This window comes from Tasmannia lanceolata, unplaced genomic scaffold, assembly GCF_043159265.1.
Source record: "Tasmannia lanceolata isolate RefF3 unplaced genomic scaffold, GAP_Taslan_0.1 ptg000013l, whole genome shotgun sequence".
NCBI classification, from domain to species: Eukaryota; Viridiplantae; Streptophyta; class Magnoliopsida; order Canellales; family Winteraceae; genus Tasmannia; species Tasmannia lanceolata.
Window position 1 is genome coordinate 20,227,385 of NW_027518690.1, and position 130,955 is coordinate 20,358,339.

General features: G+C 38.9%; 1 protein-coding gene across 5 annotated transcripts; it reads right to left on the reverse strand.

Annotated features, from left to right (window-relative positions):
* Window positions 1-50,120: 50,120 nt before the first annotated feature.
* Window positions 50,121-99,753, reverse strand: LOC143889936 (importin beta-like SAD2). Of its 5 annotated transcripts, none has more exons than XM_077394340.1 (22): window positions 99,444-99,753; window positions 98,441-98,641; window positions 98,284-98,363; window positions 93,981-94,130; window positions 93,120-93,282; window positions 92,847-93,031; window positions 92,580-92,753; window positions 91,344-91,489; window positions 91,113-91,236; window positions 90,849-91,029; window positions 68,509-68,668; window positions 68,391-68,432; window positions 68,189-68,307; window positions 67,885-68,083; window positions 64,274-64,405; window positions 62,230-62,333; window positions 61,783-61,962; window positions 57,816-57,955; window positions 57,595-57,734; window positions 56,938-57,095; window positions 51,561-51,684; window positions 50,121-51,220 (listed from the first exon to the last, which is right to left on the reverse strand). In XM_077394340.1, exons 1-22 carry the CDS (start codon window positions 99,531-99,533, stop codon window positions 51,069-51,071), a joined length of 3,144 nt encoding a protein of 1,047 aa, XP_077250455.1. In that variant the 5' UTR covers window positions 99,534-99,753; the 3' UTR covers window positions 50,121-51,068. The 5 variants fall into 5 exon arrangements, with proteins under 5 accessions (XP_077250455.1, XP_077250456.1, XP_077250457.1 ...); XM_077394341.1 differs by having other exon boundaries at window positions 98,284-98,371; window positions 98,455-98,641; window positions 99,444-99,752; XM_077394342.1 differs by having other exon boundaries at window positions 98,441-98,590; window positions 99,444-99,751.
* Window positions 99,754-130,955: the final 31,202 nt, after the last annotated feature.

The window sequence follows — 130,955 nt, forward strand, 5'->3', positions numbered from 1 at the left end:
GTGATTTCACTAAGGATTCCCTTAACGGAGGGGAATCAACCCAATTACAAAGATGGTGGCTCCGCCTCGCAAGACTTGCCAATTCGGAGAAGCTCCGCGTCTCCAACACTCGCTCTTGTAGAGATGGCTCCGCTTACTCCACGCTTACTCGCCAACTTACAATGATATTTGAAGAAAGAAAACTAAAATCCCTTCAAGAGGGTTACAAAAGATGGATAAATGATGTACAAATATAAGCCTAATCCACTTATTTGCTTAGAGATGAGAGAGGCACTACAATAACTTGATTTTGATCTTTTGGATGTTCAAGATAATGTAAAAAGATGATTTAGAAATGTTTGGATAGTGTATATATAGCCCATTTGAAAATATGACCGTTTGGGGGTAAAACTGTAAAAAAAGTGAGTTGAAAAAGTCAACATGCGAAAGCCCCAACTGCTAGTTTACTAGACCACGACGGTCGACCGGGCCACAGCGGTCGTCCACCCCTATCTGGCGCACTTTTTATTTTCAAATTTCTTACCGTCGCCCGACGAGAACTACCTGTTTGATAAAAAATTTAAGCTCAAAACCTTTCCGCGATCGACCGGCACTATGGCGGTCGCCTGCCCAAACCATGCCGGATTTGTTTCTGTGAAACTAAAACCTATCTGCGGTCGTCCGGGACATCCCGATCGACCGGCCCGCTTTTGAAAAGTAAGTGCTGGATTTCCAGCACACCTTCCGCGGTCGCCCGGGGAACCCCGGTCGACCAGCCCTGTATAAAATTCCATTTTAACATTTAAACTTCAGGGGCTTTTGGGCCATGGTCTTTGGGCTTAAGTCCTATGTTTTCAAATACATTTTCAAGTTAGTTTTAAAACATGGTTAAGTGCCTCTGACATCTCTAAAACCAAAGGAGAGGAGAACACATTCTAAAATGACTTGAAAAGCACTTTAATCTTCTCTTAAACTTCAAGGCTTCATGTCAACTTCACTTCTTGGACCTTCCTAGCTTTGGCACTCCAAATGCTTTCCAATTAATCTTCTAGGCCTCGATCCAAGCTTCCTTGAATGCATACTAATGGGATCTACAACTAAAGACAATCAAACTCATTAGTCATACAAAATCACTTGAGATTGGAATCATCAAAACAAGAATGAGATGCCAAGGGTGGGAACCATTGGCTTACAAAAATTAGGAGTTAACATCAGTGTTTTTCAGCGAGTTTTTTAGAGAATTTTTAGGAGCTTTCTCAAAGATTCCTGGTGAGTCCTCCGTCTTCTTTTACTTCTTCTGAGTATCTTTTGTTTCATTCTTTAAGCTTTCCTTTTTTATTTATGTTGGAAATTATTTTTGAAAACGATGTCTGATGCTACGGATTCTCAAAACCAACCTTTTGAACCGTTTTTGGAGAAGGTGTCAGATTCTTCTCCTATTAAGAGAACGAGAGACGATGGTGAAGAGGAAGGTTCTTGCAAACCTCTTATAAGTCCATAGAGAGTTAGAAAGGAAGAATTTAGGGTTAGAACTAACAAATCGGAAAGGGCCCTCAATATTAGGTTAGTAAGAAAAAACCCTGGTGACACTTCTGGAACTGCGGGTACGGTTTCTCATCAAGAAATTGGATCTATTACTATCGGAGACTCGAGTGAGGAAACGGATAATATACCCTTGTCAAGGATGCTTCATCATCGAGAAAGTTCGGGTCTGAAAGAAATCGAGATTTATTGCCCGAAGGAAGCTCTAGAGTCTGTATGTACTTTAAAAGAATCTTCGTTGAAGAGGATCAGGAAAGATTATCGAATTTCGAAGGATTATAAGATCCGGATTCCTTTGAGGAATGAATATGTATGCAGAAGTTCAATCCCCGGCGAAGTAACTTTCTGTCTGGAAGCTTTCAAAGCCGGTGTCCGGTTTCCCTTGTCAGGTTATACAATCAAAAGAAGCACAAATAAAATTGGATCTATAATATTTTTTAAACTTTGGAGAAGATAGGGTTCTTGATCTTACTTCGAGCGTGGGGACACACGAGATCATATCAAGCGAGGAATCGTCGGCAACAACCCCTGCATTCAACAAGGGATGAAATGATGGGAGAAATTGAAAAAGGTTACAGCTTACAATTCCAATTTCCCAAGAAAAACAAAAGAGATACAAGAGAAAATTTCTCTCTCAAATTTCAAATCATTAAGAGGTGTCTAAAATGAGAGACCATGGGGCTTTATATACTAGCCCATTACAATATGAAATGATGTAACTACCCCTAGTAAGCAAATGGCAACTAAACACACATGAAAGTAACGAAAAGACAATTAGAAAACCACATGACTAATCCTGGTAAAACGAAAAGAAAACACACAATAATGAGAGATGGAGGCTGACCTAAACTGCACAGGGGATGCTCCTGCATCGCTCAAACTCAGTTTTACCCTAGTAGTTGGAGAAACATGCTTGCCTTTATAGCTCAAACTAGGGTAAAAAAGCTCTGGCCTCATCCTGTGGTATTCAGAGCATGCTTCACATTAGGTCTCCATAAAAAAGGGAACTCTTGGTGGAACTTAGGCCAGCTAAAAAAGGCTAACATTGCGATTGGAGCTCCTACTTCTATCAAGGGATGGAAAAATGAGTTTGTATTCATCACGCCTCCAGAAGAGGTTAGATGGACCTTCCCTTTTTCCTAGGAACCAGTACTGGAAGATCTTGTAGGATTTACTCCTAAGCTTACTCCCGAGGAGGATTATGAATTTCGCCGAATGACAGGAGGCGATCCTATAGATGTTAATGAGTATAAACTAGGAGAAAACCTTAGGAAATACACATTGTTCGTGTTTGAAGATGAACCAGACAAGAAGAAGTCAGAAAAGAAATCAAAACAAGGGGAGGAAAAGACCCTGGATCATAGTCATAATCCTTGTGATCCTGATTAATTATATTGTCTAAAAACCTTTTCCCTCTAAAGATTACCATCTGACATACCATTAATGTTTTGCAGCAATGGGTTCAAGAAGGAGAGCTGGAATTGTTTTAGTTGATGACTTGATGGAAAAAGCATTAGAGATGTTTGCGAAAGAGGAATCTAGGCAATCATTAGCCCCTTCTTGCTCTGCCAAGAAAGAGAGAGACCCCAGACCGAATAAAGAGCCTTCTACCAAGAAGTCAAGAGTCTCAGGAAAGGGTGGAAGCCTAAAGATTCCCGGGACTTCTCCTACTAAGAATCAGGACAAGTTCGATGGATGTGAAATGACTAAAAAGGTCATGAGTCATTCCGATCTCGAAGGAATTCAAGAAAAGATGATGGGTACTGCTTATCACCTAGATTGGAAGATCGATCACAAGGATAACGGCTTACAGAATCCCGGGGTGGGGGTTGAAATAGGCACTCCTTGGAGAAATACTAGAATTGGAAGCACTCTCTCCCCTAGCAGTAACTGCCACCCTCTTCCATTATCTGCATTGTGTGAGAGTCTCATTTCTTAATCTTTTCCTTTCTTTGCAAATTGAATAAAAGTTTTGACTTTCCAAGTGTCGAATTTTAGGCTCAAAGTGTAGTAGGGAGGGTGGTAAGCCAATTGTTCGAATCCGGAGGGGAGGTAACCTTGATGAAGGATCAGATCCAAGCTTTGGAGAAATCATTGATTGAGTACAAAGATGCAGCGGATGTCCATCAGACAGAGGTAAACTCTTTCGAGTCAATGCTTAAAGAAGAGAGGGCTGTCAGGGAGGTTATAGAATCTTAATTAGCTATCCTTAAGGTTTCTGTTCAATAAAAAGTGGAAGCTGCCGAAGAAAGGGTGGTGAATGAATATCTAGATTCCAAAGATTACAAACTCTCGGTGGCCTTAAGCTGTGTTCCGTTTATCCTCCGCGGGTTTAATGATTGCAAAAAGCAAGTTTTGGGTATCGACCCCGAGTTTGATGTGTCCCGGCTTATACATGAATTGGAAAGGAAAACATCCGGTGAAAAGGGTTGTTCGATTATCGGGATTATTCAAAAAGGGGACGTCGTGGAGGGGGAAAGAGAAAAAGAGATTGAAGATAGTGCCACCGATGCGGACAAATCAGTTGATGACGTCATTGAGGGGGATCACGAAGGTGATCATAGGTGGTATTTCTTCTTTCTTCCCTTGGGTAACATTTTGAACAATCAGTTTGTAATGATACTTGAATCCCTTCAGAGGGGTAACTTTGGTTTGATAATTTTTTATTCATAGGTACGGTAAGATCAATATCAGTGGTAATAGATCTTATGTAGTTCAATCGGTGAACATGGTAAGCCTTAACTTTGATAGTTTATATATATATATATATATATATATATACTTCTACTTATTTGATTCGGCTCTGTTATTTTTGTCATGCCATAAAAATATTAATCCTTTTAAAGTAATGGTTGGCGAATATTCGAACCTTATGTAGAAGGAGAATATGACCCAAAGTCCTCCTGGAAGAGTTGTACTCAGTTCTCTTCCCCTTTGTTGCTTTTTGGAAAAGGAATACCTCTACCATGCCCTATAAGGCATGGTGTCTGGGTGTTCCTTTTGTGTTTACTAACACATCAGCAGCCTATCCTCACGAGTGATCAGCTCGGAGTTGGCATGCCCGCCTATCCTGAGTAGGACAGGGCCTTAATTGGGGAATGGACTATGCTCCCTCTCGCCATCTACAACTAGCTTAAAAGCTTAGTTGAGTGGCTGCGCCTTTTTCAAATGGAGAGGCACGTCATGGAGATAATGAAATCCAAGTAGTGACTTGGTTTGGCAACCTAGAGGGGGGGGGGGGGTGTAGGATGTTTATAAGACTTTTGCATTTTAAAAACTTTTCCTAAAATTTCACCCAAGACTTATCCCTTGTTTAATTAAGTTTGAAATATTTGAACTTTAAACAATATTACAAATTAATATTAGTTCAAAAACCCTTGTTGATTAGCAAACTTAATCAGGTGATTTATAGCTTAGTTAGCAAGGTACAAATATTCAATCAAAACTAAAATGCTAACTACTCACTCAATTCCAAATATCTAAAAATGCAAGCACAAATAAATAAGTGAGTGAGAGGGAGAGAGATAGAAAAATAACAACATAAGTGACACAACGATTTATAATGGTTCAGCCAACGGCCTACTCCACTCTACTCAAGGTCTCACTTGAGGAATTCCACTATTGAGACCTCCACGACGTCCGGCTCCGAGGCTTTTACACTCCAAGGGAATTAAATGAGGATGCCCTTCTACCTTTACAAAGACTCTCCTACTACGCCGAGTTCTAAGCGCTTCTCCAAGGGAATTAAAAACGGATGCCGTCACCACCGATACAAACCAAGAAGAAGATAAAAGCTTTGCCTCTAAGTAGGCTACAATGCACAATGAAGCTCTCACAATGTTCTCTCAAAGATAAACAAGTTTAAGCCCAAACCAATCTCAAATAATTTTCACAAATCAAGGCACAATGGATTGGTGAGAGAAATTAACCCAAAAATGGTTGCAAATAAGTTTCTAGGGTTTGTTAAGGTTGGATTATATTCATCAAGTCTTTTGAACCCATACAATGGGTATATATAAGTTCCCAACTCAATATTACCGTTTTAGGTGCAAAACAACAATTTTCGGGTCAAACAGTCAACTAGCCGTTGGGCCTCCAACGACTATAATTTTTTGAGTTCGTAGTGTTCTCGGAGTTCCGAGAAATATCCTCGGAGTTCCGAGAAAACAGTCAGAAAGTGAAATTTCATTCCCTGGACCATTTCTCGTAGTTCCGAGAAAATGGACAGAGTATGACATTATACTCCTGGACCATTTCTCGGAGTTCCGAGAGAACTCTCGGAGTTTCGAGCTCGGAGCTCCGAGAAAAATCTCAGAGTTCCGAGAAGCCTATGAACAGCAAAATATTCCTGTGTTTAGAGCTGTTTTTTTTTAGGCTTTTGGAACTCAATTTTATCATGTTAAATGGAATGTCATGAGGGTTCCACAATGATGGAACACCACATGGTCATTCACTAATCCAATTAGGCTATAAGGGTGTGTTGTAGTCTCTTTGAAAAATATTATTTTCACTAGTTTTATGGGTTTAAAACAATGTGCCTTGACAAGAGAAAATGCAAGAGAGATAGAAATACATTCTACACTTTCTATTACTCTCTTGAACTCTTCTCTTGAGCTGGGATCTTCTATGGTTGAGCTTACATGCTTGACATCTTCAAGTTGGGGTACAAGCTCCTTGGTCCTTTGCATTAGGTTCTTGATCCTCCAGCTTTGGCCTTCATGAACTTCTCTGTATGTTCAATGCTTGATATGGATGATGTTGAGCTTCTTCTTGGTGGATCCTCCAATGTGTGATTTGTCCAAGAATGCTCTAGCTCCTTTGTCCATTGGTTGGTTCATCTTCAAGCATAGGCCAACAAGGTGTGTGCTAGTATGATTTGACTTGTGTAGGACCTGTCTAAAGCACAACACTCAAGGCAGATGATTAGTCCATAAACGACTAATCAATTTACGTTTGTTAATCATCAAAACAAGGTGATTGAATGAACCCATGGGGAACCCTTGGGCTTACAATCTCCCTATTTTTTATGATGACAAACCAAATTGATTAGATAGGTGGGAGGAACCTCTTATGAGGATTAGATAAATAATTTACTCATTACTACTCTCCCTCAACATATGCATGAGTTATAATTAACAAGTTATAATACAAGAATGCATATGATAATAGATCTAATCAATTATACAAATTCTCCCCCTTTTGGCTTAAGCAAAAAGGAAGGATTAAGCATTTAAGCACAATTACATAAAGCATCAAAGATATTCAATGAGAATATGATGCTCCCCCTAGCTTCTTATCATGATTAACCAATTGAAATCAATTTTATACGGCATGATAAGAGATAACCAACATAGGAAAGGAATAAACTAATACAAATCAAGCCTATGTGGGAAAAACAAAGAGACATTCCAATTTTAGCACAAATGCTTAGGGTATATCTTAGTATATATATAAATCCAATATAAATCTACCCTATGACCCGTAATATAATAATAGATTAGCAAGTTAAAGCTTATATTTTACTTATCATTCTAATCATCTGCCTTCGAGATCAGAAACATGTTTTTCTGCTAACATACTTTTTACCAACATATCATCTACATAGACTTCAATATTACGGCCAATCTGATTTTGAAACAATCTATTCACCAACCGTTGGTAAGTAGCTCCTGTGTTTTTCAGGCCAAATGGCATTACTTTATAACAGAATAATCCCTACTCCGTGATGAAAGAAGTTTTTGGAATATCCGGAGTATACATCTGTATCTGATTGTAACCGGAAAATGCATCCATGAAGCTTAGCAACTGGTGACCAGAGGTGGCGTTTATCAGCGCATCTATTTGCGGGAGTGGATAATGATCTTTTGGACAGGTTCGGTTGAGATCCGTATAATCTATGCATATTCTCCACTTACCGTTTGCTTTCTTTACCATGACTACATTTGCCAGCCACTCCGGATAATGGCTTTCTTTGATAAAATTGGCTTTCAGTAGTTTATCTACTTCTTCCTTTATATGAACTCGTCTTTTCGGAGCGAAATTCCTTTTCTTCTGTTTAACTAGTTTAAATGAGGTATCCACATTTAACTTATGGACAATTACCTCAGGAGAAATCCCAGGCATGTCTGATGCTGACCATGCAAAAATATCAGCGTTTGCTCGATGGAAATCAATTAGATCCATTCTGATCTTACCTGTGAGTAAAGAACCAATCTGGACAGTTTTTTCTTCGTCTTCCGCAAATAATTGTACTTTGTTCAATTCTTCGGCAGGCTCTCCTTTCAACGCTCTTTGCTTGTCCTTGGAGTTTATCGAGTCAATATGAAAAGCCTCATTTGGTTTGTTCGTACCTTTTAGACTGCTATAGTAACCATGGTTTTAAATTTCAGATTTCGCCCTTTACCAAATTTTGATTTAATGTCATTTTATTTTAAAAAAAAGTTGTTACAAAATTTCGGTTTTAAATTTCGAAATTTCGAACTGAAATACCAAATTTTGGCAAGAAATTTTGGATTTCGGTGGGGTCCGAAATTGGTACCGAAACCGAAATTTAAAACCTTGATAGTAATAAGATTGAGCCTGGTCTTGATCTCCACATATGACTCCAATTCCATGAGGAGTAGTAAACTTCATTTTTAGGTAGGGGTGTAAACGGATTGAATTCGAATCAGATATGGCTATATCCGAATTCGATTACAGTATACACTATCCGAATTCGGATTCAGATTCGAATTTGACAGATATTTAATATCTATTACTGAATTTGTATCCGTTAGATGTTGTTCGAATTCGGATATTATCCGTATCCGTTTATCCGGTAAATTCGAACATTTTATTGCATTACTTTATCTTTGTTCTCCTTCTTACTTCTCGAATAAATTTTTCAAACCCTGAAACCAGACCTCTACCTGCTCTTCACAAAATTAACTCTCAAATCCTAAAATATATGAGATCCCCTTCTTCCTTTTAAAACAAAGGTAGAGAGAAGCGGTGGGGATGGATGATGGTATTGGTAGTGGTCTTTGATTTTTTTTTTCTTTATGTATATGATGGAATGAGTTTGGGCTATTTTGAACAGGGGAAGTGGGAGTGCTGATTGTGGAAGATGAAGAGAAATGTGGATGGAGATGGGGATTGGGTTAGGGATGGAGGTGATGCGCGGTAATGGAGGTGGTAATGAGAAGGTTGAGAGGAGCGGCGGTGGATTTTGGTGGGGCTGGAGGCACCAAGGAATGCCGAAGATGGTGTCTCAGCCTCCTCCTTTCTCCTCTCTCTCTTGCTTCTCCTTGCAAACCTTAGAAGTCCCATCTTTTAATTGCATTTTGGGTTTTTATATAACCCTAGGTTAGAAAATTGATCTAAGCCGTCCATTTACCATCAATGACTATGACCTTTTTGCTCTAGAATTCTCTAGAAATTATGACATCTTCTTTCAATCACCATCATCCATTTGTCTCTTTCATCCTACAACCCACATTTGTTGCTTCATAAAGAAGCCATGTCAAACTCCAAGAATGCCCTTAAAATGAGAGATTACTTCATTTCCTACCCAAAACACTTTTTGCTTATGTTTTTTCTAAAAAGAAAATTCACTTTTCTTTTAGAAACAAAAGATAGTGTGTCATTACCAAAAATAAATATTAATGATATTATTAATAATAAATAAAAAGGGTTTACTTCTCGGATTCGGATGTTAAACGGATCGGATATACCATTTACTAGATTCGGATCCGCTAAGAGCCGGATCTCTCATAAACGGATTCAGATAATATCTGCTTGAAACGGATCCGGATAATATGCTTTAAATGGATGCGGATGCAAACGATAATCGAATTTTCGAATGTCCATTTACACCCCTTCCCCTATTCATCTTCCACATATCCATTTACACCCCTTCCCCAACGGTAATCGAATCTTATTACTAAAAATCCATAAACGGACCATTCAACTGGAGTTAGGCGACCTATGCCAATTCCCATCTAATCAAATGCGTTGGAGTGCAGGATATTTACGGAGCTTCCAGTGTCTACCAGAATCTTACTAATGTTGAAGTTGGCGACAACTAAACGAATCACTACTGCATCATCATGTGGCACCGTTACTCCTTTATAATCTGCCTCGGTGAAGGATATCACTTGACCAATGCTATCTCCCTCTGGCTTTAGCTTTTTAGCGGGAGCTTCAAGAGAATTTACTCTTGTCAAGTAAGCCTTTCATCCTGCAGTCGTGGGACCGCCGGCTGCCAGTCCTTCTGAAATAATGTCTATATTGCCAACGATTTACTTATGATTGTCAAAATCTGAAACTTCGCGAATCCTGTCAGAATCTCTATAAGTAGAGGGAGATCCATGACGACTAGATGACCGGTGTCGGGAGGTTGATCGGCGGTGATCTAGCGAACGATGCCTGGAGGGTGATCGTCGAACCTCTGATTTCGGTTGAGAATGATTGTTTTTTGGTGGATGCCTCACCTAACGATGTAACTGTCCTCCAGTCACTAGCCTCTCTATTTCCTCCTTCAGATGGAAACATTCATCTATGGTATGACCCCGATCTTCATGGTAGTGACAGTACTTTCGGCTTTTCCGATTCTTGCTTGTTGGCTTCATTTTCTTTGGCCGTTGGATTAAACCTTGGTCTCTAATCTCATACAGAATGTTTGAGACCGTTGTGTTAAGAGGAGTATAAAACTTCTTGAAAGAAGGGAGTGGACCTCGATTTTGATCCTTATCATCAGGTCTGGGCGGCCGATTCGTTTTATTGGCTTGACGATTTTCCTCTTTTGGTTTACCTTGTGCTTTCTGATCATCGGCCATTTTGTTTAATTCCAATGACTCTTCCTCATCGACAAACCTGTCTGCTCTTATCATCAAATCTTACAAGGTCCGCAGAGGTTCAACATGAAGTGAAAGCCTTAGATCTCAGTTATGAGTTGCAAATTTCAGCATGGCGATTGCTATATCAAGATCGAGGTTTGTGATCTGCACCACCTGCGCATTGAATCAGCTCATAAAACTCCATAGAGTTTCTTCCTTCGATTGACGCAGCGCTATCAAAGCATCCGATGGCCTACGACAAGGTCTGTTGTTTGTGAAATAGGAAGCAAACTGTTTTCCTAATTCATGGAAAGATCTAATAGAATTCGGTTTTAGACTAGAGTACTAGGTGCTAGCATTACCTTTCAGAAGTGAGGAGAATGTCTTGCACATGAAGGCGTCAGAAACACCTCGTAAATACATCACTCGTCAATATGTCTTCAAAAACTCCATTGGATCAGCCGTTCCATCATAGGACATAAAACGAGCAAGACCAAACGTCGGATCTACCGGCGCGGACATCACCTCCGTTGTGAACGGTGTGATCACTTCTTTCTACCATTCATCAAGGAGATCTGCATTATACGGAGCCTTCAGCTCTTGACGAACCTCACAGATCTGGCTTTCAAGCCTAGCAATCAGATCAAAATTCGGATCTGCCATCGGAATAGGCAGATCTTTCATGATTTGGCGATCCACAACAGTAGGCAAAGGATCCCAGGGACTGGCGAGGAATGGATGTTTTTGTTGCGTTCGTCGGCGGTAACTTGGTGAATCAGCCTCATGACCTGTCCGGATCAGGCTTGTAATGGAGACGGAAGGTGCACGCTCCTTATGACGCTTCCGGTGAGGATGTCGATCCTTCTGAGAGTCTTCACTGTAGTACAGATTCACTTTTGATGGAGATCGATCTTCTGGAATATGAGTTTCCTTTACAAGATCTTGTAACGGCGGTAACCGTTGAAGAATCTCAGCGACCTGGCGAGAGAGATCGTCATACATTTCTTTAGTTGGAAGATCTTTCTCTCGAGTAGATCCGGCCGGAGATTCCTCCAGATGAGGTACATTGCATGATGAACCTTGATTAGCCTGACTCCCTGTTATCATCTTATCAGTCTGTTTTGGTTTAGGTTTCTTCATCGACAAAAATTGCTTTGGAGAATGATGAACAGCCCCATGGTCAGCCCCAAAATGTTATCGTTAAATTCCTATTTTTTGATCGGACAATTAAAAGAGAATTATAGCAATGATCTATGAAATAATTGAGATCACAGACAAAAAACTCTCTTATTGATAGAACAGGAATCTAAAGAGTACATTTGAGATTCAAAACAAAATGATCAAATACAAAGTAAAGAGAAACTAATTAGAACACATATCTTCTCATAGTCGGATCTCAGATCGGAAACAAATCAAAGAAGATCCCCCTCTTTCCTTGAGACCATCCCCTTTTAAACTAGAAGGGATCATACATCTTTACTTCGGTGTATCACCTACGTAGCACCTCTTCATTTGACCTTTGCCATCTAGATCATTATTGGCATATTCTGAATAAAGCCATATGTCGCTGTCAAGTGATCGTGGGATTAGATCTGTAATGACTTTAGCTGACGTGGCTTAGAGGAATCATGGGATTTGTTATGAAAGCAAAGCGATGAGTGATTCATTTTAGATCTTACTTTGCCACGTGTCGACATCGTAGAGTATAGGACCAAATTTACCCCTAATAGTTACAAAACCTAATTCTCAACATCATCATTGGGATAAACATTCCCCATTCTAACAACAATGGAATCCACAAATATGAGTGAATCCAACAAAGAAGAAAAAAAATGAAGAAAATGGTGAAGATCTCACCTAAAATCAGTCCGTAAAAGACCCAGAAATCTGACTTAGAGAACTCCAAATCACAATCCAACCGTTCAGAATGTAGATCAGGAAGTCACAAACCTGCTGTCCAAAACTCAGCTCAATCAGATCACGGATCGACCTCCGATCACTGCTGTGTAGAAACCCGTATTTCCTACGAATTTCTCCTCTTTTTTCCTCTTTTTTTTTGTATTGTTCTCATGTTGCCAAAGATTAGGGCTATACTTAGAGATATGCTTTAAGTATAGAAAGTCCATAGTGCCCCTCTAGTTCAAACAAATTCCAAGTAGGCCCTTATTGGGCTGGACTTAAACCCACAAATCTTCCCCTCCAGCCCAGTGAGGGAGATTCCAAGATTGACTCCTCAAGTGAAATCCATGGCGGCAAAACTCAAACTTCTCTCTCGGAAGTGCCTTTATCATCATGTCTGAACCATTGTCTTCGGTATGTACTTTATGTAGTTCCAACTCTTTCAACTCTAAGATGTCTCGTATCCAATGATACCTCACGTCGATATGTTTCGACCTTGCATGAAAAGTGGAATTCTTAGCGAGATGGATAGCACTTTGACTACCACAAAGTAGCACATACCTTTTTTGAGTGAGACCAAGTTCCTACGTAAGCCCTTTCATCCAAAGCAACTCCTTGCAAGCTTCGGTTGCTGTGATGAATTTTGTCTCTGTTGTGGACAAGGAAACACATTTCTGCAATCTTGACTGCAAAGCCACAACTCCCCCTGTAAAATTGACCAAATAGCCTGAACCAGATTTCCTAGTATCAACATCCCCTACCATGTCTGAATCTGTATATCCAACAACAACCGGCTTCTCACTTCCAAATGAAAGTTTCAAACTAGAAGTACCTCGGAGATATCATAGGATCCACTTCACTGCATTCCAATGCTCTCTTCCTGAATTTGAAGTAAACCGACTAACTACTCCAACCGCATGAGCTATGTCTGGCCTTGTGCAAACCATTGTATACATCAAACTACCCACAATAGATGCATAAGGAACTCTTTCCATATTTTTCACCTCTTTCTCACTCGATGGACATTGTTTCCTACTAAGCTTGAAGCGTGTAGCAAGAGGCGTGCTCACCACTTTAGCATTATTCACCTTTGAAGCACTTTCTCTATGTACTTCTCTTAAGACAACCATAACCTCTTGGCCTTTCTGTCATGACTGATCCCCACACCAAGAATTTGCTTAGCCGGCCTCAAGTCTTTCATTGAAAACGACTTGCTCAAATTTTGCTTCAACTTTTCAATCCTTGAAGCCTTCTGGCCAACTATAAGCATGCCATCCACATAAAGCAGTAAAATGATGAAGTCATTTTCTGAGAACTTTGTAAGCCCAAGGGTACATCCCTCTCTTGTTTTGATGATCAACAAACCCAAATTGATGGTAGTTTGCTAATGGCTTCTCTAGTGTTGTGATTTAGACAAGTTATATTCATATCAACACTTGAAGCAAGAAGAACAAGGGCTAGTCTTGGAGAAAGTCAAGTCTTGGTGGTCATCCTTCAAGCCGAATGGTGTATCGAAGAATCAAGGGAACCACAAGCGCAAGAGTATGCTCAAAGACTGTCTCAAGACAAAGGAAGGCTCATGCAAGCACTCAAGAAGATTGAAGATCAAGAAGACTCAAGGTTACATATTTTAGAATGCATGGGAGTCCTCTTGGCATTTAGTGTTTGCATGCTTTGATGTTTTCAAGTCATCTTTAAAATAATTTTTCTAAGTACATTAATGTATTTGAAAACACATGTTTAAAGCCCAAAGACCATGGCCTAAAAGTCCCTTGCACAAATATTTAAAATCAAGTTTTTAAAGCAGGGCCGGTCGACAGGGATAGGCCGATCGACACGGAAGGCTTGCTGGAAATCCAGCAACCTTCGAAATTAACTGGGCCGGTCGACTAGGGCAATCCGGTCGACCGTGGATGCGTTTTTTTAAGCTTAAGAAAACATCCAGGAAGGTCTTGGCGGACGACCGCAATGGGCCGGTCGACCGCGTAATGCTTTTAAGCAAAATAGTTTTTGGAACAAGAAGCCCTCGGCGGGTGACCGCCGTGACCGAGGGCTACCACGGTGACCTCGGCCCATCGCGGTGATTTGAACTTTGAAAATAAAAAGGGCGCCGATAAGGGCGGGTGATCGCAGTGTCTCGGTCGACCGCGACGGTCTCGTAAAAGAGCCGTTGTGGCCTGCAGTGTGTAGGTGCAACCACCCAGTTTTATTACAGTTTTGCCCTTGAATCTTTCTAAATCAACTAGGGCTATTTAAACCCCATCAAAGACCTTCTTTAACACCTTTTGAACATTCATCAAAACCTAGAGCTTTCTGCTTTGAAATCAAAAGGATTATTCTTCAAACCTCTTGTGCATTTAACACTTGCATTCACTTCTTGTCAAGAGGAACTCCCCAAAGCATTTAATTTCAATCATTGGGAGTATTGTGAGCATTGAGAGTTGTATATGCCTTAAAGAAGCTTGAGAGCTTTTCATTTTTCCTTCTTCCTTCCTTTATTGTATTTGAAGTTGCAAGAGGAGTTTCTTTCTTCAAGGCGGAGGTGCAACGAAGAAGAACGTCATCGGAGGCGGATTGTATCCAAGGGTGTGTCCCCTTGTTGGGGTGGTGCTTGTTGTATACGCTTTGTGAGGCGGTGTTGATGAGTCTCATCGTAGTGGAGAAAATCCCAAGGAAAGATCACGTACTTGGGTAGTGGAGTAGGTCAAGTTGTGACCGAACTACTATAAAATCATCGTGTAGTCTCCTTGCTCCCTCACCTCTCTCTTGTGGTGTGATTGGTAATCTCTTTCCTTTTTCTATATGAATATAATCTTGAACAAGGGTTAGAACTAATTAGGAAAACCTCATTTGCCCTAGCTTTTAAGGAGAAAATTTTAGCAACACCCATTCACCCCCTCTAGTGTGTTGCCCTTTGGGATTTCAAACTTCTTCACAAAGACACAATGATCGGAAGTGGTCTTCTTATAGGCTTGCTCCCCCATAAAAGACTCAAACTTTTTGTACCATTGTCTCGGTGTTTGCTTCAACCCATATAAGCTCTTCTTTAGCTTGCAAACATAGTTCTCTTTGCCTTTCACTTTGAAACCCTCTTGCTGATCTATGTATATATCTTCCTCCAAATCACCATGAAGGAAAGCGGTCTTCACATCCATTTGCTCAACCTCAAGATCAAGACTAGCTGCCAAACCCAAGACAACCCGAATTGAAGACATTTTCACAACGGGCAAGAAGATCTCATTATAGTCAATTCCCTTTTTCTGACTGAGACTCTTAACGACCAGCCTAGCTTTGTATCGAGGATGTGCAGAATTCCCATCACCCTTCAACCTATAAATCCATTGATTCTTCAAAGCTCTCTTGCCCTTAGGGGATGTCACCAACTCAAAGGTGTGATTGTCATGCAACGATTTCAACTCATCTTGCATCGCATCAACTCATTCTTTCATGTTCGCATCCTCCATTGCTTCTTCAAACCTTTCAGGCTCACTTTCATATGTTAGTAACACATACTCCTCGGGAGAGTATCTAACGGATGGATGGCGGTCTTTGGTAGACCTCCTCAAAGTGGTAGCTGGTAGAATTATGTGCATGCTGCTAAACATCAGCAACACTATCTGCCTGAGCATTACTGTCATTTGCACTCTGCTGATCATTCTGAGTCTGATCCTAAATGTAATATGGAATCTGATCCTGAACATCATACTGAGTATCGTCTTCAACCTGATCTTGCAACTGTCTCTGCAACTCGATGAATGGGGCCGAGTCAACATCAACCCACATATTAGAATCTTTGGATAATGTCTTCTCTGTCTTCTTAATACCCATTATGGTTTGATTCTCAGCAAAAACAACATCTCGACCCCTCACAATTTTCTTCTCAACTGGATCGTAAAGTCTGTAGCCAAGAAAGATGCATTCTCGTGTCTTGACGTCCAACTTGGACCTCTCATCTCTCGGAACATGAACAAATGCTTTGTAGCCAAATACTCTTAGATGGTTATATGAGACATCCTTGCCAAACTAGACTCTGTCAGGCACATCACCATCTAAAGCAACAGTGGGGGATAAATTGATAACATGTGCCACTGTACTTAAAGCCTCACCCCAAAAGAATTTTGGCAATTTGGAATATGAAATCAGGCATCTGACTCTCTCAACCAATGTTCTGTTCATTCTTTCTGCTATACCATTCAACTGAGGTGTTTTAGGAGGTGTCTTCTGATGTCGAATACCTTGCTGTCTGCAGTACACCCTGCTGTCTGCAGTACTTATCAAATGGTCCGGTGTACTCACCACCATTGTTTGACCGGATGCATTTCAACTTCTTTCCTGTCTGTCTCTCTACTGAAGTCTGAAACTGCTTGAATACATCCAACACTTGGTCCTTCGTCTTTAAGGCATAAACCTAAATTTTCTTGGAATGGTCATCAATGAATGTAACAAAGTAAGCACCACCACCAAGTGTTACAGGTTTTATTGGACCACAAACACCTAAATGTACCAATTCTAATAAATCTGTTTTTCTCGAAGGAGGGTGACTTTGAAATGAAACTCTTCTTTGTTTCCCAAGCAAGCAATGTGCACATTTCTCAAGTTTTGTACTCTTCACTCAAGAGAGTAAATTCTTATTAGCCAATAATCTCATACCTTTCTCACTCATGTCACTCATGTGGCTCAGTTGCTTGTGCCACAACTCAGTTGCATTCCCATCGTCCACGACATTACAGATATCCTTGGAAATCTTAGCCTGCAACAAATATAAAGAAGACTCATTTTTTCCTCTAGCCACAACTAATGAGTCTTTGGTGAGTTTCCACTGTCCATTATCAAAGGTATTGCAAAACCCTTCATCATAGAGTTTCCCGGTTGAAATCAAATTCAAACGAATATCTGGTACATGCATGGCATCTTTGAGAACCAGCTTTCTTCCATTATTTGCCTCCAAACACACATCTCCCACACCTACAACTTTGGCCAAGCCATCAGTGCCCATCTTCAATGCGCCAAGTTTCCTGGTGTATAGGAAGTAAAGAACTCCTTCTTTGATGTGATATCAAGCGAAGCTCCACTCTGAATGGCCCAACTCGTCTCATTGCATGCAAAATTCACATTATTATCATAACACACAATGACAAGTTCCTCAGTGGCGGTGGCGACCCGATCATCATCATTATGATCCTTCATCTCATTATTGTCACTACCATTTTTGTTCTCCTTTTTCAGCTGGAAGCAATTTTTCTTAATATGACCCTTCTTGCAACACTCATAGCACTCTACATTCTTTTTCCATGACCGTGACTTACTTCGGCTCTTGTGTTTACCTTATGGACCTCTACTTTGACTTCTCCTCTGCTTTCGGCAACCAAAGCTTCAGAGTGGGATGAAGAACCTTGAGTTTTTCTTCTCATTTCCTCATTTGAAAATGCCACTCTTAACAAAGTCCATGGTGACAATACCATCAGGAGCATAATTACTCAATGACGTACGAAATGTCTCCCACGAGTCCGGTAGAGAACCAAGCAACTAATGGCCTTGTACCTCATCTTCAAATTTAATATTCATGGCTGAGAGTTGGTCTATCACTCCTTGAAACTCATTCATGTGATTGGATATAGATTGACTATCTCTATATTTCAACCCCATAAATTGTTTTATCAAGTACATTTTGTCGTTCCCGGTCTTTCGCGCATACAACGACTCGAGCTTGCTCCATAGAGTCCTGGCATGTGATTCTTTACTGATGTGATTCAAAACATTATCATCCACATATTGTCAAATGAACCCGCACACAATTTTATGTTCAAGAGTCCAATCGGCATCAGTCAGTTGTCAGGTTTTGTATCACTGAACACCGGTAGATGCCAATGCTTCACTTCTAGAAGGTCTTCCATTTTACCCCTCCAAACATGATAATTCCTTCCATTCAAGCTGACCATTCTATTCAAATTCGGTTTCATCGTTCAATAAAAGTCAATAACAACCTTGCTTTTCTCAAGCAATATCACAAACACCTTGTGTGCAAAAAACCCAGACGCTCTGATACCACTATGTTGGGAAAAAAAAATTTCCCGCTTTGATCGAACCTATGAGGAAAGAATTGAACACAAACAATGGAAATATGCGAACCACAAATAAAGTATCAACAAACAACCACAATCAACACTAGAGAATTTTTACGTAGAAAACTCTTTCAACGTAAAGGATAAAAATCACGGGACCTTTCTCGGAGTCCACCCAAATCCCCACTATAGTACTTTAGGTACTAAACCTAATTCTCAACATCATCAATGGGATAAACATTCACCTTTCCAACAACAATGGAATCCACAAATATGAGTGAAGATAGAGTAACAATATCAACTCCAACAAAGAAGAAAAAAAATGAAGAAAATTGTGACAATCTCACCCAAAATCTGCAGCCCGTAAAAGACCCAGAAACCTGATTTAGAGAACTCCCAATCACAATCCAACCATTCAGAATGTAGATCAGGAAGTCACGAAACTGGTGCCCAAACATCAGCTCAATTGGACCACGGATCATCGGTTTGATCATTGTTGTGCAGAAACCCCTATTTCCTGCCAATTTTTCATCTTTTTTCCTCTATTTTTGTGTTGTTCTCCTGTTGCCAAAGATTAGGACTACACTTGAAGATATGCTTTAAGTATAAAAAGACCATAGTGCTCCTCTAGTTCAAAAAAATTCCAAGCCCTTATTGGGTTGGAGTTAAACCCAATAATAAGGGGTCGATTTAAAATATTTGGGGGTCGATTTATCAGTGCCCATAATTTTTATTGGAATTTTTCCTAGAGTGGCTTTGGGAAATGATAAATGCGCCCCTTTTCTTGGGACACCCAGCTGCATTGTACGTAGCAATCAGGACTGTTCATTCCTTCAAATGTGAAGTACATCAGCCCCTTTTCAGTCATTGATACACTATAGTTGGGTGTCCCGGCCAAGTGATGGAAATGGGCGCATTTATCATTTCCCAGTAGCTTTTTGTACCCCTCATGCATAGCATGTGTGGAGCCCCTCAAATTACAATACAAATTTTCATAAGGTGAGGCCTATCATTTTACACAGCATAGGTGGGCCACCATTTAAAACAATGTTTTTATATATCACGCAGGGCCCTACATCTCTACTCAAAACCATGCCTATAGTGGGGGTCTGCCATTTATACCCATGAGTGGGCCCACCATTTCCACCTAAAGCCATGCATAGGATGAGACCCACCATACTTTAATTTCATTTAACCTTATGTTTGGCAAATGATATATTTGTCCCTTTTTCTTACTCGAGCCACCCGCTTGTAGTGTTTTCTTAATTACTAGGGCCACGCCCTTGTAGTGTAGTAGGATAGTCATAAATACACTAAAGGGGGTTGGCCCAAGGAAGAAAAAGTCGCAAATATATCACCTCCTTTATGTTTTGATGAGGTCGCAATTTACCTCATGGTTTAACGGGTGGGGCCACCCATTTTACACCTCATATTTTGATGGGATGGGACCCATTATTTTACACCCTTGCATAGCACGGGCCAATAATGCTAGTACACAAACTAAGGGTCCATCAACCTGCGCATAGAAATAAAGACCATCATTGTTTGCACTTGCAATGTCATTTGAAATGTGCTCAGATTCTCCTGCTTTACAGATTTATCATCTTCATACATCCTGATATTCTGCACGGCATTTGCACAAATGACATTATATGCATACAGAAGACATCAGTATCCAACAGTCTAAGAGCTCCATCCCATATCCTTCAATGGTGCTTCCTAAATTTGAAATGGGTGCCAATAACAAACAAGGACTTAATTAATCTTTTTCATGTGTTTAAAAAGTATGAAATTTTGGAAATATCTTTTCTTTCCTAACCTTTTTCTGAAAAATTATTGCAATCCAAACAAGGCCTCAATGAATAAAGGAGAAAATCTTTTTAAATGATCACCACTTTCATCAAGAATATGATGGAAAAGTTATTTCTTAAATCTCCTATTTTTCCACACATGAAAAACATGACCTGAACCAACACTATTCAATTTTTATTTAGCGGGACCATCAATTTATGTTGATATCACTCTAAAGGGATTTGCTAGATGGTAGCTTCCATCGTAGAAGGCATTTCACGGATGGCCTGTTGCATGTGAGAGTAGCCACACAGGCTCATTTTTCAACAGATTTTGTCTCCATTTATGAGGTGGCTGCTCTGATCACATGCAACATGCCATCTGGGAAATGCCTTCTGCGATGGATGCTAGCAAATCCCCAATCTAAATTAAGTATAATCGTATAGTTTCCTTCTAAATCATGGAAAGAAAAGTTTTCCCAATAAACAATTTCTGGTCAAAAATGTTTTTCTTGCAATCCAAATAGGGCCCTATGGGAAAATGCAAAAAATATGGTGACAGTTAGGCTCTTTTCTAATGATCATTTTGTGGGCGCTCCACGTGAACCATGAGTATGTGATCGGATTTGGTAGCCAGGTTGGCAAACAGAAATCCACCCCGTTGTTGTTGGCCTCCTAACCCATTGATCTATTCGGCCTTGTTTAAGGTTTTTGTTAAGAGATGACTTATATTAGTACTTTTGATAATGGGACGCTTTCAGGAGTGTAAGTATCAAAAGCTTATTTAACTTAATGTGAGCGTGTGATATGATGGTAGAACAATAATTTTTATAAATACTCGACACGAAGTTTAAAGCATAAATGTGATCTATGAGCATTGGACAGATAATGTGAGCAAATGAAAGATATTAAGCTAACAAATATATTAAGCTAATCTGATGCAGGTGCATCTTGCGCACTCAAGAAGATCAACGGTCAAGATCATTAGAAACTTGATCGAACTGTCAGAATCCCTCTAATTAGAAGATATTATACGGCGCTCAAATCAACGGTCCACGTTGATTACTACTCTTCAAGAGAGTCCAATTTTAGTTTGATTTTATTTAAGATTTGCTTTAAGTAATTTTAGCAATTTTCTTTAGATGTGACGTCGAAGAAAAAAAATTAGTTAATAGTTTCACTTTTATATAGATTTAGTTAGAGGATTTTTAGGAATTTGATTGAGGTTAGGAGTTTTATTGTTTTGGGAAGTTTCTTTAGAGTAGGAAATTAATTAACGTATGATAAGGATTAGGATTAGTCTTTTCAAAAGCCTATAAATAGGCATCATTGTAAAATGTTTTGATCATTATTGGACTAAAATTTGGTTGCCTATTGTTGCTTTTTAGAGAACGTCCACTAGAGCCACCTGTTGCTCTTTTGACCCTCTATGAGAGAGCCACCTACTGTTATCTCTACAACAAGCCATCTGCTGTTTGTTTTTGCCGCCTCAATTTGATCCGCCACTACGCCCATGCGTTATTTGGTATCAGAGCTTAGGGAACAGAGGATTCTATCTGCTTTGTAATCTTGGGTTGAAAGAAAGAAAAAAAGAAAAGAAAAGCCGCCACCATGCATTCACCACGATCTCAATTATATCTAATATTGGAGAAGATGAAGAATATTCTTAAGATCCAGGAAGACATGTATCAGAGGCAGGAAAAGATTTACGAGAGAAGAGAAAATATGATTCAACAGCTTCAGGGAGTGATCCAACGGTTGAATGAACATCTTCATGAAAAGGAAAGATCAACGTTCAGTTCGTCAACAAAGGATATTGAAGATTCCCTTGAAGAAGATAAAATTCAAGAAGAAGATCCACCGAAAATAGATGAATTTCTTCAAGATGCCGATGATAACGAATCGATTAAAAACAATCTCACACCAGAAAAACATTATGTCTGTCTCGATGAATATGAAGCTCTTGATCCCGATCGACGTGAAAGCTACTTTCTGCCTTCGCTGCCAAAATTCGAAGACCACATCGACGGCCTACTTTCCGATCGAATCAAATCCCACCGTCTGTCGATTCATGCCAAAGTAATTTCCAAGTGAAAATATCTAATCCGTTGGAAAGGTCTCCATTTCGAAGTCAGAGCCACATCTAGCAACCCTGATCTGAACTCGTGGTCGAGTTCTTTTCAAGAAAGGGGGTCTGATGCAGGTGCATCTTGCACACTCAAGAAGATCATCAGTCAAGATCAATAGAAACTTGATCGGACCGTCAGAATCCCTCTAATCAGAAGATATTATGCGGCGCTAAAATCAACGGTCCACGTTGATTACTACTCTTGAAGAGAGTCTTATTTTAGTTTGATTTTATTTAAGATTTGCTTTAAGTAATTTTAGCAATTTTCTTTAGATGTGACGTCCAAGAAAAGGAATTAGTTAATAGTTTCACTTTTATATAGATTTAGTTAGAAGATTTTTAGGAATTTGATTGAGGTTAGGAGTTTTAATGTTTTGGGAAGTTTCTTTAGAGTAGAAAATTAATTAACGTATGATTAGTCTTTTCAAAAGCCTATAAATAGGCATCATTGTAAAACGTTTTGATCATTATTGGAATAAAATTTGGTTGCCTATTGTTGCTATTTAAAGAACATCCACTAGAGCCACATGTTGCTCTTTTGACCCTCTATGAGAGAGCCACCGGCTGCTATCTCTACAACAAGCCATCTGCTGCTTGTTTTTGCCACCTCAATTCAATCCGCCACTACGCTCATGCGTTATTAATCAAACTTGATCTAGAGAGTTTTAACTAGCTATAGAGCGACAGTTCACAAAACTCTCAGCAGCCAACTAGATAAGTATAAAACAAAGTGAGCCGTGTCACTATCAAAATATGGCAACTCGGGCTTTGCTGGACTGCTTGGGAGTTTTCCTTGTGTAATTTTTCACTTGGGTTAATGGCTATTGTTGGTGCAAATAGGAAAAAACTATAAAATGAAAACTGCATATATATGAACTTTGAGAAAAGTGAGAAAACCAAACCGATAATAGATAATCCTCAATATCTGTAAAGCTGTTGTACATCCTCGAACGCTTCACTTAAGACGTTATTCAGCCCTATTCTAGTGCAAGGATTTTATGACCGAACCGTCTCCAGAAACAACAACTAAGTGTTAGTGTGCACCTACCAAACACTTCAAAGGCAAAGCTTCGAGTCTCTCTGATTAAGCAATTCGGGTTCTACAAACCTCTTGTGGAACGTAATCTCACAAGATCATATTGTGGACCAATATCACACAACACTTTGAGGCTTCTTGTATGGACCTTAATCTCACATAGAAATGGTGGAACAAATCACACCAAAAATATGGGACACACCCTTGGTTGGCTTTTCCTTTCTCACACAACAATGGAAGAAAAACTCTTATCTTCTCTCTTTTCTCTCTATTAGAAAAGCTGTACTTTTTCTCCCTTTTTAGAAGTAAGCCAAAATGTCTTTTCATTTTTTGGAATCACCCTTAATGAGAGCAATTAAGGCACATCACTAACTGAGAAAACCAAAGAGTCACATTAAATGGAACATGAAGAATCTCACAAAGAGTCAAAGCTTATCATGAATCTCTTAATGTAAACAATTAAATAGATTCATTAGTCTAACTCATTCACTTATCCAAGTAATGACCTTTGGACTTTCAAAGAATATGAAAAGCTACCTTAAAGCCTCAGCCCAATTATTTATTTGAAACTTTAATTTGGATACAAAATCCAACAATCCCCCACAAATTTCAAATCATCCATAAACTCAGAGAACTCTAGTCCTCTAGTCATCTAGTCCTTATGCTTCATAATGATGTCTTACAGACTTGAATCTTTACTAGACTTCCAAATAGAAGTGAAAATTCATAGTGAACTAGGTCTTGAACTAGAACTTCACAAACTATTTAGTAGTCACACAAGAACTAACTCAAGATGTGTATGCATAGTGAACCAAGTGTTGAACTATCATACCATTAATCAACACATTAAAGGTCATATGTTTGTCCAGGTTCTACGAGGGCTCTAGGAATCCCATCATCTAGATTCCATAGGAAACGGCCTATATCTCCACCCTAACATAGGTGTGTCATTTAGTGTGTTCTTGTCAAACACCCCGTACCCGAAGTACTTCAAACCACATTAAGGCTTAAAAGCCAACCTCTTTACCATGACAGGTTTCTGTGTGGGGTCTAGCAATCTTTTAGATTACATAAGAGATATCAAATCTCTACCCGTACAAAGGTGAGCTCCTCAGAGTATACACAATACTCATGACTCATTAAGGCACTAATGCCAACCTCTACTCAGGACTCGTTAAGGTACTAATGCCAACCTCAACTCAGATATAGTTCTGAATGGGCTCTAGCAGTCTTGGCTTCTCAAACCACATAAGAGGTGATATGCCTCTACCCATACATAGGTGAGTCTTTTAGTGTGCTCCTGTCAGGCACCCCGCACCCTTAGTATTTCAGACTCGTTAAGGTTTAAAAACCATCATTCACACATGACAGGAAAGAGACTATCTATGCAACAAATGAAGTCTTTTTTGCAACAAATGCAAGCAATCATGAATCCGTCTACTTGTGTTTTATTCTTTGAACCATGAATGACAAAATTTGGTAGACAAGTCTTTGAACCATAAATGACATTACAATCGTAGATGTAAACACAAATGACCATTCCCAAATGCAAATGACTATAATCCAAATGCAAATAACCATACCTCAAATGGACATAAGTCCCATTTTGGCGGCTGTCTGCAGGACCAATTCCCTTTTCAGACCTTTTGTCATAGGATCAACAACATTCTCTGATGACCGAAAATCGATCACTGCAATGACTCCTCGACTTATCAGGTCAGATAGATATTTGTGCTTCAGACGAAGAGTCATCTTTCTTCCATTGAAGAGTTTGTTTTCTGTAACAGTGTTGGCCGCTTGACTATCACAAAAGATAATAATTGTTGACAAATGCAATTTTCTCAACGAAAGATCTAGTAGAAGATATTTGAGCCACTCAGCCTCATCTCTAGCACTTTCCAAAGCAAAAAACTTTGACTGCATAGAAGACTTAGCTATTATGGTCTGCTTCTTGGATTTTCATGAATTCGAAGCACCTCCCAAGGTGAAAACAAAGCCTCCAGTCGATCTAGACTCGTCTGGCTCTCAACACCAACTAGCATCTAAGAAACCTTCTACAACTCATGGATAACCAGAAAAAAACAAACAAGAGTTGAGAGTACCCTTCAAGTATCTCATCAATCTCTAGATTGCATTCCAGTGTTCCTTCACTGGATTGCTCGTAAACCTACTGAGTATCCCCAATTCCCCACTATAAATGCGATATCTGGCCTAGTGCAACTCATTGCATATATTAGACTACCAATTACCTTTGAGTACTCCAGTTGCTTTACAGCTCTTCCAGTATTGGCATGGAGCTTCTGGTTGTAGTCATATGGAACTGATAATTCGGTAATATCAAAATATCCATATTTCTTCAGCATGCTCTCAAATTAATGAGATTGAGACAAACCAATCCCAGACTCTGTCCTCAGAAGTCTGATTCCCAGGATAGTATTGGCAGCTCCAAGGTCTTTCATAATAAAATGTGATTAAAGAAAACTTTTCACAGAAGAAACAATTTGCATATCCATCCCAATTATCAACATGTCATCTACATAAAGACAGATGATTAATGCCCTATCTCCATCAACCTTGCTGTATAGGCATTTATTAGAGTTACTGACACCAAATCCATCACTCTTGAGGACTTTGCCCTATCTCCATCAACCTTGCTGTATAGGCATTTATTAGAGTTACTGACACCAAATCCATCACTCTTGAGGACTTTGTCAAACTTCTCGTGCCATGGCTTTGGAGCTTGTTTTAGACCGTAGAGAGATCTAAGCAACTTGCACACTTTGCCCTGTTGACATTCAACACAGAATCCCTCTAGTTGTTGAATGTACAGTTCCTCAGTCAAATCACCATTTAGGAATGCCATATTCACATCCATTTGATGCGTAATCATTCCTTCTATTGCTACTAAAGCAATAAGAACAAGAACTGTTATAATCCAACACACTAGTGCATAAGTGTCAAAGAAGTTGTGGGACCCGATCCTGCCAGAGGGGCGCGACCCGCCTCTCTCTTTGTCTCTCGTACCCACGCGATTGGCATGTGCTTTTGATTATTGATATAAATCATCTTTTCCGTGAACTTGGGATCACAAAGGAAATCTGAATTTCACGCAAAAGAGAATGACCAGAGTCGCCACCTAGGTAAGGGACCTAGGACCCATAAGTGACACTGCAATGATCTGCGATCTCAGAAGTCTAGATTCGTTACCTAATTACGAGAATTGAAGGTATGGGAGATTACCACCATATGCACCATTCTTGCCCGATAATCCGGTCTTCAATTTCAAAGATTAACTCATTTAAATTTCTTTTAAAATGCTCGATTAAACTCTCTTGATGTGCAAACTATGGGACATATATGCTGGATGATCTAATTTCAATGTGGTCCTTAGGTGTGTCTCTCGATTCTCTTGAATCAGTTTGGTTCAATTTATGTGAGAGTTCTCATAAAATTCTAATTTCAGAAAAATCCAAAGTGATTTAATCAATTTAATTTAGGGTTCGAAAAATGATAAAAAAATAAACAAATACAACCCTAAAACCTTACTGGAGTGTGTGTAGGGTCGACTCGTGATTGGTATGTCATCCAAGCATCCAAGTTGCCTATGTACCTAAGCCTCACTAGTATCAGAGTCGACGTAGTTCGGTGGCCTAAACTAAGCTCCATGCCTAACTCATTTAGGACACTGATATGGACTGGAAAGACTGTTTCAACAGTTTATAAGAAAGATTAATTAGTTCAAGTTGATTACTTTTTATTAATCTATGACTCCATCTAAGATGCTATATGATCCTATCTAAATGAAAGACACTCCCTAGACTAATGCAAGTGGGCCCTACATCCTTGGTTAATTAGGCATGTCCTATAGGGAAAAAGGGTTAACTAGTGAATCCTAATCTATGGCTCAGTCGCTAATAATAGTAACCTGCCGTGATGTGGCTAACTGGGCTCCTAACTCTAGGACTTCCTAAGACCTAGAACTTAACGTGACGTAAGTGTTCCTAAAGGGGGCTCTAAAGGCTCCTACGAGGTGGGACCGTATCTAACGGTTCCAAAGTTGATCTGAATTTGGGTTTGCCCAACCCAAGTTATTAATTTGATAATTTTGATCTTCTAAAGGGTTCCTATCATCTAGAAATCATGGTATTCTAAGGCTCTATGGGTAACTTCACCTAGACTAGGATTTTGACCAATTTAGCAAGTTGTAAAGACTTTTAGTGAGTTTTAACAATTTTTATCTAAGAAACATGAGGATTATGATGTTTCTGGAATTTTGTGCTGCTCTAAAAATTTTCAAGATTTTACGAATTTTTTGTGATTTTTAATGATTTTTACAAATTGAAGCAATTTATGGAAGTTCTAAAGTAACCTATAGCAGAAATCATCCAAATCAATCCACATTAATACTGGAACATGGTCATAATAATACTAAATCACATTAGAAATTTCACACATTATTTTTTAAATTTACTATTTTTAATAGATTTATTTATGTTCTGGCCGATTCAAATAAAAATCACTAAAAATATTATATCATGAACAACAAATTCAAAACAAATTATAATATATTTATTCTGGGCCAATACATTTTATTATAAAATTTCAGCTTCCGAGGAGTCCATTTGGTAACATCTCTTTAACACATGTGGAAAATAATTGATTTTCATTAAAAATCCAGTAAAAATAATAAATAAACACAAAATCCTTTTAAAATTTTTGTAAGATCTTCAAATATCAAAAGGCTACTGAGAATAAAATTTCATCAAATTTTGAATTAATTTGACATGTAAACGAATTTTTATTCGACAAATATATTTTTTTCTAGGTATTTTTTAAACGGATTTTTAAATCATCAAGATGAAAGAATTCTACTGGAATTTTTGGATTTATAATGTTATTTTGATCAAAAAATATAACCTTAGAAAGAACCCTTGGTTTTGAACTAGTTGCTTTGAATATCAACACAAAGATCAATTGAAACCCTAATTCGTAGAACATCCTATTTTCTACATGTAAAAACGGTTTTTCTTCCATCAAAATCAGTAATAATATGAATTGGCTCATCATAAATCGTATTATGATCATGCAAGACAATATATCTCATGAATTCTCTATAAAAAATCGTGGAAAAATAAGAAAAAGACACCCCTAAACATATTACTAGTTCTACTCTAAAAATGGTTGAAGAACTAACATTTGATCGCAAATCCGATGTCTCTAAGGCTTGTAATCTGAGATATATGCTTTGACAAGCCTTTTGATACGCAAAAGAAAACCTAAATTTGACGAATAGATGAGCCGCTCCGAATAATAATCGAAAAGAGATGAAAGAGATGTGCTTGCTCCACTTGAATTCAAAAAAATATGGTGAACTCCTCAACACAAAGAAGAACAAATTTTTTTTAGGGGAGAAAGGCTGGACGAAAATCCAAGAATCCCTAAACGGTTGGTTTGATCTCCTTTTGTAAAGAAAGTTAGGGCAAAAAACAAGAATGGCAATTTCCCATGTGAGAGTTGCCATTCTAGCTTTATTTCTAGTTTTCTCTATTGGCTTGCTTTTCTTTTTGTTTCCTAATTGTAATTGTTTCCAAATTCCATACAAATGGTTCTCTTAATGACGAAGGCACTCTATTTTGTATTTCTAAATATATTAGTTTCCAAAATAAAATAAATAAAAACAATGCAAGATATCATGGTGATTCCCGTCCAAAAAGCACTGCTAAACTTTAAAGCTCATTTTTGACCTATTTAGTAAAAGAATCATGAAACGTTGTAAACTACAAACTTGTAGCCCTTTGAAAGATCTTTCCAACGCATATTTATACTTTAAATTTGGCCAATCAGTTAAAGAGTTATGACAATCTTAGTGGGCTGGAATTTCCGTCCAAATGGCACTACCTGATTTTAAAGCTCATTTTTTGACTTATTTCGTGGAAGAATAACGAAAAGTCGTAAACTAGAAATTTATAGCCCTTCTTAATACGTTTCCAACAAGTATAAGTACTAATTTTTTGGATTAGTGGTTAAAAAGTTATTTCCGTTTTAGTGATGTGATCATATAAGCCCTTTATCTTTCTCATCTTTTATGAAATCCAACCCATTTCAAAGAATAATTTAAAATTTATAATGGTGGGCCCACACCATGTGATGCACTTGGCGGGTCCTACACACATGGCCTAACCTCATTCACCCCTTAGAAAAATCGTTTTTGCCCAAAATGACCTCGTTTGATCAACACATATCAAAAAGTGACCAAAATGCCATCGAACCGGAATACCCCTTTAAGGGCGAAGTTAAAAATAGCAAGTATGCGAGGGAAACTTCAAAAATAGAAAGTAATAAAGTTCACTTAAGATGATGGATGACATAAAACTTTGGAGATCCTCTTGATAGAATGTAAAAATACAAATTCAAAGAGGTTTAACCTTTCATATAAAAGTTTAGGTTCAAGAAAATTGGATTTGATCTTGCAAAAGGTTTATAAGAAAGGTGTTGAAAGTGTATATATAGCCCACAAGGAAATATGACCGTTTGGGCGTAAAACTGTAGAATATAGGGTTGAAAAAGTCAACCTGCGCAAGCCCCAACAACTAGTTTTCCAAGCCGCGACGGTCGACCGAGGCACGTCGGTCGCCCGCCCTTATCGGGCTCTTCTTTTTAATTTCAAATTTCATACCGGAGCGGTTGACTGGCCCTATTGCGGTCGCCGTGAGAGAGCAATTTGTTTGAATAAAAATTCTGCTAAAAAACACTATCGCAGTGGACCAGACCATCGCGGTCGTCCGCCAAGCCCAACTTGGATGTTTTCTGGATTTCCAGAAAACAAATACGCGGTCGAACGGATTGGCCCGGTCGACCGCCCCTGTGTGAAATTTTATTTTTAACTTTAAAATCCAGAGGCTTTGGGCCATGGTCTTTGGGCTTAAGTCCTAGGTTTTCGAACACATTTTAGGGTGTATTGATGGTTTCCAAAGATGTAAAAAGTTGAGTATGAAAACCACTTGAAAATCTTTTGAAAGTGCATTTTACATAAATCAAGAAGACTCCAAATACATTCTAAAAATAAATACCATGAGTCTTCTTGGAATGTGTCGGCTTCTTTGCACTTCCTTGGACTTCTTCTGCTTGGGTGAACATCTTGACCTTGTCTTTGCTCTTGTGACTTGTCCTCCAATCTTCAATGCATGTTGAGGTACATGAGGTGTCACCATGGCATGTTCAACTCCAAGGTCCTTCTTGACACTTGTTGGGAACTTGTGAAATCTTCATGATGAGCTTCTCGATTTGAACATCTTCAAATGAGGATGTCTCCAATGTAGGTGCAAGCTCTTGGTTTTTTTGCTTCTTGATCCACAAGCCATGTGTTGTGAAGAGTTGTGTAATGGCGATTATGATATGAAAATCTTATAGATAACACAACACCTCAAAGCAACACATTAGTCCATAAATGCTAATCAGTTTGTGTTTGCTAGCATAAAAACAAGAGGTAAGGTGAATGATTAGACCCATGGGAACCCTTGAACTTACATTTCTCTTCTTCCACTTGGAAGCAACTTTGTTTGCTTTCCACTGAGTGAATCCTAGTGGTGGAGAAAATTGATAAAGAGGGCGACAAACTTTCTGCTTGGCCCCATACTAGCGCATGATTCGATCTGGAATATAGAAAGAAGTTTTTTCTAAGGCCAGAATTTGACATGATTGGACTTATGTGCTGTCAAAGCAGCGGACGTATATCCGTTTAACTTCTAAAATATGTCTCTTGCAGTGCAGGTACCTAACTAAGAGACCCACTCGGATTCGGTACAGAAATGCTAACCAAAGGCCCAAGCATTAAAGTTGAAAATTGAGATGTTTATCCTGGACCTAGGGATAAAAACACCAAGTTTAAGGGTAAGCCAAATGTATAGCAAAATGGGACATCCTGAAAACAGAAGACTCGAATATCTAGAAAATGCATCTAGGCCATTAAGGGTTTCACCCAAGATAACAGAAACAAGATTGGTTCTCCACACTCAAAACAAAAGGGCGTTGTATCGGTGCATCTGATAGATAGAATCTTCCAAATCTTCATTTGAGGAGAAGGCGTGGATAAGGAAGTTGGTTAACACGCCATCATTATTTTGAAAAGTAGTAGGGTCATAATGACCCCAACAAAATAATCGTTGGACGGGTGCTCGGTATCGACCCATGAGTGTAGGAGTAATCATAGGCCCATCAGACGATACTCTTAACAAAGGGCAAAATTCTTCATAAGTTGGACCCATCTCTTCTATGCCAAAATGGAAACATGATACTGAGGGTCCCAAAATGTGGTAGCTGCCCTAAGAACATCCCAGTCTACCAGGATGGTAGGTAAGAAAAGAATAAAATTTTCACTAGGATCTATCATCCATTCGAGGTGTTTGAGACTTTCAGAAGAGTAAAATCGCTACATCCATTCAACTAATTCTCCTGGGTCCATGATCTACCTACACAGAAGACAGAGAACAAAATACGATAAAACAAGTATAAACTCTCGGTAAAATATTTCTTTTTTGTATTTTTGTTGTTTTTGTTTTTTATAATTTCTTAATTTAGGACGAATCCTGGACAGGCGAGTGGTTGAGATCAAGGTCTGCCCCTGTGGTCTATGACTTGAGAATACACCCCTAGAAAGATTGAATTTGATCAAGATTTAGAGAAATATCTAAACCTGCTTTTGAGGTGACAATTGGACAGAGGTCCAACACTTTGATTATGACAAGGTTGAGTTGGGTATATCCTCTCTTTAGAGTATATATTCATTTGAACAAAACCCTGACGCTTTGACCATGAAAAGTGGTCTGGATAGGTTTGTCTTTACAGGAGAAGACAAATTGAATTGAGCATGATCCATGAATTGTGACCATGACAATGGTCAAGAAAAGGTATACCCTCACAGGGGAAGATAGAGACTATTTGGGCAAAGTTCTGCCACTGTTTTGACCATAACAAACGGTCAGGACGAGTCTAACTTTTCGGAAAGACTAAATTGGTTTGAGCAGAGTTTGGGTACTGTGACCATAACAACAGTCATGACAAGACTATCTTCTTACAGGAAGACGGGTTTATTTGGGCAGAGCTCCACCGCTTTGACCATGACAATGCTCTGGACAGGTCTATCTTTATATGGAAAGATAGATTCAAAGAGGGTTATGACCAGGACGGTCGGGGCAAGTCTATGAAAAGATAGACTTATCTGAGCAAAGCTTCGCCGTCTTGATCATAACGATGGTCAGGACGGATCTAAACTCTTTAGACCGTAGAGCCTGATGAGGTTGTGACCAAGATGATCAAGACACATCTACTTTATATGGAAGGGTAGATTTGAGTAGAGCTCCGTCGTTTTGACCATAATGATGGTCAGGACGGGTCTAAACTCACTTAAAAATAGAGCCTGATGAGGCTATGACCAAGATGGTCAGGGCACATTTACCTTACATGGAAGGATAGATTTGAGAAGAGCACCGCCGTTTTGACCACAATGATGGTCAGGACGGGTCTAAACTCGATAAACAATAGAGCCTGATGAGGTCATAATGAAGATGGTCCAGATAGGTCTATCTTCAAATGAAAAGAAAGATTTATTTGGGCAGAACTTTGCTGCTTTGACCATAATGATGGTCAGGATGGAAGATGAATGAGGGGTTAAGATTTCAAAGAGAAATAATAACCTTTATTTTTTAAAGATGGAACTAGAATGTGGGTTTTTTGGTTAAGCGTGTTAACCGCAAGATTGACATTCCTCCAGGGTACTATGGTTGCTTATCCAAGGAAGGTGATGGTATGGGCTTGCAACCATGACTCTGGACAAAACGAAAGGTTTGGAATAACCCCTAATTTTGGGTGAAAATGAACTGTGACTAGCGCGAATCGGACTAGGGTAATGACATCCCTAGCAAGAATTGAGGCAACCCGGGGACACCTTTCTAGACTCACTGGACATGCCTTATGTGGGTCAGAGGTTTAGTGCATTCCTATTTTGAAAATATGCTCACATCTCTCGAGAGTAACTGGTTTTGGCTTTGCCTAACTCTAAGCTCAGCATGCCCTATGTGGGCATGGTATACATCTACGTGCGTATGTTGGGCTTATGCATTGTGATGAAGGCTTGAAGGTTCCTCTTGGTGAAGTGCTCAAACAACCCTTACTAAGAGCCCTTGCGCAGTGGGAAGTTCAATACATCATCGTTTTAACGCCACCACAAGGGCAACGTGCAAAGAGGTGGTGCTTTTACATCAAATGGAGCCGGGACAAATAGCAATCCGGGTAATGACATCCCAGACGCCACCCATTCGTCCCAAGTGCTAGTCACTCCCGAGGGTAATAGATATGCAAAACATGGTGTGTGCAGTGTTTGGCATAAAATAAATGGGTAAGCCTAGTTGCCTCCCGGGGCATTTTCATGCAATTTGGCGGCAATTTAAAGCATTGGCTCAAGCAATCCTTGCAGAACAAGCGTATGGTACTGAAAGTAAATCTAACAATTATTTTATTTTGCTCATGAGGAGCATCCGTAATTTGCGAAGTGTTCGCAACTTACGGCTGCCCCTGAGAGCTACATCGGGTTAAGGATAACCCTAATAAAGGTGGAAAAATCCAAGTTATTTGATTAATTTTTTTGAAAATGGTCAATCAAGTCAATATAGAGCTATAACCTTTTGATTTTCAAGAAAAATACTTGTCCCCAGTAGAGTCGCTAGTCTGTGGGTGCCGGTTTTTTCCCGAGCGAGCAAGGGCAGCAGGGGATCACCACATCAGGTTCTCTGGGAGTGTTTGTTGATTTGCGTTTCTTGTGAACTCGGGATCATGGTCCGGATTTCACAAGAAAGAGAAACTCAGAGTCGCTACCTAGGTTAGGGCCTAGGACCCGTGCCTGTTCTTCCAATGAAAAGGGGATAGTTACCCGAGTTTAATTGGAGGAACAGTAACCAAAGGAGTTCTTTTGCTCTAGGCCTAAACTTATAATTTTGCTCTGTTTGCTAAGGCATGGTCCTTACAGATATCTGAGTAAGGGTTATGGTTACAATCGGGAAGGTGTTACGCACCCTCTTGCCCTGGTGAATCTGGTCTCTTGACTTGATTTAGCATTTTTGAAGAATTTAATCAGGATAACTTATCCTTTTATCCTTTATTTGGATTACACTTAATTTCAGAATGTAGATAAAATGAATTTACAAAAGAAAGAAAATAAGCGATTGTTATCTTGATTGAGATCGTAAGCTGTGATATGAGTCTTGAAAGATCTCGCAGCTGACCATAATCAGATTAACTAAATCAAATGGAAAAGACAGTACATAAGGGAAAAGAAACTCTGGGTTTATGATTCCCTCCGTTTGTCCAACATTGTGGAGCGCCAGGGCTCTCGTCTCTGTCTCGTTTGTCTATGGTAGGACCGGAGACAGAGTGGTGGGATAAGGAGAGGGAACGTAGCCCTAAATCCCGTTACAGAAAGAGAGGGGTTTACATTACAGGATCTAGGGCAAAAAAAGCCATAAATCCCGTAACTACCCTGCACTGAGTTTTGTAATAGAAATACACAAAGCTGGGAAATAAATGTAAATCCAGAGGAGATAGAGAGCTTGTCGAGAAATCGGTGGTGTAACGGCGCTGATTAGACGAAGGGGCTTCCGGTTTGTCGAGATTTCAGCAGAATAACGGCGCTGCTTGGACGAAGGGGGTTCGGGTTTGCCGAGATTTCGGCAGAACAACGACGCTATTTAGATAATAGGGCATCGCATTCTCCAAAATTCAGTAGAACAACGGTTCTATTTTGAAAAAGGGGCTTCGGGTTTGCCGAGATTTCGGCAGAACAACGATGCTATTTAGATAATAAGGCCTTGAGTTCTCCGAAATTCAGCAAAACAAAGGCGTTATTTTGACGAAAGGGCTTCGGGTTTTCCTAGATTTCAGCAAAACAACTGCGCTATTATGAAAAAGTAGCTCGTAGTTCTGCAAAATTCGATAGAATAATTACTCTATTTGAAAGATGTCGCTCCGAGTCTTTGGAAATTCGGCAGAATGCCGACGCCCAGTATGAGCTACCTAAGAATTTCTCTATTTTCTCTCTTCTAAAGTAAAGAAACTAGGGTTTTCTGAGATTCAGAAGGGAAAACCAGAAGGAAACCCTTTAAAAACAACTCTGGAAGTTTAAAAATAAAAACCAGAATAGTTAAAATCTGATTTTACTCTTACCCCCTATTTATAGGGGTTCGGGTCCAAATTTCGCACTCTGTGAATTGGTACCTGACAGTCAGGTCGACAAAATTTCAGAAAATGTGAATTTTTGTCTTTTTTGGTTTCAAAAAACGTGATTTTTCGTCTCTTCTGACGAGTTTTCAAGGAGTTTCGGTGGACCGTAGCTTCACTGTTTGGACTCCAAATCGTACGCAGTCAGATCCGTTGGATTCCTCGTTCCGAGGAGATTCCAATGAACCTAATATCGGTGGTTTTCGAAACACGAAGTGTTTTTGGGTAAAAACAAATATTTTTGACTCAAAGCTAACTTCTCGGTTGAAAGGCTGTGTGAAAACGGGCTTTTTGGCTGTGCCATGAAAGGCGTGATATCATGTAAAGATGGGCTTTCGTTTCACCTCAGGGTAAAGTTCCTTTTTTTTTAAATCTTCCTAATTTCATTACCTAGAGAGAGATTGAGAGAAAGACTACAGGTGGCTAGGGACTCGTCATGAGACTCTTCCTCGCGACAACCTATCATTAGTTCCACCTTGACAAAATTGGGTGTCTACAATAACGTTTTAAGATTGTTGGTGCAAATAGGGAAAAATTATGAAATGAAAACTGCAAATATATGAAGTTCGAGAAAAGTGAAAAAACCAAACCGATAATAGATAATCCTTAATATCTGTAGAGTTGTTGTATGTCCTCAAACGCTTCGCTTAAGACATTATTCGGCCCTGTTCAGGTGCAAGGATCTGATGACCGAACCGTCTCCAGAAACAACAATTGAGTGTTGGTGTGCACCTACCAAACACTTCAAAAGCAAAGCTCTAAGTCTCTCTGATTAAGCAATTCGGGCTCTACAATCCTCTTGTCGAACGTAATCTCACAAGATCATATTGTGGACCAATATCAAACAACACTTTGAGGCTTATTGTGTGGAGCTTAATCTCACTTAGAAATGGTGGAACAAATCACACCAAAAATATGGGACACACCCTTGGTTGGCTTTTCTTTTCTCATACAACAATGGAAGAAAAACTTTTCTCTTCTCTCTTTTCTCTTTATTAGAAAAGCTGTACTTTTTCTTTCTATTTAGAAGCAAGCCAATATGTCTCTTCATTTTCTGGAAACACCCTTAATGTGAGCAATCAAGGCACACCACTAAATGAGAAAACCAAAGAGTCACATTAAATGGAACATGAAGAGTCTCACAAAGAGTCAAAGCTTATCATGAATCTCTTAATGTAAACAATTAAATAGATTCATTAGTCTAACTCATTCACTTATCCAAGTAATGGCCTTTGGACTTTCAAAGAATATGAAAAGCCACCTCAACCCAATTATTTATTTGAAACTTTAATTTGGATACAAAATCTAACAGCTATGCCTATAGAGCTCATTATTCTATCCAATAAAACCCTACGTCAAACAACTTAGTAATTGAGCCTATTGCTTCGACCTCCTCTACCTCCTCTAGCTGCTTATTCCGCGGTGGTTAACTCCCAATCAAGTTGGGTGAAGCCATTACCTCGTATAAAAGGAAGGTGTTTGTGTTCTGAGTGAGATTCTTGAGTTGTAGTTTATGAAACAGAATGGTGAGGGGGGAATAGCACTTATATTTGTCGTGGTAGTGGAGATTGATAGGGCCAGGGTGGACGACTAGATCTATTAGATCGGCCATCGGCCGGAGTACGATGATGATTGTACTGTGGTTCAATTGATCTTCTCTGATAATATGTAGAAGTGAAGATGATTTTACTAATCATAGGTAATTACAATCAACTCTAAAGTTTGCATATTTAGAGCACCTAGGGGATAAGCATGAAAGATAAAGATAATCTAAAGAGATAAAGATACGATCAATCTAGAGATAAAGATACTCCATATTTGCCCAATGATCAAACAATGAGCTCTGGGCAATAAACAAAATGAAAGAATAACAAAAAAAAAGTGAGTGTTGCGGGCAAAATCTGGTTGGTGCTGAGCTGGAAACAAAGAGGTCTAACTTTGACCTACACACATAAGAAAATGGTCAAAAGATCGGCCTGGAGATGGTTCTCCAGGAAGGCTCTCCGATGCTTAAGTCAGTGACAGCAACAGATAAGGAAAACTCAATACGAATAGTAAATTTTGGGAATTGTCTCCTTTACCTTTGAGCCTTAAAATGCTATTTATAGCTAGGGCCACCATGGGCTTTTTAGTAATTTCCATTCGGTAGAATTACCTTATTACCCTGGACATGTGGTGCCCCCTGATTGGGTGTCATTCTCTCCCAGGTTTCCACCCATAGGGTGGAATTACTTTAATGCCCATGGCCGGGCAGCAGCCCGTGATTGGGCCATTATTTTTACCACCATCAGATGCCTCCCACTTCCTTAAGCTGGTTAGGGGTGAGGAAGTAGTTGTGCACGATAGCTTCTGTAGTTTGTCTCAATATGGTTATCTTCCAGGTCGGCCGGTTCATGCGGCTAAGTTTAATTCGGTTGTCTCAGGTTGGCAGGAAAATGGATGAGCTACTCCCGCATGTTAAATTTTACCCATGCGTTATATCCAGTTCAGTTGGAAAATGGATGAACTGGAAACGGCTTCAACTCGGTCGATTCAGGTCGGCTGGCTCAGGTCGTCCGCCTCAGGTCGGCCGAAAAATGGATAAGGTACAACTTAGCCTCCAGTGGGTTAAGTTTTACCCACACAGTATTGTGGGACCCGATCCCGCGAGGGGGGCGCTGCCCGCCTCCCTCTCTTGGTCTCTCGTACCCACACGAATGGCGTGTGCTTTTTATTATTGATATAAATTATCTTTTCCGTGAACTTGGGATCACTAAAGAAATCTGAATTTCATGCAAAAGAGGATCACCAGAGTCGCCACCTAGGTAAGAGACCTAGGACCCATAAGTGACACTGCAATAATCTGCGATCCCAGAAGTCTAGATTCGTTACCTGATTACAAGAATGGAAGGTGTGGGGAATTACCACCGCATGCACCATTCTTGCCCGATAATCCGATCTTCAAGTCCAAAGGTTAACTCTCTTGAATTTCTTTTAAAGGGCTCATTTAAACCCATCCAGTTTAGCTGGAAAATAGATGAACTAGAAACTTGTTCAAGTCGGTCGATTAAGGTCGGCCGGCTCAGGTCGCCCGCCTCAGGTCGGCCGAAAAACAGATGAGCTACAACTTAGCCTCCTGTGGGTTAAGTTTTACCCAAGCAATATATCAAGTTTGGCTGGAAAACAGATGAACTGGAAACTTGTTCAGGTTGGCCGATTCAGGTCGGCATGCTCAAGTCGTCCGCCTCAGGTCAGCCTGAAAATGGATGAGCTACAACTTAAACTCCACCGGGTTAAGTTTTGCCCACGCGTTATATCCAATTCGACTGGAAAATGGATGAAGTTGAAATTGGTTCAGGTCAGCTGATTCAGGTCGGATGGCTCAGGTTGTCCGCATCAGGTCGGCTGGAAAACGGATGACCTACAACTTACCCTCCTGCGGGTTTAGTTTTACCCACGCGTTATATCCAGATCGACTGGAAAACAGATGTACTAGAAACCGACTCAAGTCGACGGATGAGCTGCAACTTAAACTCCAGTGGGTTAAGTTTGACCTATATCCAGTTCGGCTGGAAAATGGATGAACTGGAAGCTGGTTCAGTTCAACCAATTTAGGTAAGCGACTCAGGTCGTCCACCTCAGGACAGCCAGAAAATGGATGAGTTGCAACTTATACAATTATACTATGTGGGACAAGCGTAAAGAGCTATGTTATATCCAGGTCGTCCAAATTATAGATGATCTAGATTTTGGACGAGATGTCACTTGCTCTCTGTGGGCAAGTGTTGAAAGCTGTGTTGTATCCAGGTCTGCCAAATTCGAGATGACCTGGATTTCGGACGAGCTGCCACTTACTCTCTGTGGGCAAGTGTGGAAGGCTGTGTTGTTGTAGACACCCCCATTTTGATTCGCTTTAATCAACAAAGAAGTTAGTGGTTCGTTGTCAGTTTGTCAGTATTCTCCATTTCGGTGTCCGTCCCCTATGTTTTCTTGATCTTTTCGGTTATTTCTGTCATGTTTTGCGTCGTCCTGATAATTGTTGAGAGGGGTTGCTCACAAGATTTAAAGCAAGAGAGAATTTGGACCTGTTCGGTGGGCCCGCATTGAGCATTTGTTTAAGATTGGGATTCAAAAACGAGTGGCCCGCTAAATATGCGTGGGGCCCACCCAAAGCGATTCAATTTTATTCTTCCGGGTCCATATTTAAAAGGGAAAAGATTTGTGGGGCACCAATTAATCAGTATGGAGGCAATTTGAAGAGTATGATCTATTTATATTGAAGCCCATTAGTTGAGTGGTTAAGATCGTCTCATGGAAATGATTTTTTGGGCGCAACCATTCTACATCTTGGTCTCTTGATTAGACGGTTCGGATCATGTTATCAAGACAATGTACCCCACATTGTTCTTATTAAATATGAGTGGTGAGCTTATGGCTTTTCATGTCGTAACCCGGCAATTGGAGGGTTTGAATCATCCGAGGGAAATATTTTGGGACGCAATTTCTGTGGGCCCATCAATGGATGGTTGGACTATCTTATGGGAAAGCAATTTGAGAAGTTCCAAGCGGGCAATGATACAACCAATCTATCGTCTCATTAAATGAATGGTCTGGAAATGAATTGGGAACGCAATCAATTTACATCATGGCATGCTAAATGGACGGTGGGGATCAACTTACATCGCGGACCACATTTCTATTGGTCCATCCCTCCATATTGGAAAGTAGTTATCGTAAAAGATTTTCTATAAAGCCATTTTTGTTAATGAGGTACATAAAGAAAGTCACGATTGATAAATCCCTCTTCCATATGTATTTAGTTTTGGGAAATACTTGGCCCATATTATAAATAATACTCGGCAGCCTTCTTTTTTTTGGGAAATCAATTCCAAATTCTTCCCCCGATTAGATGGCAATAATGTTAAAAGTGGCAAGAGGGATCTCTGGAAAGTTTTTTTCTTTTTGGGACAACCCACGTATAGAGAAGGTGGGGGGAAGGAGATAAAGAGGTGGGTTTTTTTTTGGGCTGTGGGGAAGAAACCTTGGTTTCCATCACCCTCGTTGATCCATCCCGGCTTCCAACCCTCGGTTTCATCTCAACATCCCTCCCATTCGGCCATAGCCCATATCCATCTCCCCTTACCCTCTCCCTCACTCTCTCGATCTATTTCTTCCTATCCTTCTCATCTTCCAACTCCCCTCGCCACTCCCCACGGCTCTCTTATCTCTCGGTGAAAAGGAAGATATACGGCTCTCTGTTTTGGATGGAGAGAAGAACAGCTTTGTAAAAAAAAAAAAAAAAAGAGAAAACATGATTCAACATAGTGGCAACTCTGATAATCATCTCAAAACAGAGGCTTGGTTTTGGCTTGCAACAGCAGCTCTGTGGAGAGGGGAGAATATCCGGTTCTCTGTTTCTATTTCTTGATCCCTCTCATCACTCTCTTCCCTACCCTCCTTGCCAATCTCCATCTCCCCATCACTCTTTATCTCTCTCTCTCTCTCTCTCTCTCTCTCTCTCTCTCTCTCTCTCTCTCTCTCTAACCATATCTCACACTCTCATTCTCCCTTTACCTCTTTCATGCACGTTTTTTTTTTCTAAAAATAAGAACGAAAAAACAACAGAGTATTTCACTCTATCTCTCGAATTCATTTCACTCTCATTATCCTCATATCTATCTCTATCTCTCTCTATATCACACTCACTCCCATCCCCATATCCATCTCTCTCACAAACTCTCTATTTCTCACACTCTCTCTCTCTACAGTGAGGGAAAGCAAAGAACGAAGTAAAGAAACAAAGAAAAAAGAAGAATAAAAGCGGAGCGGATTGCACGTCGGCGAGATTTTTCAGACTTTTCAGCTTTTGGATTGGGCGAGGATCTCGACTACAGGTAGGTACACGATTCTCAGATTTTTCCAGGATTGTTTGGTATTTTTTATGTATTTTGCATGATTTTTAAGCATTTAATTGAATTTAATTCAATATTATATGTGTGAGCTAAAAATCATGATCTGCATGATTGTTTCAATTCCGATTCGTCCCGAAATTTAATACAATGATCTATTTAAATAGAGTAAAATAATCATTGGATCGGATCGGACATTGAATCAAAGGGTTTTGAAAATTTGAGTGAAGAGTGGAATTTTATTTAAAATAATGGCTGAGAAATTACGACATTCGAAAAAATAGCCATCTCAGGATGATCTATTTTGGAATTTTAAATTTTTCTTGTGTTCGTCATATCAGAACAAGATTAAATGATGTTTTCCGGAGTCGTAATTTTCTCGAAAATCGTGTTTTAAAAATAGAAAACTCTTCAAAAATATCTTTTCAACGAAGAAAAATAAAATATATACTAAACAGATTCCAAAAATAATGAAATTTGGTGGGAAACTAATATGATGCTGATACATTCTACCATGAATTTTTGAGAAGTTTTGGATTTTTTTTGGTATATTATTTTATGCTTTCTTTGAAAATTATCAGATTTTGGGAGAAGTTTTACTGACATCAGATCACAGATAAAATTCTCAAAAGTTTAACAGTAGTCTTATATTCTATATTTATTGTGGCTGTAAAAGTTTCAAGTGCTTTGGATCTTGTTTCATATGGGATGTAGTGTTAATTCATAATCTAGGCTGAAAATTGAAAAATCCGAAATTGATAGTACATAGTTTCTAAAATTCATGAAAATCTCACATCATACTATATTTACTCATATCTTATTTTTGTAGAAATTTCATTGAATTTAGATTTCTATTTCTAGTAGTTTCTGTGTTATTTTTGCAATCTGGCCAATTAATTGTTAAATCAAAATTAAATATGAGCTTAATGTAAAAATCTGTAAAAATATTCCAGTAAGCTACATTTCATCATATCTTGGTGCTGTAGGAGTTTCAACTCATTTAGAATTCGTTTGCAACAGTTTCACTTGTAAAATCACTCATATGTTTAAAATTAATAAAATTCATTGAAAATTCAAAATTAATTGAAAATCATCTGAAAATCTCTAAAGAACCTTAAATCTCTGTCACATATTAACTCCTTAATCCATTAAAACGGAAATTTTAGGATCTTTAGATTTCCCTGGAAAAATGGCCAGTGCATCCATAATCGTATCCCAATTGCACTCGATCTTTGACAATTTGAATATTTAAGCTATAGCGTGTTGTTGGCTCCGAGGTTCACTGTCTACGGAAATCCTGAGATATGCCAGACAATAAGATTCTATAACCTAAGTATTAAATTGCACAAGGAAAGAGCGCACGATTCCCTTCCTTGGATGCCATTCGAGGCCGAAATTGGTGAACCCTAGAACCATTGGTATTCCTTAAATGTCCAGAAACTGAAAATTCTTGAAATCTGAAATTCATTAACTTCAAGAACTGAAATCGATTCATCTCGTGTCTTTCGGAACCGTTGGATTACGGTTTCTGTCATAAGAACCCTTAGAGCCCAATTTAGGAACACTGGTGTCGTGTCTTGTCCTAAGTTTTAGGGAGTTTTAGGTTTTAGGGAGTCCTAGAGTTATGAGTCCAGCCTCATCACGGACGTTTTCTATGGATAGCAATCGTGCCCTAGGTCTAGTTACACTAGTCACCCTATCTTTCCCTGGGACAAGCCTAGTAAACTAGGATGTAGGCTAACCTGCATTAGTCTAAGGAACAACTTGCATTTAGGTAAAAATCATATAACATCTTAGATGAAAATCCTAGGATAATAAAATCCTCAACTTGAATTAAATAACTTCTCCTAAAACTGTTGAAACAGTCAATCTCGTCTAGGTCGGTGTCTTAGTTGAGTTAGGCATAAGTAGCTTAGCTTAGGTGCACCGAACTACGTCGACTCTGATCCCAATGAGGCTTGGGTACGTAGGCAGCTTGGATGTCTGATGGCATACCAACCGCGAGTCGGCACCACAACAAATTGTGGTGTTTTGTATATTAATTTTCTTGTAAATGCTTAATCAAATCACTTAGGATTTTCCATGAAATTAGAATTTTAGGAGAACTTTCACTTAGATTGAATCCAGACAAATTAAGAAATCAAGATACACATTTAGGATTCACATTGAAATTAGATCATAGGATGCATGTCCCGTAGTTAGCACATTAACAGAGAGTTGAATGAGCCATTTAAAATAAATTTAAAAGAGTTAGCTTTTGGAATCGAAGACCGATTATCGGGCAGGAATGGTGTATGTGGTGGATAATTCCCCATACCTTCCATTCTTGTAACCAGGTAGCGAGTCTAGATTTCTGGTTAATTATGGGTCCTAGATCCCACATCTAGGTGGCGACTCTGTCAGCTTCTTTTGTGTGGAATTCGGATTGCATTAGTAATCCCAAGTTCACTTAAAAGACGAATTAAAATCAATACTAAAAGAGCACACGCCAATCGCGTGGGTACGAGAGACCAAGAGAGAGCGTGGCGGCTCGTGCCTCCACCCCTCTCGCGGGATCGGGGTCCCACAGTTGTATCCACTCTCTGTGGGAAAGTGTGGAAGGCTGTGTTGTATCCAGGTCGGCAAAATTATAGATTACCTGGATTTCGGACGAGCTGCCACTTGCTCTCGGTGGGCAAGTGTGAAAGGATGTGTTATATCCAGGTCACACGAACTGGTCTTCACGACGAGCTACAACTTATCCTTTTTTGGATGGCCTTCAATCGTTATGTTATATCCAGGTCGGCCAAATTTCGGACGAGCTGGTCTTCACAACGAGCTACAACTTATCTTTTTTTGGATAGGTTTAATCGTTGCGTCAGTTTGAATTAAGGATGACTCGATCTTCGACCTAGCTTGAGGCATAGGTTGTGGGTCCGAAATGAGCATGTTCAAATTGAGTTGGGAATTAACATTTTAAAGTTTCAACAGAACGGGTCGGTTTCAGGCCCAACCCGAGGAGGGCCTCGGGTTTTAGGCATACATGTCTAACCCGAGTTAGGGTTTAGGCTTTTGGGCTTACCTTTTTAGAATTTTAACCGAACGGGTCAGTTTAGGGCCCAACCCAAGGTGGACCTCGGGCTTTAGGCATGTTCAACCTGAGCTGGAACTCAGATTTTGGGATTAGTGTTTATTCTAACCGAGTAGATCGGTCTTAATCGCAACCTGAGGTGGACCTCAGGCTTTAGGCATGTCCAACCCGATCTGAGACTTAGATTTTTGGACTTGTATTTATTCTAACGGAGCATGTCGGTCTTAGGCCCAACACGAGGTGGACCTTAGGCTATAAGCCTGTCCAACCCGAGCTGAGGCTCAGGTTTTTGGACTTCCGTTATTCTAACTGAGCATGTCGGTCTTAGGCCGAACCCGAGGTGAACCCCAAGCTTTAGGCATGTCCAGCTAGAGTTAGGACTCAGGTTTTTGAACTTGTGTTTATTCTAACCGAGCAAGTCGGTCTTAGGCCCAACTCGAGGTGAACCCCAAGCTTTAGGCATGTCCAACCCAAGTTAGGACTCAAGTCTTTGGACTTTTACTAGTCAAAAATTAGTCGAGCACAAATCATTCAGGACAACGTAAAAGGTCAAAGAACTTCATTTCCATTCATGATAAAGTCAAGTATAATGTAGTTGTTTCATCAAACTCATCATTATTTTTTGGATCATGAGCTGCCATTGTCTCTACTGGTAGAACTTTCTGAGGTTTCGAGAGTTCCATGCATGTGGCAGCGGATGGCCCTCGATGGTTTCCAACCAGTATGTACCCGGCCTCACGATTCATGCAACCTTGTAAGGTCCTTCCCAGTTCGGACTGAGTTTGCCCACCTTGGTAAGTTCTGAAACTGAGGCACGCCTCATGACTAGGTCTCCTACTCGATAGATATTTTCTTTCATTTTCACATCATGGTACTTGGAGATTATCTTCTGGTATGCAACCATTCTGATCTCGGCCCTTTCTCTGAGTTCTTCTAGTAGGTCGAGATTGGTTCTCAACCCTTCACCATTGTGTAGCTCATCGAAGTTTTTGTTTCGGAGCGATGGGTTACCGTTCTCCACTGGGATCATAGCTTCAGTCCCAAAGGTCAGATTGAATGGGATTCTCCTGTGGTTGTCCTGGTATTTTGCAATATGCCCATAACACATTATACAGTTCGCCAACCCATCGTCCTTCATGGTTGTCTAGTTTCTTTCTAATCCCTTGCAGCAATACCAGGTTGGTCATTTGAGATATTGCTCGTCTCAGATGGCCATGAGTATCTGGCTCCTAAGTGTGTTGAGAGGAGTGTAGTCTTCTGCTCTTCTTCGTGGGCTCCTATCTCACCTCTGGGTTTTGTCTTCGCGGCTCTGTTTTAGCTCGGGATGAATCCGCCCCTCTCGTCCTCCTGAATTTTGCGTTTGAGATCGTTTCCATTTTCCGAAGCGAGATTCAGCGCAACCAAAGTTTCTTTGGCCGTTACGTACTTCTCAGCTCGGGCTATGAGATTGGCTAGGGAGGAGGGCGTCTTCTTGGTAACGGAGAGCGTAAAATCAGCGGATCTTACCCTTGTCAGAAGAGCATTCATGGTGGCCTATGGAATTAGATTTGGCACTTGGAGCGCCTCATGTTTGAACCGGCTGATGAAATCTTTGAGAGACTTGTCTTTGTGCTACTTTACAGTCATCTGTGCCGCCACTGTTCTCCTGGCTCTCCAACTACTCAAGAAGTGCTTAACTAACCGGTCTCTGAATCCTTCGAAGGACCTGATAGACCCACGCTGGAGGCTTGAATACTAGTCACAAGATGCACCTACAACGGTGGCTGAGTATGAGTGGCACATGAATCTGTCAGATGCTCCATGCTGCACCATCATTGTTTTAAATGTTTCCAAGTGATTAACCGGTCGGTTGTGCCGTCATACTGAGGCAATTGCGGCATCTTAAATCCTTGTGGTTGTAATACACGGTGACCACTCTGCTAAAGGGCAGTTTAATGCTGAATGGCTGCGGATCTGCGGGATTGTTTCCTCTAGTGAGTTCATGTAGACGGTGGTCCATTTCTTCTAACTTTCGTTGTACATGAATGGCTCAGTAGTCGGTTCTGTTGGCTCTTCCAAGCGAGTCTGCCTGGAGCGGACTGGCAGCAAAGTCTGATTGACTCCTAGAGCTCCTCTCACAGTGGGCAATGATACTCTGTCCGATCTCAGGAGCTCCTCCATCCCTTGTTGCGGCGATCTATAGATCTGGACCGCTCTCTTCGATGTTGAGGTTGGCGATCTGTAGATATGGACCACTCTCTTTAGTGTCGAGGCTGGTGATCTGATGATATAGAGCGGTGCCTTGGTTTGCGGATGTGTCTGTCTGGAGAGACCGGCCGACGGTCGTTATGAAATGGTTCATTTGCCTGCTCGGCTGCGATTCCTCCTCGTCGTGCCGATGAGCTTTGAGTTCTTTCCTGAGCCATCAAGTGGTTTGTAAGATTTCTTTATTGATTTTCTAGTGCCGTGACTTGTTGAACAAGGGTGTTGAACTGTTCAGTGATATGAGCTAGCGGCTGTGGCGGTTCTTGTTGTTCTCAGGTCGGTCTTTCCCAAGTGGAACAACGATCTGGGATGCTAGCTGTTGTCTGGTAGTTATGCTTCTAGGGTGAACCGTGCCCCCCTAGTCGAGCTTCCATGAGAGCCTCTCTTTGTTCCTGCCATATCTACACCAGTATAGGTTTTTTGTCGGGTCCCACGGATGGCGCCAATCTGTTGCGGTCAAAATCTGGTTGGTGTTGAGCTGGAAACAAAGAGGTTCGACTCTGACCTGCGCTCACAAGAAAATGGTTAAAAGACCGACCTGGAGATGGTTCTCCAGGAAGGCCCTCCGATGCTTAAGTCAGCGACAGCAACATATAAGGAAAATTGAATACGAATAGTAAATTTTGGGAATTGTCTCATTTACCTTTGAGCCTTAGAATGCTATTTATAGCTAGGGCCACCATGGGCTCTTTAGTAATTTCCATTATGTAGAATTACCTTATTACCATGCACAGGTGGTGCCCCCTGATTGGGTGTCATTCTCTCCCAGGTTTCCACCCATGGGTGGAATTACTTTAATGCCCATGGCCGCGTGGTAGCCCGTGATTGGGCCGTTATTTTTACCACCACAGTGAGTAATTCTTTCTATGAAACAACCAATTACTCCAAAATATTAGCTCCTGCTTATTTTAGATTATGACAACCGGTTGTGCAGTCCCCAACCAATTATTGGACCGAAAATTGCATTAAATTTGAGTCCAATAACTTGTTGGGGACTCCACAAACAGTGGTTATAATCTAAAACAAACATGCCTTAATCTGTTAGAGTTGATGTTATTTAATCATTTATAGTTCGACACTCCCCCTCACATGTGACTCCTCTCTTTTTGGGTTAGCCGTACACGTGGCATATATGACCCTCTTTAGGGTTGGTCGTGGCACATATGACCCCTCTTTAGCAGTGGTCTTACATGCGGATTTCTTTTTTAATATTCAGGGATACCATGTGAAACAACCAAGTACTCCAAAAGCTTGAGCTGATAGAGTTGGTGTTATTTAATCATTTGTATTTCGACACTTTCCACTCCATCTCTTTCCCACACCCCTTTTTTCAGACTTGTTAGTTATTAATGGTGTGTAAAGAGAAAATAGCCGAAAAAAAAGGTGAGCAGAATCTACAGGGAGAAGACATAGGTATCCAAAGCAAGCAGGCTTTGCATGTGGAAGTGGAAAAAGAAAAGACACTTTTGCTGACTTCCGCATTGCCGGCTTTCACATGGCCATACAAAGAATCCATAGTAGAAAAAAGCTTCTTTGTGTTGACTGAAAACAAAAATATTGTAACAAGAGTGTGGTTGTTAGGCTATTTCCTAACAGCCACCCTTCTCTGTCTCATATGCATGGTTTTAAATTTCGACCGATTTCGGTTAACACCGAAACCGAAACTGCCAATACCCGAAACGATACCACATTTCGGCCAAAATTTCATGTTTTAATATTTTTGTCTGAAATTTCGAGAAATTCAACCCAAAAATCTAAAAAAAAATCATATAGTTGTTTTCCGGAAATTTCAACCGAAATTATCAAAATTTTGGCTGAAATTTGGTATTTAATAAAATATTGTTTTTTAATTGTGTAACCGATTTCGGCCAAAATTTCGGTTTCGGGTGCCGAAACCTAAATTTAAAACCATGCTCATATGTGCCACCTTGATGTGATTGTGGTTCTGTTGATTTCGCTGGCAAGCACAAGTCCTCCTGTTCATTGCTATGGAGCTTATCTATAAAGCCTCATTTATGGGTTTCTAGGAAGTAAATAGTGTTTGAACCAGATTAGATACTTTATATAACTCAATTTGTCTATGATTTGGTAATTTATATACTTGAATTTAAAAAATTTAATCTAATTACTACGGATCCAATCTCCAATCTAAAGTCATATAGAGTATCCATTGACACCTCATTTCTTTATCGGCACATGGTCTAGCTTTCCTATGATGAGTTGTGTTCTTTGAACTTGTGTAGAGAAGTTAGTGACAATAAGGACCCCTAAGAGAAGAGGATAATATAGTTTCCCAAGAAAACCCTTTTCAAAATCATGTAGTTTTCAAAAAAAAATTGAAAAGGGTCCCGAGGCGTCTGACTGAACTGAGCAGTGCATATGTGGCACCTGGATCATTTCACTGACAAATCGGTTTACCAAATAAATACATAGAAGCATCCAATCAGACAGAAGCTCAAATGTCAGATGCCCGACCAATGGTCGAAGATCAACATATTAGTGAGGAACTATATGAACTTGGGATTGAACATGACTAAGTGAAGGATCTTACAATAATGTAAAACAGTAAAACTAACGAGATAGCATTGCACTGACATGTAAAAGGAATTTTTCTCGGGTTTGGCCTCGGGTCGGGTTGCCCAGGCATCAACCCTAACCCGACCCGAATGTACCTCGGGTTCCCTTCATCCAACCCGAACTAGAACCCGAGCCAGCTTCAACCCAATCCGGGTAAAAATCAGGTGGAACCCGACGGGTTCAGATTAAGCCCGACCCAAGTTGCACCCATACCCCTTTTTATTATCCAAGGCCCAAAATCACATCGGATTGTCACGAGGTAAATCCAAACACAGCCACAACATCCAAGGGATCGTCTTAGAACCTAATGGAGGACACCATTTATATTTATTCTAGTGGTAGTTAATATTTAAAAATTAACCACAATGACGAAGGAACATTTGATTTTCTCCTAAAGACTTTTTTGGCCTTTTTCTTCCTGACCCTGTTTGGATTGCAAGAAAATATTTCTGGTGGAAAACTATTTATTTCCACATTTTAGAGAAAAATCACATGTTTATGGTTAAATTGAAGGTCCCTCTAAATAAAAATTAAATGACGTTGGTTCAAGCTATCTTTTTTCCTGTGTTCATAAAAATATTTTTCCCTTCCGAACTTTTCCGAAAATTCCTGCAATCCAAACAACGGTTTACAACATAAGGGTGTCCTACGACATATGTGGACTAATTTGAAATGAATCGTGACCTAAACTTTTAAAGTAGGCTTGCTTGGCTACTTTTGAACCAATCAAGCGAGTCCTTGTTGGCTGCAAATTTTCCAAATGCGAGCCAGTTTTTACTGTTTGACTTTCCTCTCAAATCAAGAGAAAGAAGAGTAAAGAAGTGAGAATATATTATCCTTTACTTCTACTTGTATACTCTTATATAAGGTACATCCAAACGAACCCAGCAGAAAGAAAAGAAGAAAAACAAACCACAAACCCCAAGCCAAATATTTGAAATTCTCTCCAATGAGTCCAGTGTTGAGCCAAGGATATAGAAAAAGAAGGCCCACTTTCATAGAGCGATCCAGTCCATCCCCACCAATGTATCCATGCACGCAGTCCCTACAGTTACATCCCAACGGAAAGTCGCCCGAAAAATCTCAGTCCCACTTCTCCTTTCACTTTCTCAACAATCAAACAGAAAAGAATTTTGACAGGGAGAAAGATAAACAAATGTTTAGTTAAGACAGAATATATAACAGCTGTTTACATGCAGCAAACACATTCAAGGGCCAAGCTTAATGAAGTTCCCTAACCATGACTTATGTGCCCAAGAAACTAACTCAAGTAAAACATCACCTCCACAACCACCACTCTCATAATATAAATACAGAGATTACCCTCAAATCTCCTTGTTCCATATACACTATACTCGAAACCCTCGCTGCCGAAAAACAGAGGAAGGGTTCCTAAACCAATATACTCCGTTAGGATTGAGGCCAATCCGGGAGATGGGATTTTCTTCCCAAAACAAATTGAGACCAATACAACTTGAACAATGAGAGGATTACAGGACAGCACTTGCTACCCTTCCCCAGGACACGAAGGACAATACACAGTATTCCGAGACCTTGTTTTCGATCTTTCAATGGGAAAAACAAGGCTCTGGGAACCGAGACAGACCCAGGCCTAACACTTGAACTGGGACTCTTTGGCTCGCTATCTGTGGCCAAAATGACCAAACTTCATGGGAATTCACAACCCATGATGGTTTTCCTACCACTAACTAAACAGACGCGGCAAGGGTATGGGAAACAAAATTTCAAGCATTTTTGCCACCTGAAAAGTCACGAATTGGATGCCTTCTCAAGCATCTCTTTCTCAATCTCTGCTCTCCTCTGCTCGGAATGTTGAGCGATGCCATGGGCAATGGCCTGATACTGGAAGTCCAGGGTCTGTGTCAGGGTCTGAAACCTTGTTGGATTGGATACTTGCATGACTGGAAATCACAATTCGCATCAGGTTATATATTATAAACAGTAAAAGTATGCATACAAACATGAGGAATGCTAAACTCAGGGGCACCCTTGCATAAATAAGATGAAAGGGCGCCTCCATTGGTTGAAAGCCACCAAAATGCATTTAATGCCTTTGACTTTCACATTTTCCGGTGCTATTATAAATGCACTTTGGTAACTTTCAACCAATGGGGGCGCCCTTTCGTCTTTATTTATGCAAGGGCGCCTTGAGTTTAGCATTCCTCTACAAACATATAGCGAAAACTGGAAAGATCCCAACACTTTATGAACTAGGTTTCAAACAAGTAGAGTGAGCATTACCTTTGACGGAATCCATAAAGAAAACAAAGGGATCAACCTCATCAATCGGTGACTGCATCTCTTCATCATCACTATAATCCTCATCCGAGTCGTCATCCTCATCATTTGATTGGAAAGCCTTCGCCTGGTATCCAAACCATCAAATTCCATGATCAGGGAAATATGGGTGACGTCCAATTGGTGAAAGAAAATAAAAATGAAGTAAAACAATTCAGAAGATGAATAAGCAATAAGCACACACTGAAACAAGTAATAAAAATGTTATTGCGAAAATTTTCTCTATTCTCAACGTGAATATAGAGACTTTTTTTGGTAGGTAAGCTGGGATTGAACCCCCGACCTCTAGGTCAAAGAACAAAGCCTTGACCATTGAGCTAGAGGCTCAATTCCTGAATATAGAAACTCACTGGTCAACAAGTTATGAAAATGCTTATTCATCTATTCCCAATGTAAATATAGACACACCTATATGCCAGAGAACAAGCCCTCGTATCTTCAGATTGGAAAATAAAAAGGACAAGAATAAGACAGAACAGTAAAATGATTTCTAAATTAATGAATACACCGGATCATAAATAGTAACTTGCAAGACCCACTGTTCACAACAATATAAATCTAAATCCAGAAAGCATGCTCCTCAAGGTCATTCTCAAATTAACCAAACTACAGAAATGCTTTCACAAATGCCAGTCGAAAAATACTTGTGACTTGGTTTATGAACATCAAGATATTCCAACAGATATTTTTATATGACCTATTCTGAATAACTACGGATTCCGCAACCATTAGAAAATAACTACGGATTCCACCAACTTCTTCAATGCTCAATGAATTGCAACTTGCAAGGCCGCGCTCCAGGGTAAGTATTGACAGCAGCAGGGTAAGAAGAAACTTGCCCCCATCAAATATTGACAGCAGCAAGGTAAGTATCATCACTCCTTAGAAAATAGGGATTTAGACACTTGAATGCGGATCGAATGCTGGGGCTCCATCCCTATCTGTAAAATGGGGTTTTTCTTCAGAGTGGCTCAGCGCCTAGGGCTAGTTACTCGTTCAGCATCCAAAAGTTCTACTGATTGGCTACATCCCTATCTGTATGTAGCCTCGGAAAGTAAGAATGTGAGGGAGTCACTCGCTCGAAACTTCTCTTAAAAGTTCCTATCCAAAAGTTCTACTGATTGGCTACATCCCTATCCAAAAGTTCCTACGGCTCCTCTCCATGGGAGGAGAGGAGCCGTAGGAATACCTTCTCTCACCAATCAGATTGGAAATGCCCAGGCTGTGGGTATAAAAACTTTGGAAGTCGCAACATATGTAGGAGGTGTCCGGTGATTCGTAAGGAACTAGAGGAAGGAGTCCCAAAGGAGTTTCGGGCGATTGGAACCATAAGATCGAATTCTGCAGAGACCCACCGGAAATCAGAATCCCGCTGAAGAAGGTTGAAGAACGCAAATTGGCCCTCAGAAAATGTTTGGTGGGCTCCATGACCAACAGTGAATGAAGTCTGGAAGAGGTATGGTCAAGGGCAAAAAGTCTTTGGGATATACCTCAATTAGCAAAACCTTTTCACATCAGACCATTATTAATTCTCTTTAATTTTGAGTCGAAACTTCAAGCAAAAAGGATCCTTGACAAAGGAAATAGCGTCTTCGGTGATTTCCTCACTTCGTTGCAATCCTTGAACCTAATGCTCTACTCTAGTACGAAAGCTAAATGGATTAGATTTTATTATATCCCGCTACACGCATGAACTCCTCAACAATAGAGGCCATGGGGAAGCATTTTGGGCAGGTAATTGAGGTTCAGTTGACGGGTAATCACGATCATTGCATGAATTATGCCTCCGCTAAAGTTTTAACCTCGGACTGGAAATACCGGACTCCTTTTATCAGTCTTAAGGTAGGATCAAGAAGCTTCTTGATAAATATTAAGGAGGTAGACCAAGAGATGATAATTAATGAAAATTAGCGCTAACGAGAAACAAACAAAGAAGGTATTTCCAATATTTTCTGAGAGGAGGAAGACGAGCATGGTACCGGAATGCCATTGCTAAAGGAAAAATCAATCCGAGAGAGCGAAGGAAAAGCTTTTTCAGGAAAAGGAAAAGGAGAGGAAGAGAGCCGTTGAACCAATCTTTCGAATTTGAACCAAATAGGGTGTCACGGATAGAATTGCATGAGTCAGGGACTCGAAAGTTGAGTCCTAAAAGTAAAGAAGGAAAACCTGATCAAAAGGCTAATCAGAGAGCATTAACACCCAGGATAAGTGGCATCCAAATGGAGGTCATCAGAAATCGTTCAGGGGAAGGAAAGAATTCGCAATCGGCGGGAATTTTGATGGGCTCAAGGAAACCTAAAGATAGCTCTAAAAAGATCATTGGGAAACCTAATCGGGCCAAGGCGGGCATGCGCCATTACCAAAGGATACGTGTCACTTCAGGGCAGAAATTGAAAAGTTGCCGTAGAGGAGAAGCTTCCTTCTTGAGAGGTGACATCAAACCCGAGAGAAATAATCATTCCTTCAAACCACCGTCGCTTCGGGCCACTAAAGGAGGTCTCTCCATCTTTAAAAGGAAGCTTCAGGGTCGCTTAGCAAAGGAAAAGAAGAGGAAAAAAGATCGCTTCGGTGATTCAAAGGTTTATGGAAAATCTCAACTCGGCAAGTCAAGGTAATAGAGAGGGCAGAAAAGGAAAAAAGAAAGGTTGGATGGGAAGATCCAGTAGATGAAATTAAAAAAACATCTAAGGTCAAGGAGAAAAAGACTTATGAAGGTCCTCCAACACCAAGAGAAAGAGAAATGGAAATCCGAAAGAAAGAGTGGAAAGAGTGGAAAGAGTTCAAAAAAGATGCTAGAAAGAATCCATTTCAAAAAAAATTTCCATTTTCCATTTGAAAAAAGAATGCACAAGAATTCTTCCAACTAACAGGAAAGAGAGATGTCAAAGAAATCTGTGTCCCAGTTTATAAGCTTTCGCATTTTAAGAAGGCTTTAGAGGTAGAGAGAGGAAAGGAGAATGCAATGGATATCTGAGCAAAAGATGAGAGAAAAGGCTAAGGTAGGCAGTACGGAGAAATCTAGATCTGTCAAGCTGAGGAGGATGTCAACACAACGGATGAAATAGACGAATTGTTGGCAATATGTGATATTTTTGGGACAGAAATGGAAGATCAACAAGTAGAGGAAAAGAGCTAGGAAGAGGAAAAAACCAAAAGTCAGGGTCAGGACAAAGGTGGGTCTACTGACCCCAGAAATTAAAAGTTATCCCCCTTTGTAAATAGCTTTTTGGTTAAGTTTTTTTGTGTTTTGTCTTGTCATTCTTTGGCCATGTCTGTCTTTCGGGAAAAAGTTCTGGGTGGGGTAATGACAAGCCATTTTGAAGGAGTTTGGGATTGGAAAGTTCTGGTTAATTAATTTTGGTTGGAAGGAGTGACGGTTTCTGCTACAGGATGTAGCAAGTGTATAGAGAGAGAGAGTATTTAGGAGGTTTGATGTTTCTTATCGACTTTCGGTGCGATGGTGTTGAGTGATAATATTCAGCATTTCTTTGGAATTCTGGGATCTAGATGTTATTTTAATGTGGTGTATTTTCTTTGGCGGGTTGTTTGTATGTTCAGCCCATCAAAATCTCAGATGATGTGTTCTAAAGTGCTCGAGGCGGGAAATCAATAGACCATCAATGGCTTGAGAGACCTTGGTCTTTCGGTTGGTGAGACACATTTGTCTGGTTGCCTCTTTATTTTCTGATATGACGTGATGGAGGTTAGTAGTATTTTCTTATGACAGGATGCCTTTATGTTTTTCTTTCACAATGGTCCAGTTGGTGTGAGCTTAAATGTATTCCAGCTGGGGAGAAACAATTGATAGAGGCTCATAATGGCTTGAGAGACCACGGTCTTTCGCCTAGTGAGGCATTTTTCCTAGAAGTTTTTTAGCAATTTGTTTGAGCTGGAGCTTTAGTACTCCATGAATAGGATTGATTTGATTGATATTAGAAGTGGTTGGCTGTGAAGATTAGTGAAGAAGGGGAGTTGAAGTGGGCAAGACGCTGATTGATGCAATGCTGAACTTTTCTGCTTATTTGCTACCTTTTTTCTTCATGGTTCAGAAGTATGCTTCTAGCCATGCTTTATTGATACTATGTAATACTAGATGGGACCTTTGGTCCAATGTACCTTTCACAGTTTCAATGAAAATTTCTGTCAATTTTCAAAAAAAAAAAAAGCCGCGCTCCAAAGAACAAAGAAGGCAAAATCGAGATAACCATGCTCATTAGAGACAGGAAGTTTGGTAGTCACCCAAATTGCCTACAAGCACACAAAAGAAGCAAGATTTCTCAAATTCACCCAATCTACAGAAATGTTTCCACAAATGCCATTTGCAAAATAATTGTATTTTGTTTATGTACACCATTTGTTCTGACAGTATATGTACAAGACATATTATATACGTATAGATTCTGTCAACTTCTCTAATATCAATGGAAATAAATCGACCACAACCGTCATACTTTAATTTCACACTACCAATAAAATATCGGTAAGTTAAAAGGACAGTAGCATGTAAAAGTAACAGCAATATTTAAAGCAACAATGGATAGCTTCATTTGTCCCACAAGCACATAGATTTTCATAATCTTTGGTCCACTGGACATCCCAGATTATCCAACATAATATATATATATATATATATATATATATATGAGAAAACGGTTCCTACACATATGTGTAGAGAGTTCTCTACACACTAGCTTAAAATACAGTGGGGGCCCACATTGTTTGGGTGATCCAAGCCATCCATTTTAAAGGCCCTCACATAGATAGGGTGTCTACAAAAAATCAGATCCCAACCCTACGATTTGTGGAGGTAAAATGGATGTCTTTAAACCTTCACAAATTAGTCCATTTTTTGCCTCCACAGTTCGAATGGTTAGGATGATCCTATGGATCTGATTTTTTGTGGACACCCTATCTATGTGAGGGCCTTAAAAATGAATGGTTTGGATGACCCAAATAATGTGGCCCCCACTGTATTTTAAGCTAGTGTGTAGATAACTTATCTACACGTGTGTAGGAACCGTTTTCTCATATATATATATATATATATATATATATATATATATATATATATATATATATATATATATATATATATATATATATATATATATAGAGAGAGAGAGAGAGAGAGAGAGAGAGAGACATAACATGCATAATAACAAGTCAATAATTCCTGCAATGTCTGGATCTTTTGCTTCGCGACATATTACTGAAAATATTACAATGATACCAGAAAACTGCAGTTGGGTGTTTGGTTGTCATTCGTATTCAACTTTAAAAGATGAAAATAATGCTTCATTCCATTCCATGTTTCACATACCTGTGCTGCTAACTTTTGAAGCTTAAGACTGTCAGCTTCATCCCCCTCTTCGGCATCGACACCCATTTCCTTGTCAGACTCATCCTCATCATCTTCCTCGTCAGTTTGGAAGCCATCCATATCATCATCATCATCACCATCCTCCTCCTTTCCAGCCTCTGTCCATATGAAACAAAAAGAAATGGATGAAGGTAAAAGGAGAACCCCTTTATCAAAAAAAAAATCTTTTCTAATTAAAATGTTTTATTTGAAAACTTTATAATAAAGTTTGGAAAGGAAAAATATTATGTGAAAGTTTGGATTGCAGGAATTTTATGAAAAAGTTTGGAAAGCAAAAAGATTCCTAAAAGTTCCAACTTTTTTTACACGACAAATGATAACTTGAACCAACTCTATTCAATTTTTACTTAGAGGGACCTTCAATTTTTAGGACCTTCAATATATGATAATATCGCTCTAAATTAACCATAACCATCGTTTCCCTCTAAATCATGGAGGAAAAAAATTTCCTAAACAAAAAATTTTGGTCAGAAATGTTTTTCTTGCAATCCAAACAGGGCCAACAGGTAAAAGGAGAACCCCCATCTCTATATCCTGCAGTAAATCAAGGGTAAAATTAAGAATGGGAAGAAAAAATAATGAAAAATGGGGCAATACCTGCAACTTGATCCTTGTAGGCAACAAGCAGGTCTAGTGTTAATCTAAACACACGTCCCAATGCTTCCCCCGGTAACTGGTCCGCAGGTAGTGCAAGAAGTGAAGTCAATCCCAAGCAGCACACTTTCTTATCATGTTCCCTGCAATCACAATAAAGCTTAAAGCCACATGGAAAGTCCAACACTTGAAAGAAAATTAAAAAGAGAAGTATAGGGCACCACCTTCTGAAATTTGCTCGTACACCACTCTTCTTAACTTGTTGTAACATCTGAAACCAAAGGTTAAATACTTCTGTTGCAACCCCAAGCCTATGCAGTATGCCGAGTGTCAAAGTTGCATTGTAGTAAAGTGCATCGGCAATCTGCAAAATAATTTAATGCAATTACTTCTTAAGAATCTCACGAAATACATATCTCAATAAACAACGCAATCACAGTAAATTCAGAAGCATGATCCTCTGCCTAGTACATTTTGAACACAAGGTAAAACACAACATCAAACGCATTGCTTTTATTTTGAACTTCGAGAAAAATTATATCAAAAGCATGATCTTTGCTAATACCAACACACCGATGACATCGTCGAATATCCCCGGCATAGAAAGACAATTTGAAATACCCCAAGATTTCCCCAAATGAAATTCGTCCATGGGGAGGGTATTTTTGTCCAAAATTAGAGAGGTCTCTTAGTTAAAATCCAATTAAAGGTCTCCTAGTTAGAAACAAAATTAAAGAATGTTTCCTAGTTTAACCGAATTATGGTTCTTTAGTTAAACTAAATTAGGACTTTCAATGCAGCCTATAAATACACTAGTAGGCCAAAATCTTGCAGAATTTTTCACCCTAAGAGAAATCGGGCAGAGACTTTGGAGTTCTTGGGAGTAGAGAAAAATCGTTTTCCTCAACGAGATATGTGAAAGATTCAATTAAATGTCTTATTTGATCTTAAATTCCCCTCTAAATCTATAGTTAGAGATAGTATATGGGAGAAACAAGATCTGTCCTAGGAATTGTGAATTGGTTGGAGAGATTGTTGAATTCCCAAACCCAATCCATGAGTTCTTTTTAAATTCATGGGTTCGGATGGGAATTAAAGCATTGAAGTCACAAACCTAAGACTGATCTTGGTGATCTTATTATCATGGGTTCAGATGCCAAATCCGTGTCAACACGTCTCCGCACCCGAATCGGACTTGGATTAACGTGAGACAACCCGGATTATTGTCGTAGCCGTGTCTCGCACAAATCCTCCTTTTTTTTCAGGCGAATCCGACTTATTGTTGCCTCTTTTAAAATGCGAATCCTATATATTTTCCCTCTAAGTTTGTTTTCTTCTGAACTTTTTATATGAAAGCACAAGCCATACTCTTATAATAAAAAACCCTAGCACCTTGACCCCCTTTCTCCCTCGTTGACTCTCTTAAAAACGCCTCAACCCTCCACCCCCAATTTTTTCATGAATATATATATATATATATATATATATATATATATATATATATATAATTTTAATATTTAAAATTTTATTTTATTTAGAAATTACCGAATCTGAATCCTGCTTTTTGGGGTTTGCTGAATCCGACACCTCGAATCCGTGTCGGATCCTGACACACGAATCCGAATCCGTGCAACACAAATTATAGGAGGAATTAGCTTTAATGAAAGAAAGGCTGCAAGGTTATATATATATATATATATATATAATATTAAAAAAATTTATTTTATTTAGAAATTACCGAATCTGAATCCTGCTTTTTGGGGTTTGCTGAATCCGACACCTCGAATCCGTGTCGGATCCCGACACACGAATCCGAATCCGTGCAACACAAATTATAGGAGGAATTAGCCTTAATGAAAGAAAGGCTGCAAGGTCTGATTTTGAAAGGTCTGATTTTGAAAGATTTGGTAGACCTGAATTTCAAAGAGAAGAAAATTCAAGAAAACCCAAAGAAATCGAGCCACAGTGAATCTGGAAAAATTTTCAGATTTGCGACGGTCGACCGAGGGGTCACGGTCCACCGCGCCCGGTCGACCGAGCCAAGCTCGGCTGACCAAACCCCGAGTGCTGGTTGGGTTTTCTTCGGGCCACGAGTTGAGTTTGGTTTTGGTTTTTGGGGCACTATTACACTCTAAAAATTATAGCATTAATAATAAATATTAATTTAAAGTAAAACTAAGTTGTAGGGTGATCTATACATCAAATTTGATGAATCCGTAGTTGGAAAGATTTGAAATAACATTTGAGGTACATAACTTGTGCTTCTATATAAGTGTTTCTTGCATACAAATATGATTTGTAAGCCATGTTAGTGAACTAAAATCCATGTTTTGAAATTGATGTATTGTTATTTCTTTGAAAGCATGTTTTAACATGATTTGAATATGTAAAATCATGGATCACGTACTGCATCATTGCTGTATGCCTGTATTCTTATTGCATGCAAATCTCAGGTTGTTCATGTTTTGTAACAAGTTTGATTATGTTCCATGGAATTATTGCTGGGTCCGACGGGACCAGTTGGCTATATGCACGGGACCTAGTATACCTATGATTATCGTATCCCAACCTTAACCAGTTGGTGGGTGATAACTGGTGCGTAGTCATGAAAATCGGTCTTTGCCTCCATAGTGGAGGTTGCACAATTGGAATTTGTAACCTTTGCTAGTAGGGACTGTGACAAACTTGGTCGTGACTCGTGATTACGTGAGGCCGATTGACAACCTTTTGCTAGTATGGGAGCTGGTGTTATCTTGTAGTCCGTCGCTACGGGAGGTGACTGTGTCCATAGCTATGACTAGTGGATTGTGAATCATTGCATGTTTTGTATCATGAAAACGCGTTGTTGTTTACAAGTTGTATTGAATATTGTTCCCATATTTTGCCATGATACAACGCATGTTTCCAAAGTAATTGTCGCAACTTTTTAATGCTCATGTTCATGCATGGTTTTAAATTTCGGTGGCCGAAATATTTCGGTTTCGGTGGAAAAGTACCAAACTTCGCCGAAACATTTCGGAAATTTCGGCCGAAACGTTTCATTTCGGTAAAATTTCGGTGAAATTTCGGAAATTTCGGTGAAACGTTTCGGTGAAGTACAAAATTTTGGTGAACTTTTTACAAGATTTCGTCCGAAATTTCGTACCGAAACCGAGATTTAAAACCTTGTGTTCATGATTTTATCGCTATGTACTTGATCCATCTTATATAGAATCCTTGTTATGTATTCGGCATAAGCTCATTCCACATTGCCTTATATTTTTACAGATATTGAAGAATAAATAAGGATTCCCGGGATTTGGGAGAGTGGAATGGACTCACTAGAGATTTTTTTTATTTCAGTTAGACATTCAGTTGTTTAGATGGTTAGGGAGTTTATTTGCTTTAAAGTTCTGGAAGTTGAGCAATGTTGGCTCATGAATTTGTGAAGAATAATTGTCTTTTGGGTTCTTCTTATAAATAATTTATGTTTCCGCTAGTTACTCTGAATATTTGTTATATGTGGTTGTTGTGGATCTGGCTTTGCACGCCCATGTGGTTGGTTCGTATTGTGGGCATGCGGTACTGTTACACAGACCCCTGTTTGGGGCGTGACACAATGAGCAGAATGTGATTAAAGTGCACAAAATAATAATGACTGGACACTATAAATTTCAGATAGATATCACATCTGATCTGAGAAATCATGAAGTGCCGCATCGTCTGGATACATAAAGCTGATACATTCCAGACTTATGATGATCTATGATATGAGGCATGTATTGTAACACTTTTGTATCGCTACTGTACACAGTACAACCTAGAATAGCATGATACGATATCAGAGAGAGAGAGAGAGAGAGAGCCCGCGAGAGGGAAATGTCTATGATTCATTAAACTGAATATGATGCCTTCCAATGGACTTGTATACTCCCTATAGTTGCGACCAATTTTACAATTCTTCCGCAATAAATGCACCTAAAAAGCACTTTCCATGCAAAAGGACCCATGTTCTGAGGATATTTTTAACACTACATATGAGAAAGGCAGAAAAGCTTGCTATTTACAATGTTAAAAGCATAGTGAGATATAGTACCATCCCAAGTGTCCCGTATCGTCATAGACAGATTAAGCAAGAAAACTTCTTCAAAAGCATGGATAAGAATGAGCATGAGTACTTTTCACGCAAAGGAAACAGAAAATGATGCTCACCACTTGTATCAGGAGGCATTTCAAGTATGGCTTCTGAGTTCGTCGCAAACGCTCAATAGTGACTCTCAGATATGGCTCAACCCATTGATCTACCTGACCTTTGCAGTTTTGGAACACTACTTCAATAAGCTTGGGAGCGGGCTCAATATCATGGTCCTCCAAATTTTTATCTGCCATGACCTGCATATTTGAAGTCAGTGAATTGGTTCTTATTAAACAAACAGAGCTCATAAGCACCAGATAACCTATAATGACAAGTTGGACTCAAGAATGTTTTTTAGGCTTACTTTGTTGCCACGGTCAATAACGTTACTAAAAGTTAAATGAAGCATACGAAAATTTCAGTTACTCACAGATAAAAGCATATGCCAAAGGCTTTGTTTGTAATCCAGAGTCAAAAACATTAATACATGTTCAATAAAGCATATGAAAATTTAAGTTACTCACGGATGAAAGCATATTCCAAAGGCTTTGTTGGTAATCCGGATCCTTGCAGATGAGAAAATGTGCAGTGCTCCTCGATATGTAGTTGTCCAATGGCACCAGAATATCTACACGAAAATATATTTGTAAAACCTCATAGTACACGAAAGAAAAAAAGTATCTGGATCTGCTTCAACAAAAAAGTGCAACCTGGTAGACTTTTATATGGCACCCACATTATGTTTAGTACAAACATAAGCAAAATAATGAGAGGCATACAGGAAAAGGACTAAAATACAATTTATAGGAAAAATACCTTTTAGCATTAGGTTGAAAATTCCAGAAAAGAAACTAGAACCATGACTAGGTTCATTCAAAGAGCAAAAAACATGCATGCAATCATGCCAGGTGGGGAAGCTTTATGGCGTGGGTAAGCTTTGCACCCCATTCCTTCATTTGATACAAGAAATCCCAACTACTACTAAAAAACAATTCAATGGCCATGATCCACCCTTCAAAAACGACTTAGATTTTACTTCCAATTTGGCCCCTAAAATCCCCGCACTTCCCCTATTTGAACTCCAAGGTCCTCTCCCAAGCAACCCATTTAGAGAGAAGAAGAAGACACTCCAAGAAGCTCCAAGCAAGGCAAGGAAGTGAACATAACGATATACCATCAAGAAGCTCCCCACCATTCATCTTGAAAGGTCATGTGGGGTTTTCAGAGTTAGATCGAGGTCAAGACTACAAGGCCATGCACGTTAGTACCTTTATTTTGTTCTAGTTTTTGGTAAAGTTTTCAACACCTTCAATGGAAGTCCCCCTCATCTTTTTTGTTTTTGAAAAGTAAGTCCCCCTCATCTTCTCCCCTTTCTAGCACCAATTTGAGTGTTTCCATTCGGTGGAAACCCCGTCATCGCCTCCCATTTCTAGCACCAATTTGAGCAATTAGATACAATTAGCAAAGAAAAAATTAAGGTTGGGGTGCAACTAGCCTATAGTTGGGGTGCAACTCCTTGCTCCTTCCCTGATCAAAATCGAGGCGCAGCCTCGGTGTCTCTGGTTTCAAATATTAAAATTTGTAATATGTTTAACTTCACTTAATCCCTTTTAAAATAAACATCAAGATCCTCAATCGCTTTTGCAGGATTTACTTCTTGCACAAAAGTTGCAGTTGGCTACTAAAAAAACCTTCAAAAAATATTCCAACACAGACTAAGTCATGTCTCTAAAATACCCCTATACCCAATCGCGTATTTCTTATAGTTTGATGGTACACCCATTTTTCACCATGCAAGCTCCCTTGCACTGGTTTTATAGATGTAGTGTACATTTATAAATGAAAAAGGCAGCGCCTTTATCATTCCTTTTGTACTTCACTACTTTTTTGAATTTTTCCTCTTTTACACTTGTTTAATTGACTAACCAAGGGCCTATGATGTAATGTACATGGGTGGGTACCATAATGACTAAGTCATGTGAAATGTATAAAACAGCCCTATATTCAATCTTGTATTTCTTATAGTTTGATGATACACCCATTTTTCACCATGCAAGCTCCCTTGTACTGGTTTTATAAATGCGGTGGTCCTAGGTGGTCCTAGTAAACAGAGGGGTAGTGCCTTTATCATTCCTTTTGTACTTCACTACTTTTTTTGACCTTTTTCCACTTTTATCCTTGTTTAATTGAGTAACCAAGGGCATATGATGTAGTGTACATGAGTGGGTACCATATTAACAAAATAATGAATCATAAGAAGACCTTTCAAGTGTCATTTTCTCTCCTCCTTAACTAATTTTCGTGAATATTGCGCAATTTACCCCAAAGTAGTTGACAAACTAATGTGTTTTAATGGACACGCATAAAAGGAACAGAATACACCATCACCAAAATATTGAGCAATAAGCAAACAGTAGTTGACATGCCAACTATTCCACAGCAGCAAGACAAAGTTTTTACAAGAATCAGAAAAGAAAATGTAGTAGATACAAATTAGGAAGTATTACAAAATAAGGAGAGAACATAAACCTCAAAATGATTCAAAGGGTAAAAAACATGAAAACTTACTTTCGAAGAAGTCTATCGCCCAATCTGCTAATGCTTCCATCATCAATGGCCAAAGACTCCACATTTCCATAGAAATTGTTGGAGAAAAGAATGTCATGTATGAGATAATTTCCAAAACCTCCTCAAAAACCTCTGTGAAAGAAAACGATGCCAAATCCAAACTATGAGAAAGTGTTGTTTAGGATGAACAGAAGAAAGCACTAAAGATCTTATGACACTAGATAAAAAAAAATTCCTTATTTCTTATTTTCTGGGCAACAAAAAGGAACAATACAGCCAACGCATCAACCAGAAATTCATAGCACCCACTAGTATAGGAACTATAATGCTGAAAGTTAGATTATAATTGTTAACTTACCAACTTCTCCAAAAGCTTAAGTTGTTGGAGAAAGGTGTTATTTATCTTTTATACTTTCACCCCTGCACGTGTGGCCCACTTGGCAAACACGTGGCACATGTGGTCCCACTTTGGGCCGACCATCGCATGTGGATTTTTGCTATCCGGGAGGTTTGAACTCGAGACCTTTGGCTCTGATACCATGTTAACTTACCAACTTCTCCAAAAGCTTAAGCTGTTGGAGAAAGGCGTTATTTATCTTTTATACTTTAATAATAATAAATTTTGAGAAATGATATCCGCAATCCCTACATTGATGATTTTTTTATTTTTTTTGAAAATGATAGCCAATTTATTGATAGGCGACCGAGATGGTCAAAATACATAGGTAGAAACCCAAGAAGAAAAAAGACACAGAAGCAAAGATACAGGATTAAGGGGGAAGAGAATCATAAAGAGCTAACACATCCTTAGAAACACCAACTCTCGCAAGACGATCGGCCACTTGATTAGCAGAGCGACGAATATGAGAGAAAGACCATGAGAAACGAGCCATCCAATCGACCATTTCATCAAAGAGTGGATCGAACTACCAAGGTGGTTTTTGGGATTTCTTAAGCCAACTTATAGCATTTACCTTGAAGTCAAAAGTAGGGAATGTATAGCAGCATCTGTATATTTAGGGCGCGTTTGGCAGCGATTCTAAAACAGTTTCTTGATTTTTATACTAATTATTGATTCTACTTTCCATTTTGCTTCTGATTCTACAAAATCAGAATCATGTTTGGTAATTATCATAAAAGAATCATTTTTTTTTAAACAAAGTCATGTTTGAGTGATAAAATTGATTATCCAAAACAATTATTAGAGAAAGCATGAGAACTTCATAGCCACTCTGACCACAAGATGAGAAATAAAACATTATCCTTACGGTTTGTGTGAAGATGAGATGACAACACATCCATTAAGAGCACTCTGTGACAACATCTCTGCAATAGTTTATGGAAATCTGTTTTGCTACTTGAAATTCAACTTGAAAGAAAGTCTTGTTGGAACTTGGACAGAAGAGAGGGAATGAGAATGAGAATGAAAATGAAGGGGTGCTAATTTTACCTCTAGAAGCACGAAGCGGAGGCGGGGGCGGGGGCGGGGTAGCGTGAGTCTAGAAGAGTCTAAGTTTGGGAGCGTCATAGGAGCGTGTATGTAATATTTTCTTTATAAATCTTTCAAAATTCAAGTACATCAAAAAATAATAGTTTCTAACGATTTTATATGTATCTTTCAAAATTTAAGTACATCTAAAAGCTAATTTCTAACCATCTTCACCATCTTCATTTGTGTGCACTCGTTCCTCGTGCCTTCTGAATATGCAAAAGCCTTTGGGCTTGCTCCAATGAAGTACTATGAAGAATTGGAGGAGTTTGATGTAAGGAAGTTGGTGATGATGGGACTTATAGAGTAATAGAAGCAGGCTGGGAGCGTCATTAGAGCGGTTCCCGTCTCTCTGGGATCGCGCTTCCTAGAAGCTCCTTCCTAAGGAGCGCCGAATCGAGGTTCCGAGGTGGGAGCGGCAACCCGAGAGAAGGTTCCTGCTTCTAAAATTTCACCCATCTTCTCTAAACACCACACGCATTTCTTTACTCACTTACAAAATCTCTGCAACAATGATGCTTAAAATTGATTATCCACAACAATTAGTAGAGAAAGCACAAGAACTTCATAGCCACTCTGACCACAAGAAGAGAAATAAAACATTATCCTTATGGTTAGTGTGAAGATGAGATGACAAACAGATCCATTAAGAGCACTCTCTGACAACATCTCTGCAATAGTTTATGGAAATCTGTTTTGCTACTTGAAATTCAACTTGAAAGAAAGGCTTGTTGGAACTTGGACAAAAGAGAAGGCATGAGAATGAAAATGAAGGGGTACTAATTTTACCCCTCTTCTCGAAACACCACACGCATTTCGTTACTCTTACAAAATCTCCGCAACCATGATGCTCTCTACAACTATGATGCTTTTTTTCTCTTTAATAAAAACTTGATGGAATAGTCATGTTTTGTTTCAGATTTGACAAAAAACTTCCATTTGTCACCTGTTGTTCCTAAATCCCATCAGGAGGGCTAGAGAGCAAAGGGGTTTGGAGGAGACATGGCCTTCTGAGGCAAAAGTTGGAGGGATTTGCTTTGAAATGATGGAGAAGATAACTTTGATGGATTTTCTTCATTTACCTTTTTTCAAAAGGATTCTATCATCTGTTGTTGTGTAAAATCCCGTTCCAGAGATTTCTTCCCTGGGTTTTGCGTCGTCGAAAATTCCTATTTCGTGCTTCAAATCTCACTTGAATCCGCATTCCGCAGCACCTCATTCACTTCACTGATGATTTGCAGAAGAAATTCAAAGGAAACCGACGGTCTATCATTTGTGGCTGATTCCCGTTTCACTTCCTGGAGGAAAAAACCCCTAGAGATGATCAAAGAAGAAGATCTGTTCTTCTTCAATGAGAAACGGTGGAAGAAACGAGAGGGAGACAGAGGGCCTGAGCGGTTCAGAGAGAAAAAGAGAATCAGGCTTTTCCTTCAGTCCTTGAGGAGTCTCGACTCTCATGCAGAGCACCTGGGCAGGGGGGGAGAGAGAGAGAGAGAGAGAGAGGTTACTCGAGGAGTCTCGACTAATCGATTTTATATTTCGTTGCCGGGCGGAAACGTCTTTTTTTTTTGTTTCACTTAAAAGCTGAAACGGAAAAAAATAAATAGAAATGATTCAAGTGGCACTTGCCAAACACGTTCTTTTTGTTTTTTACTATAAAAAAATCAAGAAAAACAAGGGAAAACGTTCTTTTGGAACGTTGGCAAACACAACCTTAGTCACCATTGTCATTTGGAGGTGAATAGTCGTGATCTGTGATGTGAATTTCAACGTAGAAATAGATACACCATATACTTATTCAAAGGGTTTTTTCCTTTCAAATAGATTTAAATAACTAGGCACAATCATGTATAGCAACCCCAACTCAAGAACATGGAATTTATCTAGGAGATAGAGCAAGTGTTGAATTCTTATTTGTAAATGCCTATGCATACAGGTAAAAATAGGTGAGGCATGTAGCTCATTTGGAAGAATAAACACAAAATCTGCCACAAAGTAGTCGATGTTGCATTCAGTAGTAGTAAATGGTATGAAAAATACACAATCAGAATTTGAAAGCACAATCTAGATTTAGCATTCACATATATCAGTAAAAAAGGCTTCCTCTGACTAAAATAAATACCTTGTCCATCAGAAGTTAACATTCTACGCATTATAGGTAATAGAGTCGGCTCAATCTGAATGAAAAGATGGGGTAGCCTGCTCACAGATTCAAGAATCGTGCTTATGGCACGCAGACATCCAACAGCCGCCAGTGCACCTGGATCATCAGTGTCATCATCGGCTTCAGAAGTATCCATACACTTCCAAAATGCAGCAGCCTAAAAGTGAAGGAAGTAAAAAAAAAAAAAACAATGAGTAGATTAGAAGAAAATAAACTCAAGTACCCAAATAGATAAAAGTCATGGTTGTGAAAGTATTTTTACCAGATTTTGACATAATCCAAGAGCATAAGGTGCCATCTCTTCCCCAAATTTGTCCACAATAGTCTCAAGGGTGAACACAAGGTCCTCATTCTCAACCTCATTCATGAGCTTAAAAAACTCTGTGCATAGGCCATTGAAATGTGTATAAAACAAATTGGCAACACATACAAATAGTAGTGATGATAAAAGACAAAGCACATACCATCGAGTAATTGAGGAAGAATAGGACGGATTTCATTTAAATCTGCAAGAAAAGATAGGATTATTTAGCATTGAAAGAAGTTAGTATATAGAACAGAGGACAACAAGGAAAGACATACCTTTACAAGCTTCCACAAAAGAGCGCAATGCAAAGACAGAATCAACACGTACTGGGAGCTCTGGATCACGCAATCCAGCAACAACACAATTTAAAGCCTTGCGGAAATTGTTCTGATCCGAAAAGTTGATATGGGCATACTGTCCCGCAACCCACGCTGCCTAATAATCCATAACTTTGATATATCAATTTGCAAAAGAAGAAAGTTCCATAGTACAAAACTGAATGAAAAGGCAGAAATATGCAAGTTATAAGAAAAACCGCTAACAATCACAATACACGCCAATTCAATCGCAAGCAAGCAAGGTTGTATTAGGAAAAGCTACAGGCATGTTACTAGTTCAATGTTTTGATGGGGACGAGAAAGCCAATCTCAAACTCTTTATTTTATTTTTATTCCGATCGTATCTACACCACATTTTTCCAGGTTGCAACTCATAATTAGGGCAGTTCCCAATTCTTTCACAGAAAGAGAGACAGTAGAGGTTAGATAGGACATAGAGGTATCTGAGCAATTGAACTTCAATTGGGTTGAAAGAAATATCTTGTTTTTTTCTTTAACAATTTCTGATCTCTAGCGGACCTCCCAATAGGATTTGAACCCAAATAAAGTTCTAACCATCTTTCAGGGAAAAAAAGGACGCCAACAGATCAAATATGAAAGTTTGCTATTTCTTTTTATTCTAGGGGAGACACTAATCGCAGTGAGAAAAGAATTTACACAATGACTGAAAAAATGTCTGACATCATTTGAGAATTTGGAGTTCGAAGAAGGGGAGAAAGAGCCAGCAGCCTGCAATAGATAGAGGAGGATTTATTTGATCGCATTGCATAGGCTCCTAGAATATGGTGCCCTTGTGATAACCTGTTTGATTATATCTTCTTCTTTTTTTAATTTAACCTGTTTGATTATATCGAAAGACCCAAAGAATTGGGCAGATCATAACCCTTTGCTATCGTTACTAACATACCTTGATCCCATCACCCTTATTATGTTCCCCTTTATACCACTATTTAGACATTGATTTGGGCCAGTTTAGACCTTTTTCTTTAGATCTGTTATTTATGTTAGATCCATTTGATCTGATTTTCTTTCTAGTTAGTTTAATTTCTTTCATGAATCTAATGTATGGAACCTGCTTGGACGGATTAAACTCTATTGATGAATGAACTCAATAGCTCTGGATTTCTATGAAATCCCTACGCGCAAACAATTATTATGTTATATTTTGTATTAGGAATGTGTTGCCGCCCGCATTGCATTAGAAACCTTATAATGCTCCAAAAGTTCCCCAGATCTTTGTGAACCTAGGTTAGCACCAAGGATTCAAGATCAAGATTGAATCTTGAAATTTAAATGAAACAATGAAAACAACCCCAATATTGCAAGAAACAGAAATTCAAGAATGGGGAGGTTGGAAAGATGATGACAGAAATTAAGAAACAAGAATAAGCTTTAATGGAGAAGATACAAAAGATAACTTATCAAGGCATCACACCGCTGTATCCTAGGGCATCACACATGTAGGTCGATCAAGGCCTCACACCAAGATCAGGAGAAAAAGGGATATCACGTCCACAATCATAGCACAAGCTTTAAAGTATTAATTATATTCCATGTAAAGAGAATGGCCATTGGCCTACATAAATAGAGTTCCCCAATGATTCTAGAGTTTCCTTAGTTTGAATAGGGAGACTTCTAACTTGGACTCAATAACTTAATGGAAACTACACAAGGACACTTCACTTTATTAAAAGTGCAATAAACTGAAATAGAAACCAACTCTTAACTTGACTTTCTATACTAGCATAAGATCAATTAGGAAACCGACTTTCTAACTTCTACACCGAAGTAAATAACATAGACTCCTAGAGAAAATAACAAAAAACACAAAACTTGTGAAATAATCAAGTGAGACCAACTAACCTATCATAGGCCAAAGATAGAGAAAATAACTACTAGTTTTGATAGTTTGACCAAAGTCAAAATTGTCAAAAAGAACAATTTAGCCTTCCTCTCTCTTGAAGCTTCTTATCGTAGTCTGGCTGAGGGGAGGAGGAAGGAGGGGTCACGCAGACCCACTTGACAATGAATCAACATGTATGCTCTTTTTTGCCTTCTTGTCACAGATGGTGATAGCCACTCGTTAAAGGATGCACAAAGAAATTCATATCGAATATCAGATTCTAATAAACTAAGGCAAATATTAATCTTATTGATGTGTGGGTAGCAGAGCTCAAGGTTGCGGTGCCCAAAACATGTAAAATTCATTTTCATTATCAAACACTAATTCCTACAATAATGGAATAATAACAGAACATTGAACTTTTTACATTTTTCATAGCAACAACTATAAAATATTCAACACTTTAATTTAAAATAAATGCAAATGCATGGCACACAGTCAGAATGATCTCATGCGGCATTCCCCAAGGATGTACAGAGGTGGCTTTGTAGCCTGGCCGGCGATCATTGACCATCAAAGACTCCCAATTCCCTAATGGAATATGATCCACTATAGGATTTCTATCAGGTCATCTTAAAGATTCCACACATCATGCATTGCCTACCAATTGTCGTACACTCTCGGACCGGTCGGCTTTAGGCGTTTTGCCCAAGGTAGGATCTAAGGGTTCTCCTTAGTCCTCCCTCCCACTTTTCCCAAATCTTATGTATGGCATGCAATATGCTTTTACAAAGGATTTTCTTTTACTACAATTCTAGATATTCTATCATCGCATTAATTTCAACAAAATGTTATCCATTTTCATGCCTCGTTCTATTGGAACTTATACAACATATCAACAACAATTATAAATTTCATCATCATGTGAATTAGAATAATAAGAGCCATATTATCTTCATTATCATTATTAAACGAGTAAAACCAATACTTGCCTCGATGTTTGGATTTTTCAAAGAACGAAACCTCTAGCAACGTATTCCACCTCACATAAATAGCATACATACACAATGTCATACGTCTTTCCTTAAATTCATCATTTGCTCCTCTTTTAGTTTGTTTACATATGTCCATTTCCATAATGTGTTTTAAATTCTTTCTTTATCAAATTTTTCTGTCAATTCCGATCTGCCATTTTCATTATCAAACCCTTAACTTTTGTTTTCTTATAAGTTGATTTATTGTTTTTATTTTCAAAATGTTTACTGCTGATCTTCTGTTATTTTTCTTAAATTTCAGCAAAGACAAAACTCCTATGTGACCATCAAAAAAATTTCCTTCTCTTTTCCTAAGTTGTTAATGATTAGAAAACCATCTTATATTATTCCAAATTCTGTTCTGTTCTGTTGTCCCAAGTTAAGTATACCTAAAAATTTCAGCAAAAACAAATGATTTTGGTACGGTTATCAAAATCGGGTTTGACAAAAAATCTACCGAATTTCCTCATTTTTTCAGCATAGTTAATTATCTCTTATATGATTACAGAAACTTTTATAACTGATTTCAAATTTCTCCATATAATCCCATATAAAACAACATATTTTTGTGCCGTTATAAAAACACAAAAGTCACTGAATCTGATTTAAAATTTGAATTCCAGCACTTATTAATCTATTATTCACTCCTAAAAGTTTTTTTATTCTATTTCTTATCGTTTTCAAATAAAAAGAAGGCACTTGGCGCCTTTATCAAACACATGATAATCATCAAATCAGTTCTTAAATCTGATTTCCAACAACGTTTTAAAAGTATATTTCGTTATTAGAAAATTCTTCGTTATGCTTAGTATTGTTTTTGAATAAAATGAGAGTTCTCGGTGCCGCAATCAAAAGTAAAATTTCACTATTTTCAGTTATTCCAGATTTATTCCAGCAATATAACATGACATTTGGGTGGGCAGCGATTCGTGGTCGGATTCAAACAGTGGATTTTCTGAGGGACAGGAATATGTTAATAGTGGATCATTGCGCTTTGTGTATCGAATCAAGGGAGTTGGCGAATCATATTTTTATTCATTGCAAAGTAGCCCGTGAGGTTTGGGGAGGGATCTTATTGAGGTTTGGAATTGCTTGGGTTTTTCCTTCTAATCTTAAAGATCTGTTTGAAGGTTGGTCGCTCATTCCTTGGAGGAAAAAAGGGAAGGTGCTATGGTCGATGTCTTTGTTGGCCACAATGTGGGTTCTTTGGATTGAAAGGAATAATAGAATTTTTAAAGGTAGAGCAAAATCTTCTTATTATCTCTTCATCAAGGTAGTTGCGCTAACAATATCTTAGGCTAGGGCCCTCCCGCTTTTCCAATTTGTTTTGGCTTTCGAGCTGTGGGAGGGGTGGAGAGTGGTTTGCAACAGTGAGGAAAGTGTTCCTGTAATACTTCAGGAATGGCTCCCTCCCCCCGTCGGTTTTTCAAAGTTGAATTTTGATGGTTCAAGCTTGGGTAACCTTAGTCCAGCCGGGATTGGGGGCATATTAAGGGATTCTTTGGGTGTGGTCAACAAGTCTTATTCGGGTCCCTATTGGGGTAGCCGATTCGAGTGAAGCTGAAGTTAGAGCAGTTTATGAAGGGATTTTGTGTGTGAGAAGAGATGGGCTGAACCGCATTATAGTGAAGGGTGACTGGCTTAACGTCATAAGATGGCTCAGGGGTTCTTTAGTTCCTCCATGGAGATTTCTTCACTTTTTCAATGAGATAAAAGACAATACGAATGGGATCTCTGTTGCTTATCAACATGTGAGAAGATCTGCTAATGGCTTAGCAGACAAACTGGCTAAAGGAGGAGTTTCTAAGCAGGCTTTGGAGCTTTTTGATTTTCTGCCTCCCTGATTTTTAGGGGGCTGTTTGTTGCTTGTTTGCTTGTTCTTTTCTTCGTTTTGTTGTTGTTTCTTTGCATCCTCGGGCGGACCATCTCAATCTTCCTTTTTAATGAAATCTATTATCATTCAAAAAATATATATAACATGACATTTATATGTTTTATAAAGTTCTAATATTAATACCCATATATTCCGAATGTGACGAACCAACTTTGGTGCAATTATAAATTTTCGAATTTGGGTCCAGATCTACATAATTTCCAGTTTTACATCATATATATTAAATTCCAAGTTGTTTTCCATTCGATATTTACCCTCTATGAAGCACAGGTACAGGTACGGGGTGCGGGTACGTGGGTACGTGATTTGCCAAAAAAACCGGGTGCGGGTACGTTCGGGTACGCCGAATATAATAATATATTTTATTATTTTATTATATATTTATAAAAATTTTAAAAAAATAATTGTAGAGCAATTAAATAACAATAACATCACCAAAATGGAAAATTCTAATATTACTCTTCATTCCATAAGTGATTAAGTTCCATATTTCATAATATGAGGCATCAATACATCATTCATTAGAAAAAAAAGTCTGTCACCAGTGTGTTGACCAGTGCCTGACAAGATGAATAATTTTTAGAGACCAAATTATGAGATTTTTTTTACCGGACTTTTGGGATTTAATAATGTTTGGACACGATACATTTTATGAATTTTTAAAATTTGAAAAAACCCCACCGTTTGGAAGTTAAGAAAGTTAAAATTTTGACCCGACCCTTTTTCTTTGAATTTTTTACTAGAACTGGAGAGTTGACTTTTTCTCCTTTTAGATTTGGGTGTTGAAACTATTTTTAATAAATCCAAAAGGGGGGTATTCCGTTATTTACATGTAAATCTTAAGAAAATGGTTTACATGTAAATACAGAGTACAGGAAAAGTAGAGAGGAGAGGAAAGAGAAGCAGCAGGAAGAAGCAGGACGTGTCGGGTACGCGTGGTGCGCACCCGACACGCACCCAACCACCAAAACTAGTTTTTTTTTTTAAAAAAAAATGGAGTACGCACCCCGGACGTACCCGAGGCGTACCCGGATGTACCCGCACCCCATACGTGTCGGGTGCGGGAGCCACGGGAGAGTACCCGTGCTTCCTAGATTACCCTACTTCATTCAAATTTTAGATAAGACAAGCCTTTGTGGTGTAATTATCAATTTCGTTTGTGAACTTATATGGATATAAATTTGAGTCCAAAACTAAGATTAATCATCAAAATTATAAAAAATTTGATCCTGAATTAATTCCTATACTATTTGTGAAGAAAAAGATACACAAGGATGTGTTTTCCTGAATTAATTCCTATACTATTTGTGAAGAAAAAGATACACAAGGATGTGTTTTTGCACTTAAAGAACAAGTCACGAAGACCCTAGATTTCTCCTCTCTCTCTTTCTCTCTCTCTCTCTCTCTCTCTCTCTCTCGGTTGGGGCATTCAAGTTTGGACGTGAAAGAGAGAGGAGCCTAATATATAATTGTTTTATGAGTTTCATATTTTTGCTAACTCTAATTTCCTAAAAATTCTCTACTATTAATCTCTTACTTCTTATCTTTATCTTTTGGTTTAGCCTAAAAAGTAAATTTCCTCTCTTTTTTGCAAAGATTTACTATAACTTATAGGGCCCACCAAGTGGCACCCAAAAATTTGGAGGAAGATAAATTGTGCGCAAGCTCCCTCCATGGGATTTGTGCACAACTAAATTTTTTTTGGAGATTTAGTAAATCTCCTAGATTTTAGCAATTTTTCCATATATTCTCCTATTTTATCTCCTTGGCAAGAGTCTGATTACCGATTCCCAAAATTAAGTTATTTTCCATGAAATTTCGATTCCAAGGAAAATTTTACTACTACTACTGTAGGTCTTTTATTATGGTAAAAAAATTAATCATAGCCATAGATCCCTAAAACAGTAAAAATTTGGCCTAGAAGAACAAATCCCATAATTAGGCCCCACCTTAACGGAAAAAGGCTCATAACTTCGCCAAATCACGTCCAAATCGCGCGATCTTGGGACCGTTGGATAAGCATTCGAATATCCCATCTAACGGAGCCTAAACCACATCGAATGGACAAGTTTTGATATCCCAAAAATGAACTATTCTAAAAGTGACGAAAATACACTTCAATTTTTTTTCAAGAATCTACAACCAAGATTTACGTTAATAATTTTTTATTTTTCTCCACCATTGGTGGAGCCGGGTCTTTACATTCTACCCCCCCCCCCCCCCCCCCCCCGCCCCTTAAAAGAATTTCGTCCGCGAAATTCCTCTCTTAAAAGAATTCCGTCCGCGAAATTCCTCTCTTAAAAGAATTCCGTCCGCGAAATTCCTCTCGTTATGCATGAATTTTAGTTCAACTAAGCCTACATGACTCAAATGGTTCAGCTAAGCCTACATTAGTCCGCGAAATTCCTCTCTTTATGCATGAATTTTGGTTCAACTAAGCCTACATGAGTCAAATGGTTCAGCTAAGTCTACATTAGTCAAATGGTTCAACTACAATCAATCTATGAGCCTTCAATTTTAAAGATAACTTCAGTGTCACTGGAAAAGTTGTCTCCCACTGATTCGTCTTCCACGACCTCGATTTTTGCTTTGTTTCGCCTTATCTACTTGCCTATCCCACAAGTATTGTTTGTTGATGGACTTCTTGGCGGTGATCTTAGTGCGAACCATCCTAGATATTCAACATTTTCATAACAAGATTGTCAGATCTAACGGTGTATAATCTCAAGAAATGATAATTATATGGCGAGGCATCTTCAAAGGTCATGTAATACTGTATCAATGATTAAATCTTGTTGTATTTTCATTTCAACATCGTCAAAACTTATATACATGCATATATTTTCTCATGAAACGATCTTCACAATCACATAGAAATCAAATGTCACTAGACCATCATTTAATAAGGTCGTTCTTTTGATACATTGAGATTAAACATTTAATAGCATTGCTGATCAAAAAATCCTTATCTCTTTCCTTCGCCGCCACATAGAAATCAAATGTTACTAAATCATCATTTAATAAGGTCATTCTTTTGATATATTGAGATTAAACATTTAATAGCGTTGTTGATCAAAAAATCTTTATCTTTTTCCTTCGCCACCCTCAATTGTAATTAACAATCGAACTCTTACCAAATCCATTTAGATTCTTGAATTTATTAAAATTGTCCTTCGGATCCTACTAAAAGTTCATTCTAAGGCTTAAGGAAGTTAATCATTTCCCTGCCACTAACGAAGCCATTTCTAAGATCCCTAAAAGTCCTCGAGACTCTCCTTTACGAACCCTATAATTTCGTATCCATAATCCCGTTGCACTTTTCTGGACACAAGGTCTCTAAGGAATTTCTATTCATAGGCAGAATTTCTTAACCTTATAATCCCTGAATTGAAAATGCTTCTAACTTCTACATACATTGCAAACAAATCTCATAATTGCGGTAAATATACACTTATAACTTTTCTATAGTAACCTTCCCCAAAAGTGTCAGATGTCTCTGCATCCCTTTAAGTGAGCGAGAAGAACCGATTTGCCTGAGCATCTTTCCTTGAATTTTGGGGTCGATTTTGATTTACCCTCCATTAGTTCGGTGCTTGCATAGGTAGGTTGGATGATGCAGGCTGCCTCGGGGATTGAGATTGTTGAAGCGGACAGGCTGGTACATTCAATGACTGCTTACCCAACCTAGGCAATTAAATTGTTTCTGGTTGAGATCTCCACAAATATCGCACACATCCATTTTCTTCCAACACCGCCCTGCTTGACGCTTTCCACAGGTTGGGCATAGGGACACCAAGTTACTTCCCTCAATCTTCTGCGTCTTCTGGGGTGGTACAGAATTCTTACTCCTAGACGAAAATATTCTTGAAGCTTGAATAATCCTTTCCCTCCGCTCAGCCACCTCTGCCTTCTCGCAGGCCTTAGCAAGAGTTTAAGAGTTGAAATTTATAATCCTGGCCATGATAGTAGAACGGAGCTCATCGATGAACTTACACACCTTGTCTTCCTCTATTGATGTGTAGCCCGGTGCATAACAAAATAAGGTTTTAAACTTCCCTTCATATTGCGCCACCGTCATACTTCCTTGTTTTAAGAACGCAAACTCTGTGGCCAACGCATTCTGGACGTGAGTTGGGAAATATTGGTTGTTGAAACGCATCTTGAATTGAACCCATGACTCATTACTCATTCCTAGCCTCCCCTCCTTCGATACGTATTCATCTGATGAATGAATTTAACATGTGTTATTTTTTTTATGAGTAAATTTAACATGTGTTATTATAAAGGGTCTTTTTCTTAATACAACAAACTACAATATTGGGGTGGGTTAGTACATTTTATTTACATTTATCCTAATGATCTATGTTGGTGTGTTTTCTGTGAATGTTTGGAAAAGAAATTAGCGGAAGGGGATGACCAAGGTCCTTTGTGAATGCTTGTGGATATATTGAGGGGTCAAGCACAATCACAAGCGGCGAATCAAACAACTCTACAGAATATTGCCACAAATCTTGCTGCTCACCAACCCAGGGAAAGATCCATCTTTGCTACATCGCCAATTTAGAGACATCCCCCAGACTTCAAAGGAGCTGGAGATCCAATGGCTGTTGATAGCTGAATTATAGAAGTTGAGCGAATCTCTGCGGTCATGGGTTGCACTGCTGCACAAAAGATCCAGTTGGCCTCTTTCTTACTGACGGATGAGGTGGGAACTTGGTGGAGGTCGGTTGACCAAAGTTTTCAAGGAGCTAGGAATGAGTCGTGGGCTCAATTCAAGACGTGGTTCAACAACCAATATTTCTCAACTCACGCCCGGAATGCTTTGGCCACAAAGTTGCATCCTTAAAGAAGGAAGTATGTCGGTGGCGCAATATGGAGGGAAGTTTAGAACCTAGTCTCGTTATGCATCGGGCTACGCATCAACAGAGAAAGACAAGGTGCGTAAGTTCATTGATGGGCTCTGTCTTACTATCATGGCCGGCATTATAAACTCCGACCCCCAAACCCTTATCTCAGCCTGCGAGAAGGCAGAGGTGGCTGAGCATTGCGAAAGGATTGTTTGAGCTTCCATAATATCTTCGTCTGGAAGCAAGAATTTTATATCACCCGAGAAGAAGTAGAAGATTGAGGGTAGTAACTCGGTGCCCTATGTCCAACCTGTGGAAAGCGTCATGCAGGGCAGTGTTGGAAGACAATGGATGTGTGCTATATTTGTGAAGATCCCAACCACAAGCAATTTAATTGCCCTAGGCTGGGTACACAGTCAATGAATGTACCATCCCATTCGCCTCAACAATCTCACCCCCTTAGGCAGCCTGCATCATCCAACCTACCTGTGCAAGCACCAAACCAATGGAGAGGAAATCAAAATTGCCTCCAAAATTCAGGGAAAATGCTCAAGCATATCGGTTCTTCAAGTTTACTCAAATGGATGCGGAGACATCCGACACTCCAAGGGAAGGTTAGTACAGAAAAAATATAAGTGTTTATATTTACTGTAATTATGAGATTTGTTTGACATGCATGTAGAAGTTAAAAGCATTTTCAATTAAGGGGGTCATGAGGGTAAGAAATTCTACTTAGGAATAGAAATTCCTTAGAGACCTTGTGTCCAGAAAAGTGCAACGAAATTATGAATACGAAATTCTAAGGTTCGTAAAGGAGAGTCTCGAGGACTTTTAGGGGTCTCAGAAATGGCTTCGTTAGTGGCAGGGAAATGATTAACTTCCGTAAGCCTTAAAATCAACCTTTAGTAGGATCCAAAGGACAATTTTAGTAAATTCAAGAATTCTAAATGGATTTGGTAAGAGTTCGATTGTTAATTACAATTGAGGGTGGCAAAGGAAAGAGATGCGGATTTTTTTAATCAGCGACGCTATTAAATGTTAAACTCAATATATCAAAAGAACGACCTTATTAAAGGATGATTTAGTGACATTTGATTTCTATGTAATTGTGAAGATCGTTTGATGAGAAAATATATATATATATATATATATATATATATATATATATATATATATATGTATATAAGTTTTGACGATAATGAGAATGAAAATACAACAAGATTTAATCATTGATACTACTATATGACCTTTGAAGATGCCTCGCCACATAATTATCATTCCTTGAGATTATACATTGTTAGATCACAATCTTGTCATGAAAATGCTGAATATATAGGATGGTTCGTACAAGGATCACTGCCAAAAAGTCCATCAACAAACAGCACTTGGGGGATAGGCAAGCAGATAAAGAAAGGCGAGAAAGAGCTTGGCAAAGGATGTTCGCAATGCGAGATTCCTCGGTTGAAGAAACAGAACATGAGGAAGAGATGCTAAGATCGGAAAAGGCTGGATCCTTAAAGAGGAAAATTAAAGACAATTCATTTGACTCGCAAGAGACCGAACCAGAAGAAGAAGCTCCTGAACCAGTAAGGGAAAGAACTCCAGAAAGAATAATTCATATCATTTCATCTGATTCCGAGGACTCATGGAGCATTGGAGATCAAATGTCTCTTCATTCTGATGAGGAAGTTACTAGTTCAAGAAGAAAACAAAGATGCAGGTCGTGGAAGATGAATCGGTGGTAGACAACTTTTCCAGTGACACTGAAGGTATCTTTAAAATTGAAGACTCATTAATAGATTGTAGTTTTAGATAGCTCTCATTTGACTCGTGTAGGCTTAGTTGAACCAAAATTCATGCATAATGAGAGGAATTTTGGGGATGAAATTCTTTTAAGGGGGTCGAATGCAAAAACCCGACTCCACCAATGCTGGAGAAAAACAAAAAATTCTTAACGTAGATTTTGGCCGTAGATTCTTTAAAAGACTCAGCGTATTTTCGTCACTTTTAGAATAGCTCATTTCTAAGACATCAAAACTTGTCCGTTCGAAGTGGTTTAGGCTCCATTAGATGGGATATTCGAATACCTATCCAACTGGCCCATGATCGCGCAATTTGGACACGATTTGGCAAAGTTATTGGCCTTTTTCTGTTAAGGTGTGACCTAATTACGGGATTTGTTCTTCTAGGCCAAAGTTTTAATGTTTTAGGGATCTATGGCTATGATTAAATTTTTTATACCATAATAAAGACCTATAATAGTAAAAATTTCCTTAGAGTCAAATTTTTATAGAAAATAACTTAATTTGGAGGAAATCTGCAATCATATTCTTGCCTAGGAGATAAAATAGGAGAAGATATGGAAATTTTGCTAAAATATAAGAGATTTACTAAATTTGAAGAAAAAAAATTACTCGTACACAACTCCCAAGGGAGCGTGCGCACAATGTTCTCTCCCTAATCCTTTTTGGGCATCACTTGGTGCCACCATAAGTTATAGTAAATCCTTATTTTAATTAAATATATAAAAAAGAGAGGAAAGTTACTTTTAGGCTAAACCAAAAGATAAATATAAGAGATTAATAAGTAGAAAATTATTAGGGAATTAGAGTTAGCAAGATAATGAAACAAATCAAAAAAATTATATATTTGGCTCCTCTTTCTCTCACGTCCAAAATTGGACGCCCCAATCGAGAGAGAGAGAGAGAGAGAGAGAGAGAGAGAGAGAGAGAGAGAGAGAGAGAGAGGGAACCGAGTGAGAGAACCAAGAGAGGGAACCGAGAGAGGGAAAGAGATTGAAAAAAGATAGAAAAAGAAAAAAAAGGGAAAGGAAGAAAGAAAGAAAAGAAGAGAAGAAAGAAAGAAATCTAGGGAAGGAGAAATCTAGGGTCTTCGAGACTTGTCCGGGTAAGTGTTAAAATGCATCCTTGTGTATCTTTTTCTTCACAAATAGTATAAGAATTAAACTAGGATCAAAAATTTTATAAGATTGATGATGAATCTCAGTTTTGGACTCAGATTTAGATTTATATCCATATCAGTTCAAAAACAAAAATTGATAATTACACCACAAGGGCTTGTCCTATCCAAAATTTGAATAAAGTAGGGTAAAAATCGAATGGAAACAACTTGGAATTTAATATATATGTTGTAAAACTGGAAAATATGTAGATCTGGACCCAAATTCTAAAATTTATAATTTGCACCAAAGTTGGTTCGTCTCATTCGGAATATAAGGGTATTAATATTAGAACTTTATAAAACATATAAAGGCCATGTTATACTGCTGGAATAAATCTGGAATAACTGAAAATATGGGAATTTTACTTCTGATAACGGCACCAAGAACTCTCGTTTTATTCAAAAACAATACTAATAAGCATAACGAAGACTTTTCTAATAACGAAATATACTTGTAAAACATTGTTGAAATCATATTTAAGAGCTGATTTGATGATTATCATGTTTTTTATAACGGCACCAAGTGCCTTCGTTTTATTTGAAAACAATAAAAAATAGAAAAAAAACATTTTTTAGGAGCAAATACTACATTAAATAAGTGCTAGAATTCAGATTTTAAAAATAAGATGCAATAACTTTCGTATTTTTAATAACGGCACAAAAATATGTTGTTTTATATGGGACTATATGGAGAAATTCGAAACCAGTTATAAAAGTTTTTATAAACGTATAAGAGAAAATCAACTATGCTGAAAAACTGAAAAAATAGGTAGATTTTTTGTCAATCCCGATTTGGATAACCGCACCAAAATCATTTGTTTTTACTGAAATTTTTAGGTGTACTTAACTTGTGACAGAAGAACACAATTTAGAATAATTTAAGATGGTTTTCTAATCATTGACAACTTAAAAAAAAAAGAATTTTTTATAACCGCATATATGAGTTTTGTCTTTGCTGAAATTTAAGAAAAATAATGGAAGATCAGCAGTAAACCCTTTGAAAAATAAAACAATAAATCTACTTTTAAGAAATCAAAAGTTAAGGTTTGATAATGAAAATGGTAGACAGGAATTGACAGAAAAATTTGGTAAAGAAAGGATTTAAAACACGTCAAGGAAATGGACATATGTAAATAAACTAAAAGAAGAGTAAATGATGAATTTTAGGAAAGACGTATGACATTGTGTATGTATGTTATTTATGTCCGGTGGAATACATTGCTAGAGGTTTCGTTCTTTGAAAAATCCAAAAATCGAGGCAAGTAATGGTTTTACTCGTTTAATAATGATAATGAAGATAATATGACTCTTATTATTCTAATTCACATGATGATGAAATTTATAATTGATCATTGGTAGTTAGAAATAATTGTTGTTGATATGTTGTATAAGTTCCAATAGAATGAGGCATGAAAATGAATAACAGTTTGTTGAAATTAATGTGATGATAGAATATCTAGAATTGTAGTAAAAGAAAATCCTTGTTAAAAGCTGGGATTTTGTTCCTTGGAAGAAAAAGGACAAGGTTCTTTGGAAAATTTGTTTATTGGCAGTCTGGTGGTCCATTCGAGAGAATGTTTAATGGAAAGGCTAAATCTTCCTATAGTCTATATTTGAAGATTATTCTCTGGGCGAAAAGTTCTCCTCTATTCTGTGCGGTTTCTGCCTATGATTTGTGGGAGGGTTGGCAGATCATATGCAATGAGGCATCGTTCAAATCAAAGGTGATTCAAAAGTGGGCTCTTACTCCCGTTGGTTTTTTCAAGCTAAATTTTGATGGTGCTTTTTTTGGGAATCCGGGTGCAGCTGGAATTGGTGGTCTTCTTAGGAATGATAGAGGTGAAGTGATTTGGGCTTTTTCCAATCCAATCGGTATAAGCGATTCTTTTGATGCAGAAGTAAAAGCGGCTTTTTCCGGAATATTACATTTAGATAATCTCAACCTGGACAAGGTGATAGTACAAGGGGACTCAACAAATGTGGTAAAGTGGCTTTCAGGTTCTGCTTCGCCGCCATGGAGATTTCTCAGTATTATGGATGAGATCTCTTATTATGTTTCTGATTCGGCTGCAGTTTTCACTCATATTCCGAGATCGACAAATAGCGAATCTGATTCCCTTGCCAAATCTGGGGTTAGCAGGGCTAGTTTAGAGTGGTTTGATTATCTCCCTCCGTAAATTGTATTTTCTTTTCCTTTTCTTTGTATTTAGTGAACCTTCTCGGTTTCTTCTATCAATATATTAATATTTCAAAAAAAAAAAAAAAAAACCCTTGTTAAAAGCATATTGCATGCCATGCTTAGGATTTTGGGAAAAATGAGGAGGACTAAGGATAACCCGTAGATCCCACCTTGGGCTAATAGCCAAAAGCCAACCAGACCGAGAGCGTGCGATATCTGGTAGGCATTCCATGATGGGTGGAATCTTTAAGATGACCAGATAGAAATCCTGAAGTGGATCACATTCTATTAGGGAATGGGGGGGTCCTTGATGGTCAATGATCGCCGACCAGGCTAGAAAGCCACTGTTGTACATGAGAAAAGAATCGTTGGGGAATGCCGCATGATCATTGGGGAAAAGAGAGCATTCAGACTGTGTGCCATGCATTTGCATTTTAAATTAAATTGCTGAATATTTTATAGTTGTCGAGATGAAAAATGTAAAAAGTTCAATGTTCTGTTATAATTCTATTATTGTGGGAATTAGTGTAGTAAAGTTCATGTTACTCATTATTATTTTGTGAGTTTGCCTTTACTTTGCTCTAACGCACCAACACTACAGGAAATGTAGGTGTCCAAGAAGGAGCATTTGCAAACAAAAACATATGAAGAAACATATGCGGGATTGGGAGTGTTGTCGTCCAGAGTTTGCGGAATGACATAGCTGTCATACCCGGGAGTTTTAGTTATTTGGATTCGGTTTATTTGAGTTGATTTGATTTATAGACTTTAAGTAATTTGGGCTTGAATTTAATGTTTATTGATATTGGTTTCATTAGTTGGGAACATATATTATTTTAATTGTTAGAAATGAAGATTAATGGGAATGTTTTATTTGGTTAAGTTTCATATCGCTTCCGCTTATGCTTAGCTCGTATTGTTTTAAAAAAAGGAAAAAAAATATGTGGTTTAATTTTCTTTTACGTAGCAACCCGAGGCAAATGGAAGCCGGGTCGTTACAATAATTATTCTCATAATTTATTTTCATTGAATTTATAATGATATTTTGATAAGGTTGATTTGGTTATGCTTTTTAAGTCATGATAATTCTAGGTAAACCATAATTGTTGGAAAGCTACTAAGGCCTCATTGGACAAAATTCCTTTTAAGGGGGGTAGAATGTAAAGACCGATCTTGTTTGTTGATCCTTTGAACGATGGATCAAGATCGTAAAGATCTCTTTAATAGGAAATCAACAGTCTTGAACATTGATCTTGAAACCATTCTATCTTGGATCGACTGGATGATCCAAGATCACGGTCAATCTCTCTTGATCGATGGCCCTAAAAGCCTGATTTAAATTGGAGCCTTTAGGACCGTCGGATCAAGCATCAGATCTCTTTAGTGAGTTCACACTTACTATAAATAGTAAGTCCGCGCTTACTATAAATAACAAACCAAATCATGCCAAAATAAAAAGAGATTAAATCCTAAGCAGAGAAACAATAGGGGAAAGGAAATCTAATACAAACAAAATAAGAAAAATGTGCGCACATCTCCTAAATGGAGAGAGAGAGAGAGAGTCCCTTAAATGTATATATAGTTCACGTTTTCTCCCTTTGCTTGGAGAAAACGTGGGGAGAAAACGTGAGCACAAACCGAGAGAGAGAGAGAGAGAGGAAGAAAAAGATTTGGGGCATTCTTCGGCGTTCTTCATCTCAAGTTGATTGGGTCCTACTCTCACGTAGAAGCGTCCAGACTCTCACAAATCAGGTTTGATTATGGTAGGTGACAGCTTTACTTGGACTCATACTTTTAGACAATATAGAGTTAATTCGAGTAATATCTGTTCTTTATTGAATGTGGATATCGTTAATTTGATGCCTAATCTTTGTGGAGATTAATTGCCTTGTACCTTGTTATTTATGTAGTTTATTTGCTTTATGATTTGTTTATGCTCTTAGCAATAATTGATATTTGATTACTAATGGAAAAAGAGGAATAAATTTGTAGAATTGTTCTCATGATAATGTGATCATGTATCTTGGAAATCCAGATTATTGTTGTAATTATGTGTATGATATCAACATGAATGGGGCATAATGATAGTGGGGGATGTTGGGAGGCCGTTGAGTCATCCAGGGATTCTTAGATCCAAAGCCACCATGGGCAGTGTGCGCAACCATATGTTGGTAATATTCTCCAGCGATCAAGAGTTAATGGGGCGGTATGGTGAAAGCATATCGTAAACAAGACCAAGAGCTAATGGGGCGGTATGGTGAAAGCATATCGTAAACAAGACCTACATGACTACTAAATGTAGACCAGGGGGCTGGCATGGGGGCAAGGTAGCGGGCTGATCTAGGGACAGCTTACAACCTCGGGTAGCCGTCTCATTTTGCCTTCATATCATTCCTGCTTATATCTCTTGATATTATGTTCAGTATATCCTGTTAGTGTAGTTTCCAGAGTATTAATATTGGATTCTGTTGGTTATCTTGTTGATGCTGTTATTTTCATGTTCTTTAAGGAATTGATTTACTTGTTTTGATTCGACTGTTGTTTATTAGTACCAGCCTAGGGGCTGGATGACCCTACTAATTTATGTAGAGCCTAACACCAAAAATACATTACAGGTTTTGCGACTTTGGACGATGATACTAACGCTAATGGGGAACCATAGAGGGCGTGTGCAGAGCTTTTGATTGGCCATGAGGCCTTGACAGGCAAACTGCCTTATTTTACTCTCATTTCCATTATTGATGTCAGTTACTTATGAAACTTGTGGATTTTAATGTTGGTAATATGTAATTTTAATGAGAAATATATATTTAGTATTTTGACTCTGATGAGTACGTTGTTTTTTTGTGGTAGCGGTCCAGGTTTTTGGGAAAAAAATCCGGGTCGTTACAGTGTTGGACCAAAAATAGAATAATAATCACAAGATTAGAACTTAATTCAACTGAAAAGAAAACCAAGCACATTTTTGACCGGTAAGAAGACCAAGAACATACCTCGATAAACAAGGAGTATGATATGGTGCGGCCTCCATGAGAAAACAACAAAGAGAAAGGAGTAAAACTCCGTGCATAAACTTCAAATTCGCATTTAAGTAATAAATCCCCAAAATAGTGCCTTGCATCGTTAATATAAATAGAATTTTATCATACAAAAAAAGTAATAAACAGATTTGTTTTCTGTAACACTTTTCTTCTAGGATAGAAACATCCTAGACCTTTCCTACACACTTCCCTACTTTAAAGGTCTACAATAGTCCTAAACAAGTTAGAATTATTTTTGAACAAAAGCAACGAAAATAAACTCAAATCTCCTCTAAAATGCTACTTTCTATCATAAATTGTTCTTAATTATAAACCAATCCTTTCATTTTTCAAATATATATATATATATGAGGAAACTGTTGGTGAGCTTAAGCTCACCAAAGTGGGCCCCCATGTGATTGGTTTGGATCATCCTAACAAAGTGGGCCCCCATGTGATTGGGCAAGCTAGCTCACCTCACCAACAGTTTCCTCATATATATATACATACTAGTAAAACACCCCGTGCGATGCACAGGCCAACAAAGAACTGAACGGACCACATCATCGGTTGATCCAAACCATCCATGTGATGGAACACAACATAAATAGGTTGTGCCCGTAAAATCATTTCCATAGGCTGATCGTAGCCCTCCAATCTATAGAGGTTTCCATAAGATGTTTTTTCCTCTTAAGGTGCCCGGAATTCGTCAATATTTTTCAAGGTGTCATGAATCCGTAGTATTATGTAATATGTTCATAAATATCCGTAGTATTATGTAACATCTGCCACCAATCCGTAATTTTGAATAGAATATGTTGACTTTGTCCACTTGTTTTATTAAAAAAGCATTAAGGAGGGGGGTAGGATTGAAATTATGTGGCTTTAATGGGTGCCTTTGTTAAAAAACATAAAGGAGGGGGTAGGATTGAAAATATGAGGGTTGAATGGGTGCCTTTGTTAAAAAAAGTCAAAAAAAGTGATGTGTAATTCTATTAGAATTTTGGGAGAAATTCAAATAAGTCTCTTTTTCTCTTCTGCTATATAGTATACACTAGTAAAAAACCCCGTGTGATGCACGGGCCAACAAAGAACTGTACGGACCACATCATAGAATGATCCAAACCGTCCATGTGATGGAACACAACATCAATACGTTGTGCCCGTAAAATCATTTCCATAGGCTGATCCTAGCCCTCCAATCTATAGTTGTTTCCATAATATGTTGTTCCTCTTAAGGTGCCCGGAATTCGTAAATATTTTTAAAGGAGTGCCGCATTCGTAATATCCTCAAAAAACTACTAAGGAAAAGTAGTTTTTTCGCAATTGTCATATTTCGATACCTCTTTTTGTAGTTTTTTCTGTAATTGTCATATACAAGTACCTGTTGTCCGTAATTTCCCTCCAAAACTTTACTACTAATGATTATTATTGGTAGCTTCTTTCGGTACTTATTATTGCTAGCCACCTTTGAAGAAATAGTATTTCCGTGCAATTATTCACCACCTCTAATAAGACAAATCTCTGAACACATACAATTGCAAAGGATGGGCAAAACGTAGCCTTTCGAGAAGGTGGCTAGCAAATAATGATTTATTTTTTCAAATAATTCCGCAAATTGGTAGGATTGAAATTATGTGGCTTTAATGGGTGCCTTTATTAAAAAGAATAAAGGAGGGGGTAGGATTGAAAATATGTGGGTTGAATGGGTGCCTTTGTTTAAAAAAGTCAAAAAAAGTGATGTGTAATTCTCATAGAATTTTGAGAGAAATTCAAATAATTCTCTCCTTTTCTCTTCTGCTATATAGTATATAGATATATATCAATCCTTATTCAACCTTCCTAGTTCAACGTAAACCTCTTCAATTCAAATAGCAAACTTCAGGCAACCCAACTTCTAACCAGACATGGACCATCTCCAATTCAAACAAAATCACCAAAATTCATAACAACTCCTTTCTTCAAAGGCCATCCTCCCATTCTAAAAAAATTTTCGAACCAAGGATATGTATTGCATCAAATCATTTCTTGATTCCTTTCAAATAATTCTCATCTGTCTTTATCAGAGCATTCACTCATTCCTCAAACACGGCCGATGGCATGAGGAAGCCTACCCCATTGAGATTCCAGCAGCTGTGTTTTTCTCTCTTGACTTCAAAGATTTTTCGTTAGGTGGTGGAAATCAAAATCCTTTGAAAGCAGCCCTAGGTGTGTCACACTATTTTGCAAGCTTATAGCACTGTTCATCACGAGGATAGAAATTCTTGGATAAGTTATTATTGGGATTGGCTATCCTGCTTGGATAAGTTTATCTAACCAAGTCTACGTAAGGATAAAATAAATCCCGGCTTGCTATCCTCATGGTGAACAGGCTCTGTAGATCTTGAAGAGAACCTTCGAAAGTGGAATAATGAAACCGAGACTGAACTTTAGGCTATAAGGAGGAAACTTCTACTATGTCAAACAAAGAAAGATGCATAGGTGAATTAAGCAAGGAAGGGATTAGTGACCAAGAGGAGATTCTTTTGCGTCAATGATATCAAGGCTTGTGGCTGAAGAAAGAAAGTACCAAGAGATTCACTTTAGGAAGGCAGCTTTTAGTCTTCAAAACGATAAGTCTCTTGGCATGAACGATTTTTCCCTAGAGCTTTTCCAAGAGTTTTGGGAAACCATCAAATCCAATGTGATGACGGTCATGGAAGAGTTCTATTTTTCTCATTAGGCATCCAAAGCATTTAATGATTCTTTTATTGCTTTGATCCCCAAGGTGAGGAATATAGAGGACAAGAATTTAGACCTACAAGCCTAGATGGTGGGGTCTACATAATTTTGGTTAATGTATATCTTTAAATACTAAAGGGATTATGGCTTTCTCGCAGATATAAAGCAAAGTGGATATGTATCAAGACAAGTTCCAGAGCGTTTGTTGCCAACGAAGCATTGACTGCATAACGAGGAAGTGGTGTCTAAGAAAAGGCATGTGATCGTCATGAGTGGCCTATTATTGTTTAGGCGCTACAAATAAGTGGGTTTTGGCTTGAGGTGGAGGAAGTGGATTTCTAGCATACATTCTGCCCAATTTTCTATTATAACTAATGGAGCTCCACATGGCTTTTTCTCCATTTCAAGAGGCATCAGCTACCGGCGGAAGCCATTGGTTACCTATTCAAGAAAGCTATTGACGTAAGTCATTCAAAAGGTACAAGGGTCAGAACTAGGCCAGTAATATCCCGTCTTTAATATGAGAGAATACTATTGTTTTACCTTGGCTTCAAAAAATCAAGCTAGAAATATTAACATCCGTAAGGCCCTTATTGAGGAACCCACTAAATAGAAAATCAAACACGCTCAATATTGGGTAACCAATATTGATGAAGGGATCATTGCCAATTGCACTTGAACTCAGATGACAGGGTGTCTATATTTATCCCAACTTTTTCATATTTCCTTGAGAGCCCAAGGGCTTCTAAGATATGCTGACATTTCTACAAACCTCTCAAGTTTTAACTCTATTGAGACTTTTTGGACTTGCTGTTTTAAACATGAATGCTTCCTTGATTATGCAACATTAATGTTTCTTTGTATATATAGAGAAGATCCGTTGTTGAATCGATTAGCTATATGGTGTTTTTTGTAATGACATAGTCTCTTAACATTTTTTGCCTGACATTTAAGACGTATATGCAACATGAATGCTTCTTCATATACATAGAGAAGGTTTGTTGTTGAATCAATTAGCTATAGGGTGTTTTTACTTTTAGTAATGACAGTCTCTTGACATTTCTTGCCTGACATTTAAAATGCATTTCTGCTCTTGTTTTGGTGGATCCATTTGTGGGAGTTTGTTTCTCTCTCTATTGTTTTTTTTTCGAATGGCAAGATAATATTATTAACAAGGCAAAGGGAGACCGAGGAGGTCAACCTGAGAAATACAAGAGAAGATCAAAACACAACAAAAATACAAAAACCAAACGAAACAAAGTAAAGGAACAATCATGGGGGAAGAAAATCATACATCTCCAACCCCGGCCTATCGGCACCCTCCCAAGCTAATCTATCAGCAACACTATTAGCGGATCTCCTGATATGGACGAGCGATATCGACGATCCTTCCACTCAATCTAGAATCTCGTCGAAATACTAAGCAAAACCGCCATGGAGCAACCTTAAAATCTCTAAGCCACCGAATAACATTGAAAGATGGTTCTCTCTATCTATTGCTTTGTAGCAAATGGAATCTATGATAGTCTTCATATGCACCATCATCTTACTAAACAATGTTTCAGTTGTGATTTTCAATGCCTTACCCAAATCCAAAGCAAGAAAATGGTTCATCACTGAGCATATTTATTGAAACACTGTGAAGGCACTAACCATTGAAGTGACTTCCATCTCTCCATCAATAAAGAAGCATAAATCAAATAAAAATTAAATTTATACCACAGTGCAAGCTATAGAAGGGTGTATTAGAGAATTAAAGGGAGAGAAAAATGACCAACCTTCGCTCTTAGATGACCAGCGGGACTGCTAAATTCAGGGAAAACATGCTGCACCAACATACGTTCAAGCTCAGACTTATAAGGTTCAGTTTGTTTCAATTTATCACATAATGTCCCAATAGCAAGAAGAGCACCATCCTTTTGCCGATATGGTTTACATTCTATAGGTGCGTCATCATACCTGTATTGCAAAATAAATACTTCAAAAGCATTGATCCTTCAGCCTAGAATGATATTTGATAGAATATTGGGCAGTTATGATACCTCTTAAAAGTCAGTACAATGAATTGAATGAACTCTTGAAAGTTTCCTTTTCCACGTTTCCTCACCAATTCACTTACAAAATCCATGGACGCAGTACGAGGACTATATAAGTCTTCAATAATATCTGCACAAAAACAAAGGAGCAAATACCAAATAACCAAATTAAGAACGAATCAAGAAAAATAACCGCAGAAATATTGAAAGTAAAATAGCTTGATTTTAAAGACTCACCATAGCCTTTCCTCACATATTCATGTGGATCTTCATTCCATAACTTTTGATCATTGTCATTGAAGCACATAAGTGGAAAAATTATCTCAAAAAGAACAATATGAAGTTGAGGCTGCAGCAACTGATACATACTATTCTTCGAAATACTGTAGAAAAAAGAAATGATTTCCTAGCTAAGATCGTCATATTAACCAAAAGTACCTTGCAAAAAAAATACGGATTCCAACTAAACTTGAAAATCAATATTATATTACAGTGACTACAGTCACCTTCAAAAGTAATTCTTTGCCGTTTCATAAAAAAAAAATTTATGTAAAATTTATCAAGTGTTTATAGGATAGTTAAGAAGTAGAAGCATTTGGTTATTGTTATGAGAGAAAGAAAGGGTTGCGTGGTTCATAAGTTTCGAAGAAGACTATAGCAGGAGAGAATCGAGTTACTACATTCCATATAGAAGAGTGTACAATCCTGCGCAAGATATTGATATGAGATTATGGCTATGCAATCGTTGTGGTGGTGACCTAAACTTGGCATAAAGTTCGTTGGTGGGTTCAATGACCAAAACTTGTGGATCAAATGACACTATGAAGTGCTGATCAAATAGCTTAAAAAAGAAGTCGTCTACTCCGTAGATATCTTTATTTGGCAAACTTTGAGGCTAGATGTATTTCCTACTTTCATAGGGAAGGAAATGTCAACACAGATGGGTAACCTAAACATCACACACTGTGCAATATTTATATGCTAGAGTTTGTATCGTACATGTTAAATGTATTCATTAGTTTTTGGAGGTTATTTTATGTTGCATTTGTAGCTTTTGGTTGTCCTATTTGAGTAGCTACTTAACTTCTACATTTATTTATTAAGAAATATTTTACATGTTTATATTTACAAAGAACGAAAAAATAAAGAAAAAATAATAAACTTAAATTCACCGTAGGATCCAAGTTCTACCAAAGAATCCAAGTTCTACCAAAGAATCCAAGTTCAACCAAACATACTCGTCTCGAAAGAATCCTTTTGTTAGAAAATAAAATATTAGGATTACATTTACATACCAATTATGTATCACATTATATAGCATTATAACCCAACTATCATATATAAAGTATCAACTTCATATAATTGATTAAATAGTAGTATTAAATATGCTTCTTAAAAAATAAAAAATAAAATAACGCATTAATAAGTACATAGTTGAAGTTGAGAAACCACAAGAATTCATATTACACCAACCTGCTGCTCAAATATTGGAGAATAAGGTTGATAACTCTATCAGGTAAATAACCTCCTATGCGGATCACATCTAACAATTTTAAGTGGCATTCCAAAATTTTCCCAGCATAATTCTTTTGAAACATTTGAGCAAAAGCTTTGTTCTCCGGTTTTTGAAGCTTCGAATCTCCAAACCTGTGAGGTGCAGATTAAATGGTCATATACCAATGTATTGTCATAACAATATAACCTTGTTTCAGGAATCAATTTTGCTCCCAAGAACCATACCGAGTGTACAATCTGTTTAATATGTGAACAGTCCATTTCTTCACTTTCCACCATCCCCACGATTTCCTCAACTCTGGGTCATTTGGCTGGCCTTCTAAAGGGACAGGCCTTTCCAATATGTTCAGGAATAAGACCATCCATGCGTTGAAGACAATGGGATCAAACAGCTGCTTTGGAATCTCTAACTGGAAAAAATGAAGCCAAAAGCATGGTAAAATCATAAGCACTAACAAATAATTCACAAAAATTATCAACTTGTGTCAGAAGGTATACATATATCGAAGACCAGAATATTTTGCAGATGAGTTTGATTAAATCTGCCACTTCCAGCAAAGGAGTGCCCATCTGAACAAGTCTGTTAAATATACTAAGTAAATGAGGAAACGTCTCGTCGACAATGTGGTAAACTGGCGTCCGCTCATCATCCGACTTGAACCTTTAGACAGGATCAAAGAAAACGAATAGTTTGAAAAGTTAATCTTTAAGTAGAAAGAAAAATTAAAAGAATATATAGGACCCTTCATCACAAAGAATATCAAAAAGATCCCTGAAAAGGAAATGCAATACTACATTCAAGAGAAAAGGTAATGGAAGTTTAGATTTTAAAAGAACATCAATATAGGAACTCTTCAGACAAGGAATACTAGAGTTTCTAGAAAAAGAGCTACAATGCCTGATTTGGAAAGTACAAGTATAATTCACTTTCATGCTTCCACTCAGTTGGAAATATAAAGATGGAGACATAACATAATCAGAAAGATGTGCTTCCCCGTTTCTTTCTTTCCCTTTTTTCTCTGAGAAGCTGTATGTCAAATATGCATGTTGACAGGGATAGCAAAATAAAACCGATCGGCCTTTAGCCTTCTGTATCAGGGTTACATGCTTACATATAATTGAATACTAATTACACCATTCCGAATAATACATTAGAAGATACTTGATAGTTGTACAAAACAACAATAAGGAAGTTTTTGGGTTTCCTAAGTCAAACATGTGCACAGAAGTAATCATGTCTATTTCCAAATTAAACTGAGGAGACTGATGATCATACAATTGAAAAGGCATATCAGATACACAGTCACCAACAAAATATAGCAGGAGAAATTTTCATTTGTAAATTTAATTGAGACATACTCGTATTTGCGAGAAAGAATCCTCAATACATATAAAGCTCCATATACTTGCTGATCTTGTAAGTTGTGCTTTATCCATTGGAGAAGGGTAGGCCATTGTTCTGGGTAATCAGCATGGATGATCGTTTTGAGGCACTCACCAAGCTGTGCTCTGTTCGATGCAAAGTAGATGTCAGACAGTTCCTCCCATATAATAGAAATTGGCAATCATCAAAAGGAATCCATTCAGTAAATGAGTTACAACAGAGAGAAGGCCCAATAAACATTTTTGCCTATGCCATTAGATGGTTAAGAGGCTTACACGGGGTTCCAAGGAGATTTGCCGCCTTATTTGATGAGATCCAGGATAGGATTGGGGCGGCATCAACTTCCTTTATTCATATTAGGCGGCCAGCTAATGGGGAGGCGGACATATTAGCTAGAAAGGGTGTTGCCCGGGAGAGCATAGAGCTCTTTGATTTCCTCCCTCCCTAGTCATAAGATCTGTATACATTTTCTCTATTCTTACTCTTTCTATGATTTTGTAGTTTTAGGGGACCTCCTCGGTCTCTGTTTTCTTTAATGAAATCACTTTAATCAACTCAACTCAACTAAACCTTTGTCCCAAACTAGTTGGGATCGGCAATGAAATCTCTTTACCATTGAAAAAAAAAACATTTGCCTATGTGCAATGTGAAATGATACTAACAGATAGGAAGGGTTTGAATATGCAACTTTATTAAAATATGCAAACAAGAACCTAAAACACTGTTCAGAATCTAAAAATATGTCAAGGGTTTTCCATGAGATGGGAAAGGAGAACTATTAGCCCCATACCAGGTATGTACGTGATTGTCTAATGATGAGCAAGGAAGATCCATCTTTTTTGCTCAAAAGGGTTTATTGAACTCATAATTCATTGGGTAAGTTTAATGAATGTCAAATAAGTATCATAAGAAAATTGATCGCGGTTGTTCAATCATCTGAAAAGCAGGGTCATTCTTTGATAAATTATCACTATTATTCTCAAAAAAAAAAACCCTCCAATAAATGACTTTGTTTAATCAGTATGGAGTAAACTAAAAAGATTGAATCGATGATGTCTTTCAGCAAAAAAGACCCAATGTCAAGTCCTAACATCAAGTTATATCACTACAACAGCACCAAAACTACATCTACAAGTGGATCACCTTGTTTGTATCTCCAGAAATTCGAAGAAAAAAGAAAGGATGTCCCCAGTTACATCTAGCATATATTACAAATTACATTCCCTAGAAGTGTGCAAGATATCAGACATAAGGAACCACGCATTTATACTTCCAATGCCAGCCCTAGAGATGCTCGACAATCATCCACGAGGAAGAATAAGAAGTCAAAGAGGAGAGCAAGAACTTAAGGTCCAATAATCATAAAAGGATCTTATGTTTAAAATTGGAGGGGTTTAAGATGGGCCCCACACATGTCCATACAGCACAAGCTGTGGTAGTTTGGTCTTAAAGTGATTTCTGGTGACCCCTTTGTAGGATCATGGCGCTAACAACTATCCCAAAACCAATTGGTGATGGGAAAGGCACAACCATTATCTTCATTGAGTAGCACCATCGCGGCGCAAGGCCAGGTTAATCAAACCAACCTTGACCATGCCCTCCAAGCCCAAGGGGCATTTGCTGGCCCCCATAAGCCAACACTCTCCACCACCACCCCACCCCCAGCGATGACCCTGGGAGTCTCGAACCAGCGACCTTGCTCTGATACCACCTGTAGGATCGTAGCGCTACCAACTATCCCAAAACCAATTGGTGATGGGAAAGGAGCAAGCATTATCTTTATTGAGTAGCACCATCGCGACGTCGGGGCCAGGTTGATCAAACCCCCCTTGGTCATCCCCTTCGAGCCCAAGGGGCATTGGTAGCCCCCATAAGCCAACGCCCCTCTATACAATTAGCAGTAGAACATGTTTTTTAACAGTTTTAGGGGTATATTTATTTATTGAAGTAAGTCCTTTTAAGTGGTTTTAATAACCCACAAATTTTCACAAACCTGGGGATGTGCAAGTTAAATTTCACACATGTTTGTCTAAATCTATGTTAGGTTAGTTCTTAGACAAAATGCTGAGGAAGGCCCAATTCCCCATGAAGATAAAGGCCCCCCTCCGGCGCCTTCATTTTGATTTTCAGAATTGCCCCAAAGGCCCTAGGCAAGCATATTCCAAACTAGGCCCCTCGACCGCCTCCATTTTGATTTTCAGAATCATTCCAAATGCTTCCCAAAGCCTCCACCGTCAACTAAGCCTTAGCAAGTAGGGGGTGCCTAAAAATCTTACCCAAACGAACTTCGCCACAACGTGGTAAGCCTAGTTCCACGGTTCCAACTCCATAAGATGTTTGCCAAATGCCCGACCTCCTAATCTGAGAATATCAGTAGCTTGCGTCTCTGATTTGAACCAAAACAATACTTCATTCCGATTCAGTTTTTTGGTATGATACTTCATTCCAATTCAGTTGCTTTGGTTTGGGGAGGATAGGAATACTTCAGAACCAGCGAGCCCAATCATGGATTTCATCCACCTCCCATGTCTCCTTTCTCACCTTTCCGATGAGGCACAATTTCAAAATCACTACCCTCTCTTCCACTTCCATCCCTGGTATGGTAATGGTAACAGTGTGATGGTTTCCTTCCTCAAAAATAGAAACCATGCCACTTTTCAGCCAAACCATCTTGAGATCGATACCCTGGATCTTCAATGCCTTCCTCGCATCATTCCCATGATATGGCTTGTATCAATACCACATAAATTCCACTCCTTTCATGAAGGCATGGTAACCAAATTCTTTACACAGCCAGTCTCCAGGTAACACCTTGAACCTGGCTAGGAGGGGATTTAGGAACAACTTTCTTCTCTCTTTCTCTGTTCCTAGATGCTTTCCCAAACTTCATTGTGGCAGTTCCATTCTTTACAACAATCATGTTCACCCCCTGACCACCATTCAGAAGACCTACCTTCATTCTCTCTGTATCCATCATTTTCTTTAATTACAGCCCGCCAGAGAGTCCCACGCTATGACGGAAACACTCCTCCAACAATAAAGCCTGCAAAGCTTCAAGAGTCGAATACCCAGCCTGGATCAAATCAGTGAACAGGCTGACACAACTACTGAGATTCATCCCGCAAATATACCAACACCCAGCCATCTCACTAGCATTGGAAGCAAGACGCCCTTTTTTGCTCACCTAAGTTTCTACACAGATGATCACTAGAGACTCTTCAACCCAAGAAGTGCAAGAGAGTTGGTGATTTTATTTTTTTTTTGAAGGACCTCAACTGTGTCAAACTCATAAATTAGTGGATCGTTTTCTGAGTTGCTCTTCAGTTTGGATGTAACTGCAGATGTATGGAAAGGACCTCCAAATAGGGAAAGGAGAGAAGGGCAGAACTGATATTTGGGATCTATTCTTTCAACCAAAGGGGGATTGGTGGGAGGCCATCAAAAGATTCAATTCACTTCAGCTTACATTGGACTAGCTAGTATAACAACAGTGAATGAGAAATGGGTTTTCGATAACTACACCCCAACCTACAATTTAAATTGAATGGGACATCTCAAACAATTAGATAGTTGAAGAAACACACTTCAACACTTTGGCCGATGTACTCTAACTTCACGAAATTAGTCACCTCCCCCATAACAATTCATTTTTCATATATAACAAGCATCCAAATTATAGAGTTGATAATAAATTTTGCTCCACATAACACCTATGACCTTGCCCTGTTTATGGGCCATTGGTATTTTCAATGTGAGATCTTCCACAGAAATCGCTTTTGGTTTCATAACTTTCACTTAAAAAATGAAAGGACAAAAGGTAGTTCACATAGATTTAGGTAAAACAGGAAGTTGTGAAATTCAGGACCAAAAAATAGAAATTAGAAGCAGACATAAAATCCAAAAATATTTAGGATAAAAGGGAAGCTTAAAAGGCAAATAGAAATATTGAACAGGGCCATAATTTCGTATTTGTACAAAAAAAACAAAGAATCAACAGATATAGAGAAGTATGCAGGCAATGTAATCCCTTAGGCCCCGTTCGTTTAAGATTATGCCTACCGATTGCGAGTCCAAAACCAATTATTGGACTCAAATTTACGTTTAATTTTGAGTCCAATAATTGGTTCTGTACTCACAATCGGTTGTCATAATCTCAAACGAACAGGACCGTAGTGATGCAGCCTGAGGAGATAATTGATCAACCAGAATTAGCATTTATGATCACAAATTTCCAATCACGACGCTAAATATGTTGCTGAAGGCCACTCGTTGATGTACCTCAACAAAGGGGGAATTTGAACAATGAATCGGAGAAGATTGTTCCTGACCATGTCTTTGTCAGTAGTTGAAATCTTGTGCTGCTCATCTATAGTAATTAGATACGACAACTGTTAAAATCACATACGGAGAATAAACTGATTGAACTTTCACTTACTGATATAGAAATACCAGGCTCATGAGGCGACCAATTTTTAGCCACAAAGTTTTTGAAATGAATACTGGCCACTTGGCGTACAGCCATGTCACGGTTACCATCTACAATGATCTGCAACAGCCTCACCAAATGTTGCGGAGTATACTGGAACTGGGAAAAAATAGCAAAACATGTTGAATTGTGATGTGGAGTATACTGGAACTGAGAAAAAATAGCAAAGCATCTTGAATTATGAAAAATAAATAAAAAATATGAGTACTCCGATAAAAGAGCTGATGAGTATCAAGATTCAATTAAGATATTTTTTAGCGTACAAATATAACATGTAAGATTTAAGACAACAGTGAACAATCTCAGATTTATCAAGAAATCATTTAGTAAAATGAATAAGAACGAAATCAACAGCAGTTCAATCTAAGAACACGTAATAAGCTGGACTCAGATCCCACATAACTCGAAGCTTACAAATTACGCACTAACTAAATCAATCCAAATAAAAGAGACCCTTTAAATGAATCTACCACAAAACAACTTTTTAGAATCAGCAGATGTGAAATCGATAATGCCATAGACTAACTAATATAAGCTAATTGCTGCAATCAATCCAAATAAATAAACCCACAACATATTTGTTAGAATACATCAGATCTTGACCGTTTGATCGGGTGTGTGGAAGATTAGATAGTTTAGATAGATTAGCAACTGAGCTAGATTTAGTAGATATGATTTCTAAGTGTTCTACATAAACACTCATTAGGGCTAATTGTAGTGTATCCAAGATTAGTGGAACAAATCTATAATTTATCAATATCAACTCTTCTTCACCAAACAAACTACAGCTAACATTTAACTTTAATCAGAAAATCGATACATATTGTAAAAAAACACTTAGACCTAGATTGCTAAACAATCATCCAACAAAAATTCATATGGAAAAGATTGTAAGTTGTTAAAATAGAATATACTGACTCAGAAATAGAGGAAAAAAAACCCTAAAAATCACCTGATTGAGGCTCTCCTCTGCCGCTTTTCGCTCCTCCGGATGAGGACTAAGTGCGGCTTGAAGAACAACAGCAAGGTTCGGTAGATCCATGATCCAAAAAAAAACCTAAAAATCAGGTTGCAGTGAATAGAGAATCAGATTAAGAAGTAGGAGAGAACAGATGAATGGAATTATATGATGAGGATTTTAATCAAAATCGAAGCCCTTTCGGTGTATAAATAGCGAGAAGGTGAGGGAGAGAGACGGAGAGGAGGGGGGGCGCGAGAGAGGAAAGAGGGGAGCGGTGGTATTTAAGGTTAGGGTTAAGGGAGGGTTTAGACCAGCACAAGTTGACTCAACACAGACCTATCTAGAGACTCGAACCATTGGTAGTCGGTTCAAAGACTAGTTAAAAGAAAAGGGAAATATCTGTACAGGAGGGATCCAACCAATTAACCGTAGGAGTCAAACAATGTTTTGATCGGATGGTCTGATCAAGAGCATATGTGGCAGTTGAAAACTTTATTCTCTATCATTCTCTCGGTCTCTCTATCTCTCTTATCTGTCTATCCATAGGATACTATGATGTTACTTTCCTAGTCATTGGTTTTTTTAGGTTATTTGACTTATTTCCTTTGTCATTGGTTTTTTAGGGGGAAATAATTTTAGGCCTGTTTGGATTGCAAGAATTGTTCTAAAAAGTCTGGAAAAGAAAGTTTTATCCTGAATTTCTTGCTTTTCTATTGTTTGATTAGACGGTGAAAAAAAAAGTAGCTCGAATTGGTGTAATTCAAATCTTGCTTTTCCATTGTTTGATTACACGTAAAAGGTAGCTCGAATTGGTGTAATTCAAATCTTGCTTTTCCATTATTTGATTACACGTGAAAAAAAGGTAGCTTGAATTGGTGTAATTCAAATTTTATCTAGAGAGGCCTTCAATGAGAAGTGATATTTACGCCCGTTTTGATCACCAGGGACACCCAGCACCAGTGTACGTGGCAATCAAACCCACTGGATCTTTCTGATGTCAAGTAAGTAGCCCCCATTTAGTCATTGATACACTGGCGATGGGTGTCCTTGGTGATCAAAAGGGGCGTAAATATCACTTCTCCCTTCAATTTATAATAATATCCCTCTAAATAAGTCGTGAACATATAGGGCTGGCAATCTCACCCGGGAAAGTGGAGATCCGGCCCGCCCCGCCCCGCTTGGGAAGGGGATTCCCCGATTTGAGCAGGGAAGGGGATTTAAAAAATTCCCCGGTGCGGGGAAGGGGAGGAGAAGGGGATGGAGTTGGCCCCGCCCCGCCTCATTAATGCCATTTTTTTCTTGTATTTTTTTAAGTGTTTTTTTTTTTTTGGGTAAAACTACTAGAAACCCCTTCGATCGAAACATATCTGCAAGATTCCCCCAAAATTTTCATAATTTCCATTAGTACAGTTTTGTCCCTGAAATAGCTTTTTATGTTTTCTTTTACCCATAATCCATTGGGCATTGTCCCTCATTATATTAGTATATTACCCTTAGAAATCCCTAAAATCTCTCCATCGAACCATCACTGTAAGGCAACATTAAATCCTTTGAAAATCTCCCTCCCCCAAATAAAGGCAACATTTCTCTGACGAGTGATGAGATTTTATATGGTGTGCGCTCGTATAGTCCATTATTTTTCAAAAAGTAGCGTATGGGCTACACCATAGGATGATCCAAACCGTCCATTTGATAGGCTACAATTTAAAAGTACTTTACAGGCCACACCATAGATCATCCAAACCGTCCATTTGATGGGCCTCAACGTAAATAGATTGCGGCCCAAAAATCATTTCCATAGGATGATTGCAACTCTCCGATCTATAGAAGGTACCATAATATGCAATTCCTCTATAGATCAGAGGGTTGGGATTATCGTATGGAAATGATTTTTGGGCCACAACCTATTTACGTTGTGGCCCATCAAATGGACATTTTGGATCATCCTACAATGTGCCCATCAAGTGGAAGGTTTGGATCATCCTATGCCTATGGTAGTATGGTGTGCCCTTCAAATGGACGACGGTTTGGATCTTCCTATGGTGTGGCACATACAGTACTTTTTGGCAAGTGGGATTGGGAATTAGGGATCTACTAGGGACTATCGATCAATTAAATGAATCTGAAAGCAACTACCTTTGTCCCTAGGTTAATAAAATGAATAAGACAAAATTTTAGCCTATGTGGGTTGTGTGGCCACTCTCACATGCAACCGCAACATGCCTGAAGTGATTGTCCCTAGCAAATCTTTAGTTTTAAACCTAGCATTTACCAAAGTAAAGTGATTGTCCCCGAATGATGCGGGGCGGGGAAGGGGAGGGGATGGGGATTAGATATTCCCCGTGGGGAGGGGAAGGGGATTCCCCACCATCCCCGCAGTGGGGAAGGGGAAAATTCCCCGCAGAGGGGAAGGGGTAGGGGACCCTAACATCCGGCCCCGACCCGCCCCGTTGCCAGCCCATGAACATATTATTTTTCTACAAATTCTGCAAAATGTCGGTGCTCAAATCCAGGTAAGTGAACCGACAGTTGTGATGTTGTCGGTCCCTCCCGTCGTCCGATATTGATGGCAAGAAGGTTAGCTCAACATGTGACCCGCGCTCACGGATAAATGGTTAAGGACCACTCGGAGTTAGAATTCTGGGAGAAACCTCCACCGCTCAAGTCAGGAGAGATCAACAGAATGAGAGCATAGAACAGGAAGATAGTGTGTTACCTCTGGAGAATAGATCTGGTCACTTTGCGTGGAAGGGAAGGTTATGTAGAAATCTTGTAGAAATTTCTTGAGTAATGTAGAAGATTCTAAAGTATTCTAGAATCATCTAGACTCTCTAGAATTATGTAGATTATTCTTGAACCTTCTAGAACCTTGTAGAAGGGTAGAAGACTTCATGTGAATATTTTAGAAGATGATTAGATATTTTGTAAGGAATATATTTACAATATTTTCAGAATACTCTAGAAAGAGAAGTTTGTAGGAAGGGATCGAGAATGTTCCCTTGAGGCCTATAAAAGAGGGAGAGCCTCCTCATTTGTGGATAATGTCATAAAGTTGTAAGCTTTTTCTTCAAGTAACAAAAGCTCTTTTTCTGAACTCTGTGTGCATGTGTATGTTCTCTCAGTCCAAGTGTTACACTAATTGGGTAGAAGGTTGATTTGTGAGGTGCAAAGTGCAAGTGCCGCACGGCTTTACCTAACGGAATTGCTAGGCCCGTGACAAGTGGTATTAGAGCCAAGGTTACTGGGGATTTGACCTTTGCAAAGCAAGGACGCTATGGCTTTTGTGGGATCAGAAGTAGCTCAAGGAAATGTGGGGCATGACTGCCCTATAAGTCCGCTTTAAGCGCATAAAGACCCACATCAACGAGCAAATGGAGGACTTTAAGGAACTCAAGGGTGAGATCCTTAGGATGCCCAATCAAGTGGTTGATGAGCAAGTTATGGAGGAAGAAATCTTTGAAGCATCTACCATGGAGAAGGATGCTACTCTCTAAGCCTCAGCAGAGGAAATGTCTACCTGCATGGTGCCAATGCCAACCGTGCACATGGAGAAGGGTAACATTGGGAAGCTCTTGACCTTACAACTAATTGATGGCACTGTAGAGGAAGTGACGGGCTGGGCGATGAAGGTTGGAAGCTCGAAGTGTACGACACAACCAAATATGCGATGGGAGGATCGAGCATATCATCTAAGGTATCAGCAAAGAATTCACCTAGAAAGGCAATATGATGAATGCGTGACGAGGACGTCTGCAAAATCATGTCGGGGGGTTATCACGAGGTGACATTTTGACTCACCACATCTCTTTTTATAAGCATATTAGAGCCTCAAAACAAGTATGGAAAAGTGGAGTACCATCTAGAAGTCCATAGTTCTATAGAAGTTTCTTGGAGAAGATTCTAGAACCTTGCAGAAATCTCTAGGATTATGTAGAAGATTCTAGAATGTCCTAAAGAATGTCTAGAATTATGCAGATTATTCGGGAACCTTCTAGAATCATGTAGAAGGGTAGAAGACTTCATGTGAATATTCTAGAAGATGATTAGATATTTTGTAAGGAACATATTTATAATATTCTTAGAACACTCTAGAAAGAGAAGAGTGTAGAAAGGGATTTAGAATGTTCCCTTGAGGCCTATAAAAGGGGGAGAGCCTCCTCATTTGTGGATAATCTCAGAAAGTTGTAAGCTTTCTTCAAGTAATTAAAGCTCTCTTTCTAAACTGTGTGTGTGTGTGTTCTTCTAGTCCAAGTGTTGCACTGGTTGGGTAGAAAGATGACTTGTGCTTGTTGGAAAGTTTCTAAAAGTTCTAACCTTAGTTAAATCTCTAAAGAAACAAAGATTTCAAGATTAGACTTTCTAATATTGTAAACCGGAAGGCTATCGATCACCAACGTTTTGATTGGAACCAAACCCATATTGATTGATCACACCAATGTTGACTGCTTATGATATGAACAGGTTCAGCACATCGCAGTCAAGCAAGATGACTCGGACACTACAGGCGATCCGCGGAACCTTAACACACACAAATCTAAAGACAATCGACGTCAACCGAAGATTGAAATCTTAAGAAGCCTAGAAAAGAAGATGTCATATAAGTATTTTAGATTGTAGAGTCTCTCTTGGGTGTTTTGAGTGTTCTTGGCACTTAGAGAGGTTTAAAATAAACTTAGACATCTCCAGGAATCACACTCCCTAAAGTAGGCTCAGAGTTCGTAGAAAATTCCCTCAAGAATTATGAAATTGTCTAGGGGAATTACGGAAGTCCGGGTCTTTGGCAGACGTCCGTCTGAAACCTGAAGGTTTGGCTTAAAATAACTGAGAATATTGCGGTCGCCCGGGATATTGGTGGACGTCCGTCTGAAACCTGAAAGGTTGAAGTCAAATAACTGAGAATATGGTGGTCGTCCGGGAATATTGCGGACGTCCATGGACGGATTTGAGCGTCAGAAAGACAAAAAATTAGGGTTTTTTTTTATTTCTCTAACCTATAAATATGTCTTTTTGAAAAACCTTAAGACATCTCTTGAGCTCTTGAAAAGTTATTAGCCACCATTTGAAAACCCTAACTCTCACCTACCTTCTTCTTCACATTTATTGTGAGAATAACATACATATACTTCTCTTGAGTGCCATTACTTTCATTCTCCCAAGAGAGATTCATTAGGATTGTGTTTTGAGTGAGACAAGAGTTATTGCTTAAGCTTTTACCTTTGTATTTACCTAAACAAGAGGCTAGTGTGCTTTTACTTCATTCTACCATTATAAAGAAGGGTTGTGATTCTTGGAGAGTTTAAAGACTCGGTGTTTATAAGGAGGCCTCGGACCCGGCCGTGGTGTGGTGTCCGGATAGTGATAAACCCAAGGACGACAAACTTGGAAGAGTGGAGTAGGTCTTTTGAGAAGATCGAACCACTATAAATCTCTGTATTCATTGTAGTGTGCCTTCTACTATCTCTCTCAACTCTCTTGGTAATATCTTAAACCTTATTCTTTTCAAGTGCATGCTAGATAGCTTTAAAGTAATTGGTAGAATTTCTTAAAACAAGGTTTTCAAATCAACAAATTTTTACAATACCTAATACACCCCCTTCTTAGGTTACCTAGTCTATTTTCACTTGGTATCAGAGCTTGGACTCTTAACATAAGATTTTGTTTTCTCAAAATCTTACTAGAGTAAAAGATCATGGCAACCCCTCAAGGAAATGTCGAAGGATAATCCGTGACTAGACCACCTTATTTCAATGGCTCAAACTATGGATATTGGAAAACTAGAATGACCTTTTTCCTTCAATCACATGATTATGAGATGTGGGAACTAATTGAAGATGAATATATTCATCCCACAACCGAAAGAAGAGAGTGGACGACCGCTCAAAAAAAAAGAGCTGCCTTAAACGCCAAAGGAGTAAACATAATTTTTTGTGTGTTATCTCCCGAGGAGTTCAATTTCGTCTCTACTTGTAAATCGGCAAAAGAAATTTAGACTACCCTCGAAACTACTCACGAGGGAACCACTCAAGTTAAAAAGACAAAAGTAAATCTTCTTGTTAGTGATTTTGAAGCTTTCAAAATGAAAAATGATGAAACAAAATTTTGAAATGTATACTCGTTTCACTAACATTGTCAATCAGTTGGAAGGACTAGGTAAGGTCTATTCGAATGAAGAAATTGTGAACAAGCTACTTCGATCACTTCCCGCTTCATGGGATCCGGAGATTACCGCTATTGAATAGGCAAAGAACCCTGACACTATCCTACTAGAAGAACTTGTTGGGTCTCTCATTACTCATGAAATGAAGATGAAAAAGTGAGCGGATCAACAAGGTCAAAAGGAAGACACTAAGAAGAAGGGCGTCACTTTCAAAGCCAAAGCGGATAGTGGGAGTGAAAGTGAAGGAGAGAACCTCCAAAACCTAGGAGAAGGTCTTGCTCTTCTCACAAAGAAGTTCCATCATTTTTCAAGGAGAAAGAAGGGTAACTTCAAGAAAGACAAGCCGTCATGGAGAGATAAAGACGGAAAAGAAGATGATCCTCCAAGATGCTAGAAATGCAAGAAAGTCGGACACATCCGGCCTAATTGCCCCCCTAAACAAACAAGAGGACAATTCAAAAAGGAAGAAGAAGGAAAGGAACAAAAGTTTCAGTGCAACTAGGGACGGTCTAAGTTGCTCATTCGTAAGTGAGTCAAGTGAAGAAGAGGATCCAAACGTATGCTTCATGGCACTTGAATCACACGAGGAAGAGGTATATGTTGAATCTCTTAATTCGGATAATGAACTAGTTGAAAATGAAAATGAGCTTAACAAATCCTTTACATATGATGAACTCTTTGATGCGTGTGAAAATTTTCAAGGTCTTCTTCTTGAAGTTTCGAGGACCAAGAACTTAAAGAGTTCACTTGAGAAAATTACCAAAGAGTTTGGAATTGTAACAAGGGAACGAGACTTTCTCGCCTATGAAAATAACTCCTTGAATCAAAGAATTTAGAATCTTGTCTTGAAAAATAAGGAATTAAAAGAAGAAAATGACAAGATATATGAAGATATTGAAAGACTCTATCTTGAAAACAAAGAGTTGAAACAAGATAATGATAAACTCCAACTAAAGTTTTCTTGCGGAAAATCCAAACTTGATGAAGTACTTGAGAGAAATTTTTCCAATGGAATAGCCAATTTGGGATACCAAAAATTTCAAGAGAAAGAATCTCACAAGAACAAGTTTGTCCAACCACATAGACAAAAGAGAACACCAAGGTCATATGCAAAATCTAACACATTTGTTCCAAGTTGTCATTATTGTGGAAAAATTGAACACTACAACTATGCTTGTAGAATGAGAAAACAAACAAATGTGAAATATATATGGGTTAGAAAAGATGAATTGTATGATACTAACATTGAAGGACCCAAGAGAACTTGGGTACCTAAGTCAAGAACGTGAACTTTGTCCTGTAGATTTGTTTGAAAGGAGGAATCAATACCGACAAATGGTACTTGGATAGCGGGTGCTCAAGACACATGACCGGAGACCCCTCCAAGTTCTCTTCGATCACCATGGGAAATCAAGGTAAAGTCACCTTGGGGACGACAAGAAAGGAAAGATCATCGGTGAAGGTATAATTACTTTTAAAGATATTACAATATGTAATGTTTTGCTTGTTGATGGTTTGGCTCTGAATTTGCTTAGCATAAGTTAACTTTGTGATGTTGGTAATGAGGTCACTTTTAGGAATGATAAATGTATTGTCAAAGGCACACACAGTGTTACTGTTAGTTTTACTGTCACTAGAAATGACAATGTTTACACTCTTGCACTAGAAGAACTCACAAGCCAAAATGTTAAATGTCTTTCTTCTATTGATAACAACTCTTGGACTTGGCATAGAAGATTAGGACATGCACATATGGAATTGTTATCTAAACTTTGCAATAAAGAAGTTGCCTAAGCTCAAATACTCTAATGATCATGTTTGTAGAGCTTGCAAAAAAGGAAAGCAAGCCAAATACTCTTTTAAACCCAAAAGCATCATGTTTACCACTAGACCTCTATAACTTCTTCATATGGATCTTTTTGGTCTTATGAAAACTTGCAGCATTGGTAGCAAGAAATATGTATATGTTATTGTTGATGATTTCTCTAGATATACATGGGTTATGTTTTTGAGTAGCTGTGGACCCCGATCCCGATGATACGAGATCCCCGTCGATCCTCTTAGATCTCCACACGTGAAGGAAAGCTCTACCAAGGAACTCTCGAAAGAGTGCCTCTCACAGCATGAGTGGTGATGTAAAATAAGATACCTCTTAATTCGGGGACTAGCCCGGAATCGAGACGTACCTAATATAACTCAGAGTCGCTATCCAAGGAAGTAGGCCCTGGATCTCATACTATACTCTGTCACAACAGATAACCAGAGATACAAAAGTTTGTGCCTGATGACGAATGGGGAAGGTGTTAAGCGCCCCCAATTCGCCCGAGTGTAAACACCCGATCTCTTATGCCATTTATTTATTAACTTTGAAGAATTTTGGGTTAAAATCATATGAAATGGGAACGAATATCCCCGAGAAGACGTCTACCTAAGTATGCATGTCTCGGGGATTTGCAAAAGAAAAATAAACATCGAGGTCCTAAGAAGAGTTGATATCAGTGTCATCCGTCATTGGAATGAACACTAGAATCCAACGTCTCTTAGAGAGGCATAGAAAACTAATGTTTATCCAATATAAGATAACCCTGCTACCTATCTCCATACATCATGTCTAACATCCATGCATAAAGAGAGTTAATACATGTATTATCTGTCATTAAAATGAACACTAGAATCCGCCGTCTCATAAAGAGGCATAGAAGAATAGTATCGATCCGAACAGATAACCCCGTTACCAGTCTCTATCAATCATATGTAATTCTAATACAAAGCATCTAAGAAAGCTGTAGACATACACATGCACGTCTATACCTAAAGAGACAAACTTGCACAGTGAACAAACGTCAGTAGATAATAGCAAAAGTAATAATCAGCAATAATGGAGAGCTATAGCTAAGCATGCGAGAACTACATCTAAGCAATATGAGAGCTACGCTAAGTATATGAAAGCTACAACTAAGTATATAAAAGCTACAGCTAAAGAAAGTAATCACTCAAGCATATAAATAAATACTAGACCACAAACCACTATGACTTTAGGACAATAAACCCTAAGACTCTAATGTGAAGTTTAACTCGGACCAAGATGGCCATCCTGGCTGCTCTACGTATCCCGGCCTTGGGAAGAATCAGTGTCAATGTAGTTCGATGGCTTATTCTAAACTACGATGCCTAAATGTGCCTAGACCACACTAGACACGACACGACTCATGTTTAAGTTGTTTAAGTATTTTAGACACACCTATATGGTCCTAAACTAATGCAAATTAACCTAGTCTAATGCAGGTGGGCCGTACATTCTATGTGTAACTGTAGACACCCCATTTTGACCGGACCCAAGTTCGTAATGTTTGTGCGAAGCCCTATCCAATCAGTGAGCTGGGGTCCCAAACTGAACCCCAGGGTAGCTTAAGGTCTCCCATAAGTCCCTGAAAAATTTCGTCGAGATCTGAGCGTGTTCGCCTAGCCAACAAACCAAGATAGTAAGCGTGGTGTGAACCTAGAAGGGAGCTGAATTAGTCAAGAAGGGGAGTGCATTATCTAACTGATGCCTGTTTAGAGTAAAAAAAAATAATGTATTAATGTTTTAGTAAGCAGAAAAGGGGTATGGGTTATCCAAGATGGGTGCTTATTGTACAAAAGTCAGGGCAAAGAAGTTAGTGATCTTTATTATGCAAAAGGGGGGTGTTGTATTGAAGAGGGGGGCTGTCTCTAGAAATAAAGAGGGGCAAATTTATCATCTCAGCAGCTTATAAGGTCCCATGGGTTCGTTTAGAAAAAAGGAGGAAGAAGAGAGGAAATAGAATACAGAGATGGGGTTTGAGAGAAGGAAAGGAGGAGGAGCGCCCGACCCCCACCCCCATTAACTCCGGCCATAGATCCGGCCTTACCCCTGCTACTGTATCCTCCTCATATCTATCATCCTCATTCTCATCCCACTAAAAAATCAGATCTGACCTTCTATCCCTACCATTTTCCCATCTTAAACCCTAACTCCGATCATCTTCTCTGGCGGTTCCGCCGGAGATATAATCCCAAACCCCTTCACCGAACCCCAATACTAGAACCCCATCCCATCTCAGACCCTCTTCTTCTCTATTCCCAAACCCCAAACCAGATCTGACGATCCCCCATCATTTCGTTTCCAACAGAGAGAGAGAAATCCGAGACTTGCAGAGAGAGAGAGAGAGTTGAAGAGAGAAATTCATGAAACCCTAGCTTCTTTTTTTCTTCTCCGGTGCGATCATCACCGGATTCTGATTAATTTCCGACGAAAATTGCAAGCCTCCGGTCAAAACTCTGCCTCCGATCACTATTCATTTTTTCCTCTTCAATCATCTCCGGCCATGTTCTCCTGCTAAAATCCGATAGGATCCTGGTCGCGTCCTGATCCATACCTTCCACCGGATCCCAGCATCGTAGATCGAAAAAGAGATTGAGAGAGTCGAGGAATTGGGGAGAAAAGTGAGAGAGGAATTGATTTTCGTGAAGAGAGGAGATTACAGAGGGTTTGGATCTCCTCCTCCGGCCAGATAGCCGGAGCTCCGATTTCCGGTTAGCATATAGTCTACTTCTCAATCTCCTCTACCCTTAACTCCTTTTGATTTCCATCCTCATCATCCCTACATCTCTATCTGGATCAACCACTTTCTTCTCCATCTGAAAACCCTAACCGAGACTTGTACAATCTCCAACCATTTTCCGCCCATTTCCCGACTGTTTACATTTCCGATCTCTTCTCCGACCGTTTGCCTGAGACCCTACTTCCGATCGGAAGTTGTGAGAGAGAAAAAAAGAGAGATTAGGGGTTTTTTCTCGTAGAAATTTAGAAAATGCAGAGAGAGAGAGAGAGAGAGAGAGAGAGAGAGAGAGAGAGAGAGATCATCTTCTCCGGTGAGATTCCGACGGAATTCCGGTCGGATTGCCGTCTCCAGCAAGCTCAAATCTGAGATCTCTTTCTCTATTTCCATTTCTTCCATCTCTAAACTAGAGATCTGCATTTTTTATTTTTATTTTTAGATTTACTCTTTGTTTTTCAAATCTCATCAGATCTGGATTTTTTTTAATATATAGAAACCCTAACCGAACTTCTTTTTCCTCAAACCCTATCCATGAAACCTTAGATCTGGACAGATTCAGAGAGGAAGCGTTGATCTTCTTCTCCGGCGGCTTGACCGGAGCTCCGGCCAATCGGCAAACCCTCACCATCACTCCATTATTCTCTTCTTCAATTTTGAGGCTCGGTTCCTATTTTCTTTCACCACTAGATCTGGGATAGAGAGAGTCTGAGAGATGAAGGTAATCAAAGAGGGAACCCTCAGATCTAAGATCTGAAATTTAAGGATTTGTTTCAATTAGGTTTTCCGTAATTTGAAACAGTGGGGAGAAAGAGATTCGAGTTTCTCTCGTCTCCGATCGGATTTTCCGATCAGATGCATCGGATCTCCAGCAGATCCATCGCTCCGGCCATCTCCTTCTTCCATCTCCGGTAACCTCCTCTCCGGCAACTCCTTCTTCTCCGGCTACAACTCCGAGAAGAGAGCTGAGCACTCAGAAATAGGGAGATTCACAGACAGAGAGGTTCGGGTCTCCTTCTCGAAAAATCTTGTCGGTGACACTCATCTTCGTCGAGCGTTACTTCTGCCATCTCACAATTCCGATCTTCATTGTCGGCAAGGTAAATCTGCGCCACTCAGGTAAAATCTGTAACATCCCATTGTTATATTCTCTCATGTATTTCAGCTCATGTCTGGTGTGTTAAAATTCAGCTTGTCACATTTGCATTGGCCGCTCATATGGATGTGAGATTTAGAATTGGATTTTAATTGTGGATTTGGATTTCTCAGATTTCAGCTCATTTTGAATACTAGGATTTAGACTCAGATTAAATTTCTAGTTGAATTTATCATGTTTACAGTCTAATATGTGTGGGATCTGATGTTTAAATCTCATTTGGTACAGTAGTTTGGGTTTGGGTCAACATATAGAATGATTTTCCATGCTTGTGTTAACTGACACTAATCCCACCATGTTGAATAGCCCTCACACCCCCTTGATACAAACAGCCCTTATACTCTTCTTGATATATCAACTCCCTGTTTGGCATTAAAATCAGTTCACATATCAACTTCCCTGTTCGGCACGTATCAGCACTGTTTGGTACCAAAATCGGCACAAATCTACCCCTAGTTTACATTTGGATCTGCACAAGTTGTTATGCACTAAAATTTGTATAAATTGGAAATATCATTGAATACACTTGAATATATTGAAGATTTAATGCTTGTCTTTTATACTAAGCTTTGAGTTAGGGTTTGAAGATGTTAATGAATGGACTACTCAGGTGAGATTCTCTTGAGATTCTTAAACTTGTCTTTTATTTAAATAAATTGTTTTAGGAAAGAAGGAGATCAGATGACTACTCTGTTCGATATCATCGACATGAGTACTGTCTGATCTCAAGGCGGGATTAGAAATATTATTATGTGTATTTGTGATATCAGATGATTACTTTAGCATCATCTGATTTCACCCCCATATTGGGGCAGGGTTTGTGGTTGGCTTTGAAGTGTTCGATATTGTTTTTTACTTTATTAAGGCTATCCACCGGCTGGGCTGGACTAATTAATGTTGTTTATCATTTTATGATTGCTACAGATTGTGCACTCTTTAGCTGTAAATCATACTTTGCTAATACTTGATTTGTTTTTATAATAATTGAATGGAAATTTGAGATTACCTGGTAGCCTTTTTCTTCTCTATTTTGATTAGACTAACACAGTCTTCTAGATTTCTTTTAGACTTCTTTAGATACTAGAACCTGTACTAGAAGACATACTCTGTCTCGTTAGGCGATCCTCCTTTGGAGGCAAGCCTCTTTTTTAGCTTAACCTCAGGGAGGTTGCTTTGATTCTGATAAATGATTAGCCTTTAGAAGGCCTGCTTGGCCTCATTTGTAGAATCCTCTCTGAGGTTGCACCTCAACTTGTTCCTCTGTTAACTAGAGACCAATCTGGTCAATTAGTTGTCTTAGCCTTGCTTACCCCTTGAGGGCAATGATAAGGTTGTTTAGAGCCCATCTTTGTGTGTGTTTAGGAGACCCGCCCGGTCTCATTCTCTTGCTAAGCCTCATCTTTGTGCGTCGTTTGGTTTTGGGAGAACACCCTACTCGGCTTGGCTTCATACCCTTACCCTTATGGGTATTGGGTTGCACATTTGTTGCACCCTAGGGCTAGGTAGCTGTCCGGCCCGGCTGGGTGTTTTACCTTTGCCAAATATGCACAAGGTCTCTTTTTCCTTTTGCTTGTGAGCTTCTCCTTATTCGATAGTTCATTCGCATAGGAGTTAGCCCTTGATTAGAGAGTCTTTGACTCATTCATCCTTTAGATGGTGTTATTAGAGAGTCTTTGACTCATTTGCCTTTTAGGTGGTGTTATAGGAGAGTTTTTGACTCATTTGTCTTTAATGTAGTGTTATTAGAGAGTCTTTGACTCATTTATCCTTTAATTAGCATTAGTGGAGTCTTTGACTCGTGTTTCTTTCTCTTTTAGAGAGTCTTTGATTCGTTTATCCTTTAGTCAGTGTTATTGGAGTCTTTGACTCATGTTTCCATTTCTTTTAAAGAGTCTTGGACTCATTTATCCTTTAGTTGGTTGTTTTGGAGTCTTTGACTCGCGCTCCGTTTCTTTTAGAGAGTCTTTGACTCATTTATCCTTTAGTTGGTGTTTGTAGGAGTCTTTGACTCGTGTTTCCATTTCTTTCAGAGAGTCTTTGACTCACTTATCTTTTAGTTGTTATTTTTGGGAGTCTTTGACTCATGTTTCCGTTTCTTTTAGAGAGTCTTTGACTCATTTATCCTTAGCTGGTGTTATTAGAGTCTTTGACTCGTGTTCCTTTTCTTTTAGAGAGTCTTTGACTCATTTGCAGTGTTATTGGAGTCTTTGACTCATTTATCATTTAGTTGCTTTTATTAGAGAGTCTTTGACTCATTTATCCTTCAGTTACTCTTATTAGAGAGTCTTTGACTCGGTTGCTTCCTTTGTGCTGTTATTAGAGAGTCTTTGACTCATTTGCTCTTATAATGGTATTATTAGAGCATAGTTTCTCTTATTCACCCTACGATTTGGCCCTAGGGTTTTGCTTTGTATATTCCCTCCGGTCTTTGGCCAAAAGGGTGAAAACATCAGAAATTTTAAAATCCATAAGCATTGAAATCATTAAAAATCTCGAAAACATTAGAAACTTAAAACATAAAAAATAGTTGATTTGCTGTAAGTGTTTGTTAGTTTGAAAGTTCGTTTCGAACTACGTTGGCTTGATCCTCTTCCGAGGTACGTAGTGCAGCTTGGGATTTACATCCCAAGTCCAGCCAAACTTTTTTGTAAATAAATGTTTTAAACCTTCTTCAAAAACCTTTAAAATCTTGTTTTCAAAAGATCTTCCTCTAGAGTTAGGAGTTTCTCCTAGATAGAGAGTTTTAGAGTTAGGGTTTTTCTTTTGATAGGTTGTTTGATTGTTTGTTTGCTGTGTGCTTGTTTTAGAGTTAGGGGTCTGTCCTAGAGTTATAGGAGCGCCTCCGTCCGGTCAGTTGGCGATCCACATCGCCGAATGATGACTAGAGTAGGATACGCTAGTCCACCTTTGGTTTTCCTTAGGAAATACAGCCTAGTTACACACAGGTTGTAGGAGCCACTTGCATTAGCCTAGGGCTAACATGCATTTAGTTAAGGCATATAGGGTGTCTTAAGATCCACAATTCACTGGAAGTTAAATAATCGTACAAGAAACTTTAATAACTAGTCCGGTCTTTTAGATCGAGTCTAGGATAGATGTCTAGGTGTCTTAGGCATCCTAGCTTAGAATAGGCGCGAAGAACTACGTTGCCTTGATTCTCGTGGAGGCGGGGATACGTAGGCTTCTTTGGATGAATACCAGACCATCCGAAGACTCGGGCTAATTCGTTTAGAGTCTTAGGATTTGTTGTGCTGTTATTGTAGGATTTGATATGTTTTCTTACTTTATTGTACTGATCTTATACCTTTAGCTATAGCTTGCATGTGTTTGTACATCAGAACTTAGACACCCATTAGGCTTGTCACTCATAACCTAGCTATGCTTAGGTGACACATCTTTCATTTTATTTTATATGTGTTTATTATTTTTATCCTCAGGAAATGCATGCTTAGGTAGACGAGTCCTGAGGATTGTTCCCATTTCACATGATTTTTATTCAAACTTCTTTGGAGTTACTAAAAATGGCATAAGAGACCAAGTGCTTGCACTCGGACGAATTGGGGGTGCTCTCAGACCTTCCCCATTCGTAACCAGGCACGAACCCATATATATTTCTGGTTATCCATTGCACAGAGGATTTGATTTTAGGGTTCCATGGCATATCCATGGATGGCGACTCTGAGTTTATTTCAGGTATGTCTCGGTTTCGATCCTCGGTTCCGGATCGAGACATATCTCTTTCTTTTTATATCGCCACTCGTGCTATGCTATGAGGGTGGCATCCGTTTTGAGAGTTCCTTGGTAGAGCTCTCCTTCACACGTGGATGATCCAGATGGTGTTAGGGACCCGTTCCCTCGCCGCCTATCTCGGATCGGGGTCCACAGGCTGGCGACTCTGCTGGGGATTTCTTGGAACATTGCCTAACTCTATAAAAATGCCATTTTCACTAACTTTGGAGAAATTTGGGATTAAATCATTTTAAATGGGAACTCTATCGTTAGAATCCAGGGGCACCAGACAGGTGCGTAATTAAAACAAGGGATTCACACACTAGACATCATGCATTATCATATTTGTTATTTCTTTCATTGTCTTTCATTGTTTTTTATTATTGGCTCCACGGGATAGATACAATGCGCGCCCGACTGGGATGTCATTACCTTGATAGCGCTGTTGTATCTATTTCCAAGCTATGCGCCGGTGCTGCAGCCGTAAACACTAGGTGTACTTGTGTTTACAGCAGCCGATGAGCAATGAAGCATACTATGTATAACACGGGGCGTACTTGTGTTATACATGTTAAGTATGGTTCATACGCATAGTACCCTTTAGATTGAGTCCGGAGCCCTACTTTGTTTTTATATATTATGTATATACTTACTGACCTAGTGAAATCCAACTAGGAAGTACCCTTGTTTATATGAGTATATTACATTCATATAGGGTCGAACATGTGTTGCTCACACATGAAGAGCCTAGAGTTAGGAGCTTTGCCCCATTTATAGACTAGGGTAGCTTATTTTACATGGCTACAGCACGGTCCTAGTACACTCATCAGTCTGTCTTGAGTCGAGATTTTCTTGACTCCGCTAGATTAGAATTAGGGCTGGTGCCCCTGGTTAGGATTTGTGTGTATGTGTATATACCTATATATACTGATTATGTATATTAGGGTTCTCTTCTTAGTTAGAGTTCCTTATTCATTTCAATTGGTTATATCCATTCGTTATTCAGATTTAGATCTAGTCAATGGCTTTTGCTTGCCATAACCTTGGCCAGGTTTAGTCCTTGATCTGTTGATTATAGGGTTTGACCCGTTGTTGTATGCTCTCACCTTTGGTCAGTCCTTCAGTTGATCCCTTTTCTCTGGCCACCGTTATTCACATACCTTTGGTTGAGCTGTGGGAATCCTTTGTATAGCCGTTATGCTGTCGGATTTTATTTAGAATATTTTGAGCATGACTGCTATCTCTTAGAATTAGGAAAGCCATTGAGTTTACCTTACCTTGACTTTCTTGTCTAGTCGTTATGCTGCCGATTTTTCGCAGAATATTTTGAGCATAACCGCTATCCTTTAGAGTTAGTTAAACCATGAGCTTACCTTGACCTCCTTGTATAGCCGTTGTGCTGCTGGATTTTATCCAAAGGCATGTTAAGCATGATTGCTATCCTTTGGAGTCAGTCTACCTTATCTTGATTCCCATGTATACATTGCTCAGTAGGATTAGATCCTTACCTGTTTTGTCTTGAGATCTGGCCGATAGCTCATTTGCTGTCCTTATGACCATGATCTATCATTTTTGATCATATTGATCGTACAGTTGTTGATATCCATCATTTAGATTTTAGATCTGGTCTTTGACCCTACTTTTGTCATTCTTATGGCCATGATCTATTATCTGAGTCATTGATTTTCATTTGATCCGTGTTTACCAATCATATATTTTTTACCCTTGGATCATTTCAAAATCATTGATGCAAAAGTTTAATCTTGCCTGTATTCTTTGAGTGCATGATCATTGCTGAGATCGAAACTTATTTTGATTAGGGATGTTTATCGTTCCTGACTCTTTCATACCCAAAAGAAGAACATTTGTACTCAAATGAGACTTAAAGGTGTGGATTGAAAATTCATTGAGACCCTGTTGATGTAGGTCATATTATCACTGTCTATTTTTCTTTAACCTTCATAGACAGTATTTCTTGGATTTTCAGAATAAAATACCTTTTGGTATGTTTCAAGATTATTCTTTTCTCTATTTGTTCAGAATCTTTATCCCATGACTATTGATCTAGTGTGTGTGCTTCTAAGTCAAGAGTCTATGTTTAGCGAAAGACCATTCTTTCAAAAGACTGACCATATCTAAACTCATTTGATCCAGGCAGTCTATTGTTTTACCCACATTGTCAACATTAGCCTTTGGTTGATTCATTTAACCTAAACCTTGTGGAGTTGCTTCTTTTAGATTCCTACTCCGGGATTGAATTATGTAGCTATCATTGTCATGAAGGAAGGCGGGTTACCCATAAGCTTTCAGTGTCAGTTTCTTGTTCATGAAGACGCGTCCAGTTTTTAAAGTCTGTCTTTTTGTTGAGTCTATGCCAACTCTTGCTTCAAAGTTGGTAAGTTTAGCTGTGTCATTAATAATTCAGAATATATAGTGTTTGTCAGTTGTCTTATCGAATCAATGTCCAGTCTTCTGTTAAGTCTGATGAAGAACCCATTGAGGTGTGTCAAAAATCATCAATGTACTTACAGTCTTCAATTCAATAAAATGGTTGATTTCGTATCTTTGATACTCTTTGATTCACTCTTAGATCTAATGTTTAAATAATTAAAGACCTCCTTCTCGGATGAGAATGCAGACGAAATTCACCTCGAGATCTGAAAGATGGTCAAACGAGAGGAAGAACGTCGAGCATAGCCACTTAAAGAAGAAATCAAAGCCATTGATAGTGGTATCGAAATCCGAAACTCGGGAAAGATGGAGTGGCAAAACTTTATCTCCCGAGGAGCGCAAAGAATTGATAAACCTGTTTATAGGGGTTTGAGGTAGTCTTGCTTGATCCTATAAGGATAAACCAGGGGAATGCCCTGTCGTTGAGCAAAGCAAGACTTCATCTGCTTTAGACATCCAGTTGAAGAGTGAAATTTTAAAGAGATAAGCATCAGATATCCTGTGGAGCTGATGAGATGTTAAGAGAAGATTTTCAGGCAAGGAAGTTATATTGTAAATTTGAGCCCTAAAAAGAAAAAAATTGGGCTGTGTATTTTCATTATGATTTCGAGGCAAGATGGGAGTGGAGCACAGTGGTTGAAGTTTTGCCCGGCATGCCGTCAGACTCCCCGAAAAAAATAATAATTCAAAGTCTTTGAATCTTAAGCAAAAGAGCTTGTACATCAAATACATCAGGAGGCCATCATTGGACGTTTGAGCCTTAATAGCCAAAATCCTAACGTTTTAAAATCCTTTTTAGAACCCTTTGGGCCAACAATTTAAAGCCAACATTTCTTTTCAAACACATTATAAACCCGGGGCATTTATGCACCCGAACTACGTCGGACCTGATCCCCATTTCTTCAGGGGTACGTAGGCAACTTGATTAATTCAGGTTCGGTCAAACCTTGGGATAAAATCCCTTTTCAAAATTTTGAAGCTAAATGCTAAACCATTCTTTGAAAAATCCCAAAGTGAACTACGCGGAACTGATCCTCCATTTTTGGGGTACGTAGGTAGTCTGGCTAGACCAGATTCGGTCCAAATCCTTAGAACCTTAGGTATTCAACCCTTTTGAACCCAAGCCCACCTAGAAAGTCATTCTGGTGAAACAAGCAAAGGTTCGAGGTGAATGAAAAGAAAAACAGAAAGAAAAGAATGAGAGTCTGAGGACCCGCTAGGTTGAAAACTCGAAAGGGCGGCCTAGATAAAAACATTTTCTTGCTAAGTCAATAACCAAAGAGATTGGCTTATGTAAAGTAAGCGTAGCGGTCTGCTGGATTGAAAACTTGAAGATGCAATCTAGTCAGAGGCAAAGACTTCCCACGAAAAGTTGAGTTGAATAGAAGCAGAAGGAGTTCCTCAGTTACGTAGAATTCCCAAGTTTGAGTGCAAGAAAAAGTTGAGACAAGTAGTCTTTTAGACTGAAAGCTTGGAAAGCAAAAGTTGAGATAAATGGTCTTTTAGACTGAAAACTTGGAAGACATTAGTTTTGACTTCTTCCGAAAAGAGACTCAAGAAGACGGAGAAACAATCATTGCATAGAGTAGGATCTTGGAATCCGAATAGTGTCAGCGAGACTTACTTTGACACCTTTTTAAACTAGGGGCATTGAAACTGAGCAATCCGAAGGGGGTATAACCATGACGGAGATCCCGATGGAGGAAATTAGGTCCTCTTGACATGTTTTTTTTAGAGTACTTTAAGAGTGACTAGCCTTACCATAACAAAATAACACATTTTATCTAAGGGTGAATCAAAATTTAGTCAAGTCCCTTGAATATTGTCAGTCTTCTTCGAAAGAGTCCTCAGGAGTCTATTTCTTGTTTATCATTGTTTTCTTTTAGAATCAAAAGTGTTTGGCACTGGAGAGAATGGGTGTACACCTTCCGAAATGTAAAGAAAAATCTAGAGTAGATCCTGGTTTAAGAATCAAAGAAGGGCAAGAGATTTGTTATTCAAACCTGCCTGAAACATCAAAGCCTCAAGCAATGAGCAAAATGAAGAATTCTTGCGTTCTAGCCTTTGTGGAGTTGGTTTTACCACTATACCAAAGAAAGAACCCATGCAAACTCAAATTTTTCCTACTTACCTTGGTTCTGCTTTCTTAAGACCTTGTCATGGAAGCACATCATACTAGGGGCATCTTTTATGACTTGCGTCATAAAAGATATTACACAATGATAACTGTGATATCTATTCTTAGCAAATAGAAACCAGAGAAGCTTGAACATACTCTTTGAGTTGAATTCCTTGATCAAATTGTTTCTTTTGGAGTCAGTTTCATAAACTTCAATTCCCAGCGGGGTATATAATCTACTCCTGCATCCTTCAAACCTCATCAGAATGCGTTTCATCTGTTAAAGAGAGTCAGTGCCTGAAAATCTCATCAATCTATTTGAATTTTGCTTTCAGCAAAGATCATGCGCTCCTAGTTATTCTCGGTAAGAGATGACTGGCCTATTAGTGAAATCGATTAAAGATGGTAAATTCTTCATTCCTTTTGAAGGTTTTTAATAAGGATAGAAATTGATGGTTCCGTGTTCCACGGTTTGGTTTTTCTTACATGGTTTTAGAAAATTTTCAATAAAGGAAGAAATTACTATATTCTGTGTTACACGGTTTGATCTTTTCTTCCATCATTTAAAAAAAAAGAAAAAAAAACCTTTGGTTTACACTTGTTTTGACAAAATTTTGTTTTTACACCTTTAAAAAAAAAAAAAAAAACTCTTTGAGTGTTTTTATAGAGATAGAAGGTACCGAACCAGTGTTCCACGGTTGGGTCTTTTTGAAGTTTTTTTTTTTTTTTTTACAGAGATGAGCATTACCGAACCTGTGTTACACGGTTTGGTCTTTTTGAAAGGTTTTAATAGGGGAAAATTTATGATCCTGTGTTACACGGATTAGTCTTTTCTTCCTTCTCCCGGGTATTTAGTACCCTGATGATTAGTATTGTAATGTCAAGTAGTGACTTACCTAATCATCGTTCCGCAATGTGCAGCTTCCTAACGTGTTAGGAGTCATGTGTATCTGCGAAGAGGTTTGTATGGGACTGTTTAGCAGGACATACGAATTTGGATTTATGTGGAACTGTTTAGCAGAACCGCATGATCCGGAGTGATTCGCTACCTTGAAAGAGAGGAGTCAGAGTTACTCGGATAGTTAAACAGATTTATTTTCAGCAATGATCTGTATAACTATCGCTGGGCTTGAGACTTAGTCTCGCCTCGGGTGTTAGAAGTTTGAGTTTAGCTCGAATATTCGAGTACCCTAATAAGTGGTCGAGTAAGTTTTAGACTGATCGAAGAGATAAATTACCGAACTTGCGTTACGCGGTTTGGTCTTTTTGAAAGATTTTAACAGAGTTTGAAATTACCGAACTTGCGTTACGCGGTTTGGTCTTTTTGAAAGATTTTAACAGAGTTTGAAATTACCGAACTTGCGTTACGCGGTTTGGTCTTTTTTTTTGAAAGATTTTAACAGAGTTTGGAATTACCGAACCTGTGTTACACGGTTTGGTCATTTTGAAAGAATTTAATAGAATTGGAAATTACCGAACCTGTGTTACACGGTTTGGTCCTTTTTGAAAGATTTTTTTAACAAAGATGGAAATTACCGAACCTGTGTTACACGGTTTGGTCCTTTTTGAAAGATTTTTAACAGGGATAGAAATTACCGAACCTGTGTTACACGGTTTGGTCTTTTTGAAAGATTTTAATAGAGATGGAAATTACCGAACCTGTGTTACACGGTTTGGTCTTTTGAAAGGTTTTAATAGGGAAAATATTTCCGATCCTGTGTTACACGGATTGGTCTTTTCTTCCTTTTCCCGGGTATTTAGTACCCAGATGATTAGTAATGTAATGTCAAGAAGTGACTTACCTAATCATCGTTCCGCAATGTGCAGCTTTCTAACGTGTTAGGAGTCATGCGTATCTGTGAAGAGGTTTGTATTGGACTGTTTAGCAGGACATACAAATTTGGGTTTACGTGGAACTGTTTAGCAGAACCGCGTGATCCGGAGTGATTCGCTACCTTGAAAGAGAGGAGTCAGAATTACTCGGATAGTTAAACAGATGTATTTTCAGCAATGATCTGTATATCTATCGCCGGGCTTGAGACTTAGTTTCGCCTTGGTATTAGAAGTTTGAGTTTAGCTCAAATATTCGAATACCTTAATAATTGGTCAAGTTTTAGACTGATCCGCATGATATAAAAAGAAAACTCTTTGAGTGTTTGGTTTTGAATTTGTTTTGGACGAATTTCACTACAGTGGTCTTTGGCCTATTTTTGGCAGGTTTCTAAAAACATCAACATAATGGGCTACTTAAGTGCATCTTAATCTAGCCATTGGCTCGACTAAGTATCGAACCGACCACGACTCGAGGCCTCTTAACTCTTGGGACATTCACACGACAAGATACACAAAACATCAACATAACCAGGACAGACTCATAACTCTAGGGGAAGATCATTTTGAAAAGATTTTGAAGAATTTTTGTATTTTTGGAAGATTTGAAATATTTATTTTTAAAGGTTTGACTGGACCTGGGATAAGAATCCCAAGGTGCCTACGTACCTCGTCGAAGATGATCAAGCTAACGTAGTTCGGAAACAGACTCTCCTAACTACACTCCTAATGACTTATAACTTTTGAGAATGTTTTGATGTTTTCTGATTTTCTATGTTTTTGAATTTTCATGTTTCAATGTTTTTTGGATTTTGAAATATTTTTGACTCAAGAGGACAGATTCCTATCATCATAAGGGTAGGACAAACTTCTAATATCCCGCAAAGGTTGGACAGAATCCTATACTTTGCGGGGGAGACAGACTCCCGACTCTGCAGGGTTGGACAAAATCATATGCCTTGCAAAGATTGGACAGAATCACATGACTTATGAAAGGTTGGATAGAATCCTAACTCACAATCACTCTAAGAAAATAAGCAAATGAAAGCTTACAACTTTGTAATTCGCCTATCAAGAGGCATTGAGTGTTTTTTATTGTTCTTTGTTCTTGATTGAGGGTCTTCCCTTCGGCCAGTTAAGAATTGTGAAGATATTGTGAGGGTCTCCTCTTCGGCCCGTTAAGAAAAGTGAAGACATTGTGAGGGTCCCCGATTCGGCCCGTTAAGAAAGGTGAATCATGTAAGAGGGTATGTCCCCTCGCCAAGCTTCGTGCAGAAAGGGTTTGTCCCCTTTGGAGGTTGGAGAAGGCGTTTGTACGGCTTGGAGGTTTGCAATTGAAGAACCTCATTTTTAGTGGAGAATCCCAAGGAGATAAACAATGGAAGAGTGGGGTAGGTCTTGTGATAGACCGAACCACTATAAAAATCTTGTGTTCCTTGTGGATGGCTCTTCTTCTCGTTCCCTTGCACGTGTGGTGATTGGTAAACTCTAACCCTAACCTGTGTTTATGCTTTTAATTGAACAAGGATTAGTAAATGTGCTTGATTGGATTGTCTAAAGGCTAACTTTCATTAATAGTGTATATATATTAAGCAGGAAGGCTAACGATCACCAACATTTTGATTGGAACCAAACCCTTATTGATTCATCACACCAATGTCGATTGCTTATGATATGAACAGGTTCAGCAAATCACAGTCAAGCAAGACGGCTCAGACACTACAGGCGATCTGCGGAACCTTGACGCACCCAAATCTAAAGACAATCAAAGTCAACCGAAGATTGAAATCTCAAGAAGCCCAGAAGAGAAGATGTCGTATGGAGATTGTAGAGTCTCTCTTGGATGTTTTGAGTGTTCTTAGCACTAGAGGTTTAAAATAAGCTTAGACATCTCTAGGAATCACACTCCCTAAAGTAGGCTCAAAGTCCCTAAAAAATTCCCTCAAGAATTATGAAATTAAGTGTCCAGGAAAATTACGGACGTCCGGGTCTCTGGCGGACGTCCGTCTGAAGCCTGAACATTCGAAACTGGATAACTGAGGAAATTACGGACGTCCGGGAACTGGCGGACGTCCGTCTGAAACCTGAAAGTTTAGCTTAAAATAACTGAGAATATTGCGGTCATCCCGGATATTGGCGAACGTCCGTCTGAAACCTGAAAGGTTGAAGTCAAATAACTGAGAATATGGCGGTCTTCCAGGAATATTGCGGACGTCCGTGGACAGATTTGAGCGCGTGTTGGAATTCAAACGGCTCTATTTTTCGAACGTCCGAACTTCGTCCGTGACGCCCAAAAAGATAAAAAATTAGGGTTTTTGATTTCTCTAACCTACAAATATGTCTTTTTGAAAAACCCCAAGACATCTCTTGAGCTCTTGAAAAGTTATTAGCCACCATTTGAAAACCCTAACTGTCACCTACCTTCTTCCCATTTATTGTGAAAATAACATACATTTACTTCTCTTGAGTGCCATTACTTTCATTCTCCCAAGAGAGATTCATTAGGGTTTGTGTTTTGAGTGAGACAAGAGTTATTGCTTAAGATTTTACCTTTGTATTTGCCTAAAGAAGGGGCTAGTGTGCTTTTACTTCATTCTAGCATTGTAAAGAACGGTTGTGACCCTTGAAGAGTTTAAATACTCGGTGTTTATAAGGAAGCCTCGGACCCGGCCATGGTGTGGTATTCAGATAGGGATAAACCCAAGGACAACAAACTTGGAAGAGTGGAGTAGGTCTTTTGAGAAGACCGAACCACTATAAATCTCCGTGTTCATTGTGGGGTGCCTTCTACTACCTCTCTCATCTCTCAACTCTCTTGGTAATATGTTAAACCTTATTCTTTACAAGTGCATGCTAGATAGCTTTAAAGTAATTGGTAGAATTTCTTAAAACAAGGTTTTCAAAGCAACAAATTTTTATAATACCTAATTCACCTCCCCTCTTAGGTTGCCTAGTCTATTTTCAAATATGATGTGGCCTTGCATTCTTAGCAAACTTTCATGTTCATAAGGTTATACCTTAACTTTGGAAACATTTGGTGAAGGAAACTAAGCTCAAATATCACTTTTGATTTAGAGATTAATTGCCAAATGAATTGGGCATATATTCTGAATTGAACTTCTCTATAGCTTGATATCTAGTTTCGGCATCATGAGGACTCTGCTTACATGTTAGATAGGTTGTTCGTATTTTTCTTTTCCACTCACCAATACGGCGCTGACCGCAGCTGAACTGACCACCAAATATAGGTATAACTCTTCTCCTGGAATCGGCTACGTCAGCAATAGGGAAGATTAGGGATATGACTTCAGTTGTTCAAATGAACTCTGACATTCGTGGGTCCATGAAAACTTTGACATTTCGGATAGTTTTGAAGAAGGGGAGGCATTTCTCGGCTGATTTTGACATGAAACGACTGAAGGTCGCTATCCTTCCAGTGAGGCGTTGAACTTCCTCCACATTCTTCGGGGCATGTCTAAAATGGCCTTGATCCTTTCCGGATTAGCTTCAATCCCTCTGTGGCTCACCATGAATCCTAGAAACTTTCTGGAGGTAACACCGAATGCACATTTCGCTGGATTTAACTTCATCTGATGCTTTCGAATAAACGAAAAGGTTTCTTCAAGATTGGTGATATGGTTTTCCATTTGTAAACTCTTCACCAGCATGCCATCTACATATACTTCAATGTTGCGACCTATCTGGTTTTCGAACAATCTGTTAACCAACTATTAATAGGTAGCTCCTGCATTCTTCAACCCTAAAGGCATTACCCTATAACAGAACAATCCCTGTTCCATGATAAATGATGTTTTCGGGATATCAGGAGCATACATTTGTATTTGGTTATAGCCGAAAAATGCATCCATAAAGCTAAACAACTGGTGACTGAGGGTGTCATCAATCAGCGTATCGATTTTTGGGAGTGGGAAATGGTCCTTTGGGCAAGCTCAATTGAGATCAGTGTAATCAATACAGATTCTCCATTTTCCATTCTCCTTCTTTACCCTTACTACATTAGCAAGCCATTCCGGGTAGTGAATTTCATTGATGAAATTGGCTTTTAAAAGCTTATCTACTTCTTCGTAGATATGGGTCTGCCTCTCTGGGGCAAAGTTCCTCTTTTTCTGTTTAACTGGCTTGAATGAGGTATCCACATTTAACTTATGGATGATTACCTCAGGAGAAATTCCGAGCATATCAGATGCTGACCATGAGAAGACATCCGCATTAGCTCGAAGAAAATTAATCAAGTTAGTTCTGATTTTACCTTATAGTAATGAACCGATCTAGACATTCTTTTCTTCATTTCCCTGGAACAAAGGTATTTTGTTGAGTTCTTCCATCGGTTCTCCTCTAGTTGTCCTTGGCTTATCTCGAGAATCGGTTGTATTAATGGAAAATGCTTCTTTCGGTTTATTGGTGCCTTTCAAACTAACATAGTAACAAGATCGGGCCTGCTCTTGGTTACCGCATATGACGCCGACACCCTGGGGAGTCGGGAATTTGATCTTCAAATGAGGGGTGGAAACGACTGCTTGGAGCTAATTCAACGCGGGTTGCCCAATTATTGTGTTGTAAGAGGAAGGTTCCTGGACCACAAGGAAGGTCTGCATGAGCGTCCTCTGACATTTATTGGTACCGAAGGTTACCGGGAGATCAATCTGTCCGTCTATTTTTACGGAGCACCCGAAAAGCTATAAATGGACCTTTCAACTGGAGTGAGGTGATCCATACCTATTCCCATTTGATCAAACACTTTATAATGAAGAATATTTACCGAACTTCCAGTGTCGATGAGTATTTTGCTAACATTAAAATTGGCAACAACTAAACGAATTACCACTTCATCATCATGCGGTACCGTGACTCCACTATAATATGCATATGTGAAGGTGATAATCGGTTCAACATTTTCTTCGTTTGTTCTCAACTTCTTAGTCAGAGCTTTTAAAGAATTTACTTGTAGTTGTAGGGCCACCGACCGCTGGCCCTCCGAAGATGATATCAATGTTCCCAGCAATTTGATGATGATTGTTAGATTTTGTGCTTTCTCGACGCCTGTCCGAATCCCCTTGATGAGGGAGATCTCTGGAGACTGGATGAAAGATATCTAGGAGGAGATCTTCGTCGGTCAGGAGAATGATGCTTGGAGGGGGATCTTCGGACTTCTGATCTTGGAAGCTGACGATCGTTATTGTGCAGATTTCTAACATAACGGCGTAGCTACCCTCCTCTAACTAGTCTTTCAATTTCCTCCTTAAGGTGAAAACATTCATCTGTCGTATGCCTACGGTCTTCATGAAAATGGCAAGATTTCTGACTTTTCCGAGTCTTACTTGTCGGCTTCATTTTCCTTGGTAGCTGAATCAAACCTTGGTCCCTGATCTCGTTCAAGATGTTGGAAATTGTTGTGTTAAGGGGAGTATAAAACTTTTCAAAGAAAGGAATCGGTCATAGGTTTCGATCCTTATCATCAGGTCTTGGTGGCCGGTTTGGTCTGTTTGTCTGCCGATTCTCCTCTTTTGGCTTGTCTTGCAGTCTTTGATGATCAGAGCTTTTGTCTAACTCCAACGATTCTTCAGCATCGACGAATCTGTCTGCCCTTGTCATAAGATCTTGTAGAGTGCGCGGAGGTTCAACATGGAGTTAGAGCTTCAAATCTCGATTATGAGTAGCAAATTTCAAAGTTGCAATTACGATGTCAAAATCAAGATTGGTGATCTGCTCTACCTAAGCGTTAAATCGGCTCATAAAACTTCGGAGAGTTTCTTCTTTTGTCTAGCGCAGAGCGATCAATGCATCGGTAGGTCTGTGCCGGGGCCGGTTATTCGCAAAGTAGGAAGCAAACTGCTTACCTAGCTCATGGAACAATCCGATAGAATTAGGCTTTGAACTAGTGTACTACATGCTGGCGTTTCCTTTCAGCAGTGAGTAGAAGGCCTTGCACATGAAGCCATCTGAAGCACCTTTGAGATACATTACCCTTCGATAAGTCTTAAGGAATTCCAATAGATCAGTAGTTCCATCATACAACGTGAAACGAGCTAGATCGAACATTGGATCCACTCGGGCAAACATTACCTCTGGTGTAAATGGTGAAATTGCTTCTTTCTCCCTTTCGCCGAGTATACCGATATTATAGGGAGCTTTCATTTCCTGACACACCTATTGGATCTGGCTTTCTAACCTAGCGATCCCATCAAAGTTCGGATCAACAACTGCAACTGGCAAATCTGCAGCGATCTGTCGATCCACAGTAGTAGGCGCATGATCTTGTAGCATAGTTGGAAATTGATGCTTCTGCTGCATGTTTCGATGATGTTTCAGTAGATAGGCAGCATAATTAGTATGTACTGGACTAGTGACGGAGATAGAGGCTGCACGCTCTCGACGGCGTCTTCTGCGGGGATGGCGATCCTCTTGTGAATTTTCACTGTCATCCAGATCCACCTTTGATGGAGATCGATTAGCCGGAGCTTGAGTTTCTTTTGGAAGATCCTGCAAGGGTGGTAATCAGCGAAGGATCTCGGAAACTTGTTGAGAGAGATCCTTGTACATTTCTCTGGTTGGAAAATTGTCTCCTCGATTAGATCCGACCGGAGATTCTTCTGTTTGAGGGAGATGCCGCTTGTCCGGTTAAGGAGAATGGTAGTAGAACCTTGATCGGATTGACTGCTCATGATCATCTTATCGGTTTGCTTTGAATTAGGTTTCTTCATTATCGGAGATCTCTCCAGAGAATGATGAGGTCCCACGGATGGCGCCAAAATGTTAACTCAATTTTCTGCTCAACGATTGAACGACTGGTAGAGAATTATCGTCCAAAAATCATGTGCACTCACACAGAGATGTCAAAGATCTTGTAAATCAAGTTCTAAGATATTTTCTACTATTAACTCGGTAATCAACGTTTACATTTAAAAATCACGATAAGAAAGATTACAAGAAGTAAACTAATCAGAGAACCTAACTTTCAACGATCGGAAATTGGATAGGAGGTTCGCCAGAGAAGATGGAGCTCTCTCAGCGAAAGGAAGCTCATCTTTCATTTACTTTCTCCTCCCCTCATATGAGCGGGAGAGTCCTCTTTTAAAAGGGGATCATACATATTTTGTCAGTATGAAGTCTACGTGTCATTTTCCCATTGGCTTGGGAACTAACAGAATCATATTCGGTGTATGTGCCAGTCAAAGCTTGATGTTTTTATCTCTTGATCGTGAGATCTAATCTCTATCGACTTTGGCTGACCTGGCTAAAAGGAATCATACGATCTGTTATCAGTGAGAGCGAAAGGTGATCTATTGTTACCCGTTAGATCATTCTATGCCACGTGTCCAGCTAGTGAGGGTTAAGACCAATTTTACCCCAAACAGAGCTATTGCTGGATATTTGTCATGTATTGAGCATTTGACTGGGAAAAACTATGGAAAATTGAAAGAACACTTGAATATTGCCCTTGGTTACATGGAACTTGACTGTGCGCTTTTGATCGACGAACCACCTAAGGACTCGGCTACAAGTACACACGAGGCTAAGACACTACGTGCCAAGGGGTGCAATTCCTGACACTAAAGACAAAAAGGAGTTGACCGCCAAGGAATACTTAGCAGCAATTGAGGAGCAATTCAAGGGGACTTCCAAGGCACTTGGAAGCATCCTCGATGCAGATGCTAACCCTCAGGTATGACGAACATAGCGGTGTGTGTGAGCACATAATGAAAATGAGTGACATGGCCTCTCAGCTTAAAAGGATGGAAATGGAAATTTCCGAAGGATTCCTTGTCCACTTCATTATGACTTCTCTTCCTGCGCAATTTGGACCTTTCAAAATTAATTATAATACACAGAAAGAGAAGTGGACCATGAGCGAATTAATCGCCATGTGTGTCCAAGAAGAGGAAATGTTGAAAGCGGAAAAGCCAGATAGTGCTCACTACATCGCATTTGGTCCCACAAGGACAAATTTTAAGAAGAAAGGGAAGAGGGTGGAAACAAAGGCAAGAAAGGCAAACCAGTGGATGGCACTGCCCCTCAGGGCAAATTGGGTATCAAATGCCATTTTTGCAGGAAAAGAAGGCACATAAAGATTGAATGTGCCAAGTACAAGGCATGGCTTGAAAAGAAAGGTAATAATTTAGTTTTTATGTATTTTGAATCCAATTTAATTGATGCACCTAAAGATACTTGGTGGGTTGATACTGGTGCATCTGTTCATATTACAAATTCTATGCAGGGTTACGTGCAAAGTCGTAAACCGAGCAAAGGACAACAGACCATTATAGTAGGAAACATAATATAGATTGATGCAGAAGTCGTAAGGACATTCCGTCTCATTTTTTATACGGGCTTCTGCTTAGATTTACCAGATACTCTTTATGTTCTGATTATTGCTAGGAATTTAATTTCTATTGCAAGACTTGATTCCTATGGTTTTGAATTTAAGTTTAGTAATGGACAATTTACTTTATTCCGTGGATCTCATATGGTTGGATCTGGTGTTTTGATGGAGAATCTATATAAGATTAAATTAGATTCCTCCCATGCTCAAAATCTATTTTCTCTGCATATGAATGGTAAAATTGGAAATGTTAATAATAAACGAAGTCAAATGGACAATAACTCCTCTCTTCTATGGCATAAACGATTGGGTCATATATCGAAAGATAGAATGAAACGACTTGTGAAGGAAGGAGTTCTTGAACCACTTGACTTTTCCGATTTTGGTGTATGTACAGATTGCATAAAAGGAAAATACACTAAAACTAGTAAGAAAGGGGCCACTAGGAGTATGAGTCTACTAGAGATCATTCACACTCATATCTGTGGACCTTTTCCAACTCCGATAGTTGGTGGACAAAGATACTTTATTACCTTTATTGATGATTTTTCTCACTATGGTTATGCATATCTCATCAATGAAAAATTAGAGCCCTGGATATGTTTAAGATTTATAAAACCGAAGTTGAAAGTCAACTTGATTTGAAAATAATGATTGTAAGGTCCGATAGAGGTGGAGAACACTCCGGTAAATACTCTGAGACGGGCCGCAATCCAGGAGCTTTTGCCATGTATCTACAAAAGAACGGTACCATCGCTCAGTACACAATGCCAGGGACACCTGAGCAGAATGGCGTGGCTATGAGGTGAAACTGTACTCTTATGGATATGGTGAGAAGCATGTTGTGTAATTCTTCATTACCTGAGTTTCTATGGGGAGAAGCCTTAAAGACAGCGGTGCATATCCTAAATCGGGTTCCTACTAAGGTGGTTGCCAAAACCCCTTATGAGCTATGGGTTGGATGGAAGCCAACTTTAGGATATTTGCACATATGGGGATGCTTGGTTGAGGTAAAAATTTATAATCCCCAAATAAGAAAATTAGACCCTAAAACAATCACTTACTATTTCATTGGTTATCCTGATAGGTCTAAGGGTTTTAGATTTTATCGTCCTAGTCAGAGTACCCGTATCATAAAGACTA

Bases quoted from the DNA above. Each gene is read 5' to 3' on its own strand.
- LOC143889936 (XM_077394340.1), bottom strand. From the start codon at position 99,533: ATGGATCTACCGAACCTTGCTGTTGTTCTTCAAGCCGCACTTAGTCCT. The intron at 93,032-93,119 runs GTATACCTTCTG...CATTTTTTCCAG, and splicing joins TATTCTGGTCTTCGATATAT to TTAGAGATTCCAAAGCAGCT. The intron at 51,221-51,560 runs GTAATGCTCACT...TGTGATTTCCAG, and splicing joins CTTTATGGATTCCGTCAAAG to TCATGCAAGTATCCAATCCA.